The sequence below is a fragment of the Nasonia vitripennis genome, chromosome 1 (genome assembly GCF_009193385.2).
Source record: "Nasonia vitripennis strain AsymCx chromosome 1, Nvit_psr_1.1, whole genome shotgun sequence".
Lineage (NCBI taxonomy): Eukaryota > Metazoa > Arthropoda > Insecta > Hymenoptera > Pteromalidae > Nasonia > Nasonia vitripennis.
In genome coordinates, this window is record NC_045757.1 from 5,896,101 (window position 1) to 6,032,460 (window position 136,360).

Sequence of the window (136,360 nt, forward strand, 5' to 3'; positions counted from 1 at the left end):
ACCGAGAAGACTGAAGAGTTGTTGGCAGAGCCGACGAAGAGTTTGCAGCTAAGGGCAAGGAGCGAGCCAGACCCGCAGCTACAACAAGTAGTAGAGGAGAAGAAGGCTATAGTCAGCATCTTGTCGGACGAGTATTTCCCGTCTGATCCTGACAAGAATGCCTGGTTTACTCCGGGGCTATCTAACCCGATCACAAAGCTGATGCAGTCGATCCAGCAGGGCAGAATTCCGCGATACCTGGGTCCGCTGCGTAAGCCAGCGATTGCGGCAGTCGCTGGAGTTGTCGGAATCGACGGAGCGCTCGACGACACAACCGAAGAATCAAGGGAAGAGAGAAGAGACGAAAGAAGAAACAACGTGATTGTAAACGTTGTAGATGTGGAGATGTCAGCAGAGGTCGAATTAAACGCGGAGGATGAAGCCCGCTTGCTCGCAGAGGAGCCGATGGATGCAGAGGAGACGCACAGTCAGGACGAGGCGTGGGCAAGCTTGCAAGCTCAGAAGGAACTCGACGAGTATATCCTTCAGAAGGAGTCGCCGGAGCAAGTGGAGAAGGAAAAGACTGTAGAGCTGCCCGCCATCGTCAACGACTTGGTGACGGGTGAGAAAACTCGCATCTTGAGAGTGTCACCGATGCAGCGTAACAGCAAGGGTCAACCCGCTAAGGGATGGTTGCCAGTCGTTATTGACGCCAGCAATGACGACGAACTAGCCTGGGATCGAGAAGGAGAAGAACACACAAGAGAGTCTCTTCGTCGATCGATCAGATCGGTGGTGATCGTGTCAAAGGAGAGAGAACTCGGCAGTCACCGTTCGCCGTCAAGGAAATCGAAGAAGAAGAAGGAGAACCCTCGACGACAACTAAGGAAAGAGGATTATTTTTCAAGGCAGCCATCTCCTCCAAGGTCGATTACGCCGCCACCTGGTCCGACGCGAAGACGTACCAACCAGGAGCAAATTCCTTGGGACTATTTCCGATGGGATCGAGAGAGAAGAGTTGAGGAGGATAGAGCTACGACAAGATCGCAGTTTCCGATCAAAAGGCGCGATACATTGGCCGGCGATCTTCAGCCCGTACCGATCAATCCCCTGATAGATCCCCCTCCATTCGCATGCTTTAATTGCTGGCAAGAAGGACACCGTGTGAGACAGTGCCCTCGACTAGTAACGCAAAGCTATTGCCGCAACTGTGGAAGGAATGGAGTGGAGGAAAGGACGTGCCCTCGCTGCAGTCAATTGTACGAGGCACACCAGGCGGAGTTGAGGGAACGACGTTCTAGAGACAGCAGCCGAGCTGATCATTCAAGGCAGAGATGTCCAGAAGATCCTCGAGGTCGTTCGCGTAGCAACGTCCGCGACAACCAGGATCAGAGGAGAGAACGACATTTACGAGAACAAGAGCGAAGAGAACAAGAGAGAAGAGAGCAAAAACGAAGATAGCAGGAGGAGAGACAAAGAGAGGCTGAAAGAGAGAGAAGAGACTTCTTGTTCCAAGAAGAAGCAAGGCTTAGAGAGATGCAGCGAGCACGAGAAGAAGCGAGACGAATGGAAGAGTTTCAGCAAGCTGCAGATCTCCGTAGAGTCTCAGAAGAACAGAGGATAAGAGACCTTGAGTTGCAACAGAGGGCGGAAGAAGAGAGGCGGCGTCAAGCCGAGTGGAAAAGAGCAACGGAAGCTGATCAGCTCAGGCGCTACGAGCTGCAGCTAAGAGAACAGCTGTTGGCCCAGGTGGAAGCTCGTCGTCGAGAAGAAGCTGCAACAGGCGCGAACTTTCAACTCATGGGGCGGCCAGCCACTTCCGGGGCTCAACATAGCACCGTCTCTACAAGGGCAGCAAACACCACCCTTCCTGGGACAACCCGCACCGTCGAATCGACGTGACCCAGTCGACGACACCCGGACGATCCTGGAGAATTTGATCGGAATGCCTGCAGAGATCCGGGTAGCGGTCTTGCGTCGCAGGTACCGGGACCAACCTCGTTAAGGCAGTGAACACTCGGAGCGGAGGAAAGGGTTGACGTGAGAAGAATTCGGAGCAGAGGTACTACAAGAAGTGAAGATTCTGGAGCAAAGAGAAAAGCATAGCTGATATACAACGGCCAGGACGAGAGAATGGAGACAGGAGAGGACTACTACGGAGACCAAGGCGTGACCAGGCCGCCGGTGAGTTATCTTTCCTTCTTTAATTCAATCGTCGACAGTGGTTCTAAGGTAGTAGACTGAATACGTCGAGGACAGATTAAGTCTAGGGGAGGGGAATTGCGACAGTGCCTTTTGCACGTTGCGTGAAGGCAAGTTAGCCGAATGCGGAGAACCACTGGCGACAGCTAAGTTGCCAGGGCTCTTCTAAATTTTGTGATATTTTCCCGAGGTACATCGCGAGTGTGCGTAGTGCACGTGGAACATCACCGGAACGGAGGAAGGACGGCACCGAGGAAGAGAGAAGAGAAACCGAGAAAGGTGTAGAGAGTGGCACTGCTGCGCCAATGCGGAGATAGGGATAGTGTGAGTGCGAGTGAGAGAGAGCGTGAGAGGAGAGCGCGTGCGCCAATCGCCGAGCCGAGCCGAGCTTCACGCCGTCGGGGCAACGAGGAGTGGGGAAGATGAGCGGTGCAAGGCTGATACGCGTCGGTTTTCAGCCGATGGGACCGCGCGCGAAGAGAATCGTGGGGTGGGAGAAGCGGGAGCGAGCGGTGAAGAGAGCGGTTTTCTCCCGTTCGCCCACTTTTTGTGTGACTCCCGAGCGTAACACACGCGCCGGAGAATTTGAGTTAGAGTCTCTGTGTGATTTATTGTGGGGTGTAGAGTTCGAGGGTTATCGCGTGGACGGCTAGAAGAAGACGAAGCGAGCAGCCAGATCGAGAGGACGACCTGGACTTCCGAGGCCACTTGAACCGAGGGAACGAGAGAGGAAGCTGCGCCAAGGTCATACCCAAGAAGTTGCCATCCCGAGTCGAGCAGCCAGAGTCAGTCTAGGCGTCGAAGCGAGAACTAAGTAGGTACTCAGAGACGAGTTGGGAGATTCGCGGACGTGATCGTGTGAGGAGCACGAAGGCGAATGTGAGAGAGATAGTGTGCTGATGAGAGAGAGAGAGAGAGAGAGAGAGAGAGAGAGAGAGAGAGAGAACGATCGCGCTCGCTCGCTCCGCGCCAAGATGGCGGCTACCCCCACCATCAAGCTGGCCGTAGTCGATCCTACACACTCCCCCTCGAGTAAATTAACCATTTGCTACAACAGGGTTGTAACAGAAAATAATTACATACAATGAGTTATAAAAAATAGAGCTTAAAATGCCCTGAATAAAAATACAAGATGATACTTAAAATAGTTTGAACAGAGTAACTTAATTTAATCTTTGGAGGCAGGCACTATCGAGACTTTCTTACGTGAGTAAGTCTTGAGCGATGGCCCAACAATCGAAGGCTGATTGCCAACTGGCGATTGTGCTGGAACTACATGTTCAATGTCATCCAGAATGAAGTAAGCCAGTTTCAATAATTCGGTATTAACCGTACGAGGTGAACCGTTGACTTCAATATTGAAAACGTGGTCCGAGATACGATCTAGAACCTTATGGGGACCAGAGTAAGGTCTTTCTAACGATCTGTTGGTCATGTTACGCAGGTGGACATGGGTGCAATTGTAGAGATCTTTGAAATAAAATATTCGCTTTTTATAGTGGTGCGCTACCGGAACCGGTCGAACCAAACGCATATGCTCGCGGAATTCTTCTATAAAGATGTTTGGATCAAAGTCTTCCGGAAGGAAAAACTCGCCAGGAAGACGCAAGGTGGTCCCGAACATGAATTCAGCGGGTGAAGCATTGGAATCGGCTCTAACATGGCAGCGTAATCCAAGAATGACAGTGGAAAGCGTGCGAGGCCAGTCAGAGTCCTTATGACACATGGGGGCAGCTTTCATGGTGCGGTGCCAGCGTTTAATCATGCCGTTGGCGCCGGATGATACGCCGTGGTACGAATGCGCTCGCAACCGATTAATGAGAGCAGAGCCGTAAATAGGCGAGATTCAAATTGAGAATCTTGATCAGATGTTAAGATCTTGGGAGCGCCATATCGGAATACCAAGTTATCAAAAAACGCACGCGCTACGGTTTGAGCGGATATCTCTTGGAGAGGAATAGCCTCGATCCATCTAGAGAATTTATCGATCATAGTCAAAATGTAAGAAAAGCCTTCGTGCGCTGGTAGAGGTCCAACGATGTCTATATGTAAATATGGAGATGGCGCGAAATTTTGGATTGCTGACAGTCAAGATATCCTTTGCACCATTTTGCGATGTCACGATGCATATCCGGCCACATGTATCGTTGTCTGATAAGATGATCGGACATTTTGGAGCTGGGATGAGCTGTGTTGTGGAAGAGGTCGAACACAGCCTTGCAAAGAGCAAGAGGTACGTAAGGTCGCAAGCTCTCACCCGTGAGATCGCAGAATATCGTGACATGCTCAGGCCCAAACTGTATGCGTTTGAACGCGATTGGATATTCAGGAGACTTTAAGATTTCCTGTAATTGATCATCGGCTGCCTGCTTTGCTGCCAGATCAGCGAGATCAAGTTCAACAGGAAAACGGACTGACTCGATACGAGTCGAGAATTCGGAAATATAGCTCAATTATCGCCATCGACGAGGTGGAAATTTCTCACGATTCTGAATAAATGCATAAATGAGCGGTTTATGATCGGTGAAGATGAGAAAATCACGCCCTTCTAAAGTGTACGAAAAGTACTTGACCGCTTCATAAATGGCAGTCAACTCTCGATCATAGGCACAGTAACGCTGTTGTGCTGAAGAGAGCTTTTGGGAGAAAAACGCGAGCGGTTCCCAATTATCGTTGAGAGCTTGCTGCTCTATAACGGCAGCGACCGCAACATCAGAAGCGTCTGTGACAAGACGAAGGTCTGCACCGGTGCGTGGGTGGACGAGCATCGCTGCGTTAGCAACGTCAGATTTGACTTTCTCAAAGGCAGCTTCCGTGATATCATTCCACTCGATCAAGCGTTTATGACTCAGACGCTATGAGTATGTCATCGATATAAATGTATAGGAAATCTAAATCGTAACGAGGTCAGAGAATTGACTAAGCGACAATTACGAAGATCGATTAACAAACCGTAGTGATTCAGAATATCGGCACCAAGGATAGCGTTGGGAACAGCGGCGATAATAAAATTCCGAGAGATTGGACGCCGAAGCCCTAAATTTAAAGTACAAAATGCCTCACCAAACGTATCGATGGGCGTGTCATTGGCAGCATACAACCTGCAATTGCTCGGATTTAGGCGAATTGAAGGATGAGCAGGAAGCACTGACACTTCTGCACCTGAATCGACAAGAAAAACGCGACCAGTCTTGGTATCTCGAACATGGAGACGTTTAGAAGAGGGACCTTCAGTTGCCGTCTCAACAACAGAAAGTCTTGCTAGTTTTTTGAAGACCAATCGGCATAGTGGGTGCACCACTTCCTACACAACGTCGGATTATCAGGATATTTCCTGTGTGCGGAGCAAAGACCCGAGGGATCGCGCGACTTGGATTGAAAACGATCACGCCTGTCTGATGATTTGGACTTCGAACGCGACCTCCCATCTTTGGCAGCACTCTCTAACGATTGTATGCGCGATGTGAGCTTACTAAGTGCATCCGATACACGCTTAAGCTCCGAGAAGAAATCAGAAGCTTCCGGATCCCTAGATACCTTAGCGATTTGAGAGTCAGCTGAGGAGATGCACTCTGCCATTTTATCCGCCATAGCTGCTAATTTATTGAGATCTTGGACGTCAGAAGTTGCCAAAATCGCTCTATGATTAGCCGGAATTTGCTCAAGAAAAACCGGTTTGAGGATCGAATCATCGCGCACGGAATCGTCTGCTAAATTACGCAGCCTACTGAGAATCAATGAAAGTTTGCCATCGTTAAGGATTTGACCTTTTAGGAGCTGCCTAAGTTTGTTTTGATTTGAGAGTAAACATCGTCCGGTTGCGGATCTTTCATTACTATATCCTTGATCGCAATGGCAACCTCATGATCGAGAGCAGCTATGACAATGTCTGCTTTGGTTCCTTCGACGGTGATGCGCGAAGTGCGAAATGAAGCTTCGACCTTGGAAAACCAATAAGCGGGATCCGCCCGATAGAACGCGGGAACCTTCGGCTGTCTGTACGACTCGACGCGGTTTCCGGAGTGCTCTGCTAGACGTGCGTTGGCATTAGCAAGCTCTAACTCGAGACGAGCTGCTTTTTGATCCGCAGTTTCTGCCATTGTTTAAAATGAAAAGAGAACTTATACGCTCTAACGCACGCAGCGTATTACAGAGCGCTACCCTAAATCACGCACACAGGCGTGTTACAATGTTAAAACTTAAAATTAAAACTTAAATCGAATTGAAATATCGCTTGTCTCTAGATGTGATAAATAACACCTAATTTCAAAATACGGCACTGGGCTCGACTAGCAGAGCACGAAAAATGTTCGACGAGTACCGATTCTGAGAATTGATGGGCCAAAGCAGCGCGAGACGGGCAATTCAAGATGGCCGCCAATTCCAGGAAGTGGCGGGCCGAATCAGATTCGAATTCCGCGAACTGAACACACAAAACGCAACGCGCGCTATAAATACCTATCGATAAAACGCAGTTTATGCAAGTCGCTGGAGATGATGCGATGCCGCTGACGATGAAGGCGCCGGTGACGGTGGCTTCACGCAAGGCTCGAAAAACTGCGACGATGAAAGCGTCGATGACGATGCTGATGAAAGCGCCGGTGACGGTGGCTTTACGCAAGGCTCGAAAAACTGCGACGATGAAAGCGTCGATGACGATGCTGATGAAGGCACCGGTGTCGATGGCTTCACGCACCGTCTTCTTAATTGTAGAAACTGGAACTCGGCAGCGGGGAGCCCGACGACTGGAAAAGGCCAGCTTGTCAGCGACTCGAACTCGAACGGCGAGATTCCAGGAATTCGAAGAATTTGTGTGTGCGCCGACGTGCCAGCACGCACAACACAAATCAAGAAGTCTTGAACTTTCACTTTTCATACATGCACTGGCGTGCCAGCGTGCATGTAGAATTGTCGAGGCCTTGACTTCAAAATTTTCCGAACAAGCGCCGATGTACCAGCACGCTTGTGGGATTGCAGAGGCCTTTTCCAACAAAAGCGTTGGCCTTACCGCTTACCCCGGAGATGATGCCGACGAAAAGAACTTCTACCCACGTCGGGGTCACCAATGTGGGAATGCTCGTCCCGAAGGTAGTCAGGATGGAGTCCCAGGCTCCAGGGTTGACGTGAAGAAAGAAGACTTATTCTTGTCGGTGGAAACTTTATTGTCTCGTGATGCTTACAGCTCGAGAGTCCAAAACGTTCTGCCGCGCGCAGGCGGCTCATCGCGCTCGCTCGCTCCACGCCAAAATGGCGGCTACCCCCACCATCAAGCTGGCGGTGGACTCCTACAATGTGGTGGTAGGAGGGGACCGCCACAGCTACTCCCCCACTAGTGACAAGGGCGGACTTCCCGAGGAACGATGATGACGTTCCTGTAGAGGAGGCTCTGCCTGGAAGGGAGGCTGCGGATGCGTGACGTGGCGCCTGTGCTGATGAGGGCTGCTGAGCCCGGATGAAGCGAGAGTGCGGACGATGGTGATGGTGGTGGGCCAGAATCGCCAGGTCCTTATTGGCTGGATGGACTTGGGCCCAGAAGTATGTCCGCAGAAGCCTAGGAGAAGGTCACCCTCAGGGATGGCCTTGGTGATGTTGATGCTGTGGCCGACGACCCGGAGCCCTGGGTTGTCGGCGTTGAAAGGCGTCCTTCGCTGAACATCCTCGGGTACCTGATGTGCCAGGACGTCGGTGCAGAGGATGCGGTTGAAGGTGACGCTGCGTCGTGGACTGCTGCTGCCAGGTCGACGATCAGCTATGCTGCGTCGACGTCCGGAGGATGCTCCGCTGCTGACAGGGACGGCTTGCTGGACGCAGCAGAGCCGCTTGGTGACGTGCTAGACGACGGCGATCGGCTGCTGGCGATGGCTGCAGAATCCGGAGCGGTGCGCTCGTCGGCGATCGTCGGCGTCGTCGTCAGCGAGTCGTCGTGGGCCCGGCGATGTGCTGGTCTTGCACGGCGTCTGTCGCTGCGAGCGAGGCGTGCGGCTGCTCGCTGTGCCGTGCAAGAGGCGATGATGAGGCGTGAGAGTGGGGCGCGCGCGACATGCCGTAGCTTCGGCGCGAGCTGGCGCGTTGCTGGAGCGGCTAAAAATGGCCGGTATCAGCGAGAAGCAACGGCGTATGTCGCGATGATGATGGCGCGTCGCGCGGCGCGCGATGTGGTGCGCGACTCAGCAATGGCTGGCGCGAGCGACGCGAAATGGCGGCTCTGCGCGACGCGACGGCGCCCCTGGCGCCGAGCTACAGGTTTCGCAAGGGCGCGACGGAAAGATCGACTCGGCCCTTGCGAGAGAGGTGAAGCTGCGAGGCGCCGGTTAGAGTGAAGATGGCCGTGGCGTGCGAGGCTAGCTGCGCCGCTGGTGTTGTTGCTGCTGTTGTTGGCTCCACTGCTCGCTGGTCTCGCGACCGATGTTACGGTGTTTTGTGGGTCTCACCCGCTCTAGATGAGCCAGTGAGAATCGTCCTCTGCGGCTGTGCGTGGGCTGCAGAGAAATTAAAAGCGTCGGCGCGGGCTAAAAATGGCCGACGCGAGACGTGAAATCGTCAGAGTAATAAAAGCGTTGTCGCGCGGCTGTAAAGGGCCGCGCGGAAAGACGTGTGTTTTTTCGGTGTAAAGACCGAGAGAGAGCTAAAAGCTCGAAGTGAGCAAAAGGCTGCTGGCCGCCGGGAGCGAAAGCCGAGGCTAGCTCTGAATAGAGCGAGCTCGAGGTCGAGGCTTCGCGAAATGGCGCAGCGTTGAAGATGGCGCCACGCGATGACTCGCGAATTGAGAATATTCAAAGTCGGAGTCACCACTTTAGAGTCGGGGTCACCACTTTAGAGAATTGAGGATGACTAGGTCTCCCTATCTTCTACGCTCTCTAATAGGAGATAAGGTATGGAAAGGCGAACGGACCAGGTACAAAGAATAAAGACAATGCTGAGAGCTGATTGTGACTAGATTGTAATTATTTATGTACAAGATGTCTAGGTCTATTCGATCCGGCGGCCAGGCCGTAACTGATTCACGAAAGTGACAAAGCTTCTAAGCTCCCCTCGCACTTGCCACGTCGTGGTGCTCCGCTAGACGGCGCGTCGGGCCGCATGTGGTGGTAGGAGGGGACCGCCACACATCTTCAATTTTTATATGCTAGGAGTGGGTCAGGTAGATCAGTTCAAATGCCAGATTCTGGAGCAATGGTCGAATTTTGAGAATTTGTCGTTGTTCAAATTCCCTAATCAAAGTACAGACGGCTGGCGCCGACAACCATATAATTGGGTGTCGATAGCTGGAAAGGTAGGGGGAGGGGAGGTGTTGTAAAATTACCTATAGGAACATTCGTACCTGAAAACTGACCTGCAAGAATTGTGTAATGGGTATAAAGCAATAAAATGCAGTTAATTGCCGTATTCTCAGAAACTAAGTATGTTTATTCAAAAGAATGCGTGCATTCTGAACTACAAATTATATAATGAAAATATAAAAAACTAAATAACAAATTAAATTTTAAACCTAGAATATTTCGAACATCGTGTATAATTGAGTTGTGGCGAAATATTTTACACTGTACACGGTATGAAAAAAGTTCTTCAGCTATATGTATTTATAAGGAAACACCGGGATACTTTTTTCATTAAAAGCGCGTATGTACAGTGTGCGACTAAGAATCTCATGCAACACGCCTTCTTAAGGAGGTCCGAAACCTAACTTTTACTGACCAAGTCGACTGAACTGAGCTGAGAATTTCGCATATGCACGCTGCGGTTACTGATTTTCGTTCAAATGTCGTTCAAATTTATTATTGCGTTAATATTTTTATTTGAAACTTGGCACACCGATAGATGTTTATAAATGGAAGGGCAACTAACTCTTGGTTTTTCATAATTCATTGTACTTCTTTAGTTTCAAACCATTTTCTGCCGTGCACTTGTTCAGTCGACTCGGTCGGTAGAAGTTGGCTTTCGGACCCCCTTAAACACTCTTTCATCGAAACGAACCTCACGCATTCAGTCTAAACTTTCTTTGCCCGCATACATACATTTGATTATACGATTTTTTTTAGTACAGCGTGACTCCGACAATAGATTTTTAATATAAAATATCAATGTATGCGTATATTGTCCGATCACATGATTATTAAATGCATTTTCATATTGGTATACGAACATCGTTCTTACAATCATTATAAACTACACGATCATCGGCTCTTCCAAACATAACTTAAGAATCACAAAATTTTCTTACCCAATTCACTAATACTTTCATAGCCACGACTTTCAATGTTCATCCGTTACACTATTTGTGCGCATCGTTCACTGACTGAACAAAAAAACACGGCTCTTTCACTTCCTACCCTTGATGCAGCTCTGCGACTTCTTCAGCTTTTTCAACGCGCACTTGGCCGCAGTACACTTGGCAATCCTGTAATTTCTGCCGATACCCTTGAACGAGCCCTTGCCGAAAACGTCGACCGTGACTCTGACTCTCCGGCCGTCGGCTAGCTTCTCCGGCTTTCCAAACTTGGCTGTCTCGGGCTCCAGTTCCAGTAGTTCACGAATCGGCGACTTGGGCACGTTGGCGCTGAACTGCTCGATCTCAGACTTCATTATTTCAAAGTACACCGCCCACACCGCATCGAGCGACATGTTGCTATCCAGGTATATAGCCCCGGCGAGGGATTCGAACACGTCACCCAGGGCTTTGGGTACCTCGACATCCTCGGCCTCTTCAGCTTCCTCGAATTCTCTCTCCCCTATCAGGTAGTACTCCTCGCTGATAGAGTGGCCATTTTCTTCCTGGATTCGCACGAACCGGTCTATCACGGTATTCAGACCTGGAGATAGGTGTCGGAAGTACTTGTGGAAGCCGCAGCGTACGGCCAGCGATGCGAAGATGGTGTTGTTTACCAGAGCTGATCTAAGGTCTGTGAGAGCGCCAGGAGAGTGCTGCCTTGGGTCCTCGTACAGGTGTCGTGTTATGAGGTAGTCTAAGACGGCGTCGCCGAGGAATTCGAGACGCTGATAGCAGTCGGTCAAGCGATTAGGTTGATAGGAGGCGTGAGTGAAGGCCTGCAATAAATAACTTCTATTCCTGAAAGTATAACCAATCGACCGCTCGAGACTGTCGTAGCCATCCAACATTATTTCTAGCTCGATCTCAGGTTGGGGAACATTATAAAACAAGGGACTCGGTGGCTCCTGAAGCTTCTTATACCTGAGCTGTGTCCACTTTGTGCTGCCGCCTTCTTCCCCAAGCTCGACATAGGGCGTGCTTCCTGGAAGTCTGTCGGTAGGCTTCGAGTCCGAGATTGTGACGACCTCTTCAGTGGGCAGTACGTGAATACCTAGCCAACTCATAAAAAGTAGGGCGCCTCGAGGACCACAGGCAATGAGATACGCTCCTATAAGTGCTTCGACGCAATCGGCTATGCTTTTATCAGGTATGCTGTGCTGCGTTATGAGATTGTAGGGTATGAAAGAGCGCAGAGGATCTCCCGTGAGGCCGTTGAGTCCATTTAGAGCACCGTGCTCGCTTTGGCTGAGCTCGCTCTTGATGATCTCGAGCTTATGCTCGGTTTCGCGGACAAGATCGTTGATCTCGCTGAAACGGCTAAATGGCGGAATGTCCGCCTGGTTCCACATAGCCGAAGGCACTCCTGATTCAATCAAAGCCTGTTCTAGCTCTTTTGGCACGTAGTAGCATGGAGGCAGCCAGTTGTCGTGCGGCTCAAATTTACTGGCTATCATGCTTTCTCCTAACATTTTTTGCCGACCCAACCGATAGAGATTTAAATTGCTAACTTGCTTAGAACGTAAGTGGCTTAGCTTGCCCTCGTGGATATTGTTGTAGGTGCAGAATAAATAGGTCGTGATGGCGTATTTTAGAAAAGAGTCGCCTATTGTCTCAAGTCTTTCAAGGTTGATACCGTCATTGGCGTTCGACATCGTTAACGCTTGAAGAATAAGACTAGGGCTAGGACCAGAATGTCCATCAAGCTCCGGTTGATAGTCAAAGCTGAAAGAACCTTTATTATATTTCGGCACTAACTTGGTCAGCTCCGCGGGGCCTTGTTTGTTGCGCCTTTTCTTTGCAGACTCGATGAGCTCATGCTTGAAATAATTTGACACTACGCTTACATATTCCTCGTGTTTTCTTTCGACGTAACTATTGTTCAGAACTTTCGAAGTCTTTCTTTTGAAGGCAACAGGTTTGTCGCAGGGTATAAATATATCCTGACTCAGTATTATCTCCACGTTCATTTTGGCCTTATCTATATGGGCAAGTCTGTGCAGCTGATAGAACTCGTCGCTCAAGTCGCCCTCAAAGTTCCAGTGCATCAGCTCTGATTTTTCCTGGAGCTCGACGCAGTTCTGTTTTTCTTTCTCAGCCTCAAAAGCTTTGCCCTTTTTGTCGAAAGCCTCAGCGACATTGTCCCCGGTATAAGCAATCGTGAGACCCTCTTCTTTATCGTATTGACTATCGCTATCGCTGTCATCCCCAAAATCGTCGTCGCTGCTATTTATCGAGGCGTCATCGAATTCGGAGTCATAAGTCGGAGAGCCATACCTTATATTTCCCCACTCGTAGTTAGATTGCACAGCTAAGCCGGCGTCGGCCACAACCACAGGAGCCATATTTACCATTTCGTTTGACCAGGTACCGATCTCCATCTCGTCGTTGCCCGAGTCATCCAACCGCTCCGCTTTTATATTCTCTGGTTTTTCCTTTACAGCTGGCGCTTCTTCCTTGATCTTATCGGATTTTTCTTTCTCTGGTTTATTGGACTACGGCCAAACCATAATAATAGTCAGTTACTGAACAAAATATGAAAATGTACAACTATTAAGCTAAACCTACGTTAGTTTTCTCGTTCTCTTTGGATTTTTTCAGCACATCAGCGAGACTCCAACCAAAGTCGAGCGGCGGCCAGTTGAAATCCTCGTCGAGCGTTTCCTGGCCCAGGCTAATAGATTGGGCCACGTGTCGGCGGATCTGATCAGCCAATAGAAGTGCATTTATTCTATATAATATACAAGGCAAACAAACAGCTTGTCTCCAGAGCGAGGCTGGGAAAGGGTGGATGGCGCATAGTTCTGCTATCAAAATCTGCTTTTGTTCGAGGTTTTCGCGCTTGGCTCGCTTTGTCTCTTCGCTGCTCGTAGGCAGCGCCACTCCTTTACGATTCACATACCTAATAAAAACGAATACGATTAAAATATTAATCACGTTCATCGTAATTATATGGCATGTCTAAAAAAATATACCTCGGTGTAAGAAAATTCAGTCTAGCAGAGGTGTGATCAACGTCAAGAAGCGGCTGTTCCAGATTCTGTATCTGAATGCCGTACTTTTTGGAATAGTACTCCTCAAAGGTGCTGTAATCTGCTCCGGGAAAGCTGGACTTTGGGTTCAAATGATTGCAGATCTCGGCAACGTAAAAATACTGCGGTTGGTCTTGGTTGCGATACCACGGCATTATCACAGCGTCGTGATACTTGCTCGCCTCAAAAACGAAGTTCTGCCGATTTTCCTCAGATATGCGGTTCGGCATACTGTCGCGGTTTGCGTAGATACACTCGACAAAGTCCCAGTCCACGCAAATGTCTGAAGCGTTCGGTTGCTTCTTCACCGGAACGATTATGTACGAGTTCTCTGAGACGTTCGGATCGAACAACATCAGGTACTTTTGGAGTCTGTAAGTCAACGTTTTTTTTGACGATATTTTAAAAGAATTAAGAACGTATGATTGCAAAATATAGTCTTACCTTAAGACGTTCGTAAACGTGTAATTAAGAAAAGACACGACCTTGTCTATCTTAGATTCGTCCAAAACGACGGTCTCTTTGCTAAGTTTGAGATCCACACGTACCTCGCCGGACCTCGTGTAAATTGGAAAAGGGCAAACCTTCGGAATCTTTTTACGCGTTAGTATACCGAAACCAATATCAGACTCTTCTGGAGGATAAATCTTTCTTCCCCTCGTATTTTGTTCCTCTGGCAATGGACAGCTGAGTACCATGTTTATGTGATAAAGATAACAGGGCTCCTCAAGCTCTGGCTTGCAGTCTATCAGAGCATCGGCTATTTTCTTATAGTAATACTGTCTACGTTTGGTTGTGCCTGGACGGGCCTCGGTTAGGTCCATATTCTCGTCATCAGGCAAAGCTGGAACCTCGCTGTCCTCTGGATGAGCCTTGAAGTTTTCTTTGCCTACGGGTAGGAGATAGTCGTCTATCTCATTTTCCTTGTGCAGACAGACACACATCTGTAAAGCTGCCATTCTCTTTGCCAAAGCTTTATTTGGCATTGGGTAAGATGATATAGAGTACTTCAAAGGAGAGTTGATTGGTAGACGCAAGGAGCAAATATACATCTGCTTGTTTTCTACTGTGATATTATTTATCTTCCATTCAGGAGTTAGTTTGGTAAAAGTATCACTAGGTAGTTTTGCACAGTACCTTAAAAAAAAATTGTTGATGACAACATCAAATTATTATATAATATTAAATCAAACATGTTAAATTGTAACAAAATAAATACCTATTCACTAAAGATATGGCTGAGTTTAGAGTGACTTTTGGAGCATCTTCCTCATCAAGAGGTTTATACTCTGGCAAAACTGAATCATAAGCATCTGCTTCTGTTTCCTCGCACTCATCGGCTTCTTTACTTGTACATTTTGATAATAAAATTTTTTCTATATAGTGATAATGAGCCAAGCGTTGGATATACACTTCAGACTCGATTTCAGGCACCAACAGAACATGCAAGGCATCTGTGGCTCTTGCTCTGCTTTTGCATTGCACATATGATTGGTAATTCTTTGGAAATTCAAATCTCATCACAAAATTACACTTCGGAATGTCGATTCCTTCCTCCAAGATAGCTGTTGAGATCAATAAGTTGCATTCATGAATTCGAAATTTCTTTAGCACTTCCTCTTGTTTTCTGTACTCTAATTCTAAGTCTCTGCCACAGAAGAGTTCATCGTTTGATTTTTCACTGGTAAAAAGTGGAGACAAAAAATGTAAACTCTCTTCACACTTGCTCATTTCATTCAATAGATAGAATAAAACCTTTGCAGTCACAGCATCATCTACAAATATAACACCGCACAGCAAATCTGGATCAGTCAAGCCACGTGAATGGCGGAATGGTCTGAACTTTTTGAAGCCTCCATCCGTTTTTTTGTGAAGATTTTTTACTGACTTGTCATGATTCTGATCTTTAGTATTTGCAGAATCATTTTTTTCTACACGATTATTGGGAGTGACAGTTTCCTCTTTAGGTGGAGGAGAAAAAGTTTTGAGGACTTCTATCAATCTATGAATTTTTGGAGTAGAAAACTTGAGAATTTTCTCAGCCTCAGTTAAACCACTAAATATATCATCACAGTATGCTCGTATCTTCAAAAATAGGGTGGCTACTACACTGAATAAGAGATAGTGCCGTTCATACGGAGTTTTGATTTTAAGTTTTTCTATCAACATTAACAACACTAGGGCTGCTTTATCTGCAGCCCAGAGGCCAAGTGTGTTGAGAATGCGCAAAAACTCTTCAATCATTTGACAAGGTTTATGAACAGGATTTGGAATTTTCTTAATATCTTCTAAAAACTCTTCACTATAAATCTCTGTTGGATCATAACGATGATCAGATAAAAAATTCAGCGTAAAAGATGTAAAATCTGTTATATCTTTTTCTACAACCTTTTTATCTTCAATTTTATAAGCTAACAAGTATTCCTTTGGCTTTGGACTGTACCTTAGAATGGACAATAAATCACTAGCAGTTTCAATTTGACATTGAAGCAAAGATTCAATTCTTTCTATTTCATAGCTCAGAGCCCCAGGTTCTTTTGTCAAACTGTAGAGTGGCACAGCAAAACCAATAATTTTCGTTGTACTATCACAGTTTCTAAAAATATTTAAAATTTTACTAAGTTTACAATTGGTGACTAAATTGTGACACTTGTCAATTATAAGCAAATTTATTTGATTTGGATTTATCTTATTGGCCAGTAGCAGCTTACTGCACATGTCGACTGTTAGAATAAGGACTTGAGTATTTGAAGAAAATTCTTTAGAGTCAAAATCTTTAACATCATTGCACTTCAAAACCTTCAAGTCAGTAAGCTGCTTGATATGATTAGCTTTTTCAGTGCATGCCTCCTCATTTTCTAACAAATAAATCGTTCTCTTTCCATCATGAGATAACGTTCTTCTATTGTTTATAGCGAGTTCTTGAATTACTTTTGTAACAATGAAAGTTTGCTCTGTGATTTTTCCAAGGCATATTATGATATTTTTCTCTTTCGCAGAGTAAAGAAGCTCGACTTGATGCTCCCTTGGAGTGAAAGACTTAGTGTGAATATGATCATTGAAGAAAAAAGCCATTGATGACAGTAAAATTCTTTGAGATGTAATGCTACTTTGATTATGTATCAAAGAAAACTGATTAATTTACGTTAATTTACGTGCAATAACAAAAACTTCTATGTTTACTTTTGTTGTTGTATGCACAACCCATTTTATCACTGTTGCTTGCTATACAAAAATGTGCTACTATATACTGTGCCAGTAGAGATAAACAGACTATTTTGTCGGTTATGTTCGGCTATACTTATAGACGGTTTGTGTGCAATGAGAGAAAAATCATGGACTCGTTTGTGTTTCTGGTGAGTGGTAGGAGACCCCCCCTACCCCAGCCTATAAAAGTATATTTTTTGTAATAATAAAAATACTGACCGATGTATTTTAATTAGCTCTATCCAAAAACATCGCCAGATTAAACTGCTCCACCTTATATTTCTAATGAAAAATCAATAAAGATTTGGGAAAAAAAAAAAATTATCTTAATTTTGATACAGCCATATCTTTTTAAATAAACAATATTTCAAACTGCTCCAAACTGCTCCAAACTGCTCTACATCCATATAATACTGCTCCATAGTAATTTTTATCGGCTCCGCTATAGTTAACTGCAAAATAAGTAAAATTCATTTTGTTAGAAATGAGCTGACTGAAGCTCGTAGCGCGCAGGCGCGGATCTCATTCATTGCCGTATTGCCGGAATAAAGTTTAAATTAAGGTAAAGAATTCATGTGTTACTAACTAAGTTTTTAACGAAATAAATTTTTTTATTATTATTTATTGCCAATGGTGTTTAATGAAAACGTATTTTATTTTAGATTCTGCCTTAGGTGCCACTGTATTAACTATAAGAAGAAGATTTTTAGTCAAATAATCTGTGATAATCTAAGAAATAGCAATGGTAGTTTTATAATACTAATAGGTAGTGAGAAAGAGTTGATTCTGGCACGCGTGTGAGGTTGCCAGTCAAACGAGTGGGAGAGTTATGTTTCGCACGTGCATCAAATATTGTTTTTCAATTCAGGGTGTGTAAACTGCGACTAAAAATTCGTATGACGCGTAAAGCGGCACTTGACACACACTGCATCGAAAAGTATATATTTTCAAGTTTACTAATATCAATACAGTAAAATAAATTTATTCAACTTCAAATTTCCATAACTTAGAGAAGATCCTGATCTAATTATCCGCGCGAATCACTGTTCCAAAAATAAAACCACTTCAGCGCCGGGATATCCTCGCAGGAGGTGTACACGTCGCTTTTGGAGTCCTCGATTCGGCGCTCATTTAAATGCAAACTTGTACGGAAACACGCGAAAAACCAAGAGACGAACTATTTTCCCGAAGAAAGACAATAGCGTGTAGCGTATTGTAAGGGGCTGATTATGACTCGGCTCGTTGCGACGTCTATTCTTTCGCTATATCGAGCATGCGCGAATCAGCAGGGGATCTCGATCAGGACACGGATCGTTTCTGGAATCCCTGCGGTACATGCTCCAAGCTCCGAAAGAAATATATTTATAGGTTATAAGTACTTAGCAATTGTGTATTAAGATTGTGGGTTAGCGTCAGTACCTATAGATGGCCCTGGGGGTCACAAATACTCGAAAAAAAGGAAATATATGTTCGAGTACTTATGAAACGTAAGAATATTTTTACAAAATCAACAACAATAAAATCATTAAATACTTGTATTAAGTTACTTGGTTCATTTATTTTCCATCTCAGTTACCTACATTATTTTCTAAACTGTTTAATCTTGTCATATAAATTAATTTTTCACCTTGAAATTAATTCAAACTTTATCCCAACAATGCGGCAATGAATGAGATCAGCGCCTGCGCGCTACGAGCTTCAGTCAGCTCATTTCTGACAAAATGAATTTTACTTATTTTGCAGTTAACTATAGCGGAGCCGATAAAAATTACTATGGTGCAGTATTATATGGATGTAGAGCAGTTTGGAGCAGTTTGAAGCATTGTTTATTTAAAAAGATATGGCTGTATCAAAATTAAGATAATTTATTTTTTTTTCCCAAATCTTTATTGATTTTTCATTAGAAATATAAGGTGGAGCAGTTTAATCTGGCGATGTTTTTGGATAGAGCTAATTAAAATACATCGGTCAGTATTTTTATTATTACAAAAAATATACTTTTATAGGCTGGGGTAGGGGGGGGGGGTAGAATACAGAAAAGCTTTTGTACTTTCTCTAAATCATTTTATAAGATATACATAAAATATACTCGATTTTATTAATAAAAATTTGAATTACGCGCTTATATTCAATCACGTGATCACGTGATTACGGCTTACGTCACAGGGGACTCACCGCAGCAACGAGTCCATGATTTTTCTCTCAGTGTGTTTTTATTCCAAACGATAATATATGAAAAAAAATCTGCCGTATCAGTCGCTAATTATATGATATACGTATATTCGCTGAGAGTGCCAAAAATCAAAATCCTAAAATCCGCGAGTATACTCGAAAATCTATATATAGTAATATTAGCGCTTATATATAGGTATCGCTTATATTGCGGGCAACGATTTTTCAGTTACAAATGTGTATACTTAACACATTAAATTTCAAATCAGATTACTGTTGCAGTGACTGTGCAAATTTCATCCTGCCAGTGCTGAAAGCAGCAGATTAGAAATGAATAAAACCAAAATAGAAGCAAATATTGTTTATATTCGGTAGGTAAATTTTCAATATATTAGTAATAATACTCATGATATTTTGTATTTGTGCATAAATAATGATTTGCAGATTATAAATTCAAAAGTACATACATAATTTTAATATTTTCTAACATCGTATTATATTATTTCATTTTATCTTTTTTAGATACTCAAATTAATAGTCATGCATATAATTCGTTTTTATTGATTTACTATATACATTTTAACTCTTTTTGAACAGTTTTAAATTTTGGCACTAATTCAACCAATCGCGTTGAGTCTTTATAGTTATTAGCATAAGTACCTAAGTATTGACCAATCATCATGTTTATCGATTTATTTTGTCCAATTCGCATTTTTCAGGTCCAGTGCTGGGGTCAGGATTATTCGGAGGGTTGCTCAAATGCCAACTTCAGGGGGCATTGCGGTAAGAGCCATCGGGCGACCCTGCATCAATTCGAAAATGTTCGAATTACTGGTAGCTGCACCGATAAATAAGAATATGTCAAACTAAAATTAAAAAACAAGAACCCTAAGCACCAAATCTAGTTACCCAAGATTTGAATATCATACATAAACATTAATATATCCCATAAACTTAAATCTACCTACCCCATGCACAGCGAGATGCAAATGAAAAAATAACATTAAACTAAAATCTCCTAAAACCACCCACACCAGGCACAGCAAGTTGCTAACATAAAACGAAAATATTCATAAGCCTACGCAAAAATCAAAATTTTAAATATGTCTGCACGTTGAAGAAAGGCGAGCGAGTGCAAGAGTGAGATTAAAAACTAAAATCCTTAAACCCACCTACCCCATTCAGTAAGAGTTTGAGTCGTAAAATATTATTTCAAACAAGTCGGCATATTAAAAAGAGGCGAGCGAGCGTGAAAGTAGCATCAAAAACCGAAATTCCTAAACCTACCAACCTCACACAGCTAGAGTTTTGGTTTTACCCAAAGGTAAGAGTTTGATTGAGGGACTCTTGCTAAATAATTCTCCATGAATGGTATTATCATCTTAGTAAATATCATCCTCTCTCTCTTTCTCTCTCTATCTCTCTCTCTCTCTCTCTCTCTCTCTCTCTCTCTCTCTCTCTCTCTGCATTAAATTCCACATCAAATGTTATGTTGTAATTTTTTAATTTTTAAACGTTTAAACAACAATATAAATGCAATAAAATGATAAAGCCCCTTTTACACGATATGTACTGGAATTGTATAATATTTTAATTACGCTTCAACCTATGTACTATAAGGGGTTTTTGGGGTCACTAATTACGAATCTGATATCAGATTTGCAAAATGATTTGTTTAAACAACTTTGTTGACGCGAATTACTGCATAACTCGAGTTTTGTGAAACAGCTATATACTATCAGGGAATTTTAGGGTCTCTGATTACAAATCTGTTATCAGATTTGTAAAATAATGCACATAACAACTTCATACGGAATACATTGCAAAATTCAGTCCTTTATTTTTGTTGAACCAAAATCTTGTGTACTAACAAGGATTTCGGAGTAACCGATGATGAATCTTATATCAATTTTGCAACAATATGCAGCAAGTTTTAGACTCAACTTCATATGCTCTGATAAGCCATTTACTCTACGCACCGTAAATTTCAATGCATCGAAACAACGAAGGAAGGTGAGGCAAGCGGAAGGAAGCAAACAATAAATCTAAAACCGTAATGAATTAACCCATTTAACCTACGCTCTCCGAACTCAATAAATTATTTAAACTACACCTCGGCACATCGGAGGAAGGCGAGCGAAGCGAGTATAAAATCAAAGCGCTTAACCCCAGCTACCCCATGCTCCTCGAGATCAGTAATTTATTTATAAAAACTCGTCGCAAACCCATCTATCCCATGCACTGCGAGTTTACGTACTCGACACAATGGAGTAAGAAGCTATCATATTCGCGCTGCAGATACGTACGATGAGCGCACGAACAACCATTCATGAGTTGGAAATGAGACATTTCGAGGAAACGCGCACAGCATTAGGGAATTTATTGCAGACTATAGCGCAGAAAAAGTGGCGTGGAAAACATTTTTTCGCTTTACTGAATGAGGTACGAACGCGGCTAGTAAAAATAGAAAAAGACGCGAAAAGAGAGGAGAATTTAGAAACAACATGCCATCCGGTATTAATTATAACTAAAGAAAGAATAAATAAAGTAGCAGAACAGTTGAGATTAGAGCACATCGTGAGGTAAAAACAAATCAAAGTCCGCGAACTTGTTGCTGAATTTAGTGATATTTTTCATGTAGAAGGAGATAAATTATCGAAAACACCCCTGTTAAAATTAACGATACCTACGGCTGATGAGTTACCCGTAACGACAAAACCGTATCGGAGATCGCCGAAAGAAAGAGAAGAACAGGAGCGTCAAATAAAAGAGATGCTCGAGGAAAAGATAGTTGAGAGATCGACATCGTCATATTGTAGTCCTTGCTTTTTAGTTCCGAAAAAACCGGATTCGAAGGGCAATATTAAATATAGATTAGTAATTGATTACAGCAAACTAAACGCGAAGACGCTTAATGATCAGTACCCGTTGCAAAATATATTTGATATTTTAGATCAATTAGGAGGTGCGAGATACTTTTCGGTTTTCGATTTAAAATCTGGATATCATCAAATAGAAATTGCGGAAGAATATAGGTATAAGACGGCGTTCGCGACACAAAGCGGCTTATATCACTTCACGCGCAGTAGTTTCGGATTCCGTACGATGCCAGCAACCTTTTCACGCGCGCTTGCTATCGCGCTGGCAGGGCTCTCGGGCAATGAATTGTTTATATATGGATGATATCATAGTGCATTCAAGCAACATTTAGAAAGAATTAGACACCTGTTCGAGAGATTAAGAAAATACGTACTTAAACTACAAGCGAACAAATGTGAATTTTTAAAAGAAGAAGTTGCGTATTTAGGACACGTGATATCAATAACGGGAGTAAAACCGGATCCGAGAAATATTGAGGCAGTCAAGCAATACCAGGCTCTTAAAAATAAGAAAAATATTAAACAATTTTTGGGTTTTGTAGGTTATTATAGAAGGTTTACAGATAAATTCGCTGACATAGCACTACCGCTAACAGAAATGTTAAAAAACGACGCGGATTTTAAATGGTCAGACGAAGCACAGAGAGCATTCGAAATATTGAGAGATAAATTATGCGAAGAACCGATATTAGCCTTTCCTGATTTTTCTAAGCCATTTACATTGGTAACAGACAGTTCGGGATATGCTTTAGGAGCGGTGTTGTTAAATGGAGAAGCGGGTAAAGAACATCCGGTAGCATACATGTCGCGTACCTTAGCGGAGGCCGAAAGGAAATGGGATACGTACAATAAAGAAGCAAATGCGCTAGTCTCGGCGATAAAACATTTTAGACCATATCTGTTCGGGAGAAAATTCGAGTTAATCACGGATAATATCGCGCTACAATGGCTAAAATCCCACAAAGATTCGAATTCGAGGGTTAATCGCTGGAGACTATTGTTGGCTGAATTTGAGTTCAATATTCAGTACAAACTGGGAAAAACAAATATAGCAAACGCACTTTCAAGGAATCCGGTCAAGGGCATAGTAAATATCGTAACGGCCGAGGAAAGCGAAGAAGGTAAAAAAACAAGTGCGGACGAAGACTTGCAAAGGGGGACCGCACGCAGTGAAAGTGCGGCGCTGGCACATGCAATGATGACGCGCACTCGAGAAGGTAGGCAGTTAGTAGAAAAGCATAAAGAAGCAATAAAAGCCCTCATGCCCCGGGAACAAAAAAGAAAAGAGGCTCGAAGCGAAGAACAATCGCGAGAAGAAAGATGTCAGGAAAGTAATAAAGTTGACGAACCGACAGAACAAAGCGAGAAAAAGGGTCGACTGAGAGCGACGGGTGCGAAGTAACGGAGTACGAGGCCGGCGAAGACGAGTTACGACTAGAAAGCAGTGGGGGCGAGAAAATCAAAATCGAGAACGAAAAAGAATCGGAGGAGAGTAGGTGCGAAAAGACGAGAGATACTATCGTTCAAAACGAAACGGCGCAAAGCGAAACGGAGAGCGAAGGGGGCGATGTTGAAGAAAGGGAGGAGCCCGAACAATGTCAGGAAAATGAGGGGCAGACCGCGAGCGTGGAGAGAGCGGCCATTGTATGCAGGGAACAAATGTTTATGAGAAAAGACAATTTCGTGTACTTTTTAACAACAAAGGGAGAACCGTGCGATGAAGGGTCGAGGCAATTAAAAGTAAGGGGGAAATTACCGCTGTTTACGCAATTACAAGTAGGAATCCCTAACTCTGTGAAAATAAATAATAAAATTCACCTCGCTCTATCGTTAAGAGAGGAAGCGATAACAGGACCTACGAAGTTGTTAGAAACAATTAAAATTTTGTGCGCCAATTTAACGCCGTTTTTGAAAAAGTTCGAGATAAGTTCAATAAGTGTAGCAAAAACCGAATTAATCGAGGGAGTAGAATGGGATAGAGTATGTAACTTACTAAAAGAGGTATTTGCACAGAACAATATTAAATTAATTATATGTCTAGGAATAATTAAATATCCGCTAATGGAAGAAAGGGAAGAAATAATTAGAGCAGCACACGCAACAATAGTCGCCGGACATAGAGACGTAACTAAAATTTATAAAAGAATTAAACAAAATTTTTTATGGGAGAATCTAAAAGTTGATATTCAAAATTTTATCCGCAAATGTTTAGATTGTCAATTAAAAAAGTTAGTGAGAGTAAAAACGAGACTGCCTATGGTTATTACGGACACACCTACCGTGAGCACACTGACAGAAAAGAATCCTTGACACAAAGATGTCACAATTCTTAACTGTCAAGAAAATTGGATTAAAATATGGACAAATCCAAGCGTCTTAACAGTTAGGTTTTCAGATTTTTAAATTTTCGTAACTTTCTTTCCGTCGACGTAAAATCACTAGCACTTCATAATTACTTGTTTTCACTTCTTATTATCATTTAGTATCGCTCTGAGACTATTCGATGTTGAAAGATTTTTTGCAAAGGTTTTTGCAAAATATATTCGAGTGATAGCACGATAGGTATCATACGAATATATCCTTACACATAACCCCGCTTTTCTGTGTGCATCAAACAATCACAAAAGTATTTATGCATACATATTTTAAAGCCCTACGATATTTTAAATGCTGTGCATCAGTATCCTTTCTTCCAGGTACGTAAAAAACCAAAATTCATGACATATATATATATATATATATATATATATGTCATGAATTTTGGTAAATGATTTCACAAGGTATATACATGTTTTTTTCGATAAAAATGGTGTATATTTTATATATTTTCAATAGAATAATAACTAATTTGAGAGTAAATGCTACCACTGTACAGCCAATGACCTTTGCGGGAAAATTAGATCATAAAGGTAATTGCGAAAAAGCGGGAAGGTATATGGATCCGTATGGGGTGTACGAAGACGTATATTATCCGGATATCTGTCAATAACGCTAAAAGAATACGAAGCATCGGTAAATTTGAATACTAATGAGATAATAATGAGATCGGGGACCAGATACAATTAACACAAGACCAATGCATTGATTCGAAAGATGGCTATGCATATTGGGATCCGATTCCGCCGGCAACGTGCGAATTTAGCAAATACGCAGAATTATACGCAGGCGAAGTTAACAAAGTAATAGAAGAAGGGTCGGGGTTGAGACCGGTATACATAATGGAGTCGGAGGAAGTTACCTTCGCATTCACATCAGTATGCACAGTAAACGTATGCGGTTACGATCTAATACGTACTGAACATCCTAAATTATTATTTTTAGAAGGACTGCAAACTGAATATTTCCGTGCAGTCAAAGCACCTTCTATCATTAATCTCGACATCTTTGCATATGTAAAATCGAAATTTGTTTACGTTGAGAAACACATCAAAGGACAGATTAAAAGGCTATATCATAATTTGATTATGCAAAAGTGCGAACTTGAAAAAAGAGTGATAGCAAACGCGCTCAGCATAGCAGCAGCTGCACCCGACTTATTTGCATATCAAATTACAAAAAGAAACGGCTATATCGGACTGGTAGCAGGAGAAGTAGTACATTTAATGAAATGTGTGCAAGTCGAAGTACGCAAAAGAGAAGAGACTACATGTTATCAGGAACTACCGGTAATGAAAGATGATAAAAAATATTTGTTAACTCCGCGAACTCACATATTAAAAACATTCGGCACAGAAACAACCTGCAATCCCCTCATACCACCGATGTTTCAATTAGAAAATGAATGGTACACGGTGCTTCCGGGCTCAGTAACTAAAGGCATAACACCAAATGCATTAAAACCTCAAACAAAGCTGACCTGGAACTACACTGATCCAAAATATCTTGCAAAAAGTGGCATATATACGCCAGCACAAATCCTGGCGTTGAGACATCATTTAATGTTTCCGGTAGAGAAACCTGCAGTGTTAAATTCAATCGCTATGAGTATAGCAGGAAGAAGCTCGAGAATGGACGGACTGTCTGTAAAGAAATTCTTCGACGAAAATGCAATGGCAAAATTAGCAGAATCAACTTGGGGGAGAATTTGGGGAAAATTTCTAACATTCGGATCGGCATTGGCAGGAGTGATTGGATTATTTATGATTGCGAGACTTATTAAATTTGTAGCAGATACAGTAATCCATTGATATGCATTGAATTCTATATACGGTTTTTTCGTTTATATTCTAGGCAGCTTCTGGAATTCAGTTACGCAATTGTTACTACACCTCGGCGCGCACAAGGAAAAGAAGGATCAGGAGGCCGCAGAGAAGGGGAAAAAAGACGACGCACACAGCAGTCGGACAAGCCAGAACCACAGGCTCCACCCACATCACCAAACAACGGCTTCGCTCCTAGAGCGAACAGTCCAAAGGGGAGGGGGGAGCTACCATTGCGATACCACGTAGTTGAAAATCAATTATACCCTGTGTTATCAGACGCTAATGGTATCTTTCAACCGAGAAAAATGTTTAAAAGAAATTTAGAAAGAGGTCTAAAGCCGAAATAAGCAAGAACAAATTTTTAGATGCGATTGAACAATAGTATCACTATTATTATTATTTTTGTTTTATTATTATTTTGTGTCTTATTTGAGCAGAATGTTGAGATTGGACGATAACTCAAAAAAGAGACTTGTAAATCAATTAATAGAAGTAAGATGAGAACTTATGTGGGCAGCGCAAAGGAGAGAAGAATCAGCGGAAAGTTTCGGGCAGCGAATCGAAGACACCCTACGCCAATATAAAAATAAGGGTAATTTAGCAAAATCGGAATTGTTCGAAATTTCCGACTCCGACAAACAACGAGAGAGATTCGCTATTTATGCACTGCTAAGAGGAGTAAAGGGCGAAGTCAGGAGGTACTTGTGCGACGTCTCAATTTATAAAGATATGGCGCATGCAAGGAAGCACATCAGTCAAACAACGCATACATTGGAAGATGTTGAACAAATAAAAAAGACTATGATAACGCTAATATAAAAAATTAACATAGTGATAAAATGGATCTTTATGAAATTAGCGAGGCGCTCGAAGGATGTTTTTCTTATAACATCTTAAATGAAGTAAGCGAATATTTTACATTAAATCATTATGTTATTTATTGCGTTGACTGTTATCACCAACATGTGTGTGATCAATTCAAAAATTTTCTGAAAATGAGATACGCGCATATTTTGTCTAAAGTCAAATTACCCACAGCTTGCAATAAATGTAACGAGCCCATTTGTTATGAAGTCCCAGCGAGAGAATGCACGCAGTGTCATCAAGTATACAGGTACGACGAGCAATTTGATTCAGATCAAGTAAACTTCGTTGTCAACGGATTTACGTTATTATGAACGACGTATTTAGAAATTACGAAAGGGTGGCATACTTGTACGCTAACCAAAGTATATGTACTAAATGCTGTGTAAGGATGAAACTGCTCGAAAGGACGGCAGCCGCATTAAACGTAACTAGAGCAACCCGAATGCAAAGAAACAGAACACCATCACTGTATTGTGGAAAGTGTAAAGAAATCATTGCCTTCGTTGCGTGCTTTATCGATCAGTCAATCAAATGTGGTGTCAGAGAAATGACACTAACGGGAAGGTAAAAATGAAAATAGGAATGACTGGAATCTGGGGTACTGATCGAACGCACATCACTCACACCTTACTTAACCGGTGGAATAATGAGTATATCACCGACGTCAAGATAGAAGAAGCGAAAGCAAATGCAGAGCTAGAAAAGGCAAAGAGATGGACAGACGATGCGGAAGAGAATGAGGGAGCAGGTAGCTCAGGGGATCTCTGGGGTCTGAGAACAATAGAAACAGGGGGGTTAAGTGAGGTGCAGTCGCACTGTACAGGTCAATTGGCCGGTGAAGTAACAGGCTCGGGAATTACAAAAACTGAACCGATGAATTGCAATCACAAAGAAAATTCGGGAAATACAAACACTAACTGGACATTTAAATTTATAGAGACTGATGAGACTATGCCTATTTAATTCATGGAAGCTATTGATAATTTCATTAAGTCATTAGGCGAGAGTGGCAGTGAGGAAGTAAAAGAGAATGAATGTGAATTGACTGAACTGTAAATCAATATCAATATATGATTACGATTCAACTAACTAAATTCTTGCACATGAAGAACACATTTACGGCCTTCGTTTTAGTTATAATCGGGATAAGCAAGGCTCTTGGAGGGATCCGGGTCGCCGAGAGAGAAAATAACCCAGGGCTGATGTACCGACGCATCGATGACATCCGGTTAACCCTTGGAGAATGGACGTTCGTCACGGGAATCGATCTAAGCAGCATATTTGAAAATGCTGGAGTGTTTCAGCGAGCGGCACAAATGTTAATGCAAACGGAAGAATATAAAAATGCCAATGATTCAATAGTATAAAATCAAATGTACACGTTACAAGACAAAATATCACAGTTGAATAAACAAACGGTAATGTTTAAAACGCTCAAAGGACCGTACGACATTGGCACACACAAACACAGAGAAAAAATCATCGAGGATCTTGAGCAAGAAGACATAAACAACTTGATTCTCTTGGAAGACCTAAGGAGGGGAAAACAAAATGAACTGTATCAATTTTCATATTACAAAGTCATAGTGGAAAATGAAGCATACAACCAATACCTCGTTGAACTCTGGCTTCTTAACTGATCACCAAAGTTAAGCAGCGTTGGGGCGCATGTCGTACTTGGATCGATAACCGGTGGGAGACGTGTTTGGCGTAGGTATTTTTATTTCTGTTACGTCCGGGTAAGCCGCACAGAGCGAATACTCGCGTAAAATAGAAATATTTATTATTGGTCCGGAAACTTCGTCCTTTAGTTCAGCACAGCGGTTTACACCGACCGCCTTGGGCAAAGGTAGCGAACGCGCAGGTAGAGACGAGCGAACAAGTATTGTTAATGATCTGTCGCGCCCGTACAGATTATCCGTCGGCTATTCTGTTAAGCCGGAATGAGGACTAGATTCCTTTACGACACTTATACAATCATGCATACATCAACATAAAGCTCAGAGTAGTTTATAGCTTACTTTGTCGTGAAGATGTTCGGGTCTCGGCTCGGCTTCGCTTCGTGACGGCAGACAGCTAACGTTGACTCGTTCTCAGGGCGAGAAGTTTGAATAAGCCGCGTGACTCGCAATTTATAAGTTTAATAAAGAGTTTCCGTTTATTCTCAGATAAAATTTACAAAAGACTTTTTACAGAGTTATTCTAAGTCAGAAGTTAAATGAAACTAAGAATCTCGGAATGTCTTGAGAACTAAGTCCGAAATTGCATAAAGATAGTTGTCGGACAGACAGAGCTTCGCCCCGTCAGTGTGAACTCCGGTTACAGAAGGCTCCTCCCCGTGGTCACACATGGACTTTTATAGGTGGATGAATGTATGGAAAAGGATAGGATGAGGGTGTGTCTTTTTTGGCGGTGCTCCGAAAATGCGTCGGCGTCCCTTCTCCCCGCAGTTAATTTATAGCTTATCGGGTGGTCGCCGCCTGTCACCTACTTGCGAGACCGAACACTCATAACTTGTACCTCCCCTTCTCCAGGTGGGCAGCTATCAGCTTCTTGTTTCTAGTTGCAAGTTCGGTATTGATCCCTTCGGATGACCTCCTGCAGTCATAACACGTGTCTTGTCTGTTGTAATTGCGTGCGTGGCTGATTGGTTTTGCCAATGTGATAGTGGTAGTCTCATGTTGTCGAATCCTACCATATCATCTGTTATATAGGATTTCTGCCGTACCGACGAACGGACCTGTATCTCTGGAGTCCTGTTGTTCTCTGTAGTACCGACTGACAGGTTTATATATCATTTGTTTAGTACATTATCGCCAGACGTGACAAAGGCGTGAGAGATATAATTATATGTAAATCTAAAATCCACCAACCCCTAGTACTGTGGGTTTTCGTACACGGCATAACGGAGAAAAGCGGGTACAGGGATGATTTAATTTTAAATTAAAATCCCCGTACCCCTCACACGGTGAGTTTCAGTACTCGGCATAGCGGAGAAAGGCATACAAGTGCGGAGATTATATAAAAAACATAAACTCTTAAATCTACCCCTACTGAAAAAAAATCAGATAACAATCAACTGATAATCAGTTGATAATCATGCCAAAACGTCAGCAGATTATCAGGTGATTTCGGCTCAGTATTGTTAATAAAGCTAATAGTTATAAATATGCGTTTATGTGAGATAAAATGTTGATGATAATCAGATGATAATCAGGTGATAATCATTCAAAATTTGTAACCTTTAATATATTTATTATAAGTTGTTTAAAATAAGTAAAATTTATAATTTCACATAATGAGGGCCAGTACTGGTGTATTACCATCAGGATGATAACACAAAAACTCTAGCTGTGAGCTCCAAAATTGTTATTTTTTAACAATTAAAAAAAATTTGTTTAAATTAAATTATTGATCGCATTGCGAGTTAACGTACTCGTCACAGCAAAGGAAGGCGGGCGTAAGGGATGTTAACACGTAAATCTAAAATCCAGCTACCCTTCGCACTGCGAGTTTCTGCAATTTACTCTCGCATTTTTTATTCTAGAAAAACAAATTATGTACAAGTTACGTAAACATACTCTTCAAAATTCTATGATTTGAGAGTACTCATTTGAAGCATCCATTCATTTTCAATCCACGCGCCAAGAGAATTTTATATGAAATGCGCGGCTTATGTCGATTACAATAGCTTGTACACGTACAAATTATTGGACAACTACAACAAATTGTATACATGCTTATATACAATAATTCTCGCAATTGCTCACTTTCCTCCGCTGTACCGAGTATGGAAACTCGCAGTGCATGGGGTAGGTGGGTTTGAGAGTTTATGTTTTTGATAAAATTCTCGCAATTGCTCGCCTTCCTCCGCTGTGTCAAGTACGGAAACTGACAGTGCGAGGGGTAGGTAGGTTTAAGAGTTTATGTATTTTATCTGAACTTGTCGTGCGTGGGGCAGCTGGATTTAAGCGCTTTGGTTTTAGGTTTTATCCTCGCCTTCCTCCGATGTGCCGAGGCGTTCGCTAGGAGATTTCAATAAAGTCATAATATCTGATCAACAATTATTTCACAGTTTATTTTTGAACCTTAATGTAGTCTTGTCCCATACAATTGATTTAATATTTTCGTTTTATGTTAGCAACTTGCTGTGCCTGGTGTGGATGGTTTTAGGAGATTTTAGTTTAGTGTTATTTTTTCATTTGCATCTCGCTGTGCATGGGGTAGGTAGATTTAAGTTTATGGGATATATTAATGTTTACGTATGATATTCAAATCTTGGGTAACTAGATTTGGGGCTTAGGGTTCTTCTTTTTTAATTTTAGTTTGACATATTCTTATTTATCGGTGCAGCTACTAGTAATTCGAACATTTTCGAATTGATGCAGGGTCGCCCGATGGCTGACTTCAGGGGACGCAGCGGATTGCTCTTACCGCGATGCCCCCTGAAGTTGGCATTTGAGCGACCCTCCGAATAATCCTGACCCCAGCACTGTTCAGGTCACTATAGGGTTTGATCAGGCGCACAAGCGCGCCTATATGTCTCGGATTTGAATTATTGTTTTCTTTCTTCTGTATAGTTTTTGTAAATAATCATATGGCTTTTTATTTATAACAAAGTATTAACAGATGTGTTTTTCCATAATGAATCGAGTGAAATATGTTTAGAACAGAAAACCTCGATCGGAAACTGTACCATGCGAGGCGCTGGCGTAATCAAGCTGGATGGACCTCTTTATTATACCCTTTATGCATGTTCCGGGAGTCCCACCGAGACTAAAAAGTTTTATTTTTTCGTAAGGATTCGATTGAGAGTAGTTAGTAGAATAGGTAGCCTCAATCAGGGCGGTCGCTATGAAGAATTTCCTCAACTGTGGATGGTCCGATCGTCCCTTCTTGTTCTAATCAATCACATTAGTTAAAACACAACGTTCTAGACCCGGCGGATCTCATGGATAGGGTATAATAAAAAGGTTCATCCAGTGCGATTAATTACGCAGAAATTTTGACGTTTGGAAAATCCTTCAGAACTTTTCTCATCCCGATCTATAAGCTCCTTGTTCTAACCACTCTCGATTAAGCAAATCTGCAAAATTGAAACTCTCCGTACTCTAACCGCTCTATTCGAATTCTTGCGAAAACATAAAACTTAGGCCCGACGGGTCTCCAGGAACATGCACGTAGGAGTTCATCCAGCCTGATTACGCAAACCAGCAGAACCTCAGTATTTAAATAAGCTTTCATAGCGCTTGTCCCTTCTAAGCTTTCGTGTTATAACCATATTTGATTCGATTTTTATAAAAAAAATAAAATACGTTTTGTAACAGTTCATAATTGAAGGCAGATAAAATTATTTTCAGAAGCTGCAGACAATAGAAAATAATAATTAAAATCTAAAACATTGGCACGATTTTGCGCCTGATCTTATCTTAATGTGCGTAGATATATATGTAAATACATGTATAACATCAAAGAACACAATCTGTATAAAATGAGCGTACGCGCTCATTCTAACCCCATAACCGCATTTGAATTCAGTCATCAGTTTGTTTATTTACATTCGCGATGTTTGCTCGGCGCGACTCACCCTACTCACTTGTTTCGAGATCGAGATCGAGTTCGAGAATCTCGAATAGGATTTTTATATAAGGGATATATAAATAAATAAATATATAGCAGAGCGCTCGTGTGTTTATGAAAACATAACCTCCCGTACGTTTACAGATGTGAGATCCGACGAGAGCTGTCACCCGTACGCATCAGCGAAGAATTCGGTTAATTAGGGAATTAGTATAGTTATTAATTATTAATAATCGAGAATGGCTTCGAAAAATCCGAGAGCAATGACACTTGTTGAAGCTGTAATGTGGGGGACCTCAAAGCAAGTACAGGATTTATTGGAAATGCGAAATTTACCCATCGACGACAACTGGACGGACTACGCGCTTTTGCTCACGGCACTTCGAAGAAAACGTAAAGAAATCACGAAAATTCTTTTGAACAAGGGCTGCAGAACTACAAAGGTACCGAGGACCGGTAATTCCGACACACCTCTGCATTATGCTGTTAAGATGAATGATTTTGAAATCATTAGGATGCTGTTGAGCAAAGGGGCATCTATCAGCCATGTGGGTGAGAATGGAGAGACGCCTCTTTGTTTTGCTATGAAAAAAAGATATGATGGAATTGTTGACTTGTTATTTTCAGCAAACGGTGCTGAGTGTGACAATACAGTCAACAATGATAAATTTTCACACTTTCACATTGCCTGCATTAGAAATAATGCAAACATTGTTGAAAAATTTATCAATTTTGGCGTTAATATTAACGATCCTGTAAGTTTTACTTCAAAAGAGTGGGCAGGTTATACACCTCTACATTTTGCAGTTGACAATGATAGCCTAAGTGTGGCTGAATTGCTTTTAAAATGTGAGGCTAATATAGGTGTTAAAAATGCAGAAAATATGACTCCTCTTCACCTTGCTGTACAGAAGCGAAATAATGCGATCATTAACTTGCTTTTGTCCTCCAAAAACATTGCAGCCTTCAATCCAATGGATGACAGTGGATTTTCACATTTTCACATTGCTTGTATGAAAAATCATTTAAGTGCGGTGAAAAAGTTTTTACAAGCTGGTGTAAATGTTAATCATGTTGTTAGTTCAAATCAATCTAATGGACCAGGATATAGTCCATTGCATTTTGCTGCTAAAGGTAAAATATTGAACATTAAATTGTACATATACGTCAATTAATTTGTTTACTTATACTTATTTTTACTTATTTTATTTTCAGCTTTATCAGTAGGCTGTGCCAACCAGTCATCATTGGTAGAATTACTACTGCGTTCTAAAGCTGATGTGAATTCAAAAGATGTGCAAGGTCAAACACCTTTACATTTAGCTTGTTTACAAAATGACAAAAGAGTAGGAAAATTACTCAAAGATATTTGCAGTGCTATGGAGACAGATAATGAAACTAATCAATTGAATCATTGTGAAAAATCATCTCTGGCATTAGGTCTAGCTGAACAAACTAAAGTCATTGAACTGCTTTTAAAGTATAAAAGTGATGTCAATGTGAAAAATGAGTCTCAGGAGACTCCAATATTTTACCTTTACAAGCATGACCGTTCAAAGATTGCAGCTAAGGGAAAGTGTGACATTAATGTACTAAAAGAAGTTATCAAAGAATTGAATAAGAAACGCAAAGAGATTTTACAGATTCTCCTCAATAATCATGCGGATATAAATGTTCGCAATGACAGAGGTCAAACAATACTGCATTTAATTGCTAGTATTAATAAAGAATATGATGATGATTTAAAAGAAGAGACAGCTCAGTTAATTTTAAGCAAAAAAGCTGAAGTTGATCCTGATGCTGTACATGACCCAACTGTCCTGCATACAGCTGCTAAACATGGACATTGGAAACTCATCGAACTATTTTTAAAATATAAGATGGATGTGAATTGCACGGAAGATTTAACTCAAGCAACACCTTTGCATCTAGCGACTTCGCACCAGCAGATCAAGGCTATAAATGTTCTACTACAAAATAATGCTGACGTGACTATGACAAAACATAATGGAATGAATTTACTGCATCTAATGGCTTTGATCAATCCAGAAGGGTCTGAGGAAGCTGAATTTATAGAATCTTATGACAAAATCATTGCAAGGTTTATTGAACTTGGATGCAACCATAATGCTCAGGACATAAATGGTAGAACACCTTTACATTTGGCTTCTTGGGAACATAATAATGCAGCCACTTGGGCTTTTTTGCAACACTTTGCTGACATTAATGTTGAAGACAATGGTGGAGAAACTCCTCTATCATTTCCTATACACAATACTGAACGATGTGTTAACATTTATTACATGTTTAAAGATTACATCAACATGTTGAGACTGACTAAATTGTACGTCAGTGAAAAAACTAATACTTGTTATATCACATTATTTGGACCAGATCCACCTGATCCGAAGGATGACTTTTTGGCTCAGTGTAGAGAAGAACTAGAGATAATGAGAAGTATCAAGCTTAATGCATCTTCTACGGTATACGATATGCTTCATAAAAGCTCTCATGAAATGGAAGTTCATGCAGGTAATGAACTTTTTGAAAGATTTGTTGGATATGGAGATTTTCTGAAAACTTTCAATATCTATGGTAATCTACTGAAGTCACAGTACAGAAAGGGTTTAGCAAGAAAAGCACTTGTAAAGGATGCAAAAGATGCACTAGAATTTATGACAGGTATTGGACTTCCAGACTATTGTTCAAGAAAAATTTTCCAACATTTAGACAATACAAGTTTGTTTAATTTAACAAAGGCCAAGTCCAAAAAACTTCCCGATGAGAAAGATAATACCAAACAAATTGCTACTGATCAAAGTTTGTGTGCATCAATAGAAAAGGCACTTGCTTTTTACAAACAATTATCCGACAAGCATATGGAAATGTAAATATCTATTTACATTTATCAAACTTAGCCATTTGAGGCTACTTATAATTAGACTGATTTTTGTACACGCAAAATAGAAGAATAAAAATAAAAGAATGTTTTTAATAAGAATATCAGTTTTATTTAATCATTGCATATATACATCTTTCATCAACACTTATAATAAATAATGTATAATAATTTCTAAAAAAATTAGCAGTTCATATCTGCTTAATATACATTGATACCGTGTTCGACTTTGTGCACTGGATTTGATTAAGGTAGTTCACCGGATGAAATATGATGTAAAATAGCAATATAAATGGAGAATGTGTTCTAATGTTTCATACTATAAATTGGAAGGTTTTGACATTTGAGAACACTGTAAAATATCGTAAAAAAGGAATTTTATAATAATAACCCAGTCGGTGAACTACCTTAAGGAGTAAGCGCAGTTGTACATACATCACATTATGTCTAAACTTATAAAACTACATGCGTCTTTAAGGTGACTTATAATTCTAGCTTATTATATCTACTATTTACAATGTATCATTTTCTTTTTTCGAAAGCATTCGCGAATTATTTTTATACTTCTAAAACCAAGTATAAAAATACTTTTTACAGACTCAACACGCGGAATCATGCACAGCCATGATCCATCCAGATGGACTGTCTAGATTTGGCGGTCATGAGTTCCTTCATCTCGACGTTGTTGTTCTCACCCAACACGTCCAACTCTTCATTCTGGTCCTTCTCGAAGGACAGATCAATGGACTTATTATTTCCAAAGGTCGAGAAGTCATCTTCTTCGTACATCGTGGATGCCATGATGTTTTCCATGTTGCTCGGGTCGGGCAGAGTTCTATCCTCCGCCTTTTCATTATTACACAACGAGCGGAGCTCGGCAAAGTCGAAGGACTTGCGCGAGCGCGCTTGAAGCTCGAAGTCAAGGGACTTGCGCGAGTTCACCGGGGGCTCGTCGAAGCTGAATTTGTTGGGCTCGAAGTTCTCCAGGAAATCTAAGGACTTCCGATTTCTCGGGTAGTCGCCAGCATACGCGCTGACGGTGGACTGGCGGCTGGCTTTTCTCGTCGCGGCATCGTTCGAATCTTCGCATCGAGTGAACTTGAAGTCGAGGGAAGGCTGGTCGGCTAGACGGGACTCCTCTGCGAAGGATCGTCTACTCCGGTTTAAGAAGAACTCGGAACCGGCACGAGTTACTTTGACGAAGGTTTTCTTGACGATGTTGCTGCTGGACTTCTTCTTGGTGGACGCTGGATCTTGTCTGCGGTATTGATCCATGATCTTTTCCTCGAGCTTCTCCTTCTGCCGCTTGAGGTTGTTGACCTGGTCGTTGTTCTTGAGCTCCTCCTTGTGATGCTCGCGCAGGTTTTCCAACGCCTTCGTGACCAGCTGGTCGTTCTGCTTGAGGAGCTGGTCGTTTTGCTGCATGAGCGAGGACTTGTCCTTCTCCAGGGTCAAGTTCATCTGCTCGAGCACTTCGACTCGGTGCTGGATTTTGTCCAGCTCGATCTCCAGCTCGATGATCTTCTGGCTCTTGACGCGCAGCTCCGGCTCCTGGCAGATCTTGCTGTTTAACTCGTTCCTCGCTCGTTGGTAGTCCACGAGGAGGGTCTCGTTGGACTTGAACAGCCGGTCGAATTCTTTTTTGAGCTTGGCGTGCTCCACTAGAATCTCGTCGGACTTGAGGCTGGCGCACTCGTCCTCGAGAGCCTTGATCCTCGTCTCGAGTTTTTCGATCGTCTCGGCCTGTTTGCGGAGCGTGAGCTTGTCCTCCCTCTGCTGAGTCCTCAACTGGATTCTGTCTTGTAGCAGCTGCTGGTAGTCCGCGTTGAGCTGGTCGTGGAGAGTCTTGAGGTGGTCCAGGTCACCGGACAGCTTCTCTTTGCTCTTGATAAGGATTGACTTCTCAGCGGCTAACTGGTTCTTGGCGATGCTCAGCTCCTTCTGCGAGTCGGTGAGACTGATGTCCACGCTGAGTATCTGGATTTTCTCTTCCTGTTGTTTGATCAGCTCTCTCAGCCTCGTGATCTCGAGGTCCTTCTTCTTGTTCTGGATCTCGCTCATCAGCGCGCCCTTGATCAGCTTGTTGTACTCGTCCTGAAGCAATTTGTGCTTCTTGCCGAGCTCGTGCTTCTGCTTGTGAATGCTGTCGTACATCGTCGACAGTTTCTTATTCTGTTTGTGAGCGTTCACGAGCTGGCTCGACTCCTCATGGACGATGTTCTCCTTCATGGAGTCCAGGAGGCTGGATAACCGTCTGTTCTCCAGCTGGAGCTTGAGCGCTTCGCACTTTGCGCTGGTGTCCAACTGCTCGGATAGACTGTAGTTCATGCTGTTCGACGCGTCCTCGGACTCGATGATGAATCCGTTGTCCAGGGTCTCGTTGGTTCTGGTCCTGACGAGCTGCTCGAGCTGTTCGTTCTCTTCGATGAGCTCGCGGTTTTTCTCGCGACTGGTCGCGTTCTCCTCGCTGAGCTCCTCCATCTCCTGCTTCATTTGCAACATTTGCTGCTGCAGTTCGAGAACTTGATTGGCTTTGGCCTTGTAATTTTGGAGCTGCTCGTCGAGGTTCTGGATGTTCTCGTTGAGCAGTTGGTTCTGCTGGCGAAGCTCTTTCAGATGAGCCTCGGAGAAGTCCATCTTGTCGAGCTTCTCCTTGTACCGGATGATCTCCTGCTCCAACCGATCGGCGCGCTCGGCTTTTTCAATAGCTGCGTCGAGCTCGTCGCGGTACTTTTTGGCGCTTCTCGCCTCGAACACTGAAATTTTAAACGTTGATCATTAGTTACAGTCATAATAAAAATGTTAAACAAATATATCAACTGATAATGTCATTGGACACCCACCTAATTGTTCGTTCTCTAGTCGCATCCTGTTAAGCTGCTCCTTGTATGCCTTGATCTCGCAGCGGGCTTCTGACAAGTCGTCGATTTTTTGATTGAGCTCTTCTTGCTGTCTCCTAAGCTTGCTTCTCGTCTCCATCAACAACTGGGCGTCTTTCGTTTGAGATTCTTCTCTGTCAGACGTTATCGACGACTCGAGGAGATTCTGTACCTCGCTGCAGCTCATCGCCTCGAGCTGATCCTCCTCCAGACTCGTCTGCATCGTGTGGTCGAACCTACTCTCGTTCATGCTGACTCCTGTCCTGGCCATGTTTTTCAACTTCATCTTGTAGTAGTCCTTCGCGCGGCAAACTTGACGTACCACCTCGAAAACCTTGGCCACGCAATTGGTCTCGTTGGACGTCTGCAGCATGTCCTGGCTGAGCATTATCCCAGGAACGTGAAGCACCTGCGTTATGTACTCGGCGATCGCCTCCTGGGTCTTTACTTCCAACATTTTTATGTTCTCCACGAAGTGCTCGTTCCTAGGACAGATGACGGCGCAGCCCAGGAGGAGTTTCAGCAGAAGCTGGGTATCGGAGATGTGGAGGCGAGGTTCCCGGGAGAGACGGGACACGTTGGGGAGACGAATTACGACGTGGTTAAGTTCTTCTTCGTAGAACTGGCGGATGTTGCCAACGATTCGTTTAAGGTTGCGGGCGCGAAGAGACGCGTCGCCGGCTGGCGGAACCACTTCGCCTGCTTGGCAATAAAGGTCCCTGTAAAAACGATCGTGAACGTTAGATTTTTGTTTTTTTTTTTGTAAATAGATAATGTAATTACAATACGTGTGACTTAAATGGTTCATTTTTACACGGCGCAGTTAGCACCCGAGCGTAGCGAGGGCGCTAAGCGCCGTGTAAAACTGAACCATTTAAGGTGGGGTTCTGGTGCATTTTCTAACTTTTTATATCGCAGTCACATTTTCTTAAATATACTCATATTCGGTATAAAAAAGAGAAAGATTTGTAAATCTTGAGCCATATATATATATATATATATATATATATATGGAGACATTTGCAAGTAAGCCCAATTTTGAACTATTTTTTGCAATAATTTGAGTAATATACTATATATATATATATATATATATATATATATATATATATATATATATATATATATATAGTATATTACTCAAATTATTGCAAAAAATAGTTCAAAATTGGGCTTACTTGCAAATGTCTCTTGCGAACTCCTTTTCAACTAAAACCAAAATTCTTACGGCCAATATTTGCATTTATTCGATAATAAAATTTCATAGTGACCCAATTTTTAAAAAAGCAAATTAATAAAATTTAGTAAGTCAAAAATAGTTTTTAGATTAAAAAGTTAGTAGAACTTCTTGTCCAATAACCGATTTTTCACGTACTAAATTTTATTAATTGTCTTTTTTTTTAAATCGGGTCACTGAAATTTTAATTTTGAATAAATGCAAATATTGGCCTTCAGAATTTGAGTGTTAGTTAAAAAGGAGTGCGCAAGAGACCTTTGCAAGTAAGCCTAACTTTAAACTATTTATTTGCAATAACTTGAAAAATATACTATATATATGGCTCAAAATTTACAAATCTTCCTCTTTTTGTACTGAATATAAGTACAAAGTTTTAGAAAATGAGACTATAATATAAAAAAGTTAGAAAATTCACCAAAACCCCATCTTAAGTCACACGTATCGTATAAACTTTTATAGCACAGACTGCTAACATCCGCGAGTGTGATAAACACGGTGCAAAAAAGGACTACTTTAATCACAGATAGGCGTGACTTAACAGCGGATTTTAGCCACACTGTGCTATAAAATTATTTTCAAAAAGTGAATAATTTCGAAATACTTACATTTGAAGGAATACATTGTGAATTAAAACGCCGTCGACTATTTGTTCGTAGGTGAGCTTCTCGGGTGTTAGCGACGGGTCCAGGCAATTGATGAACTGTAAACAAATAACATGTTATTTTATAGTATTTATTTTGAATTGAGTGAATTTTACGCGTCGCACACACGATTTCTTGGCCTGAAAATACACTTTTTTGCCGGCTGTGATTTAAAATTGCATAAGTTGTAAAAGTCAACACGCGTCAAGGGCTAGTGGTGTCAGTCCTCGTCTCGATTCGTAAACGTACTACATAAGCTTTACGCTTGATTTTAAAGCCAAGTTTACGCGGTACGCGCGTATGCAAAATTTCAAATTTTTCACGCAACACTTTTTCATTAAAATATTTTCACACTTGAACAGTTCGCTACGGAAATAGTATGAGTACAGGTATAACTTTTTTCGATGCTTACCCAGGTAACTAATGGTCCTTCCAAAAACTTATCGATCTCCGAGACACTCATGTTCTTAGCCATTTAACCAGCTAAAAATCGACTCGCTAATACAGCACACAGCTAATCAAACATCAACACACGCGCGGCTTGATATTCACGCCGTTATAATCTCGGATTTGAATATTATACAGTCCAAATACATCGGCGTGCGGGCACTCGAACACAACTCTTCTGACAAACTGAAGCGGACGAAGCGTCTACTCGAAAATTTCACCTTTTCGCATCGACGCTTAGACTCGTACTGACCAGCTCCTGTACACGAAGTGCCGCCGGTGTAATAATCTCTTCACCCTCATTTCCCCTCTTTCAGTTTCGGTCTATCCGGCGGCACATATATTCCTATATATACGCCCATAGCGGTACCGTATTTGCGAGGACGGTGCAAATCCGTCGCAGTCGCACTGTCCCCCAGACAATCGGAGCATCATAAACAAGTGCAGTCCGTATACCTGCAACGCAGACCGCCGCAGGCGAATTGCTGGAATTCGGTAATTCCCCAGACCGTGGGCGGAGGGTATATAAAATCGGTCCCCGGTAAAGTGTACCCGCATTTACATATCAGGGCATGCGGCTACAATTTACCGCTGTCCTCAGTGGGTGGGGCAGTTGTAGGTGAGCCGTATAAGGGATTGCAAGGGATGCGGCCGGGGATTAAAAGATCTAGACGCAGTGCGAAGGTATCTGCAATAAACGCTTTCAAGCCTATAATATAACGGTCTGCGCACTTTTAGGGAGAGGGCTCGACAGAGTGGTAAATGTTTGCCGCGTTTTCCAGGTACGAGGGTATGTGCGTTTGTAAACGTACAATAGCTTCTCTGAAATTTCATACTAAAGCTTCTTTATGTCTCATTATATGTACATGTTGCAACATTTAGTAACGATACAAACTTCTCATATATAAAAAATAGATCTTTAACAACGGCTCTATATATATATACGCGTATACTCTCCAACTCTGAGAATGTACGAAAAAATGCGAAAATTCTGTGATGTCTCTTCATCGAAGAGGTATATAGATCTGCGACTGATTATCGGATTTTGCAGACATTTACTCGTTCTTGAACTCAGGCGCGCGCTTCTCGGCGAAAGCCTTCATGCCTTCCTTCTGGTCAGCCTGTCAACAAAAGAAATTTAACTTTAGATCTCGCACCTACAACGTCGTTTCAGAACAAACGAATTGAACTTACAGTAGCGAAGGTAGCCCAGAACAGCCTCTTCTCGTAATCCAAGCCTTGTTGGAGGGTCGTCTCGTATGCTGCGCAGAAAAAAAAAGATGACAATAAGGCCCCGCAAAAGTACTCATCGACGCCTAGAGAAAAAAATACAAACCCTTGTTAACGGAATCTTTAGCCATAGCAACGGCGACCTGCGAGTGCGAGGCGATTTTCTCGGCGAGCTTGACGGCCTCGGACACGAGCTGCTCGGCCGGGACGACCTTGCTGACGAGTCCGCTTTTTTCGGCCTCCTGGGCGGTAATCTGCTGGCCGGTGAGAACGATCTCCATGGCTTTGCTCTTGCCAACGGCGCGAGTCAGGCGCTGGGTGCCACCGGCTCCGGGAATCGTGCCGATCGCGATCTCCGGCTGGCCGAACTTTGCCTTGTCGCCCGCGTAGATGATGTCGCACATCATGGCGAGCTCGCAACCACCGCCCAGCTAAAACATTCATTTTGATTAGTCGAATATTCCCTCGATAATCTCTTAACAAAAAAAAAAAATCGCCGACGACTCACGGCATATCCATTAACGGCGGCAATAGTCGGCTTCTTGGCGGCGGCGACGCCGTTCCAGTGCTCGAGAAAGCTGGTCTTTACGTTGTGGGAGAAGGTATTGTCCTTCATCTCCTTGATGTCGGCGCCGGCGGCGAAGGCGCGCTCGTTGCCGGTAATAACAACGGCACCAACGGACTCGTCGGTGTCGAGTTGCTTTATCGCCAGGTTCATCTCGCTCATCAGCTGGGCGCACAGGGCATTGAGGGCCTTTGGCCGGTTCAGCGTGATCAGGGCCACATTGTTTTTCGCGCCGGTCTTCTCGACCTTGATGAATTCGTAGGCCGGTGCTGCGGCGCCTATGGGAAATAAAGTTTTCGTTTAAGTGCGGGCTTACTGGCTACTCGCACGCAACAGCGTCGCCTCGCTCGAGCGTATAGAATACTAAGATAAGTCGACCACCGCGAGAATGAATAAATACGTTCGATGTGGCAATCTGCGAGTTATTGGTACGATTTGTGCTCGCAGATTTTCGCGTTTGCGAGTGATTAATTGAAAAGTTGAGAGAAATAGTAGGGGCTTTTTATATACTATAATAGGAGAATTATAGGATTGCGCTATATAATTATGTAACGAGATATTTTTTGGATAAAAGCAAACACTTCGCGTTGTTTTAATGAGGGAGATAAGCGGATATTTTTTATCTTTATCTAGCTCAGTTCGGATTCACATTGATCGGCTGACGAGGACAGAGCGCAAACACTATACGTGGCTATTTTGCGAATGAATTAGGAATCATTTAAATCGGTTAAAGGCGTTATAATAATTTTATAAAAACTGATTTCTTTTCATATTTTGGGTAATACAGCGGCGACGGTTTGCTTCATAAGCCGACACGGCTATATTGATCACAACAATATAATAGAAATAGTAGAATATATTTTCTACGATAGTCGTACGTCATTCATTTAAATTATATAATAGATTATTCACGTGTTGAAAATAGTTCAAAATATATTTTTATATTTTTCAATGTTTTGTAAAATTTGTAAATATTCAAAATTTAGGGAATATTACAAAATAAGAAAAACTGAAGGCAATCATTAGTTACGATACAAAATATGAATACCAAAGTCCCAAACGAAAAGCCGGTTATGCAAATATATTCGCATTTTTACATGGCTTGTTTGTGAATTCAATCGATTACACACACACACGCGCGCGCGCACACACACACATATATATATATATATATTTTTTCTGTTCTATAACCTCAAATAAGACGAATTGAACGTTATCATGTACAAAGCATTGTGTTGAAAACTAATCAACCCACGATAGCAACGAAGATAAAACTACAATCATATCTTCACAAACGAATTAATAACTTTTACAAATTGTCTAGAATATCCTCCTACTTGCTAGCCTATACGACGACATTCGCGAATTAGATACCTACGGAGCTTGCGTATAAAATAAATGAATCTCAATAACATAAGGGTATAAGTGTGTATACTACACGAGACAATGTATGTACATCAGGCCAAAATATCAAAGCAAATCGATCGCATATGACCGTCGACGAGACTCGTAAAAGCAACAACTACCTCTTGAAAAATAGTCCCTCGGAAAGGTCGAAACGAAAAGCGTGTAAAGACTGAGGTACTTAAAAAATAAACTCACTAGAGTAGAATTTTGGAGTCTGAGAAGCGCACTTGACAAGGCTGGATGCCCGGCCGGCGATGATACGGCTGATTGCTGGGTTAACCATGTTTTATACAGTCAGGCGTTCCGGAACGTTCGGAGGCAAGACGCAAAGTGCGTGTCACTCGCGGGGCCGGCGATTAAACTCGCGGTCTTCTATTTCGCGATAAGAAGCTGGAACAGCGCTACTATATATGATGGCCAGTGCAAGCAGTGGTGGGCCTGTATGATACGCCGTGTCGTAAATCGTATTTACGACGCGTCGCAAATACGCGTCGCAATTTTATATATATATATATATATATATATATATATATATATATATATATATAGGCGCGATCGTGATTTAATACGCGCGTATCATACGCGTATGAATGAAAAAAAAAAGCAAAATTTAAATTCAAATTTCAATTCTTGAAGAATCGAATTCTTGTAAAACAATTTTTATAAAAAAATTAATGTTTAAATATCAATTTTTGTCAAAAACTATTTATTATAATCAATAATAGTAATACAAAATTACAATAATATTATTGTAATATGTCAACATAATATGCCCACATGATGTTGAGTACTTGACTCCACCAATGGGTTTATAACCTAAAATCCATAAACTTAATAATCAAATTTCTTTTAACGCAGTAAATTCTAAAATCATTTACGTTTAAAAAAAGGATTTTACAATAAATTTTGAAAATACAAGGCAATGTGTTAAGAGCAGAAACCTATCCTTGAATATTCATACATATAAATTTAGATATAATCACACTCAAAACTCACTAACAAATATTTATACTATTCTGGCATGCATGTTTTTATGTAAGTGTGAATATTAGAAACAACATCAGGTGAAATTTGTGTGTTCAAGATTATCAACAATGAAGTGTAAAAGTGATGATCTTGACAGATATTCTCCCAACTCAGTGTTCGAGTCAGTCACAAGCAGTATCTATCATTATATAGCCTTATATGCAGTGTATTCATGCAAGATATTTAATTTGTAGTGCAGATGCTTATTTTATTATGTAGGAACAGGCTAGCGTAACAATTTTTGCTTGTCTGTCTTCGCTAGCTGATCCACACCGAAGCCCATGGCTCCGGGAGCAAAATTTACACATGGGTGTTTACATGAGAATTTAAACTACAGCACTTGAGATAAAGACAAGTGGATATATTTTTTTAACAGCTCGAAACAAATCACCATGCAAAATTTCAGCCCTCTAAGTATGATAGATTTTAATTGAGAGCATAATCAAATTCTCAATGACTGTACAATTACTTTTTTCAATTTTTCTTTTAGCTCTCAATTAAAATCTATCATACTTAGAGGGCTGAAATTTTGCATGGTGATTTGTTTCGAGCTGTTAAAAAAATATATCCACTTGTCTTTATCTCAAGTGCTGTAGTTTGAATTTTCATATAAACACCCATGTGTAAATTTTGCCCCTGGAGCCATGGGGTTCGGTGTGGGTCAGCTAGCAAAGACAGACAAGCAAAAATTGTTACGCTAGCCTGTTCCTACATAATAAAATAAGCATCTGCACTACAAATTAAACATCTTGCACGAATACACTGCATATAAATATTTTAATTACACTTCAACCTATGTACTATAAGGGTTTTTTGGAGTCGCTGATTACAAATCTGATATCAGATTTGCAAAATGATTTGTTTAAACAACTTTGTTTATGCAAATTATTGCATAATTTGAGTTTTAACAGAAACCTATGTACTCTAAGAGGTTTTTGGGGTCGCTGATTACGAATCTGATATCAGATTTGCAAAATGATTTGTTTAAACAACTTTGCTTATGCAAATTACTGCTTAATTTGAGTTTTGAGAATAACCTATGCACTCTAAGAGGTTTTTGGGGTCGCTGATTACGAATCTGATATCAGATTTGCAAAATGATTTGTTTAAACAACTTTGTCGATGCAAATTACTGCTTGATTTGAGTTTTGAGAAAAACCTATGTACTATAAGGGGTTTTTGGGATCGCTTATTACGAATCTGATATCAGATTTGCAAAATGATTTGTTTGAACAACTTTGTTGATGCGAATTACTGCATAACTCGTATTGTGAAACTACATCTCGGCTCATCGAAGAAAGGCGAGCGAAGCGAGTATAAAATCAAAGCGCCTAAACCCAGCAACCTCATGCTCCCCGCGATCTGTAATTTATTTAAACAACACCTCGGCACATCGGAGAAAGGCGAGCGAAGCGAGGACAAAATCTAAAACCAAAGCGCTTAAACCCAAATACACTACGCTCTTCGAGCTTAATAATTTATTTAAACAACACCTCGGCACATCGGAGGAAGGCGAGCGAAGCGAGGATAAATTCTAAAACCAAAGCGCTTAAACCCAAAAACACTACGCTCTTCGAGCTTAATACTTTATTTATAAAAACTCCTCGGCACATCGGAGGAAGGCGAGCGAAGCGAGTATGAAATCAAAAACCAAAGCGCTTAAACCCAAATACACTACGCTCTTCGAGCTTAATAATTTATTTAAACAACACCTCGGCACATCGGAGGAAGGCGAGCGAAGCGAGGATAAATTCTAAAACCAAAGCGCTTAAACCCACCTACCCCTCGCATTGTGAGTTTCCGTACTCGGCACAGCGGAGGAAAGCGAGCAATAGCGAGAATTATTGTATACAAGCATGTATACAATATGTTGTAGTTGTCCAATAATTTGTACATGTACAAGCTATTGTAATCGACATAAGCCGCGCATTTCCCTATAAAATTCTCTTGGCGCGTGGATTGAAAATGAATGGATGCTTCAAATGAGTACTCTCAAATCATAGAATTTTGAAGAGTATGTTTACGTAACTTGTACATAATTTGTTTTTCTAGAATAAAAAATACGAGAGTAAATGACTGCGGAAGCTGTAGTATTGCTGTAAACCTCGCTCGCCTTCCTCCGCTATGTCGAGTTCTGAAACTCGCAGTGCGAGGAGTAGGTGGATTTTAGATTTACATGTTATCATCCCTCACGCCCGCCTTCCTTTGCTGTGACGAGTATGTTAACTCGCAATGCTAGGGGTAGTAGGTTTAAGAGTTTATATTTTTTATATAATCTTCGCACTTGTACGCCTTTCTCCGCTATGTCGAGTACTGAAACTCGCCGTGAGAGGGGTACGGGGATTTTAATTTAAAATTAAATCATCCCTGTCGCCCGCCTTTCTCCGCTGTGCCGTGTACGGAAACTCGCAGTGCTAGCGGTTGGTGGATTTTAGATTCACATATAATTATACCTCTCGCCCGCCTTACTCCATTGTGTCGAGTACGTAAACTCGCAGTGCATGGGGATAGATGGGTTTGTGAGGAGTTTTTATAAATAAATTATTGAGCTCGGGGAGCGTGGTGTAGTTAGGTTTAAGCACTTTAGTTTTTGATTTATACTCGCTTCGCACACCTTCCTCCTATGTGCCGAGGTGTTGTTTAAATAAATTATACTGATCGCGGGGAGCATAAGGTAGCTGGGTTTAAGCGCTTTGATTTTATACTCGCTTCGCTCGCCTTTCTTCGATGAGCCAAAATGTAGTTTCACAATACGAGTTATGCAGTAATTCGCATCGATAAAGTTGTTTAAACAAATCATTTTGCAAATCTGATATCCGATTCGTAATCAGCGACCCCAAAACCCCCTTAGAGTACATAGGTTGAAGCGTAATTAAAATATTTTACAATTCCAGTATATAGTGTAAAAGGGGCTTTATCGTTTAATTCATATTGTTGTTCAAACGTTTAAAAATTTTAAAATTACAACGTAAAATTTGATGTGGGATTTAATGCAATTATTTTTAACGAGGATAAAGATATTGGCTAAGAAAATATTTTTTTAAAAACGTCGGCATATCGAAGGGAGGCGAGCCAGAGAGAGAGAGAGAGAGAGAGAGAGAGAGAGAGAAAGAGAGAGAGAGAGAGAGAGAGAGAGAGAGAGAGAGAGAGAGCATAATATTAACTAAGATGGTAATATCATCTATCAAACTTTGACCTTTGGGTAAAACCAAAACTCTATTTGTGTGAGGTTGTTATAGGTCTAGAAATTTTGGTTTTTGATGCTACTTTCACGCTCGCTCGCCTCTTTTTGATATGGCGACGTATTTGAAATAATATTTTACGACTCAAACTCTCACTGAATGGGGTAGGTGGGTTTAAGGATTTTAGATTTTAATCTCACCCTTGCGCTCGCTCACCTTCCTTCAACGTGCAGAAATATTTAAATATTTAATTTGATTTTTGCGTGGGCTAATATTTTTGTTTTATGTTAGCAACTTGCTGTGTCTGGTGTGGATGGTTTTAGGAGATTTAAGTTTAGTATTATTTTTTCATTTGCATCTCGCTGGTCGCGGCGAGTTGGGCGACGAAGATGAATTTGCTAATGTACATCTATACATGCGCAGTGCGTGTATACGTATCACATGCATCAAAAGCGTGCCCGCAGTCCGCGCGTGGGCAAGTATATAGATATACATAATTTAACGCGAGTTGGGTCTGGCAACCAAGACGCCCTCTGGGTTGAGCTTGCGTGTCAACATTCCTAATTTCTGCGGCATATTGTAAATCCAAAATTGTGACATTTCAAGCGTGTTGTAGCTGTTTATCAACTCTTGTTCCCATCTTTAATTAACTCCTAATCCTCGAATTTTCTCCCGTCCGAAAAAATTGTGCAAAGCGCACGAATTTCTTGAGGCGCGTACTCATAGGTCAGTCGATTTTGTCTAAATAAGACCGCAGTGCTGAAATAAAAATTCTCCACGGCTTGAAGATAACTAAAAAGTCAACGCTAATTCGTCGACCGTTCGATCTTCATTCTTTGCTTAAAATAGTGCAAAAAAAGCTCAGAACGAAGCTATAAAGAAAGCGCTGCGTACAGTTTAATATACTGTATCTGTAGCTGTTCATGCCCAATTCCAATGCGCCCCACAGTTATGTTGGTGCACATTTGCGTACATTTGTCTACCTGATGGACGGTTCGAGACGTATACCTGCGTTAATAACGGGGGAGGGTGAAGTCTGTGGGCGGAGCATTAGTGCAAGTAAAGCTGAAGCACTTGGCCATTATATTCCCCCGGTTTCACCAGTTTGACGACGTCTTTCCTGACCATCAGATCTGCCACAGAGTAAAGTCGAAATTTCGTCTGCAGTAAGTACATACATATATTATCGTATTATCGTGTCGTGCGTATCAGAAGGTCGGCTTACAACAAACTTTCACGGCTTCGTTCCCTTACAGCAGGAAGTGCGCAACCTCATCGTCGAGCACACCCTCGGACAACACGCACCATGTCGGCCAACGACGAGGACTGCTTCGAAACGGCCTTGCACCACGCAACCAAGTATCACCACATCCACGTCGTCGCCGAGATGCTGAGAATCGGCGAGGACGTTCGCCGCAAAGACCGCCAAGGACAAACTCCGTTGCATCTAGCCGTCCTGAACAAGAGCCACCTCGACCTGGTCAGTGAGATGATACCCAATGGGCACATGCCGAGCATAATGGATTTTTACGGTTTAAGATCCATGGATATAGCTTTACGCGGGAGAGACGAGCAGTGGATTAAAAATTTCGCCACGAATCAAGATGCCCTGGTGAGCAACGGTTTCAGCAAGAGCCTCGTGAAGATGCTGCTGGCTGCCGGGGCGGACGTCAACGCCAGGGACGACTACGACCGCATGCCGCTCCAGAGCGCCGTCTACACGGGCGATCTCGAGCTCCTGGAAATTCTCCTCGAGGCCGGCGCCGATGTCAACAACCAAAACAACATGGGCACCACGGCCCTTCACGACGCCGTTCTGTGCGGAAACGAGTCGATGGTCTTCGCGCTTCTGAAGTCCGGCGCCGCGGTGGGCTTGAAGACTTTCGACGAGGGCGAAACCGCTCTGCACTGGGCTACGGCGCTCAACAGGAACAAGAGCCACAGGCGCATCATCGAGATGCTCCTGAGGTCCGGAGGCGACGTCAACCACCCGAACTTGGCTTTCTCGAAGAGGATCCCGTTCGAGCACATCCTCACGTTCGGCGACATCGACCTCATCAAGCTCTGCATCGACAGATACGGGGCGAACTTAGCTAGAATTACTCACCTCGGACACTGCACGATGATGTTCGCGGTGCACAACGAGGACCCGAGCGTGATAAACCTCCTGCTGGAGGCTGGAGTGAGTAGGAGCCCCAACGGGATCACTGCGCTGCATTACGCGTGCAGATTGATCAAAACGGAGTACGTGCAGATGCTGATCCAGAAAGGGGCCGACGTCAACGCCACCGACAACAATGGTTCGACGCCGCTGCTGTACGTCATGGCGGGCGAGGTGCCGGCAGTCTATCTGGTGGATCGACCCGACCTCGAGGAGGCCAAGGCGCCGCTGGTGCGCTTGCTGCTGAAGTCTGGCGCCGACCCGTACCAGAAGGTCGGCTTAGAACAAACTTTCACGGCTCTGGAGCTGGCACTGTACGGCTTCATTCCCGTACATCCGGAAGTGCGCAACGTCATCGTCGAGCACACCCTCGTGATCGAGGCGGGATTCGAAGATTACGTCTTCGACGAGAAGAGCCTCGAGGTGATGGGCAGCCACCCGGTGGTCGGGCCGCACTACCTCAAGTGTCGACGCGAGCTGATGGCCATGATGGAGAGGAAGATCAAGGGTACGCACGTAACGTACTTCTCCGTCATCAGCGCGCCGCTGGACGTGGTGGCGCGGTACGCGAAGAACGAGCAAGTCGTCGAGGAGTTCAAGGGTCGCGATTTTAGCGAGGATTATCCGGTTTACGCATCGCGCTTGACCGATAAATACAACGCTGCCGTTGATAGACGGGAGAGAAACGAACGCGCCTACGCGACATTGAGCGAGTCTTTGCCGATTACCGATCCGAAGCACTTGATTATCGAGAAGATCTGCGAATACTTGGACGACGAGGAGATCGAGTTACTGGCTAATTATGTATGATATCGCGATACTTGTATTGAAAAAACAATCGGACGATTATCATTTATAAGATGAAGATTTTTCATTTATGAATATCAAGAGCGAAGATATACTTAATATGAAGTTAAAACAAAATATTTTTATTTTGGAAATAACATGATTCATACATTGTGTCCAGATTAATTTACAATTATTAGAGATTTTTTATGGATAAAGAACATATTAATGTAACTAAAATCAAAATAATTACTCACGTATAAATAGTAGTGAGTTGATTTGTTAAAAATAACATAATTCATATATGTTCAAGATTAATTTACAATTATTAGAGATGCATCTATAAGTTCTATTGTAGGCATTTAATATGGATAAAGAACATATTAATGTAGCTAAAATCAAAAATAAAACAAAAATAATTACTTACGTATAAATAGTAGTAAGTTCATTTATTAAAAATAACATAATTCATATATGTTCAAGATTAATTTACAATTATTAGAGATACATCTATAAGTTGTATTGTATTTTATGAATACAGAACAAAGATATAATAATATGTAGTTAAAATAAAATATTTATACTTTCGTTTAAATAGAAGTAAATTGATTTATTAAAAATAACATAATATAAAGAGATGCAAGTTCTATTGTAGGCACGTTCACATGGTTATTACTCATACGATTAAATATTAACGGCGACGTTATAGGTCTACAATGTATAGTATAAAAAATCTTACAAGCCTGCGTATAAATTGTATACAATGTTAATTTGCATTTTCTACACGTACATATGTAAAAGTCGTAGATAAAATAATAAATACATAGAAAATACTAAGTAGTAAGGCACGATTAAAATCTTAACATTCACATTCATTCTTCTTTCGAATAAAATTTGTATCTTCAACGAGAGACTCTGGCAGTGTAAGCATGTAACATTAGTCATTGGCATTTCAATCGGAGTCCACGGCCGCTTATACTCCTCAACGAGCTCGCGATAACTTTTTGCTCTTCTTTTCACCATCGATCGGCAGTGGCGGCCCTTTCGCTGCTTGGTGTCTGTTGTACACGCTGAAAATAAATAATAGAAAATAAATAAAACTTTTTACCTACAACACACATTGACTTTCTTCCTTTATTTTTCAATAAAAATTAAGTTTCCTTACTATTTGTAAGTTTCGGAGCGCAGGTAATCCATGACGTGGGATATGCCAACCTGCAGCTGGTCACCTATCGGCGTTACCCACGGGTTGAATTCCATTTGGAAAACCGCTTTGTTGCTGACGAGATCCAAATTACCGATTTCGGGAGGTAGAACGGTAAGTCTATTTCCCTGAATGTGAAGTTCGCGCAAACGGCTTAGCTCGCCAATCTCCTTAGGCAGCTCGATCAGATCGTTGTCACGAAGGGCGAGCTACGGATCGTAAGTTCTCTTTAAATTCCACTAGATCTATAGGCAGCGAAATAATGAGTGTAGCATATAAAGAGCTTACGATTTGCAAATTCTTCAACATGCCGATCTCCGGCGGCAGATACTCGAAATCGTTATCTGACAGGTACAGGGCGCGGAGAGTTTCTGCAAGGAATCAATACGATATAATACGTGAAATAGGTGTTCTTCTTCTTCTTTAATAATAATTATTAATCGCAACGTACCCATCATAAAGAAGTTGCCCGGCAAGTTCTTCTCGTGCAGATTGTTGTAGGTCAGATCCAGCACCTCGAGCACTGGAAAAGCGCCAAAACCGCGTGGAAGTACGTTGAGCCTGTTCATTCCCACATTTAGGATCCTGAGCTTCGGCATCTGCGACAGAGAGACGGGCAACTCCGTTATGTGGTTGTCGAATAAGTTGACTATCTCCAAGTTGACTAGATTGGCTAGGCCCGGTGGAACAGCTGCAAAATCGTTCACTCTATTTTATAATAATTTTATAAAAATTAAAATAAAGTACAATACCTGTAATTTTGTTGTGGCTCAGCGTTATCCGCGTGATGTTGAACATATTAACTGCGACAAAAAAAAAAAATTAAAATTATATATAGAATTTCGCTCGATTGACAAAAAATATGACGTCACGCTCGAAAACAAACACACGTGCAGCATAGCGCGCCTGCACTCCCTCACCCGCACACGTATATAACACACACAGCGCGGCGTACTCGCGCTCTCTCCCGACAACATGCCTAATTTGGCGAGGCTCGTACGGAACAGGTCTCCGTGTAAAAAGCCCGATCGCGAGGCAGGAAAAAAAAGTAGAATCCAACTCACGTAGACCGGGCAGCTCCTCGAAGCTGGTGACGCCCTTGTCGGCGAGCTCGAGCTCGGGATTCTGAAGCTCGCGGGCCTCGTCGATGACCTTCTTGGCCTTCGACATCTTGCTCGCCGCTGGGATGCACGACACTGGGGCTTGGCCGCTGCTCATTCTAGCTTCGAGCCTCTATTTCTATTATATGCAGATGTGTACGTCGGTGTTGGTGCGACTGCGCGCGCACACACTCCACCACAACTGTCAGCTGCTGTCATACTGAGAAGCGGCGAGACTCGCGAGTCGAATTACAGCTGCCTGTTTTATCGAGCGCAATAGCGGTGCGTGGGTGGAAAGGCAGCATTCGAAACCGACAGGCGACAGATGCCAACGCTTTGTCCGAGCCTAGTTGGCGCTGCTGGTCCGTTCCGAGAGAGATTCTGTATAGGACTGTAGCGGTGCGTTTCGCCGCTTCCTCTGCTTTCCACCCCCTCCCCCCTTGCCGCGCCGCTACACTTAAATAATTATCCCGAAGAAAAAGCTCGCGAAATTTATGCGGAGAGAGCTTTTCATGCAATTTCCTAAGACAAACTCGAGGTCTAATGAGCCGGCTGTGAAAGAATCGAGGAAAAAGCGAGCCTCAAGGCCGTATTTTCAGCGAATCGAAGTATCTCCGCTCACGAGACGACATCGCAGTTTCGGCGTCGGCCGCTTCTTCTGCCGCCTCGGCGCTCATGCGCAGTCATAGACTAAGTGTCGCGTTGCTCGCGTGGGTTTTCGGCCAGTGTAGAGACGCAGCTAAGGAATCGACATTTATGTGAGTATTTCGTCACCATTTTCCCAGCGAATCTTCAAAATATCGTTGATCGAGCATCGAGCGCATTGGATTTTCACAAAATTCGAGCGGAGCTCGCGTTTCGCGCGAGTGATTTCCGAAGAAAGCACGGCATAACCTCAACGCCCCGGGAAGCGTCCGCTTTCACTCGGTTTTACGATTGCCCGTACATTTGGAGGGAAATTCATGCATCTCTGCTCTATTTCAGTGCAGGAACGCCCGATAGCACTGATATAAGTGCTTTGTTTTGTTCAAAAGTTTACGCGCGCGATCGACACACCGTATAACCTTCAACCGCGGAATCGAGGCGTCGTTCTCAGTGTTTCACAACAATAAGCAAGTCGGCTGGTCGCTGTTTGCCTTGCCATTCGCGCTCGCTACTGCAGCCATTTGGAAGTACTTAACGTTTCTCAACTGTTACATTCTGTTTCGTTCTAAAGCTACTGTAGTTTTTTTACGCGCTCGAAGCTCCGGAAAAGCCGCGTATGAATCCCGAGCTTCCGGATAAGCTTATCTTTCTCCAGCCTTTATCACGGAGATATGCGGCATCTAACAATTTATCTCCTTTGTCCTCAGGGCAAATTCGTAAACTCCAGCAAGAAACAGAAGTAGGTCCAGCAGCCTACGCTCAACCAAAGCCAACCAAATAAAAGCACTGTACAGTCGTTAGGAGCCAGTACCAGAAGTTATCACAGTCAGCAGAATGACCGCCAAGATGGAGATGAGCCTCGACGACATCATCAAGCAGAACAAAACTAGCCGTCCGCGCACGGGTGGCAAGCGCGGCGGTGGTGCCGGAGGCGCTGGTCGTAAACCCGCAGGAGGCTCGCCTAGACGCGCCCCCGCCAGCCGCGGTGGTGCCCGCAAACCAGGAGGCGGAGTTATGCGCGGCCGTAGCCGCGGAGGCATCACCAGGAGCAGCGGTCCGAGCTTCGGCCGCTCTCTGCCCAGCTACAAGCGCGAGGCCTTCCTCGGCACCAGCGCACCGCGCAGGTACGGCTCCAGCTCCGACGCCACCAAGCTGATCGTCTCGAACCTTGATTTCGGAGTCACGGATTCCGACATTCTCGAGCTCTTCAGCGAGTTCGGCCCGCTCAAACACGCTGGAGTACATTACGACAGATCTGGCCGCTCGATCGGATCCGCTGACCTGTTGTTCGAAAGGAGAGCTGATGCCATCAAGGTGAGCCTACCGAAAAGCTCGACAACTCTGGCTGTTGTCATTCGAAGGGAAAGAGATGTACATTAAAACGCGTTTATCTGGCTTGCAGGCAATGAAACAGTACAACGGTGTGCCCCTTGACGGCCGTGAAATGAACATTCAGTTGGCCACATCGGAGATCCCCGGAGTAAACCCGATCCGCGGAGGATCCAGACTGGGTAGCAGCAACAGCAACTTCAAGTCCCGGGGTTCGGCGCCAGGACGTAGCGGTCGACCTGGTCGCGGTGCCGCTGGAAACAGAACTCGCGGTGCAGCCAAGGGTGGAAAACCCGGCGGCAAACCTGGTCGCCAACCTAAGAAAGCACCACCCACAGCAGAGGAACTCGACGCTCAACTCGAGGAGTATGTGAAGAGCAAGGTGTCCAGCTCCGAGGGCGCATAGATCGTCCCGTCTCTCGCAGAGTAGAGGCCGCGTGAATGTTTAATTTGGAGTAGCGGCTGGACTGTCGTCTGATTGCGTTTTTCGATAATTCTCGACCTATACTGTAGCTCGTCAGGCGGTCCGCGTTTAGTTGAATTATTATAGGTACCTTCGGAAATTCTATGTAAGGCTCGATTCGTTCCGTTAATTATATTTATCATTCACATCTTTTGTATCTCATTGCTGCGAGAAGAAAATTGTGAGAATTTTCGATTGTCACTGCGTCGTTTGCCGGATTACCGGACGAGCTCGTTGAAGCAGAAATAAAGTTAAAGGTAGTCTTATAGCGAATGGAATGTGTATTACAGCGAAGAGTAGACATACGATAGTTTTAAAGCCGCTACGCGAGAAGTATGAATTGTCTTAAATCAACAATTTCGTAAAGAAACCTATGAAATTAATAAGATCCTTTTTTAGCATTATGTGTGTGTGTACAATTTAGATATACACGATTCTTTTTTATGTTAACTTTTACTATTAAACAGGCAGTGATTCTGTTATATCAAACGAATTTGACTTTGTACTTGTAATATTGACCTGGAAATTTGAATGAAATTTAATATCTATAGCTGATACACGATTTGAAATAAAATGATAACATTACATTCTGCGACTTTTTTATTGTAAATAAAGGACAAAAATCAAATTAGGATGTTTTTATGTTTAGAAGTGATAAAACACTTAATCTTGAATCATCATTTTCATACTGGAAAATACGTCTTTAAATGTCGCGATTGCTCTCATCTCATTGTAGAATATTCGAAACGACCTTAAAAAAAAAAGTAAAAGCATGGAATTTTCAACGATGATAATACGTTTTTACTTATTAATCTTGCGACACAATGTATATCTGGTAAAATAATATCGCAATAACATTTTTCTCGTCACATCAGTGTAAACACTTCAATAAATCACTTTAGAAAGACAACCCAAAAATTTAGCAACTTAATATTATTTTGACCACATTAAGTACACGCATGCGCTATCGGGAACTTTCCCTTATACGACCTCCAACAGTGTCCACAGTTGACAGTACTCATTATATATACTGCTCATGTATGTATGGGTATGGGTACACTATACTCTATGTGCAAAGTGGCACGTTTTCGACTTGACGTGATTTTCTTTCGCCGGCAACACTGGCCAAATATATCTCGCGACTTTTCTTATTTTCTTTGCGTGACTCGAATTCGATATGATTGTTGAAGCAATATGGATTCTGTTTCGCAGAAAATATTAGAATGAAAGACAAACTGTTGATATCAAAAATAAGAATAAGGTTAAAATTCTCCAAGATATGAGAATAGAAACTCTAAAAGTCTGTTAGATCAATTGATTAAAAATCCATTTCGTGAAAAAGTAGAAATAAACCTTCAAACATGTCGATGAGCTTGAGAACATCTTTGTGGAGAGCAAAAGCTTCTCTTTCCTCTCAAGCTCGTGTTCTCTTCAGACTTTATTCCTCCCAGCGAGAAAAGCCAGTTGAGAAGAGATACACCGATACCATTTTACTACCAAAAACAAACTTTCAGGCTAGAATAACTGGTAAAAAACGAGTTGAAATGGATAAATATTTGCAAGACGTAAGAATCATTTCGATTTTAAAGTCAAGCTTTGCTGTTATTTTGAAAAATTAATCATCGTAATTTGGTTTTAGAAATGCGGCTTTTCAGAATTATATAATTGGCAAAGGGCTAATTTAGAAGGTCCTGATTTTGTACTTCACGACGGACCTCCCTATGCCAATGGAGACCCTCATATGGGACACACGATAAACAAAGTATTTACATTTGTCTTATCTAAGAACAAATTTGACTAAGGCCTAAAATGATGGCGAATTTGTTTTTTTAGGTACTAAAAGACATAACTATTAGAAGTAAAGTGATTAAGGGTCAGAGAGTGCACTATGTTCCTGGATGGGATTGTCATGGTCTACCCATAGAGCTAAAAGCTCTTACAAGTGCTAAAAAGAGAGTTTCTGAATTAACACCTATGCAGATTCGAGCACAAGGTACGGCTATTCTTTTCTACTCAAACGTTTTTTGTTGTAAAGTTTTTATTCACATTATTCGCTAATAATTTTGCATTTCCAGCTCGTAAATTTGCAGAAGATGCTGTTAATAAGCAGAGACAAGTATTTTCTTCTTGGGGAGTTATGGCTGATTGGAAAGACAATGGCTGTTACTTCACAAATACTGTTGCTTATATAGTCAATCAATTAAATCAATTTTACAATCTGTACGAGAAGAATCTGGTATACCGAGATTTCAAGCCTGTGCATTGGTCTCCTTCATCCAGGTATGTATCCTTCATGACGTACCCTTTCCTTTTCATTATACAGCTAGTAAATTTGTGCTCTCATATACATTTCAGAACTGCACTGGCAGAAGCTGAGTTGGAATATAGAGATAATCACCAAAGTAAATGTGCAACTGTTCGACTACCTATAGTTGAGCTGCCTTCAAAGTTAGCTGCATTTCAAGGGAAGTCAATATTTGGTCTCACTTGGACAACAACTCCTTGGACTTTAGTCGCTAATCAAGCGCTAGCCTATTCTCTAGATGCTGACTACTGCTTAGCAGAGGATGACGAGGGAAATTTGTATATACTTGCAGTAGAATTACTAGAAAAGAATATTGAAAAAATTGGACAGCTTAATGTTGTTACAACGTTTTCAGGTGTGCCCTTTTTTTAATCTCAAAAGTATAATTTACAAATAAGATTAGTTATAATCTATTTTAAATACTTTGTATAGGGAATGATTTGGCTGGAGCAAAGTATTCGCATCCAATAACTGGCATCACATTACCGTTTTTACCTGGAGATCACGTAAATACTGAACAAGGTACAGGCTTAGTACATACTGCTCCTGCACACGGACAAGAAGATTTTCTCGTAGCATTAGAAAATAGTATACCTGTAGTAAGTGTTTAAAATAATTCGGTTCTGTATTAATTTGTATGCAAATCAAAATAGAAAATTTTAAAGTTGAATTTTTTTTCTAGTTATCATTGGTCGACGAAGAAGGCAAATACACAGCAGAAGCAGGCTCTGATTTTCATGGGCTCAAAGTTTTGGAGCAAGGCACGGACGCAGTGATCGCGCGAATCAATAAGAATATTCTCCATACCGAGACGATAAGTCACAGCTATCCTTATGATTGGAGGACAAAGAAGCCTATAATTGTACGTGCTAGTCATCAGTGGTTCATCGATACCAATTCTATAAAAGATCAGGCTATGGTAATACTAATGCACTTTATTGTATTTTTTCGTGAAATCAGTAGAACACAGTTTGATGACCTCTATTTCAAAACAGAAATGCATAGAGAACGTTAATATATATCCTGCGCAACACAGGACTTCATGGACCAATGCGCTGCTCACGCAATTGAAGCAAAGACCATATTGGTGTATTTCTCGCCAAAGAGTCTGGGGTACACCGATACCCGTTTTGTACTACAAAGACACTGGAAAGATTTTCATCACAAAGTAAAGTATTTAAATCTTTTCAAATATTTTTATCAACTTCAAATCTAAATTGTGACAATGTCTTAGGGAATGGATTGAGAGACTGTGTGAATTATTAGAGAAATATGGCCCCGATTGCTGGTGGGAGTTACCAGTAGAGAAACTGTTGGGTAAAAGATTATGCGCAGAACTGAATCTGTCTGGCTCGGAATTCAGAAAAGGCGATGTATGACCAGTTATTCTATTTCGAATCCAATGACTATCTACCTGTATACAGTAAGGTTTGTCTTTGTAGGATATCCTGGATATTTGGTTTGATAGCGGTATTTCGTGGTCAGCTGTACTGCCCGAAAAGAAAGCAAATCTGTACATGGAAGGGATGGATCAATTCACTGGCTGGTTCCAGTCGTCACTTTTAACGTCCGTTGCTTTGCAAGACTGTGCACCTTACCAGTAAGTAAAGATTCGTTTTTATTGAACGTTACGTGTGATTTAAAAATACATTAGCCTCGTTTCACAGAGATCTATTTGTACACGGATTCGCCGTTGACGAAAAGAACAATAAAATGTCGAAATCGCTCGGAAACGTTGTTGATCCAGAGGAGATAGTCAAAGGCGGAAAAGATATGAACAAGAAGCCAGCATACGGAGTCGATGTATTGAGGTATGTAAAAAATGAAAACTCAAACTCTTTTCTCCGAGAGTCATTAATTTAATTAAATTATACATGGTTTATCTATCTCCTGAACAGGTGGTGGGTAGCTAATCACGGAACGCAACACACGCTTGTGCCAATGAAAAATTCGTTGCTGCAGGGAAGCGCAGATACAGTCCACAAACTTCGTTTAGTTTTTAGATTTCTCTTAGGTGCCCTACACACCTATGACGAGAACAAAAATATCACCGTTGAGCCTCAGTATCACTATTTGGACAAATATATGCTCCATCAGTTGTACCATTATCATCAAGAGGTAAACTTCGTAATGTTAAAAACTAATCGATTTTTTTAAATTGAAGCTGACGACGAATGATTATTTTAGATTCAATCTCTGTATGAGAAATATCAGTATCACAACGTCAGCAAGACGGTCGTCAATTTTATAACAAACGACGTATCGGCAGTATACTGTCACATGATAAAGGATAGGATTTACTGTGAGAAAATAGATTCGCCTTACAGGTTGGGTGCTTTGGACGTCATCGGCGAAATTCTGTCAATCACCACTCGGTCCATAGCGCCTATCTTACCTCACTTGGCAGAGGAAGTCTGGCTTCATCACCCCGAAAATCTGGGTGAGTAATAAGCAATGTGAAAATTTTGAAATCAGCATTCAAAAAATATTTCTCTTTTTAAACTATTGATAATTTCATGCCGCAGCATCCGTCCCAATATTCCACACTCAGCACAGGTCTCTAGAAAGTTGGAACAATTTGGAGTATAAGGAGATTATAGAGAAAGCTCTAGATTTGAGGAGTGAAATAAACAAACTAACCAGTCAAAACACGTGGCTCTCGAAAGCTACAGTCAAGGCCAATTCTCAGGACTTTAAACTACTATCGGTAATAATTTTGCGACTTATCATAAATTCCATACAATTCGATCGCAACACTAACTGCTTTTCGTTTGCATCACACGTAGAGCCTACACAAAGATGAGACATCCTCATTATCGGAACTCTGTGATATCTGTCAAGTATCTTCGATAACGTTACTGCAAGACGATTCTTGTGACCACATGAACGTCAGTCTGGAAGACATCAAGGGTCAGCTATGCAAAAGATGCCGGCGACATCCGGAACCTGCACCCGAGGAAATTTGTGACAGATGCACCGAAGTTTTGAACGATGCGTAATCTGACCGTAATGCGATGACTGAATATGATTGATTTTTTACGTTACATAATGATTGTACATACAGGTGTAAATGTAAATAAAATTGTTTTATTAATTTAAAAGGCGAATTTTGTGTAACAAAGGTTTTATTATCCATCATCAGGTTGCATCTATTTGAAGTGGAAACGGCGTTGACTCTGTACAGCAATTAAAATTTGAACGTTTCAATCAACAAAGTGATAAGGCATAATAAATAAAATTGTATCTTGAGCGACGGACTAAGAGGAACAAAGACTTGGGGAAGTTAAAAAAATAAATAACATTGCATTATAAGTGGCTTTCGGTAACAATCAGTATAAGTCAATCGCGTGAATTTTTACTTTTTCTTCTCCGTATCGTCAGTCAACGTGATTATCTCGTCGAAAGCATCAACCAGCGATTGTTCAATACTCTTCTCGGGAAGCTTGACATCCTTCTCTGGAACTTTATCTTCCACCTTAGCTTCTTCAACTTGAAGAACTGGCTCGTGTTCTTTCTCCGAACCTTTGTGCTCTTCCTTCTTTTCTTCTTTGGGAAGCTCAGCTGCCGATGAAGATTCATGAGCTTCTGCTTCGACTACCTGCTTCTCTGGAGCTTCGTGAGCTTCTACTTCATGTACTTCCTTCTCTGGAGCTTCATGAGCTTCTACTTTAAGCGCTTCCTTCTCTGGAGCTTCATGAGCTTCTACTTCATGTACTTCCTTCTCTGGAGCTTCATGAGCCTGAACTTGAAGTACATCCTTCTCTGCTGGGGCTTCGGCCACTTCTTTCAAGTCGAGCTCTTCCTTCTGTGTAACATTCTCCACTTCGTGCTCCTTCTTCTCTACAATCTCTTCGGGTAAGTCAGTCGGTGCCGTAGTAGCTTCGGGATTAGCCCTGAATGTGAGGCTCTTCTCCAGAACCGTAGCCACCTTCTTCACGCCGCCACTGGGCAGCTCAGCCTCATCTTTGCTCTGCTCCACGTGAACCTCCACCTCCTCGACCCTTCCGTTGTCCTGCAACTAGAAACACAGTAAAACCCGTCAGCGTCGTCGTTCGATTTTCAAAAAGATAAAAAAGTCCCACCTCGAAGTCAACTCGTTTACTCACTGCAGCAGGTGACTGCGGCGGCGGCGGCGGCGGCGGCGGCGGCGGCGTCTCGCCGTCCTCGTCGTGCCTCTTTTTCAGATTGGACCTCTTGAGCGTAGCGACGAGCTCGTTCTGCAACCTGGAGCCAATGTGCTCAGCGGCTTCTTCCTCGAGCGGCGTCGTGGTCAGCGAGGACGTCACGTCGCTCGCCTTGGAGCTCGACCTGGAGAGCTTCTGACTCGGTAGAAAATCGAGCCTCGTCGGAGTCCGAGATTCGCCCTCGTAGGCGGCGATCGTCAGCGCGACCTTGCCGGTGTGTCTCAGCTGATCGGTATCGAGCGATACCGATCTGTTCATCATCTTGGGAGGATAGGTCGGCTTCTCGACCTGACCGTTCGGCTGCTGGGCAGTAGGTTTGGCGCAGGCGTTGTCACCGCTGCTGGTCGGCGGACAGCTGGGCTTCTCGACGTCGCCGTTCTTGTCGACGATGACCACTCGGTCGTCCTCGTCGACCAGGGACTCGAGAGGCTTGAACTTGCGCAGGTTCGGGAGGGTGTGGCTGTGCTTGACCGAATCGGTCGCGTCCAGGGATGCCGGACGCTCTCGGAGGACTCGTCTGGGTGGTGGTTCTCTGGCGGGCTGCTCATTGCGCAGCGTCACGTCGGAGAACAGGCCGGGCGAGATCTTGTTGATCACTCGCTTGTCGCGTTCCTGCAAGCCGATCGCCATTACGTTACTCTATAACGATCGCTGGGAAAAAAATCGGCATCGATGCGAAACTCACGCTGTAGGAACCGATCGAGAAGAAGACCTGCTTCTTCTTCGTCGGCGTTCCACCGTTGCTCTGCTCCATTCTCTCTACGTCTCTATCTTTTTTCTCGAATTTCTTCCTCTCGTTCTTGCTCACATCTCCTTGTAACGCTTAGAGTGCAGCCTTTTTCGCCTTCAGCATCCTAAAAGACAAACACTCGATTTATACACATCTGCACTCGCGAATAGTGCCATTGCCGTCGTCCGCATTTTATCCTCTATCTCTCGCGGAAAAAAAATAAGTCCGCATACGCGGGATATAATCCTGGGAACATATAGACACGACGGCAACAATGCATAGCAGTACTGGTGCAGTATACATAAACTAGCTCTCACGAGGATGCGTCTCGGCTTACGTAAGTTCTATTAATTTTTCCCGAGCGTACATACGTACGTATATACACGCACGTACATGTCACTCATCGCGCTCATACCTGTTTTCGCCGAGTACTAATCGCGCGCGGCTTTCTTCGTCGATATATGTACAAACGCGCTGCGGCGTATTGCACAATAATACGCTCGAAAAATTTTCCCGAAGCTCCGGCGATGCAGTAAAATTCGAGGAAAATTCGAAACCATCGGCGTCACGTGAAACTACGATTGGTAAAGCGGCGTTAATTAAGCCGCGCGCGCGCATCAATGAAGCGATTTCGGCGGTTACGCGCGAACCGTGTACTGTGTGTTTAATGTACGTGATCTCGAGCGTCGCGGAGTCAGGTGATTAGACGAGATAAGCCGTTTCTGTAATAAGGCGTGTGATGTATATAAAATATACACGCGATTCAATTCGCTTTATACTTCGTATCGAATTTTACTGCCGATCCTCGCGAGCGCGCAGCTTATCGTCTTATTCTCTGCACTCGCGCTCGTCGCGATTAATCAGTTACAATAAACCGCGACGAGGAAGATTATAGGAAGAATAAAAAATACAATTTTTTCCTGTCTTCCGCGTAGCTATAGTTTATTACGTAACGCCGCGGACAACTCGCGAATAAACACACACGTGTTATGTGCACACTCTAAAAACTCACGGCGACGCTTAACACCTCCCACGCACTGTACAGGCGACAGTAGTAATATAATAACGGCACAGAGGGACGATCGTACAACACACACGGACACAAAGGCTTATACAGTAGCACAATAGCGTTGGGTAGTCTACCGTGAATTATTGTACGAGCGATGTAACGAAAAAAAAAGAATAATAAAAGAACGGAGAGAGAGAGAGAGGAGCACACATACACTCGCGTGTGGACAGGAGGAGGAGCAGCGCGCGACTGACTCGCGTTATCGCAAGAGCGGCGCAGCGCGCAGAGAGAACGGCAGGTGTACAAGCGATAAGCGGCTGTGCTGTGCAGAGAGCTACTCTGACTTTTATTCCGGATTATTTCCCCTCTGACCTGCGATGACGATTTGTTTATGCACGGATGAGTCGGAATTTGCATGAGATGTACTTAGCTTACCCTTTACTTCACTATGAATGTATAGCGCAGTTGTATAGGTCGAAAGAAAGACGTGGAGCGATTAGACGTTGGCTGACATACTGATGTGTGAATCAGGCCAACTCTGCATATAATATTGTATGTCGCGTATCGCGATAAATCAGTGTTATCTCTCTCTCTCTCTCTCTCTCTCTCTCTCTCGCTCGCTCGGACTGATAAAATACAATATCGGATTGTGAGAAAACAAGAAATTATTGTGATAATGCGAGCCACCGGTGTGTACAAAGTTACACGTATATGCACAATAGAAATAATGAAAAATCAAAGTTATCGTGGAGTACAATAACGTATATGCGGGTGTGTTTGGTTCTTACGAGATCGAATGCAATATGAGATTATTCTGTTTTCTTAAATTAATTTTATTTCGATAGCAACTCGATGGGGCTCTCGAGGTATAACATAAAGAAATACAATCAAAGCTATATGTATGATTTTGTGCTTAATGGTTTTATTTATCCGTCTGCAACACGCCGTAGAGAGGAGCAGCCCCTCGGTTTACAGAGTATTTTTACTTTACTTACAATATAGTGTGGGTGTGAGAGTGTGCTTCAATAAATCCGTTATTTGCGATTATACAAATTCTACATTTACATAAAATTTTTGAATATACGCGCGAAAAGTGAAGCGACGACGCTCGCGCTTTGTTATTATTATTACTTGTTGCGACTGCTTTATTTTTCGCAGCCGCTCGTCGCTCCGATGCGCGTATACAAGCATTTTATCCGTTGGTAATATCGATTGATAATTATAATATTATTTTTCCCTATACGTATGATGTTTATAATATAAAAAGTCGAAGATACGTATATTTTTCTCATTTTTTTATCTTTAATAAATAATATATAAAAGGGGGACGCGTATGTATAAAGTATATGATATAATACAATGGATAATTGGGTATTGTGTGTATGTTAATGTATAAAAAGAGCCTTTGCTTAATACATATCCCACGGAGGAAAAATGCCCCACTGAACGGAGAGCCTATTCGCGCAATATATAGTATCAAAAGAAAAAATGTACAACACCTCGTATCAAACGCAAGAACTACTACAGTTATACTTTCACTCGTTTTTTACTTTGCTCATTCATCTACTATTTCCTCGGAAATTTTAACAGTTTTTTCTTCGTTCAAGGAAGCACTTTTATAAGTATATAGATTTTACAACGAGTCGTCGAAAACTGTTCTATAAAAAGAAGTCTATAAAAAATCGACGCGTTTTACGAAACCGAGAAATCAACCTTACACGCGATTGTTATATGCTTACATTATTTTTTAGCTTATGCCACCCCCCAGCGTGTCTCTTTTGACTTTGCATTATCTTGAGATAATAGCGACAAGTCGAGTAGTCTCTGCTCGCCAACTGAGTAAAATATTCACACGCGCATACATATTATAAGCTCTTTTTCGTCCATTATTTTAAAAAGCTTCCGATTAATAGTGTACACGCAATACATATTCGTTGTACGTTGCAATTCTCCGCTTCTCAGAAAAATACTACAAGCCACGTTTTTATAAAAAAAACAACAAGGATAATACAAATTTTTTTTTGTCTTCGAATTGGCAGTGTCTAGTGTATAAAGCTCTTATTCCCTCAACGCATAATATAATCGATCGGTTATACAATACAATACGTTGCTCAGTCGGCAGTCGGAGTACGACTCTCGCGCGTTTTTTTTGTTTCGTTATCTAGACCCTATAAGTATATACGGCGGAGCGTTTACAATAAGTACACACATGCACAGAAAAGTGTGTCTCGCTCGGGAAACACACTGACCCGTAAACTCTCTGTCACCGCACCCATACTTTCTACAGATTAACTTTTTGCAATCTTTTCAATTTTCAATTCATCATGTTGTAATTGTGAAGTTATATTACACGGTGTGTATAAGTTTCGCTATTTATACTTTACTCTTATAGAATATTCATGTCAATACTGTAACAATCGAGTCTGCCTTGCTTTTATTTCTTTTGTCTGATAAATCTTCTATATAGTCGTTATAGAATCTACAGCTTTATTTTAATATGATTGTTTCATTTATCGACTGCTCGGCTCAGTGTTCACTCGGATGGTGACCTTGTTGTTGAGCGAAGTGGCCAGGTTGTCGATGCCGTTCTCCTGCAGGATGTTGATGCTCTCTTCGGTGATCGCGTTCGGGATCTCGTTTTCCTATGAACAAATTTCGTTTTATTATAGTATTATTAGAGCCCGTACAGTGATTTCAGTATCAGTCCAATGCCGTGTGTCCCAGTGCAGAAAACCTTACCTGTCAGCTGTACCTATGTATTGCAAACTACAGTTTGTCTAAAGCTACCTCAACCAAATGCCAATCGACATTTTCTTACAAATCCTACTTGTCACCGCACACAAAATCAAAAAACCAAACTTCAAACAAACAAAAATAACTAAAACTAAATCTAAAACTAAAAAGAACGAGACCGGAGAGAGAAATTCACCCAGGAAAATAAAAAATCAACAGAACATAACTCACCCCCTCAGTCTTTTTTCTTAGGTTCGACCTCTGCAGCGTAGCGGCGAGCTCGTTGTGAAGTCTCGAGGCGACGCCGGTTTTACCATTGACAGTCGGCGTCGCCTCCTGACTGAGAAAACCAAGCCTCGAGGGCTGCTTCGAGTCGATCTCGTTATACGTGCCGATCCTTATGGCAACCTTGCTCACCGACTTTCCCGGGCCCGCTGCCGAGGTTATGGTCACGTTGGGTTTAGGTTTAGGTTTCGGTTTCAGCGTCATTGTCGTGACGTTTTTATTATTGATGGAGGTGAAATAGGTGGAAGGAGGTTTCGGCGGCACATCGGGGTCGATCTTGAACGACTCGATGCTCTGCATCTCGACTCGGTCGTCGTTATTGGTCTTGCTGACGTTTTTCAGGTTGTTCGTCCTAGTGAGGAGGTTAGGCGTGCTGACGGCCGGTTTGAGACTAGTGGCTGTCACGGGTTTCGCGCGTTTTTCCTCGTTCTGTAAAATCCGTCGGGAATTCCTTGATTTTTCGGGCTCTCAAGTGAGATAGAATTGAGTGCAGAGAACGACTGAATGAAAGTCGATGAAAGCGGAGAAAGAATGTGAAGGTATGGAGAGACAGTGGAGAAAAAAGCGAGTGCTGCGGCAGCAGGTAATTCATTTTTGTATCGCGATACTTTCGAATTCGTTTGAGCCGCCGTTTGATTAATCGCGTAATAAGCCGCATATAGGTGCAACAAGATTTGAAAGTCATGATGATGATGATGATGATGAGTGGGTTACCCAAATACCGTTTAGTATAAAAAGACTTGTATGGTATAATAGAGGAAAATAGACGCGTAAAGAGGAAAATCATCAGAAATAACTTTTACTTTATGCGTAATTCAAAATTTATACGTTCCTGTGGGAGATAATAATGAACGTCGCGTACACTGAACAAACAAGTAGTCGGAAAGATTGATGACTCGATCGCAGCAGCCGGGAAAAAAATCGCTCCGATCAAGATCGCGTCCGCGGCTGATTACACGGCTCGATAAAGCAACTAGTTTTATTGTGCGTACGTGTCTAGGAAGCTATAGGCCTGAATAATACAAGACGCGACGATTTGGTGTGGCTGAAAAATGAGATACACAGGAACGAGCTCGCGTTCGTTGAACTATAGTCCATGATAAATCATAAAAGTCAATTAAAAGAGTAAACAAAGGCGTATGAAAGTAATAACGTTTGTCAAATAAAAATACTCGAAAGTATAAGAAACAATCGGGTTGTAGCTGATTTGTAAGAAAATTTTTCAGATGATGATTTCGATTTCATGAAAGTAGATGCGTCCATGAGTGCAGATGAAGATCCTCCCCCGACAAAACTTTACCTGTTCCGGATTGTCCTGGTTGCGCTGCTGTGCGTTGCTGAACATCCTCTGATGGGCGCGTTTGAACTCCTCCATGAGCTGCGACAAAAAAGAATTTTAGAATATTCGCAGCGAGAGTATAAGCGAACAATGCTTCGTGTGCATAACGGTTCCGCTGTTATTTTCAAGCCCGTAGAATAATACAAACGCAAGTTCACCGACCTTGTCGTGCGTTACTTTCTGCTCCTGGTTCTGCGGAACCGCAGGCTTCCGGGCATCCGCCTGCTGTTTATCCCCCGAGGTTTCTGCCGTCGTTGCGTTATTCATGCTCCTCTGTGCATGGACAAAAAAGCGGATGAGTATCTTCCCTTTCATCGATTAAATAAAAAAGACCGAACAAGCTCACCTGTTTGGCCCGTCTCTCCAGCTCCTTGGTGATAGCGGTTCCCAGATCGATCGGCGGCGGCGGTGGCGGTGGTGGCACGGGTTTGGCTCCTCCGGTACCCGTGGGTGGGCCACTGGGTGCCTTGATGCTCGTCTGCACGGTGGCGACTCTCGGAGGCTCGGGTGTCGGCAGCTTGGTCGCCGCTGCGGCAGCGATGGAGCTGGCGAAGGCCTGAGCCGGATGGTTCTGTTCACAGGACGACGAGGTCGACAGCGAGGACGAGGTCGAGGCTCCGCAATCCTTGCCGCCGCAAGAGGACTCGAGGCTGGACTCGGTCTCCGTCGAACCCGTCGAGCCCATCGACATCGTGCTGCCCATCTGCATGCCCATCGCGTTCATCGGCTTCGTTTCTAGAGAGAGAGACGTATTCATAAGTGGTATAAATTGAATTAGTGCGTATGATGGGTAAATGACACGGTGCGTGAGATCTCGTAATTGCGACGTTTCTCCGGGATATTAGCCCGCGCGGTGTATTATAGGATAAGAGTAGTACAGTGTATAGAAAGCGTGAGAGTCGCGAGAAAAAGAAACCGAGACGATCATTATGTTAGAGGGAATATAATAATTACCCGCTGGCCACTTGTAGGGCATAGCCGGAGGCATGGACGGAGGCGCCGGCGGACAGGGCTGATGAACCTCGACCGTGGTGACCGTTTTCTTGTCCAGCTGTCTCTGCGAGCCCATCGCGCTGCCGGTGTCCGCTTGGCCGTCCTGCGTGCGATCGATCATCGTAATGAAATAAAATTCCCTCTACGCGTTCTCTCTAATTAAAACCGATCGCTCGGCGCACCTTGATGAAGATATCGTCGACGGTAGTCGGCTCGTACTCTCGAATGCCGTGTTCCCGCCTGTACTCGGCTCTGCGATCGATCTCGTCCCTCGGATTCGCGTCGAAGTCGTGACACTCGTAGTCCTTCGGCGCGACGGGGTCGTACAGAGGCTCCTCGTCCAGCTCGCTCGCGTCGTCGTAGAGGCTTCGCATCATCAGCGGCGCTCTCGGCATCGAGCCCGAGCCTCGTCTCACGTGCTGCTGGTGCTGCGGTGGTCCTCCGTAGGTCTGGCTCGGCTGCTGGTTTATCCGGATGATCGTCGTGTTGTTGGCTTTGCGCGTCCACTCCTGCGACTGTGATGGAAGTCATTTTTTGATTTACTTATACACGTATGTATTTTGAAAGGAAACGCGAGTGTATATGCACAATGGAAAGTGCATAACAATGCGTGGTTGCGCAACGAACCTGTTCCATGTGGCCCCAATCCGATGGACCCGAGCCGCTGGCCGGACAGCAGTTTCTGGAAAAAATAAGAGACCAAAACAAACGGGTAAAAATCTCGCTCTTGCGTAATCTAATAAATCTCGGGCGAGCGTCTCCCGGAGAGCCCATCCTTTTGCGCAACGATTTCGGGTCTAAGAAAGCGATGCTTTCTAAAAAAAAAATAGCGAGCAGCGATTTAATTGCCGGCGAGAGAACGAGATCTCGGGCGTTTTGGAGAAAACAAGAGCTCGCGTGTGTGATATTACTGTCGTTTCCAGAGGATACACTTTCACCGAGAAGGACGATGCGCTGTGTTATTGTCGCCCTTGAAATTAATAGTCTAGTCGAAAAGCGACTCTTTTTCAATCTATCGCGATGCATTAATCAGCTTTTCTCGTTCTCACACCAGACAGAAGATTGAGCTTCGCGCGAGAGACGGATGACGGCTCTATTAGGCGCGATAATGAAAGGCCGGCAGCATCGCGGAGCGTTTATGTAACGAACGAAATGAAGATGATGCGCGCGTCGCGGTAATCCCTCATCTTTTCTCTTACGCTTTTATTTTTTAATAACGAACTTTCTCGGCTCTGCGCCTCTCAGAGAGCCCGAGGTGATCTACGCGTGCGCGAGACGACTAATGTCTTCTGTGTGTATTGTACAAAAGGACTGCGCGGAGTGTGTGTTTTTTAAAGTCATTACGTGCGATATTGCAGCGGCGGAGAGAGAGAGAGAGATGGATAGATAAGGAAAATCGAGTGTCAATCAAAGGAGTAATAACTGCGCTGGTTCTATGCGAGCACCGCGACATTCAGCTTTCACTTTCGGTGTATCGAGTGCAATGTTGCAGAGTATCGCGTTTTCGTATACGAGCTCAGCGAATTTACAGAGCGGTGTCAACCACATTAACCAAATTAAAGCTGTTCTTCAAATCTCACCGCCCGTTACGATTGCACTGGGACATCATGATCTGCCTGTGCTGGGGGGAGGCCGACATCTGCATCTGCATAGGCGGGGGCGGCGGAGGCGTAGGACTGGGTCCGACGAGGCTGGAGCTTTCGCTGTCGTAGCCGCTGGAGCCGCGCATCCACAGCTGTTCCGGACAGTCGTAGACGTGGTTGTTGCTGCCGCTGCTGCCGCTACTGCTGCTGCCGCTGCTGACGATGGGTCGGTTCACGATCAGGTCGAGGATGGCCGAGTTGCGCATCACCTCGATCGCTCGCTCGAAGGGCAGATCCGTCAGGCTCTGTCCGTTGCACCAGAGGATTATGTCCCCGGCTTTCAGACCCGCAGCTCGCGCTGGACCTCCTTCTCTCGTGCCCTGGTTTGGTGCGGAGAAGTTCTGATTAGTTTGCTCTAATACTCTAGCGAGGTTCTCAACTTTGGACTGAGCGTAGGTGACAAGGCGAGGCGACTTATCGCGGCCAATTAAAAGTTTAAAAATAAAAGTCGGTACGAGGTGAAACGATAGGAGCGCGTGATAATATACCTGAACGGTGAGGCCGGGTACGAGTCCCTTGCAGACGCCGCAGCCGAGCCTGCCCTTCTCGCCGACGAGGACTCGGATCCTGATCTCGTTGCTGACGGCGTCGCCGTACTGGAGTTGCTGCTGCTGCTGCTGCACCATGTGCCACGTCACTGGGTCGTTCGGATTGCTGCGTTCGGGAGAGCAGAAGCGTTTATTATTTTAGGTCTGTGAAATGGAACTTCGAGCTATGTGTGTGTCTATACTGACTCTTTGACTGGTATCATTCCAACGCTGCGGATCTTGAGGACCAGCACCTGCTGGTTCTTCGCCAGGAGAGCCACCTCCTGGTGCACGGCGTCCTCGACCGGGTAGCCGTTCACGCGGAGGATTTGATCACCGACCTATAGTAGAGAGCGAAAAATGTATAATAAATCTTCCTCGAAACAAACAGCCTCCTCTCAATCATAAAACCGCCGCGCCGCGAGAGGGGGGGCAAAAAGCTCGAACAAAGCAAAGAGAGCACTCACCCTGAGTCCATTGCGGTGCGCCTCGCCGCCGGGCACGACGTCGCTCACGTAAAATCCGGCTCCGTATTCCCGGCCGCCTCTGAGCGAGAAGCCAAAGCCTGCGGCGCCTCGTCGGCGAAGCTTGACGTTGCGGGTGACGCCGATCACGGCCATGCGGCCGCCGCCGCCACCACCAGTCGTGGCTGTGTTGCCGTTGGCAGGACTCGAGGACATCGTCCCTGACGTTGAGCCGCCCCCGCCAGCCCTGTGCGTGAGGAGTTGGAGAGTGAAGGTTTGGATTAATTCTGTTATGCTACAAATACTCTGTGATGTGTGTTTGTAAAATATGAGTTTTTGGATGCAATGTTTCCCTGGAAACATGACCTCGAGGCTTATTGCGAGAAGCGAAAGTGGGTGTATTAAAATGACACGATGACCAATAAGAATACCCTGCTCTAACACATTGAAAAAAATAATCCTTATATCTCGCGATCTCGCACTTTTACGAATTTATAAGCGCTAATATCGGCCGCAATGCATAAACTGCGTAATTACACATGAAATTACACACTCCGATTTTCACAGAAAACTGCAAATTTCTCTCCCATCGTCCTTTATTTATCATCGCTTATTTTTCCCCGATAATTTCCGTTCCACAGCGAAAGTCCGTCTAAGCATACATAAATGCCACGAGAGAGCACTCCGACGCAGTGCGGAGAAAGACTACTTTTTCCACCCTGGAAAAGTACCTCTACAGGCACACGAGAAAAAAATCCTCCGAATCCTAGAAAATAGAAAAAGAAAACCGCACAGCTACAACCACTTCTCACAAACAGCTCCTCTCCGAGAAGCTCAAGAAAGATAGAGTCTACGCGATAATCATACCAAACACGTCGCGAGAGAGAGAGAGAAAATGGCACTGGCTCTACTTGCCTCGGCGAGAGGAACACGTCGGTCATTAGAAAATAGCGCGTTAACGGTGCACCGAGAGAGAGAGAGAGAGAGAGAGAGAGAGAGAGAGAGAGAGAGAGAGAGAGAGAGAGAGAACGAGCGAAGAAAAACACTCGCGGAGCTCGAGATGCGCGCTGCGTTACGAAATCGCGCGCTCCACTATACGTGCATTGTTATACCATGTGTAATATGCACACACGGCGTTACGCTCGCGCAACAAGAGAGGAAGGTAAGTTTGATTTATAGGAGCCGCGAAATTGACTCGTTTTACGCTTCTTTTTTTTTTCTCTGCGCCGGGTAAAAGTTAGCAGCGCACGTGTGTGCAGTGCCGCGCGCAAGGTCGCGGAGACGAGTTATTGGAGAGTTCAACCTGCTTTACGGGCGGGTAATTTATATCTCGCGCGCTGAGCTCGCGGAGTCGTAAACGCTGACGACTATGCTTATACGCGCGTATACGTAGGTGCGCGGTGCGCGTTTACGATGAGTCTGGGATTTCAGGCGCGAGTATATAGGATGGTAACCCAGATTTCCTTGTATGCGTGCTTTCGTAGCTAAAAGGAACATTATTTTTTCTTCAATTTTTTTATAGATTTAATCGACGTGGGTTGGTTATCGAAGGTACGAATATGAAGCCTACTGTTCACGTAAGCCGCACATACAGTGTGTAAAACATATACCCTCGCGAGTATCACTCAACAGTAAATCAAAGCCCTTATTTTCCCAGGGCGCGGAGAGGTGTCAGAGGGGCAAAAAGCGACGCATAAACAATCGCTCATTTGCCTTCCATCTCGTATCCGCATATCCACCCACTAATATGCATACATACAACCGAGAGGGCGCGAATTCCTCCGCGACGCTCTCGCTTCAAATTATTTACGGCCGTAAAGACGTCCGAAAAGAGAGCCGAGACAAAGGATTGCATTTCTGCTGCCGATGCCGCAGAAACGACTACTTACATACCTATATATATAGCTATACCTATACACACGTATATGTATACAGAAGTAGGAGAGATTCCGAGGAGCAGCGAGAGAGAGAGAGAGATAGCGCGAGGCTACTGTACCGTTACGCGGCTGCAGCCTTCGATTCGATCCGTCTATATCCCCGAGAGATGTATCCTATCCACGTGTATACACACAGTCAGCCGCTTACGAGCTATTCCAAAGCTAATCCTCTCGTTGTTACGAGCATCTTGTAGCGCAAAAAAGAAGAGCCAAGCAGCGTATAATGTATATATGAACGTATAATTGATATAGAGAGACGACGACGAGGGCTTTAATTACGTATATACACAGCTATATCGTGTCGGCGACATTTTCGCTTCCTCATCGCTCGAATTTCGCGTGCGCTAATCGTCTAATTACCTGTATACTCCGCTATCTGATTACGCTTTCGAGGAAGTATAGCATATACAGCGCGTTTGCGTCAGGTGTATACTCGTACCTATATATATGTATAACAACAGCGATAACACGGACACACGTATGTAGCGATTCCCGTTTGCGAAAAAAAAAAAAATTCTTTCGAAAGTTACGCATCGATCTTTCGGATTCTCCCCACGAAGTAGTCGCGAGCAGAGCCGTTATCGCTCGCTCTCGACACCTGTACGCATGCATTATTCGAAACGCGACTCGCGAGAGAGACTCTCCGTTACGTTACACGATGTGTATAACACTCGCCGCGTTTACGCAAGTCGAATTACAAAATGTGCTGCCGTTGCGAGGGAGGATATGCGGAGACTCTTTTATCGTCGGCTCTATAAATGTTATAACCGTTTATCTCGGAGAATCCGGAGAAAAGCGCGTAGAGAGAGAGAGAGAGAGAGAGAGGGAGACTGTATACGCCGATAAAAGCGCGATTCCGTTTTAACGGCTCACGTGTATCAGTACGTGGATATAGAGCGCGAGAGGCGGTCTAGAAACGCGGCGGGCGCGCCTCTTGTCGAATATTTTTGCCGTCACGATTTCTTGCGGCCGATATACCGCGTGCACATATACGCGGCTCCGAACGGAGAGAGATTTAAGTATTCGACCTTATCCCGCGGCTACTATATACCACATACCATATACCATACGCTATTCCAATCATTCAATTTCATCGCATACATGCTTCATTGTAATATAGTGGAATTTGGAAAATATACATATAGGTATACCAGAAATTCAAAATTTTCGTCGCGCGCCTATACATCAGGGTCAGTCAGCTGCCGGAGAGCGATGCTGCATCGTCCGAAGCGCGAAAGTGAATTTCGAGAGGCGTAACGTTATGACCCGGTTTCGGGATACAACAACGGCGGCTGCGGCAGCGGAAGTGCCGGTGAATCAATCCGCTGGGGGACACGGGATAGCTTTGTGTTATAGACACGCGGCTAGCGGAAAGTTATTCGGGAAGAATGACCGGCTGCGATGCAGAAAAAAGAGGAAGTGCTTGATTACTAATTAATAAACTGTATAGTATGCTGCAGCTAGTGGCAATCAATTTACCTATAGGATACACGTCCTTTTTATTGGCTTTGCAAGCGCAGATCATCGAGTGGAAAACTCGTTCGAGGCTCTTTTTGTGCGCCGGGGTACATTACGGATAATAAGTACATTGTATACGGCTCCGCACATAACGATCGAGATTAGAGGATATAGCTAACGAGAAAAATTACGGGGAGTTTGGCTAACAGGCCGTTTTTTTTCTTCTACCATATACGTACACATTCCATATACTCTGGCTTAATGGACCGGTAAAATTATCCTCGCGTAAATAGGCACTTTCGATGCACAGCAGAAATCGCATCTCAACGCATCTCGCGCCGATGTTTTCCCTTTCGGCTAAATCCGAGGCGCAAAATGACCGACTACCACCTTTCCTTTCTCTCTCGTAAAATCGAGACAGCCGGGCGCGCGTACATAAACTTTACGCATTACGTCGTTGCGCGAAGCGTATAGGATACACATTGTGTCGCGCGGGGAAACTGCGGGAACGAGGAAGTGTGTGCGCGGGTATTATAGTACGTTGTACACCGCGCGAGAGAGGTGCGTAACGTGGAAATCGGGAAATTAGCGTAAAGTGCTTTACGCGCGTTTTGCACAACACAACGTTTTTCGGCGCTCGTTAATATCTCTCTCTCTCCCCCCCCCTCTCTCTCTCTCGCTGAGAGAAATAAACGCGCGGCGTCGATCTCGCAATAACAAACAATATACAGTGTGTAACCTCTCTCGGCGATCGCGTGTTTACAATGCGCCTGTGGTGCGGACGCTAATAAAAATTACGCAAGTTTTTCTCGACACCGATCGATCGATCGATGAGTTATCACCCCGACTCCTTCCGCGTGTGCATTGTTATCCTCCAGCTCGTAAAACATCGTCTCCAGAAAAGCGAGGACCGTGAAAACGTTCTCTCTCTCTGCAGAAACGAAAGCAGCAGAGATCGGTATGTGTATACGCTGGTGCCGGGGGGTCATTATACGTCTTTATTTTTGCCGATCGCGCATTTCTTGCTCGAGAGAGAGTGAAAAAGGGGCAAGAGCGATAAAGTTAATAAGCGCAGGAGGTGCGGATGTCTACGCGCTTACTTTTACTCCAGATCGTTATGTATAGAGATCGGGAGAAATTTGATCGACGCGTGGGGGCGGTTTCACTTTTCGCGGAAAATCGGATGTGGTATGTATAGGTAGACAAGGTTTCAGTGTGTGTAAGATCGGTATATATCTACGGCGCGGGTCACTACGGGGGGAGAGAGACGTCGACGTCGACGCGTAAAAAGGAAAGAAACAACGACGCGGAGTCGAGCGTGACGCCGATTAGAAATCGAGGACCGATTATCTGCCGATTTCGTTTGGCGCCCAACACAATGAACCGTGTACGTCTTTCATCTCTTTCCGTTGTAACGTGATCGTATAGGTGTACTAAAATACTGCAGCCGACGTTTGTTTTTACGTAAAAGAGACGACAGGCCGCCAGTTTCAAAGATTAAGAGCCCTGTTATACGAGGCTAATTCGGGCAGATATGTAATACACACATAACGTTGATGCACACAATAAAGTCTGCATAAAGCGCGACGCGATTTCATTAGCGCGCTTTACGACGCATTGTGCGCTGCTATGCACATACCTGCCGTCGTGGTCCGATCTCGATTCCGAGCGACGTCGTTTTATTTTTATGGGTTAATTGCCGAGCACTTTATGCGCAGGAAAGAAACTTAAACGCATCGCTTTTATAACACACGTGTGTGGCGTCGATGGTACCCCGAGATACTCTCGAGCAAATTACAGTCTCTCGTCGAGAGAAAGAAAGAGAAGAAGCCGGAAGGTATACAATATTGCATCGGCTGTGCGCTTTTTCGGCGAAAAAATTCACGAGAGTTAACGTTAATGGACCTGTTCTATTGCTAAAAGTGTGCTGAAGCAGCAGCGGCTCCGGTCAAAAGTCGTCCTCTCCAGGTGCGCAGCGGCGGCGGTGGCGACGACCTCAAGGCCGATGCAGCATCCTCCATACACATGTATACTCGTGGAATATCAGAGAAGAGAGAGAGAGATGCCCGAGCGCGTGTTGGCGCGCCAACGCAATGTGTGTCAGCGGGTCAGTGACTCGCTCCCCTCGAGCTATAACACAACGACGACGAAGACGACGGAGCCGCCGTGCGTTTTCTCGGCCGAACGGAGAGCCGGCGCCGATTCGAACGGAACCGCCTGCTGTTTATCGCTCTTAACTCTTATATGCCTTATTATACCTGAACGAAGCAGGTTTAGCATACCGTGAACGAATATTCCATACAGGCTCTGTTTTTGGGAAAATCGTCGAGTGTACGGTAAGAGACTCCATTTTCGCGTTTCCGGCTGCGCCGCTTCTTTGCACGCAAGTCGAACGAGGAAACTCGCACGACGAGCGAGACGCGCTCCATTAGAAATCGCGTTATACGCACACAGCACTGCGTCGGCTCTCACTCGCGCGTCCTTTTGCGTCGTCGTGTGCAAAAAGTACACACAGAGTGAGATAGACAGAAGAAGAGCTGCGTAATTAAAGACTGGCTTCTTTTTCTCCCATATACGCGAGAGTTCATAGCGAGAAAAGCGGCCGTTGAACTATATAGTTTGTTTTGCAGTAGCGACGAAATCGTTATTATGCTCGCGATTTTGGCACCGAGTCTGCGGTTCATTCATACAAGCGGGACGTGAGAGTATCCTCTCCGAGAGATCGATCGTAAACGGAGTCGTTAAAAGTGGACGATGTTATCCTCTCCTCTCGACTCTCGGATATATGAATGAGAGGAGACGATGAGATCCGCGCAGTCACCGCCGGTAATTCGCCTCGTTTATAACTCCTCGAGTCGAGTCGCATCATCGGTGTATATAATTTTCACGCTTTTCTCCCTTGTATTTTCACGGATGATGCTCTCTCTTTCACTCTTTCTTCATCCAATTTATATGCGTGCACAGTCTGCTATTAGAACTTGTATATAACCGCAAAATCGCTCTTGCGCCACTGTACTTTCGCGCTTTTTCTATGCGCCCATACGCGCATATCGATGTTCAGCCCAGCACATAGTCCCATAATTCAACGGCAGTCCTAATTCCAAGCCGAAACGCACTTATAAATTACGAGCTCTCGCACGCAATAAAGAAAAAGAGAAGCCGGCGGGCCACACCTGCTCTCGCTCGAGAGATGCCGAACAAATGGAAATAGAGAGTCGAGGATTTTCAGAGAACGAGAGAAATCGAACCTACATTCGCTCGCTTGTCGTTGGCTGAGAGGAGAAAAAAGTTGCTGCAGTGCGGATAGATGCGGATGGGCGTAAAAAACCAGTCGTTTCTCGCTGTCTCTGGACGATATATTTTCGAGAGTGAGCGAGGCTAGCTTGCGTTTTAATTTTTGGGTTATATATTGCGCCGTCACACATTGTGGTGTTGTCTAAGGGGACAACTGCATTATTTATACACGATATATAAATTTCAAATCGTTCTCGGCCTGCATTTCTGCGTATGAATTATTGATATAGGGCACAGCGATACGCACGCAATGAAAATATAATATCCTTTGCTCTTATCTCCGCCGCGAACAGGCGAAAAAATTGGAAAATCGAGATCTAATGATAGCCAGAGTCCGAAATTCGTCGCGGTCGAAATTACGAGCTCGTTTAGAGCGCATTATGTACGCGCGCGAGCGCGTAAAACGAGTTCCCCTGGATTATAATTGCAGCTGAGAGAACGTTACAACACACGAGAGTAGAGTAGAGAGCGACTGGTTATGATCTCCAGCTCGTGCACCACACCGCAGCGGTAGAATTTGGAAATTGTTATAAGACAAGACTATTTTCACGACAGCGAGTGTACTCCCGGAGGAATTTTGAATTATACTCCACGTTAGAATTTTTAAGAGGATACAATAATTGAATTTACCCACACAGGTGTATACCGATTCGCAACCGATTCCCACGAGAGCGAATATCTGTCGCTGCGAGGAAAACGCGCCGAAAACCTCGCCCCCTCGTATGAACGAGTAAAAAAGGAAGCATAACCACCGCGAACTCGTATATAACGCATTTGCATAAGCTGGTACAGCGTGTAAAACAAACAAAGCGGCGCAATTAACATAAAGCATTATCCGAATCGAGAGAGAGAGAGAGAAAGAGTTCTCCGCTGCGCATTGCGTAACGATCTCTCTCTTCTCTCCGATGCATATACCTACACATAACACTCGATCTTTCGCTCTCTTCTCTCGTATAAGTTCAGTGTGAAATCCCCGCCCGGGTTCCCCTTTCACCTGTTTTTCCCTCCCACTATATGTATATACTGCGCAGGTATCTCTCTCGTCGATTTTCGCGCTTCTTCATCGAGCCGTACATCACGTGTGTGTTGAATTCATGGGAAAAGGTCAGGGAAAAAATCGGCGCGTCGGAAGGAAATCGAAGACGTGAGTCGGCTCTCGCTCGTCCGGTGTAATTACCAGTTGGGGGCGTTTGCTCGGGAGAGATGAGCCGCTGAAGATTAAGCCGGCCCTTCGACTCTCCTGTGTCCAGATTTTTACGGAGCCGTGTATACTTCGGCGAGGAAGAAGAAGTTATGACTTGTGTGTGTGTGTGTGTGTGTGTGTACACCTACCCCCAGAGAGGCTTTTATATACAACCTGTGAGAAAGTGCAGGATAGTTTATTGATACCGCAGAGAGGGACGAATTCGAGAGACGTTTTCCGTCGACGGAAAAAAGTAAGCGTCATGCGCGAGTCATAAGAGTCACGCCTCGGTTTGTTCAACGAGCAGGAAAATGACGAAAAATTTTCGCAGTCGGAGGGGAACGATTGCGCAAGAGACGACTAGACGTGACTCTTTTCTCACGCACACACGTATGGCTTTCGTCATTAATTTCGCTAAAATCCCGAGGCGATCTGTGCTGCCTTTGAACTTTCTGGGATTAATTAGTTTTGCATTTCGCAACGAGCGACGTCTCAACGATTATCATTATTATTATTATGCATGTCGATCCCGGGGTGCGTATTTATTTTGTGTACACGTATACCCGAGGCGATGGGTTGATAGATTCGCGTGTGTTAGTGGGTGACTTACGTAACGTTTTTGCGAGTGTAAATTCAGCTGTGGAAACGTGTATTCGGAGAAAATTATCGTTCGACTCAAGTGCTATACCTATACGCGCGGCTGTGCAGAGGGAGAAAGAGCAATTATTCTAATTTACGGTGAAAACTCTGCGCGCGCGTAGGAATGCGGCCGTCCTCAAAACCGATAGCCCCTTTCTCTCACTCTCTTATTTCACGCGCATATAATCACCAGCCAAAACGGGACGTCTCTAAAAAATATATCTCGAAGTGTACGTGCGCATCGCAGCAGGTATATGTAAACACAGGAAATTAAGGCGTTTGCACAACGTCTCTCTTTTCGGCGCAGACCAAATACACACAATCTCTCTCTCTCTCTCTCTCTCTCTTTCTCTCTCTCTCTCTCTCTCTCTCTCTCTCTCTCGCGCGCGCGCGAGGAGTGACGCAACGAAGGACGATCGCGCGCGTCTCATCGGCCAAATGTACGTATATACATATATCTATGTATGACTTGCAACATTCCGCGCTGCACTTGTGCCCCTCTGAGAAACTTCTCTCGTTCTCTATTATATGCCTTTGCTAAAACTAAAATTTCTCGCTGCGAAGGTCTGCAAAAGGATGTGAGGTGAGTCAGAGAGAGAGAGAGAGAGAGAGAGAGAGAGGGAACTGGTCTTTATCGATTTCGCCGCTGCTGCACGTCGCCGCGAGGGGAGGACCCTGTGTGTATTTCAAATTTACTCTTCTCTATACAACGTATACACTATATAGAGAAGTTTCTATGGTAACGCTTCGCTTTGAAATTTTAAGAGGTGCGAATGACGTATACAGGTATATAACGAGGCTGTTGCTCCCTACTCTTATCAGAAGGATTCAATGTCGGTCGCGCGGATGTGGGATCCGAGTGTATCCTGTGCGTGTGTACTTTTGTGTACTTTTGCGGCTGCTATAACACAATATGTACAACACAGAGGCGCGTGTGATGCATTATTGACGACACTTTCGAGAGGCAGAGCGGAAAAAAGGAGTCGGGATATTACGTTGCTGTTGCCGGGGTTCGCACGGACGCGAGAAAATCCATTTCGAAACTCATGCAGCGCTCTTTCTCTCTCTTCGCGCTTTATTTGATGTTTTAATCCTCTAATAAGGCGTTGTTTCATGCGCGCGCGCGTGTGTAGGGTGTCTTTCGAAACGTCCACGCATTATTACGCGAGAAAAGAGCTATGTTTTCGTCTCTGCGTTTCCATTTATACTCGCAAGTTTTGCAATAAGCGATAAATCAAAATCGACGGCTTCCTTTATCATCTCGCTCCTATATAATTCACGGAAGCGCGTGACGACGAACTTTCACCCTGCACACACTGAGAGATGCGCATCGATCGCGGAAGTGTATTAACGGTTAATCCATATGCACGTTTTCGACCCGACTCGATCTCCTGCGCTTTGCAGTCAGTCAGTCAATCCATCCGATTTTTCCGCCGCGCGCGGAAAAGTGCGTATAACTGTGTGTACCGGTATACACCGATACCGATCTCTCCGTCACTGGATATATCGCGAGTCGAAGTTGAAATATACTTTTCGCGATCCGGTTTCAAGGCCAGTTTCAACAAGAGCCGAGAGGACAGTTATCCGGATTTTTCCCGGGCCCGTCAATCATCCCGCATAGTAATATCCGATATCCTTAGACGAGTACATAGGCGAACTTTCCCGAATGTATAACAAGCAGCGAAGGCTTTTGACAGCGGAATAACACACACAGAGAAACTCCCGTGTGTCGTCGTATTGTGCGTTATGACTCCATTGTAATTACTCCCGTAATGAGAAATCGCGAACTGGATCTCGTTTCCCGCGGCCTATGCACCTGCACAGAGTCCGTTAATTATCGCCGCCCCGGTGCTCTATACCCCGTTGCAGCAGTAGAAAACACAACGCGCACAACACGGAGAGCGATCTGTCCGTTCCCATTATCGCAGACAACACACGTGCGCCTCTTTCGCGCCTTGTACGTGTCTTTTTCTCTCCGCGAGAGTCTCTCTCTCTCTCTCTCATTTTCGACCAATCGCGCCGTACGTATGTATATAGGCAAATGCTCGCACGTACGCGATCTCCGTTATATGCTTCAGCTGATGTGTACGTGCGTCGGGAGAGAAAAATGTGTAATGCCGAGGGGGAAGAAAAAAATCGAGAAGGATTGGATTTTTAATGACTGACGCTGGCGAAATCGGTTTACGACCTTTGAGGCTGCACACAAAGGCTCTTCTATGACTACACGCGCGCTGCGTTCCCGATTATTATTGTTTTCACTTTCTGCGCTGCGCGTCTACCGAACAAGTGCGCAACCTTTGCCTCGAGAGAGAGACGGGGGATATCCCGATCTCAATGTTACAGAGGCATAGGGAGAGAGAGAGAGAGAGAGAGAGAGAGAGAGAGAGATCGGTATGCACCGAAATCGGCTAGAAAGTACAGAGCGCATATAGTGATCGGTATATACTCCACTCGCGCGAGCGAGTCGAAAGAATAACCACTGCACGCGGAGAGTCGTAAACTCTCTCGCAAGAGTTTAGCGCTGCTCGCGCGCGCACATGCACTACACTTTGTCGCTCGCGCTCTCGAAAAGAATAGGCCCTCTCTCACGGGACAATTAGCCGCGCCATTACCTGCCTCCGCGAGGCTATTGCGGCGACCGGCCGTTTTTGCAAGTTTATCCTTTCCCTTCTCTATGCACCTCTTATTTTCGGGGCGGCTATTGTCTTCGGGGTCCGCGAGTATGTGTGTAAAAATTCAATTGTCGAATCGGACTCTCGTACGAGCATTATACCTGCGTCCCGCCGCGGAGCTGCTTCTAGGAAAAAGAGAAAGTACACACGCGGCGGTCGGCCCTTGATGGGCCCTGCGATGCTGCGCGTATGTAATGACGGTTCATCACATCGAGTGCGCGCGTCATGCATTAAACATCGCGCGGCTCTCGATAGCGCAGAGGAGAATCCGGGCCAAGAGGCGTTTGGCCCACTTATCGCCAGGAGAGAGAGAGAGAGAGAGAGAGAGAGAGAGAGAGAGAGAGAGTGATGTGCTCTCGACGACGACGAAAATCTCAGCGGCGGCAAAAAATAAATCGAATACCAGCTCATAGTAGCTAGAAGAAGAAGCTGAAGAGGTTTCCGGCCGATCGGTATACACAGAGAGAGAGAGAGAGAGAGAGAGAGAGAGAGAGAGAGAGAGAGAGAGAGAGAGAGAGAGAGAGAGAGAGAGAGAGAGAGAGAGAGGGAGATGAAGCCGCCGACGAATTTACGAGCCTGCAGATTTTTACGAGCCTCGCTGCGTAGTTTCGATGATGAATTATTATCTCTCGCCGCAGCAGAGATCGTCGGAAAACGCTGCGAAGCTGCGCAACGGACGTGAAGAAACTTTGCTTGCGAAACGCGCATTTGAATGGAATCGATATTATATATTTACGCTGTACTCTCCCGAGGGAGGGTTATAGTGCGCGTAATGAGAAACGTGCGTTTATTACGTGTGACTACGGGAGACGCGACATTATTACCCTCACAATTAAAAAAAGTCATTATCGCGAGAAGGGGCCAGCCGAGGAAAAGCCAATCTCCGCACAATGCGTTTTGCGCGCCTCGACCCTCCTTCCTTCCAGGTATCTATAGAATATTATGGTTTTCCAGTCGATATTGCCGAACCGCGCTTAAAAACCGGAGAGAGAGAGAGAGAGAGAGAGAGAGAGAGAGAGAGAGAGAGAGAGAGAAACATGATACCGCTGCAGTTGCGAAATTCGATGATAAGTGTCGTCGTTTCGAGCAAAATATTCGCGCTAGGCTAGCTGCGGTCGCGAGCTTTATTACGTATACACTGCAGACCAGAGATTTTCCTTCCGCGTATATTTATGCTGAATTATTCCAAGCGGTAGTCGGCTACTTCCTGGAAGCACACAGGACAGCGATGCTAATACCGAACAATGCGTATGCGGGAGACTTTATACACAGCGATGTATACGTAGCATTGTGTGCATCAGGGAGGAGGCGTTGTCCTCCGCGACATTTTCGAAAACACGGCGGTTCGGAGAAAAAAGCAGCTATACGGCAGCTTTAAAAGAGTCAAGCTCGCGCATGCGTAGGCTGTAGCCTAGACCCTAGAAGCCGAGTTTGCCCGGCTCGTCGACACTCGACTCGGCGGCGCCCTCGTCGAGAGAGAACAATACACACGGCAGCGGCAGCTTCTCTCTCTCTCTCTCTCTCTCTCTCTCTTTCTCTCTCTCTGGGGAAGAAACTGGGTGAAGCACCCGCGCGCGCCCGGATCTACGTAAGGGGGATCGTCTATATGTGTGTCTGTTCGCGCGAAGAGCTTTCTTCTCGCGGAGAGATTTTTAACGATGCAGCCGTTGCTGACGTGATGATTTAATAGAGGAGGTGTAGATACGAGCAGCGCGCACCTGACTAATCCGTTTTGAAAAACACAGCGCGTGAGTCCTTCCTTTATCCTCTCTCTGATGTGAAAACATGCGTATTTTATCCGCGCGGATGTATCCGCTCTGAATCACCGCGACGTGACGCGCGGAAGTCGAAATTCCTATATAGATAAAACTCGTCGTCGATGATTACTCTCCTCTGCCAAGACGAAAATACAGGGGAGTATCTCTCTCCGCTGCGCTCTGGCAACTTTTCCGCGAATCGATATTCGCATTACAGCATTGCGCCACACGTACACGCCATCCCGAAACCGGGGGTATCATCGCCGATCGCCTTATCTCTCTCACTCTCTCTCTCTCTCTCTCTCTCTCTCTCTCTCTCTCTCTCTCTGTTCGTTCCGCGTCTGCGACCGCTTGGTATTATCGTGCAAATACTCCCGGTTGACGGAAGCGTCCATTGTGTCGGAAAAAAATCGTCCTCGTCGAAAGGAAAACGCGACCGATAGTTGTACCCTGTAGACAGAGCGAGAGAGCCGTATAGATATACAGGTGTGTGTGTGTGTGTGTGTATACGTGTAATAACACGCCGGAGAGTAGGGAGCCGATGGTATAGCGCGCGCGAGCGAGCGGTCAATGGCTGCCGGCACGCCAGGTTCAAGGAAAAACCGGGCCGGCTACTTCTCTACGCCGCAGCGCATACGACTCTCGCTCGGATCTGCTTGGCTGCACCTTCGCTGCAGCAGCTTCTTCTTCTCCTGCTCGCTCTGTGTGTTTTTTTCGCGCGCGGACGACGACGCCGCGTTTCCCTTTATTTTCCGAAAAACAAAGGCGCCCAGCTGCGGATGTGCTCGGCGAGCTCTCGCACGCGTGATATTCGATGATTATGAAAATGCAAGACGACGAGGAGATATTTTCCATCCATACGCGGTGTATATGGGTGTATACATGTGCTATAGCGGCTGCTGGCGCGGGCGTGCGCGCGTATCGATCGGCGCCGGGGCATGAGGGAGTAGCCGGCCGCCGTCGTCGTCAGTTCTCTCTTTCTCTCTCTCTCTCTCTCTGTACCTATATAGCTGCGAGCTGCAACGGCGTAGTCACACTGACCCTGCACAGCCGGCTCTCGCACACACAGTGTCAACGAACGCTCCGACACGCACATGAATTACTCAAAACGCGATTTTCCAAAGAGCCGACTTTTTCCACCCTCCCGACTCTCGCCTTTGTCTCCGTAGCTGAAAGACACTAGTGTAGCGCATGGAGCAGGGCCTGACTCTTTAATATGTTGGTTAGTGGGGCTGATGACTTTCGCGATATACAACGTGGAGGAGAGAGCATTGGAAAATGGCGATAGGCGACGAGGGGGTCTCGACCCCCCCCTCCCTTAATGCCAACGCTGCTACAACTGCTATGACAACCCCTCCGTCGTCGGAAAAAATTCGGGGGGCCGAATGTGTGCGAGTGTATCGATCAAACTGTGTTCGTATAAACCCGGTGTGTTTTTTGTTCTGTCCGCGATAGTAACAACGATAAGACACCTACCGGTGCACGTAGGCCGCGGTGGACATGTTGCTATCCATAGGGTGGTTCCATATATCCTCTTTACTCTCTTTCCTTTACAGCCGCCTCTCCGCGCGATTCCGTCACTTGAACACTCCACACCAACGACGATAATAATCAATTTCTTCCTTCGTTACACAAGTCACTCGACGACGTACCGGAAACGTGTATGCAGCTCGTTCGTGCAGTACACACACACGTGAGGGAAATGCAGTGGGTATACACGACGGAAGCGCGAAAACGTTGTTCGCGGTTCGGAACCTTAGGCCAGACTGACTATGCTTTCTCTCCTGCTCGCGGCTTCATGGGAGAGAGCGGGAGGGAGGGGGGTATCGCCGCGGCGGCGCGCACCTTCGTTTTCTGGATGCGGCTTTCCGCGTGAACCTGCATATATACATGCGCAGATAGAGGGGGACCCGACGTGCCGTCTGTTCGCTCTCGGACGATGCACACATGGTATATTATTGTTCGAACGGACACGGTAGAGGATACGCCGTAGGATAATTACACGTGAGCGTATGCCGCAGAGTTCCGCCGATGACTCTGCGCCTTTTTGGCGCTTCCTCCTCTTTTTTTATTTTCGAGTGCCAATAGAAAAATTCCGCCACTGCGTTATCGTCACGGGCGTCACCTGGCGAGCTCTACTCAATGTATGGGATTCCCCCTACTGCCTGTGCATAGTCGCGCGCGCGCGCGCGAGAGAGAAGAAGCTGCAGCGCGGAACCTTGAGGGAGATGAGAGCGCTGATGATTATTACCCGACGCTCGAGCTGATGGACGTCAGAGAGAACTGAATGGAGAATAATCATCGCGGCTGCGTGAATTCTCTCTCCTTATCCACCGAGGCTTTCGTAATACGGGAATGATAGCGCATGCGGCAGGTTCACGCGTGATGTATCAATGGAACGGAATTCCGAGAGACTTTCTCGTCGGAGCGAGAGAGAAAAAACAAAGAAGGAGATTATACGCTCGCGAGCGAAAAGAAAGCGATTTATAAACGTTATTCATGCGTTTCATCAATCAAGAGCCGTATTGGCTCTCGTCTAATGTCGCAGGTGTGTTTGCACTGCACTCGCGTCGGCGTTGTTGTATTCTCGCAGGAAGAATCGATCGTAAAAGAAAGGGTGAGAGAGAGAGAGAGAGAGAGAGAGAGAGAGAGAGAGAGAGAGAGAGAGAGAAGTTCAACATTCAACCGCGTAAAGTGCAATAATTCCGAGGAGTCTCTCATTATGGCGAGAAGCCGTCGCCGCTGCTTCGCGGGGAAAAATGTCGCCGCATCATCCTACTTTCCTCTCTCTCTCTCTCTCTCTCTCGAGGCTTTTTTATCGCGTGCGCGGATAAATGGAATGTTTTGCGCTGTCGCTGTTGCCGCTCCGACGAGAGATAGGACTCTACGCGCTCTGCGTTTCAATGTTGGGTACGCGAGAGTTGCTGCACTTGCCGCGCCGCGAGTTTACTGCGTACAATGGATTTATGCAGCGGCTTTACGCAAAACTTTGACGAATCATCGATAAACAAGCGAACAGGTCCGGGAGTTGCATGCGAATCGCCGCTTAAGGGAAACTTTTCACACGCCGGCGTTTCATCACAGACGAATAAACAAAGAGAAGTCAGGAGGAAAAAAAAAGGGAACGCAGTAGTCTCCTCCGTAATTTAGTCTGCTGCGCAAACTGCCGCGGCGCGACATAGTTACCGCAGCGAGAAGACGTGTGCGAGAAAGAGAGAGAGAGAGAGAGAGAGAGAGAGAGAGAGAGAGAGAGAGAGAGAGAGAGAGACCCGAGGCTCCACTACTTATACTACCTGTCTCCCTCGTAAGAATCCTCTAACCAGCAAATTAGACCACTGCAGTGTCGGCTTCATTATGCATGTGTACCGCAGAGCACTCTGCTCGATTGCCCACTTGGATTATTTCGGGAGATGTAATGGAATACCAGATGGCTAGGTATGAATAAGTTTTATTGCTAGTTTTACATCAGCGACTCTCCGTTCTGGGTTCGATTCTCAGCCAGAATCCATTTTTCGGAGTTGGAGCGAAGATGTTCTTGCAGTACTCCAGAGGTATGCAGGTCTTACTGCAAGGTACCAGGTTGCACCTGGAAAGAAGTTGAACCAGGAGGGACTTCATGGATAAGATCGCGAACCGATTGCCGATGCACATTCTGGGCCCGAGTCCGAAACCTAGGTTGGTCACGTCGCTTATCGCAATTTTCTTGTCGATGAACCTGTCGGGATCAAACCGCTCTGGATTGGGGTATAGGTTTGGGTCCATGTGGATGCCTGCTACGGGTATCATCAGGCCGTCTCCAGGTTTCATTGTATAAGGTTTCGAATCTGGAACCGCTGGTGGTAGTTCGAACTCCTTGGAACAGAGTCGATTGAGAAAAGCTATCGGGTGTCGTCTCAAGCTCTCGCTAATCACGGCGTCCATGTATGGCATGTGGTTGAGAGCATCGTAGGTCGGCTTGTTGTCGCATTTTTGCATTAGGTCGTCGACCTCAGCTTGGAGCCGGGACTGGATGTCCGGGTTCGCGGCGAGCTCGTGGGCTATTATGCAGAACTGGTTGCTACTGGCATCGAAGCCCGCCAGGAAAAAAAGAAACGCCTGAGCCGTCATCTCGAGCAGGTCAAATCGCTCCGCTGCCTCCTTGTCCATTTTGGACCGAGCTTCCATCATCAGTTGTAACATGTCAGGTCTGAAGATACCTTGCTCCTCTCGGACACTCATCGTAGTGGCAATGGCGTTGACGAAGAAGTCGGTGACCTTCTTGGAGACTATCCTCATGCCAAATTTACGAGTTAGAGTCGGGAAGATCATCTCGAGTTGAATCTTCAGTAGTGTTACACCCTGTAGGTTACACAATCCTATCGTTATTATATTGGTTCTTCCGGAAAATGCTTCGATCAGCTCATACCTTGAAATTAATCTCTTTAGCCTGGAGGTAGAACTCGTTGTTGGGGTCCTTCATACTGTCGACCTCGATGCCAAAAGCACAGCTGGCTATGGTATCGTTGGTGTACTTCCCGATCGCGCCCTTCATGTCCACAGCTTCGGCGTCTCCGTACTTCTTCAGAAACTCGTCGGTGAAGTTCTCCGCACACTTCGACATGAGCACGTACATCGTCTTCATCTTGCTGGAAGTAAACGCTGGGCTGAGGATAGTCCTGATCTCCTTCCACCGATCGCCGTTTAGAAAATTCAAATTCCGCCCAAACAGAGGATCAGCCTTCTCGTCGACGAACGTCTTCCTATCGGCAAAGTGATCAAAGTGTTTCACCAGCACAGTCTTCACCAGGTCCAGGTCTCGAATGAAGATCGTCGGCTTCGTGAAGATGTGAGCTCCGACGTACTTGGCATCGGGATTAAAGTCGTAGATGTATTTGATAAAATCATTGATATGACGACGTGGAAAGAACAGGGCGTAAATAGCACCAACTATAGGCATCTCTCGTGGATGAGGTATTCCCCATCTAGAGAAGTAACTTAGCTGTCTGTAGATGCTAGTAATAGCGTAGGTCAGCGTGACAACCAGCAGCGACCAGATCCAATAGTCCATGTTGCTGCTTTGTTTCACTGCTGCATATGCGTTGCGTTGTTTTGATACGATGTGCGCAGCGGCCGGCGCACGACTGACGGCAGCGGCAGCTTAATCTCGCCTTGAATCTATATTAACACCAGCGAAGCGGAGGATGACCTCATCCGCAGTAGCCGACTCGAATATCTATCTGTGTATTATGAGAGCGGCATGAACGAGACAATGTAAATAAATTTCAAACTGGCTTTGCACAAAACTTTCCGGATACGTTTTTTTTTTCTGCAACGATTACCCGCTCTAAAAGCGCCTTCAGCTTTCGACGAAGAAGAATAATAGCCCCGCGTCACGTGCGTTTTCCTCCCCGTATACTCTCTTCCTGCGACACATCACAAAGACTCGCTCGCAAACACGAGACGCAATCGATAGAACGCCACTTGCGAGAAGTCGCTGCGCCGGCCGCTCGCGTTTCACCTACGCCCGCGAGTTCTTCTTTCGCTCGGCGAACTGCTGGGAATTTTTTTATTATTCAGGTTACAATGCTCGTGAAAATAATGTACATTCGTAATTTTTTTCACGTAACGGTTGGTAATGTATATTTGAAGGAGAATCAGATTCGATTTATTTAGAGGGTACACTTGGGTGCGGAATTCTCTGGATTTTTAAAAAAGCAAAAGAAGGCATTGGTGAAGAGCTCGGAATTCGATATTGACCCGATGACCCGGTACTCGTTCGGTGTGAAATAAGCTGGGTCGTGCTCGGCCAGGTACTTCGTCGTGACTGCCTGGCATTTTCCCTGAGATTTTATCAACCAGAAAATTAAAAATTTGTATACGTGTGACGATTAGGTGTCGTACAAGTGTCTAGTGATAGCGTACCACTGCATACGAGACGAAGAAGAGCTGATATTCGCTCAAATGTTCCAAGCCTGGAAGTTGCATGGCCGTATTCTCGCCGATGAAGCTGTTGCGGAACGCGTTGAAAGCTACTTTGATAGCGATAGCGTCGTATATATTTTCGTCGATCGTAGCTGGTCCCACCTGCAAATAAACAGAATTTCTTTAATTTAGTGCACAAAATATTCCCAATAGAACAAGTTGTACCGAGTAATTGTTGTACTGTTTGATCAAGCACTCGGTCTTGGTTTCGTAGCTCTTGTAGTTCTCTCCGAAGTAGCTTGACCAGGGCGTCACGTACGCGTTCGTATCGACTGGAAACAGAGTTGATGCATATGTCATCTCATTTTGTCGAGCTTATTGAATACAGACCTTCTTTCTCCATCGCCCGAGCCATCAGATTGCCGATCGTTGGCGCGAGGTATCCGTAATTCACGGGTCTGGTAAAATAATCGCGTAAGTGTGCATATCCTAACCTCGGAATGATAGTGTTTTGGAAGAGCAAGTTTCGCTTACAGTGGGAGTGACGAGTGGAACAGAGGTGAAAACAGTTGAGCTGCCGACAAAACTGTGAAACAAACAAATAACATTGACCTGTCGTTTGGAACACTTTTTGAAAACAAAACTATAATAAACGCGTACGTACCGACACGTCTGTGCCTCTTATCATAAGCAGGTCTGACACGTAGTGGATGGACCAATGGGCTGAAATCAATCAAATTTCAATATCCAATTCCATTGCTCTCAAAGTCGCAAACTTACAATTTTCGCGGATCTCGAGATTCTCTAAGCCGCTTCAACATACGAGTCGTATAGAATTTTCGAACGTTTTGCACGTTTTCGAAATAGTTGTTTCCGATGGTCAGCTGAAAAAATAACACATTGTATTTTGAAAGCGTATCAATGATCGTAAACGAACTGTATACGTACATCCTCGTAAACGTGCTCAGTCCATTCCCCCCCGGCCCCGGCGACGCGCGTCTTCAAATCGTGCAATTTTATCATAGTTTCTTGCTTCGTGTCGTAGTCCAACCAAGTCGAAAGTTCGATCTCGTCGAGCATTTCGCTGCGCACTTCGCTCGACATTTCGAGCGCCTGAATGAATGAGGGAGAAATTTTTTATTCAGTTTTATCGTACACTGTTTACTTAAGGATGAAAAATCACGCGTGAAGTGCATTTACTATTTCTTTATCCTCGGGTGAAATGTGCCTCCTGAGAAATTCGTACTTCAAGCCTGTGCCGATTCTCATGTCGGCCCGACATGTTTCTCGTCGACTGTAACGAAATTGGGAATTTGAATATTTGTAATGAACACGTGTACATCGGGATTTTGAACCTTTTTTGAACCACTTCGGAATCTTCGCCGATGTTTATGAATTGCCAGTACAGGTCGCGCATTTCCTTGTTCGTGAACTTAATCGAGGTCGAAACGAATTTCCAGTGAACGTAGTTGACTGAGTGAAAAAACAGAGATTACTTTGCATAATTGTTCTTAGCGTGGAATGATTTAAAACGTATTACGTCACCTATCACCCTGTTGGGCGTCTTCTCGAGCAAATGTAATAGCCCGTGCAGGAAATACTTGTCACCGATACCCATCTCTTCTAATTCGCCGATTTCGATATTTTCCGATTTGTTCACGTTTCTGAACAACGCCCTGATGGTTTGAAGCCAATTTATTTTAGAAGTCGGCTTCGTCGGGTTTTCCTCGTTGTAAAAACTCTGCAAATCATCGATCGTCATGTACGTGCGCGGCGGCTCCATATCTGAGGTTTCGTTGTCTGACACCTTTAACTGCAAAAGGTTGGTTTTAAACTCGCAAAAAGTATGCATGATGAATAATTGCTCGTACCGAACGTAGGCTTTTTTCGAAATTCACGATATCCTCGACATCTCTCGAAATATCATCGTCGGATAGGGTCTTATTAGAAGATTTGAGAAATGCATTCACGACATTTTTCATAAACTCCGCGTATTTTTCTGTGGCAGTAGCCTCGTCAATTTTTTTCAACAAAATATCGTACATCGTTCTGTGCGGCTTATTCAACTGGAATAAAAGATTCATTCAAAAAAATAGTTCCAATAGAGTATATGATTTCTCGAATCAAATATTAATCACTCACTTCTATGGCCCATTTACTTTGGTTCCTGTGATCGTAATGGACGAAGATATCAAAGATCGACGATAAACCCTGCATAGCCGAATAAACCTCGTGAATGCTTTGCCAATCGTGATTTTCGTCATTCCAATCGCTGCTATTCATCGTGATTGGCCAACCACCAAAGTAATTGACCGTTTCCTCTAATGGCTGGATGCCAATTTCCTCGATTTTATCTGTTATGTGGTCGTATTATTATTTATCGCGAAATAGAATATTAGAGTTATAATACAATGATGAGCCTTTTTCATGAATGCACTGCGCGTAACAGCCGTAATAATAGTGTACCTGTATCCAAGCACGATTTGTGAAATTTTTTTTCATACTTCAGAGCCGCACTGTCGTTGTTGTTTTCTCCTTCCTCCAATATGTCTGAAAAAAAAAATTATTTTTTGCTCGAATTTAGATGTGTGTTATACACAAAGATCATGTTTACCTATGACCAAGTGGTTGATGTGGCGTTCGATTATCGCATCAATGCTCGAAACATCTTCGCCTTTTTGTACCGGATGATTTGCCGCCCAGGAGCCACAAGCATAGCTGTAAAAGTCATTGCAGGGCTTCACACTGTCGTTCATCGCAGATTTGATGAAATCCGCTGTAAACCATCGCCGCGAAATTGCGTTATTATCGATTTTGTCGTAGAGGCTCGTTTCGCACGTACCTGCTAATTTGCAGCGAAGTGTTTCGCACACTTTAATGCGAAACTCCGATGTAATCGGACTGTCCGCTGTGGCATCCAAAAGCAAGCAAAGGCTAAACAAATGATCAATTATCGAGTCACTCAAATTTTGCAAGAGATTATTAATAAAACATTGAATTCAAGCTATAATCTTACAAAATACTGATTCGCCACATCGTCACCGGACACATGGAGAACCAGCGATAGCACGAGACTCCTTCGCGAACTGGAGCTACTTTTCGAGCGACCGATTCTTTTATATAATCCCATTAAGTTTCGATTGCTTTGTTCGCCCAGAGACAGTTTTTTCAGCGGGGCTTTAAATTATCGCAATTTTCGTGTAATACTACAAGCCAACCGAAGCACCAAAGTTAATCGTCGTGGCTCGTTAATACTTTTTAGCTCTTTAAAATTAAAACGAAACACCAGTATTTGCATAATAACAAACACAACAAATTCCACATTCGACGATTCTGGCGCTTCCCGTTTCACGACTCAGGCACGCGATCGAGAAGCCGAAGCTTTTATTTGACACTGTTGCGCAAGAATAACAAAATTTCTTCCTGCGTATAGTAAATTCAGCATCAACGACGTTATGCAAAAAAAATTCTGGATTCGCTCGTCGACTTTCAAAATTGGCCAGGTTTTCGATATACCTGACTAGGTAGGGCCGTCCAAACCTAAAATTAAAATTTCGCTCTACGCGTATACTCCTTCACAAAAAGATCATCCAGACTCGCGCTCGATTAAAATATTCACTCCGCACGGCCAGTTGGTCTTCCAGGCACCTATACGCGCTCATAATAATGCAGCAGGCGCTCGTGCAAGCGCAGCGAGCCGCGAATCTCATCTGTCGGCGCGCGCGCGCGCGCGTATGGAAGGCCGCGAATAATAAATGAGGCGTCCCGCAGTCATAATCGCGTACACTGTGTGCTTCTATATAAAGATGGAATAAAAATGTACGTATGTATGTAGCGCGTGTACTATGCACACAGACACTGTGCGAGTTTTCGAGATGAAGTGCAACAACACCGCCAGGTCGCTCTGCTCCAGATGCAGCGCTAATTTTATGGGAAATTAATGAACGCGCGCCGCAGCAGCTGTGAGTGTAACTGTATCGGTTATTTGCTCGAGCAGTGAGTATTTAAAGAAACGATTTTTCAGCGCGCGTTACACTTGTGTACTTATTATTACACACGCCTGGCACTAGGCAACCGATCGCGCGTAGTCGTGTCGCCGCTCGCCTCCGAACAGGGAGTCGATTTCGTATACTAGTTTGAAAAAGAAAGAAGCACCTTCCACGTACGAGATCAGCCTTTTTATCGTCGAAAAAAATTAAAATCCCGCACGAGGATAATCGGCAACATCCTCTCCCCGGCGTATCTATCCTCGCGAGAATGTGAAAAAAAAAGAAGCGAGGCATCAAGCAGAGGCGATGATCGTTTCTCGTTCAGCGCATACGTGAGCGCGTGAGCTCGCGGCCGATGCATCGATATGCTCCTTCCCGCGGAATCCCACAGCGCAACTTATGTACTCCTCTTTTCTTCTCGTTTTGCCTCTTCGCCCCGCCGTTGCAGCCGCTCATTCCGCGGACGAGCCTAAGGAATTTCCTGGGCGTTTTACGAGCCGCGAATATCAGAGAGAGAGAGAGAGAGAGAGAGAGAGAGAAAGAGAGGAAAGAGAAGAGAGAGAAGAAGCTCGAGTTGAATAAGCGCGCGCGATGAACAAAGGAAATGGCAGAACGACAAATGGGAGACGAGCTTTTTACTCGTTTATTTTGCCAAAGAGAGGGAGGCTATTTTGCGCTCGCGGTTTGATGGCATTTTGATAAGGCTACGCGCGAAAATGAAAATGAGGAGGTTTTGCTATATAGGTAGAGACTTTTTGAAATTTGCTTGAGATTGCCTTGGCGACCGAAAATCCTCCAGAACAAGTTTTCGTCGACCTAAAGGGTTAACGCACGCAAAGTCAAAGCATAATGAAATATACTCGCGAGCCAAGCTTTTAATTACAACAGAGTGAAATTTACGAAGCATAACGCGGATCGATCGCTAGAAGGAGATTTCTCATGCAAGGAGAAGCTCGTAACAAGCCGCGCTATGCTCGCGAGGGCGCATTAGGAAAATTAAAAAAGATCGCTCGGCTTGGCGCGTTATCGCGAAAACCGGGTAGGAAAATATCGATGCGCTCTGTTTCTACGCCTGCAGTTTCTCTGAGAAAAGTCTGATGTCCATAGTCAATGCCTGAATCGCATCAAATGGCAAAGAAAAACAATATAACAAAATCCTGTCGGAGTGTTTTTTATTATTGCAGTAATTTTTCTGACGTTGACAAGCGTAATACATGAAAGTTAAATAAACGCCATCAATGATAGTGCAAACATATTTACAAATCTTAACTTAAACGTGTTAAACTAAATCAAATAATACAAATCATAATTCTGCGAGACTATCATTTATCATCTTGAAAATTAGACAAAACATATGATGTTTTTGAGGTACTTCGACTTGATAAAAAAGCAAAATTACAATTCGGTGCCACACACAAGATTACATGCTAGAATATCATATATCCTATAAGAATTTATCGATTTTCATCGTAGAATTTTTTCCATGCGAAAATACAACAAGGACGTATAAAAGTTACAAACATCGAGAAAATTTATAAAATTTGAGATTCCATCGATGATACAGCTTAAAATTCAGCACTGATTATCAAGCCCGCACAACTTTCTTTTTCAAAAAAAGCCATAGTACTTATACGGCATATAAAACAAAATTTGTACTTTGAACGCTTTAGAGGTATAATTAAAAATAATCGTAAACTAGCCTACTATCTGCAAAAAAGTAAACCTATTATTTTACGATTAAAATGCCAAGTGTATAAAGTGTGTAAATTAAAAGTTTCGGAAGTCTGCGCTATAAAAAAGCGTTCCAGTTGCTTTTGGCATAGAAATGGCTTAATAACGTAATGGTAACCATCGTTTTTTTTCTTCGCACGAGTACACATATAATGTAACTACTGGGCTTGGCCCGAGAGTCGAAAGATTCCACTAATATCATGTCGGTAAAATGTTCTCCAAGCACAACGTGTAAGAAACGCCTTTCGTATATCGACGCACATACACACAATTTTTTGCAATGTCTATATATTTTCTTACAAAGAATACGAAAATATAAATTTAGTATACATGTCTAATTCGAGGCATACTCGCGTCGATAAAGGCAGTTTCGCGATTTACTTAAATTACGTCTAGCTATTATATATGTGTGTATATATATATATATAAAATACGATAATAAATTAAACACGCGGTGTCGCACGCACGTTGCGGGATTACATGTACGTTTTCGAAGCGCCATTTACACGGAAACACGATTCACTCCAATCGATACAAAAGTACATTGAATACATCGGTACATAGAATGTATATATAGAAAAATTGGAAAATCGAACGACGCGTACACATATGTGATAATAATATATACCGTATAGTCTTAGAAAAATTACATTTCATATATCAATCGTCGAAACTCGCTTATTCAGATCTGGATAGGTAAAAACGCGCAGCTCGTACATTTGCCATGGCAAAAGTCTGCTACTATATTCCTGGACGGATATTGATCGCTTGAATTCACTGTACGTGACATCGCAATGAGCATCCGACGATCGATTTCGGTTATCAATGGACTTACGACGGCTTCTTTGCGCCTCAGTGTATCATCTTGAACAGCGCGCAAGAGAATATCATACCGATCAGCTGAAACAATGAGAAAACAAATCGTTTTAGTGATACCGATCTCTTGCCGATTTTTCTACAAATTATCAAAATGCTCACCATCAGGATGGCAAGGGTGATACCAGCTCCGCCAAGAGCCGCCGCGTGCTTCTGCATGAAGTCCTTGGTTGCATCGACGCAACCCCAGGGGTATGCGTTGTGCTCGTTGATGGAATCGGCGTAGCGATTGCAGACCACCGGCTGAAACGATATAACTGTGAGCAACAAGTAGAGGACAAGTGAAAAATTATGTTAAAAGGAGTACGTCACCTGTCCGTCTGGAGTGTAGGACTTGCAGCAACTCAGTGGAACCTCGTTGAGGTACCTGCTCCAGTCGCGCCAGCTCCTGACACCGCAGCACTTCAGCTGTCCCTGCACGTAGTCCCACGCCTCGGTGATCTCTTTCTTCTGTCTGTAGAGACTCATGGAGTTCTGCATCTGCTGCTGGAGTGTAGTGATGAACTTCTCGCGGAAGACGTAGCCCAGGACGCCGCCGATCAGGATGATGAAGAACAGCAGCAGGATGATGATGAAGTACATGAAGAGCATGCACTTGATCTCGCGGGCGGCTCCTATGCAGCCGAGGAACGATATGACCGTGACGATGATACCGCTGACGAGGAGGATGTAGACGGTACCGGTCAGCAGGTTGTTACCGGTCAGCTCGCTCACGTAGTTGACCTTCTGCACCAGCGCCCAGATCGACAGGCCCGTGATGGTCAGTCCCCCGATCTGCAAGAGAATAGCGATGACGATTTTCTATGCAGCCGTGACTCGGTAAACCGAGAGGCCTTGGATAACGACACTTACGAAAATGATGAAATTCACGACGAACAGCGTGTACTTCATGCAGCGACCGCAGCCGTCCATCTCCGTGTCGTAGCCCATCTTGCCACCGATTCCTGAAAGTGAGAGAAAAAATCGGCAATAAGTGCATAACTTTATATATTTCAAGATCGCACGTTCGCCAACGCCCACATAGCCATCGTGCACGTATCGTCGCGCGAAGCGTCACATTACGAGGAGTAGCTGATTCATCAGCTGTCGTATGCATCAGGTATTACGCGCAAATCGTCGCACCGCCGCCGGTAAACATGGCCAAGGATCCGGAAAGTGCGCCGCGGTGTATGGTAGTGCAGTGACGTAACGCGATTTTTATCGTCGTGACCACGACTCGCCATTGCTCTTGTTTACCTCATTGTCTAATGCCACTTTGCTACGTGTGAACGAGCGAGTATTTCCGGTACTCCTCGGCTTCTGTGATATATTGTTTTTCTTCTCCATTTTTCGAGTAATTTACTACTATTCCCTGAAACGAGCCGTGTGATGAGCGTGATTTTCCTTCGAACGCTGGGATTTTTAAAAATTCGACAGGAATTACTAAGATCGCGAGGATGATAATTTGCATCCGTGAGTCATTACGAGCACTTCCCTTTATTTTCTGAATCAAACAACAACAAAACTCGGGCTGTTTACGTCACATCACTCCTGCAATTTCACTTACAGACTCGTGTCGAGCAAAAACAAAAAATATAAAAGTTAAAGACTCGTTCCGCATGTCGAGCACGTGGTTAACGCACAAGACTAAATTCGTGTAAAGCGTCGTGACTACCGGGCACGTTTTAACGAGCAGAAATTGTTCCTTGCGTGCGCCGAGGCGTTGCAAAACTGGGTTAGGGCCTTGTCAAGGACACAGCCGAGCTGCTGCTGTGTTGGTGTGCGCATGTACGTCTCTCTATACAGAGTTCGTCTAGTCTCTTTGGAAATTTCGTTTACTCTGTTTTTACTTTTTAAACCGCCGGCGGCTTATCTTATCTGCGCTAATGCGGCCGAGCTTCGTATTAGCCTGAAAGGATCTATATTTTACTGGTTATGCGTAGGCGCGTTTCACTTTTTTTTTCTGCAGCGGCTCTGCTCAGCGATCCGTGACTGTATCTTCGTATTTATACTCCAGAGGTTACTATTGTTGCGGAAACAGAAACGACGCTATACAGCTGTCCGCGTTGCATTATTGATTCAGATTAGGCAACGACGTCACCTAATTCACCCAATCAAGCCTAAGTGCACTGCTCAATCCGTTAATCCGGCAGTAAAAACGTCGCAGCTCGTACATTCGCGAAACTGCTTCGACGATAATAATTCATAATTCCGCGCGCAGAGTGTACCATATAGGCGCAGTTACGAAACTCACGCGGTGTGGCGCACATGATAAAAAAAAGCAAAACACGATCTTGACCCACTGTCAGCACACGTGTGTGCGTATTTGTGTTTCTCGAACCGAATAATAAAGAATTCACGAAGATGAATTGTATCACAGGATCAACAAGTGCGCGCCCGCGAATAATATACGAACGAAATAAAGTTTCTCATATACATATATAATAAAAAGATAATTCAATCTTACGGCATATACCCGAGAATTATATCACACGCATGCCAGCGAGCGCAATTAAAGCATCAGGCGTGAAGAAACGCGATTTCCTCGTTGACATTCGCACAGACTCGCGCGGTGACCTTCGCTCAGCTGATTATTTTTTTGTTCTCCTCAATGGGGCTCGCGTCATTCTCTCTCATCAGCAGCATCATGGTGCCCGCGAAGATCTCCGAGGCTAGTGCGACGCTTTTAGAACACAGGGCCGTGCGGCGACGCCTATATGCCTGTTACATATATATTCCGGAGAATTTGATGACGATGCAGCGTTCGACTATGTATAGCCGAGTTGCGAAACGATTATTATGGGACGTGCGCGACGCTGGAGGAATTCATAGTCGGGACTCTGGGCGGCCGATGCATCATCGCTGCAGATTTATATACTCTTATATACTCTGTTTACTATGCAGTGTACCGCATATATACGGGGGGTCCCTCGACTCGATGATAATGACGTGACGCTCGTCTGATTCGGTCCTCTTGTAATTTTACATAACAACGAGGTCGACTCGAAGCGAATCGCTCGATTCACCGCGATCTTCCCTCGAGTCGCTCGAAATATGCATTCCCCAACGCATTACATCCCACACACATGCGTGAGGGCACGACACATCGCGCGAAGGAGGAAACGCTCGCGTGCAGCACGAAGCGCCGTTCGGTCGCAGTATTGAGTGCAGGGCTATATACACCGGACACGAAAAGGTGAATATGGGAGAGTTAGTAAGTATAAAGCACCTGCGCAGCGTCGGCAATTATGGCACTTGGACGCGTTCGCTGCGCATCTCCGCATCGGGAGTGAAAGTGAAAATCGATTTTTACGATCTTATGATACGTTTCCTCGCTGCATCGACTCCACGTATAACAAAGAAGACTCTCCCGAAGGCATGCGTGTATGGGTCGAAAGAGGTTCCCCGAAAACCGTCGCTCAGACAACATCGCGAAGTTCTAAACTGCTGCGGAGAAAAAACCGGTTCAACACGCACGACAACAGGATGCATTCGCCAACGACGCTGTGTATAAGTATTACAACTCGACCGCAGCTCGAGCCAGAAGAAAGAGCGCACAAGTCCGCGGCGTAGTATAGAAGAGAAAGGGCGAAGGAATCGCAATAATGCGCAGAGAAGGGCTGTACGTTGTTCGCTGCATCGAGGTCACTCTCGCGCTTTTCCCATACACAGATGCATGTGTGTTCACCTCGTGAAATCGTCGATCTTATCCCTCTTACAATAATTTTCCCCGAAAAGCCTCAACGGAAAAGTCGCGCTCGTCAACCCTTTCGGCCGTTGACTCCCCCGCGCATGTTACTCTATCCGTCGACGAAATCTCTCGCGCGCGCTCGTTAAGCGCGAGAAAACCGTCGGGTATGTAACATCGAAGCTCGTGCGCGGTGAAAAGCGACGAAAAAAAGCAAAGGGGAAAGAGAATTATCGCGCAGGGGGCACACGCGAGGTCAATACCACCTACACTGCGTGCGGCTGTTGTATTTTTCGCTCTGGACGCTATATTTCGAGCTGAGGGTGAGTATATATAGGTATCGATCAGGTGCGCGTTGGCTCCTTTTTTATTCACACGACGAGGCAGAGGTTTTTGTCACTTGTATATAAATGTATGGGGGGGGGGGGGGGGGGGGGATCGACGATAAGATCGCGATTAGCGTCGCTTGCGCGCTTCGAGTTTGTCCTTATATACGCGTTGTATACCGTACGACTGCGAGTTACACATATACACAGGACTTGTTATTAGGATATATTATTAAAAATATGTATGTCCTCGCAAAGTCAATTCCATTAGGTTTGCGACCAAGGAGTATCAATTAAAAACCCACGTCCTATTCTATTTATACAGAAATATATTTTTTCTTTTTTTTACGATTAATTAAATTAGCCTCAATTTCATCCCGAAGTTAATTACACTCAGCTGTGTAACACATGCGTGCACCGCCCGCACCTTCAAGATCTCCGCATTGTGTTTAGCGATTTTTCTATTAAAAAATAATAAACCAACTTTCACCACGTATAATCTAATGTTTTTCGCCTTCCCACGACAATACAGCGCGTCTCGCAATCCAATCAGCCCGAGAGGAATTTTCTCCAGCCACACACACACACACACATACACATCGCATCTAGTCGTGAATCATCATCGCGCTTTCCTCGAGCGCGCGATTGTGATCGGCTCCTTTTTTCCCTCCACAAACGACTCTTTAACGATCCGTCTCTGTAATTTTCCGAAATCGAATAACAAAAGGAATTTTAAGTCATGCACATCCGGCCACACGAAAGCAAAGGAGAACCCATACATGCACATATTTGCATAAAGGAGAAACAACGACCGAGCTCCTGATGTAATTCGACTTGTGCCGCGTCTCTCGTTTCGCAAACGCGCGGCACGACGCGCCGCGCTAAATTAAAATTGCGCGCGTATTATATATAGCTATACACAAACGCATACAAGCGATAGCATGTACGCGCGAGACGCGAAGAAACCGAGAGCGTCGCGTGTGCGCTGCAATTCTGTGTCCGTTCGTTTTTTTTTTCACTTTATATTGTTTTCCTTTTCTCTCTCGCACGAAAATACACTGCGCGTCACACACGAGGCGTATAATACCGTCGTCGTAATTAAAGTCACTATGACTTTCGTTTTCGCATCGTCTCGCGCTGCAGCAGTCGGATAGAGAAAACCGCGAGTTTATATATATATATATATATATATACACAGAAGATCGTACAGCCTCTCTCGCCGAGCTGTGCCATATAACCTACTTATGTACACGCTGTATACTCACTTTTGAGAGTCGGAGTGAGAGAGGAAGGTCGAGGCGGCGGCTTTTCGATCTGAAACGAGCTTGTGTCACGTTCAACTTCAATTCACGGTTTTTCACTCCCGAGTCGCTTTTTCCTCCTCAGGGCTGTCGGTGTTTCGTGAAAAGTCGCGCAATGTTAGAGAGAGAGAGAGAGAGAGAGAGAGAGAGAGAGAGAGAGAGGAACCGACTGCTATACGCGTGTATGAATGTGGAATGTGTGGCTTTCAAAAAAATTGAAAGTGCTCGATGCAATCGGTGGAGTGGACGGCTGGCGAAAACTATACGCGTTGAGATTAAGGAATTTTCGGAAGATGGTGAATGAGATCAACGACAGCCCTGAGGAAAAAAAAGGAAAAACAATGAAAACGTCAAACGAGTTACTTATTGCAAGATCCGCGTGCCTTGGAGTATGTCTTGGAGGAGAAATCGAGCGTTGCTCGCGTTGAGACAGTGGCTCGAGTCGGACTGAGTCTCTGTCGACTGTCGAGGCTCGAGCAGGTGAGCCACTGTAGCTGCGGTTCCCGCTTTCCCTCTCTCTCTCTCTCTCTCTCTTCTCCTCCTCGTCTGCATGTGTGTTTTGTACGTTATGTCGAGCGGCGCAGCGACCGTGAATATAATATGTTTCCTTCGACTATGTCCGTGTTCTTCATTTTTTTTTTAATTTGATTGTTTTCGGAGGACCTTCGTGACGGGAGGGGGTGGGGAGTTAATTGGATGGATTTTTGGGGGATTACTGCTTTGGCTATTGGCTTTGAGTTTAATGGAATTGAGATGTGCGCGCGCGCGTGCGGGGGGAGAGGATTGCATATACTTACTTATGTTGTGTTTTTCAGATGCGTTGGGCGTATTATGCGCAATGCATGGTTTTTAAGTGGTTTCTTTAGAATCGATAACGATATAGATCGCTGGGTTGTGGTGTGGATTCGATCAATGTGTTTTCGTTATACATCATCCAAAACTTTTTAATGCTTTGATTAAGCGGGTGTAAATTAAACGAACACGTACACGCGATGGATGTAATTGTTAATCAAATACGCATCCAATAGCTGTATTGAAATTATAATTGCCAATCTTGGAAGAGAGAGAGAGAGAGAGAGAGAGAGTTGTCTAGATAATGAAATGTATATGTATATAACTTACTTAAGTGAAATAATATTAATTTCTCGTTCCTTGTAAGGCCAAAGTTTAATGGTAGTAATTGAAATTTTCGTTCATTATTGTAACCGTAATAGATGAGTCATCTCGTAATGGAATTTGTAATAGAGAATCATATGATCAAATTCATTCCATACACTAGAATAATCAGTTGAAATGATAACATAATCAGCTCAAACGGCGGGTCTAACAAGGACGTTTTGACATAAGTGCATGCATTAGCTTTTTCTAACCAGGATGATGCTTAAGTACACGAGTAGGAGTCAAGGGTGAAAAATAGAATAATGACAAGGTAGTTATGCTCAGACTCGCCGGTTTCTTGCAGTGTCTCACCCTTATGCCATCAACAGACTTATGGAAATGAAAGTATACATATAAGTGCATATGTATATCTGTGAAAATCAAGTGCGAAAACGACAAGCTACGACTTTTTTACACGCTCCCGCCCAGTCGTCTCAAAACGCTAATCCTGACCCACTCGCAACGCGTCACGACCCCCGGTCACCTTTCATAAAATGGCCGCGAGAACGTATAGTGTCTTTCTCTCTTTTCTCCCGCACATCGGCTCTCTCTCTCTCAGCTCTCTCGCGGTTCAGTCCACCTTCGAAAATCCATACTTACTATCCACCCACTCGTTAACCATCGGCACACGCGGCGACTCATCGTCATCATTGTATCATATCATCAGCTCCCTAGATCTGCACTGGTGGAGCATCACGACGACGACGACGACGGAGCCCGATCGTCTTAACCAACAAAATCCAGCCGTCAGCTGACCTAATGTTTACGCGGATGAACATCTCGCTGGAGGATTTCCCGGGCTGAGACCGCACCAGGAGAGCCTCGAGTCGTAGCTATCGCACTGTCCAGCATCTCGAGCAATCATGACCATCGCGATTATGGAGAAGCTCCGCGACTGCGGCTGGTGAGTATCCCTCCTTCTCGTGTCTTTTCGTTTGCGCCTCTCGCGAGACTATTTATAATCATCCTGGACGTCGCGAGAGCTTGCACTTGAAATTCCCTTTTTATCCCTGTCATTCACGAGATTCGGGCTTCTGCAGGTACTTATCGGAGCAGGGCTTTGACGTGGTCAGCGACTATGGCAGCATTGTGGATGTGCAGAAGATTATTAAACGCGCGACCGACGTAAGCTTTTTATGGACAGCTCTTTGTGGCTAATTTGCAGTTTCTCATGCGTGTGATCTGTTTTGTCAACAGCATGACCTGAAGGAGATAAGCAGTGGTGAGGGAGAGCTGACCAGTGGCGATATCGTTTTGCAAATTCAGAAGGTTCGCAACATTGCTGCTCCAAAACATAATGAGGAATCTCGGGGAGCTCCTAGGATGCTCAAGCTGTCATTGACGGATGGCAAGACTAGTTATCAAGCCATTGAAATAGAGAATATTTCTTCCATTAGGTGAGTTTGGAGAGCGACAACAATTGAAGCTTTTGCCGTGTACTGTTGTTAACAATAACCTGCATTTTTCAGTTTAAATACACCGCCTGGTACAAAGTTATTGATAAGGGGAGGTACTTTACCTATGTCGCATGGAGTCATTCTACTCAAACCTTTTAATATTGTTCAAGTTCTGGGAGGCAAAGTCACGAGTCTGGTGGAAAAGTGGGAATTGAATAAGGTACATTGAATAGAGTTTTGAATGATACGTGCTTGTTTTGTGGTTTGCGTGTGCTAAGCGGTATGTGTGGTTTCAGAAATTGGCTTCTCACAGTAGAGTGAGGCCTGTCGAGGAAGGTGGGCCGCCATCATGGATTCCGTTTGGCAAGAAGATAGTCAAAATAACAGAGCAAGGAAAGAATTTCAAGGCTCTGGCTGAGAAGGAGAAGACAACCGAGGAGAATGCAGAATTTGAAGCCCAGCGTAAGAATGCCATTGCTGAAGCTGCCAAACAGGGAAGCAAGAAAGTGTTTGGCGGTGGAAATAAGCAGCTTCTGGATCATAGTGTTCAAAGGATCGTCGATCAAGGATTTTCGATAGAACAAGCCGAATATGCCTTGAAAGTCAATCGCAATAATGTCGACCGCGCCCTCAAGTCCTTACAGAAAAATGATAATAGAAATAATAGGTGCGTAACTTGTTGAACATATTACTTGAATTTTCGTCAACAGTTTTTTAACAATTAATTTTATTTACTAGCAATACGAGGGAAGCGCGCGAGCCGCGTGAGCCGAAAGGAAAGCGGGGCGACAAAAAGTCAGGCGAAGAAGTCAGTAGTAAGCCAAGTAGTGGGAAAATATCGCTTTTCGATTTCCTCGAAGACAAACTGCCAGCACAGACTGAAATTCCCGAGACAAACAATGTGCACGTTTCGGATTCTTACGGAAAAAACAGGCCAGACAACCACTCTGATCGCTACCATTCCAGAGGCAGCGAGCATTCTCAGTTAGGAAGAGGCGGCGGTGGAAGGTGAGAAAAAGTTAATGCAATCTGAACTTTTTGTGCAAGATACGGTTAATAATAGCGTCCGCTTACTTTGTAGGAATCAAAGAGGCAATCGCGGCTATCAAGTTCCACCGAGACACCTGGAGGAGAATCGATCAAACAAGTACTCGAATAACACTGCGGGCAGTCAACAGTACGGGAACTACGGAGGCATGAATTCCCAGAAAACGAAACCGCCAAGATTCCAACGCAATCAAGAGAATCAAAACTTCAATCAGAATATGAATCAAAATTATTCGAGTTACCAGCCCCAGGAACCGATCGGCACGTACAACAAATTCCCGCAGGTAAACGAGTTTAGAAACTCGATGCCGAGCGCCTTTTCTCAGCCGAGACAGGATTCTGCGACGCCCCGAGACAATTCTGCTAATGCCTTCAAGCCGAATCATCAAGATTTTCAGATTAAGGTACGGTAAAATTTTTATAATAGCTGCTATGGTAATGCTTAAATCCGCCTATTAAACTATTTTCGATTTTCAGAATCAGCAAGAGTACCAGACTAAAGTGGTGAGCAATAGTCGAGGTCAGAACTATGAATCGAACCTCCGACAAGGGCGTGTCCAGGAAACGGACCCTCAGTTGTACCAATCTAACACTGTAGACAGAGGTTATAAAGGCAGCCAGTCGAATCGTTATTACGACGACATTCCAGATTATCAAGGAATTGCTAGCTCGAATACTCAGAAAAGTAATAGCTTCTATAACATTAATAGTAAAAGCGATGACTCCCTGGGCGGAACTTGGGTTTGGCGAGTGGGAGATAGATGCATGGCAAAGTATTGGGAGGACAATATGGTAAGCAGGATCAATATATTTTCGAATAACCTATAATCCCTCGACCCGGGCATCTAATTTTATTGAATCTTTGCAGTATTATAACGCTGAGGTGACTGCGGTTTCAAAGACGACTTGTGTTGTACAATTCAAAGAATTTCACAACTACGAGGAAGTTCTCCAAATAGACTGCATACCTATTACCGAGGACGTAAGTTTGACTATTATTGATGAAAATAATAACTTGATTCAAGACGATCACTAATATTTTTCCATTTATTTAGGATCCGCGAACTCAGAATCTCGGACAAGAGAACAATCGGCGAACGGATCATCGCTCGAGTAATCGACCTCCTCGATTCGAACAAAACCAAAACAATTCGAATGGTAAGAAACGCTCTGCGTTTTTACAAATGTCGCGTAGACGGCAAGAATTGTGAGACCCACAACTTTTTGCAGCCTCAGAGTATCGACGAGGAGGCGGTTCCGGGGGTAGTGGCAAGAACTACAGAAAACGCGGCCAGCAGCGCAGCGCTCAGCCGATTTACCAGCCGCCGGCTCAGCGCGGCGGCGCCACCTTCCTGCCCCAGAATACATAGGACACGGCCCACGACTCGTCGATATGATAGTACAGTCTCTTCCCTACTGAAGCCAGTCGTTCTTTTTTTTAAATAATCGTTCAAATACCTCCGGAGGACTGCGTCCCAGTTCGCGAGGCAAGCAAAGTATTAAAAGAAGACAGGGACGAACTTTCCTTCTCTAGGCTGCTATTCAATGATTCGGAGAGTTGTAATGTGCGTTTGGCTTTTCATTTGTGTTTTTCAATGATAACGATGCTGCACCGCCATGACTCTAAACACGATTAACACGAGAGAGAAAAGCGTAACGATTCTCAACTGGAGTTTCTTTTTTGGATCAATAATCTTTTTCATACTAACAAACGAGGAGGTATATTCGTGGGTCACGATAATTGAATATCACAGATGTATAACGCAAACTTGTTACTGTCTTCTTTTAAGTAGAAAGTAATAATGTAATTTTCGACAAACTATAATTAGGTTACTCGTACAAGATTTTCTTAGCCGCCATAGCTAAAGGAAGAATGCATAGCGTATAAGCAGTGATGTATTGAATGCAATCATGATTATTGTAACATAAACAGTGGTACTCGGCGGTCATACATAAGATAGTTAAAAAGGCAATTGTTTGCGTTTACTACGTATGATAGTTGCATCTTGCCAAAAGCAAACGAGCGGGCAAAAAACGTACGCATTGTCTCTACGTATGTACCTATTGCTGTTTATAAGACAGCGATAGACTTTGTAATATTTATTAATGCGTTTCCACGATATAGCTGTATGTTTTGCATTAAACTAGCAAAGTGAAATTAAAAACCCGACTTTTGTTTTTTAACCTTCTACTACCCCATTATAATTTTTCTTTTGCACGACATATTTGAAATTACCGCTCACAGTGAGCACTGTAAACTGCAATACTTTTGAGGTTGGTAGCATTGATAACTGTTAAAAACGTTCTACCCCATAAAAAAATGCCAAAACGGTCGCTTTTGAAAGATCACTTCTTATACGAGTTATACCTGTCGACTGACGAGTCGTCGCGTAACTGCATCATGACGATGCGTCGGGTGCTGCATGATTAGTGAATATTCGTAGAGAATCTTCGTCATCCGAAAGTTAGCTATAATTATCTTCGATAGCATAACGGTCGATTAAAATCAGTCACTTCCGAAGTGATCCCGGTCGCGCGCGAGTGCATCCGCGCGAAATGCATCGTGTTATTTTTGTGTTCATACTTGGATGTTTCCGGATAAATAGACATTGGTGTTTTCTTGACAGTCGACGTTCAGAAGTGAAAAGTGAGTCCTTTGTCTTGATTATTAGAATGTTCATAATGCAATATATGGTTAGCTATAGTAATTTGGACCTCAATTTTTGACGATTAGGTTAGAATTGCGACACAAGCATAGTGATTACGTTAGAACGAAAAATTGCAATAGACGCGGCACTTTGAGCCCCGTGAAAAGAGAAATAATTTCGCTCGAAAACCGTTACTCGCCATTTTGGCTAGTGCTTACCCTTTGTCGACTTCACGACACACCCTATATTGTCAGCGGCAATGCAGCTTCCCTCGATAACTTACCCCAGGAGCCAACATTCGATCTCTAGGTAGTCATCATCCAGTAAAAACAAACAAGTGTTCGATCTTTTAACAAAACAACATAATTTATTAAATTTTCGTAATACATCCACAGCCACGAACAGAAGCCTTGGCCGCACGATCGAATCATAAGAAATATAATTAATTCCGCAGTCTCCCACAGCTTCTCTCTCAAATCGAAAACGACTTCTTCTCTCTCCACAGCCTTAATAAAGCCCTCCCATAATACAACTCGTTGCAGCACGTTCGGTTCAGCTCTGTACCTATCCTCTCTCTCTCTCTCTCTCTCTCTCTCTCTCTCTCTCTCTCTCTCTCTCTCTCTCTCGCGATAATCGCGCGAAGAATAAAGGCTCGTGGTACGCGCGCTGCATCCCCATCAGCAGCGGCAGCAGCACGGCTCCTTTTATCCCTCCCAGTCCTCTCTCCCTCTCTCTCTCTCTCTCTCTCTCTCTCTCTCGCGCGCGCGCGCTTTTTATCGGTTACAGAGCTAACGCCAGAGAGAGAGAGAGAGAGAGGGAGAGAGCCTTCAGATGATCAGATTATCCGGTCTTACAGGGGCTTCGCCGCGGAAAAAGTTTTGTCAGAGCCGACTTTCCGACATTTTTTTAGGCCCAGCGAACGACTATATGTATGTATGCAGTGAACTCGTTTTTTTTCTCGCGGCCGGCGCGCGCGGTAACTTGACGATGGAAAAGTCACGGTTTTCGCGCGCAGCTGGAATAATTGGCCGCGGCTTATTGGGGGATATATTATTAGCGAGCTGTGTAGGTGCTCCGCATTGGCGTCTTTTAATGGATCCACGGCTGCAGCTTCTAATCCCGGCATACACCGGGCGAATTACCTCCTCTCGGGGCTGGCTTTTCTCGCGCGCTGATATGATGTCTCTGCGCGGCTGAGGGGATTTTCCGGGTATTCATTCTTGTAACGAGAGCAGGAGAGAAAGAGTCTGATCCGCTATATGTATACTCGACTGTTTGTGTTTTTTCTCTCGGCCTGATTACTCAAATTCAGTATTGACCAAAAGTCAACTATAATGATTTATTCGTCGAGCACACTTAATTGACTTTCCCCTCAATTTATAACAACAACACACACAAACACACGCGGCATGTACATATAGTTACAGCTGCACACGCATAATATGCGCGATAATAATAACCGGTGCGCGAATAGTATATTGTGCAACTAGGGGGGAAAAGGGCGATTTCTAATGAGGGTGAGAATTGAGCACGAGTTGGAGTCGAGGGCGCCGAAAGCTCGTTAGAAATTGCCCTTTTTCCCCCTTGTTGCACACGTACTTTTTTTGACAAGTGCCTGTAAAGACCCGTTTTCATGCATATAGAGTGTGCATTTTGAGTGTTTATGAGTAGCGGGGGGGGGGGGAGGGGAATAGCAATTCTCTCCCGCACGCTCGAAATGAGCAGCTTGCGATTCACTTTAGAGGCATGGAAACGGGTCTTTTTCATGCACGTGTTAAGAAAAAGCAATTATCGCGGCTCATCGATCTATCCTCACAGGGACACAAACACAGTCATCATCAGCGCGCGAGCTCGTTTCCTCTCTTATTCGAAATTTCGATATTCGCGCGCGCGAAAACAATCATCGACGCAAACGAGACAATCATCGGTCTCCAACGACACACACACGTACACATTCGCTCGCTCGCGTCAGGATATGAAATATAAATACAATCTTCATTCGAGCTGTGTTATACACGTGCGTCATTTCCGACCAATGCTACACCCTTACATATATTCACTCTCCTCGAAGAGCAAAGCATGTATACATATGCGTGTAGTAGGGTGAGCTTCTATACAGCGGCTCTCGAATGTGTATATCGGACTGCAGCTGCCGCTGCCACCACGCGCACCTCGACGACGACGACGACGACGACGCGGGGAATCGAGTTAAGCGGGCTTCTGAAGCACTAGCCTCTGGCTCCAACGCACAGCGTTTGTTTGTTGCGCTGCGGTTGCGCCTGTTAACGTGCGCTACAGCTGTGATGCTTTCGAAAGCGCGGCTACAGCTACAACACCCGCACACACACGGTACATAGTGCAAGAGAGTGAGCTTCCACTAGGATCTGTATTAGCGGTCGCCGGCTTGTTTGGCGGCCGGATAGATTTTTCGTCGTTTTGAAAAATATTTTCCATCCCGCGATTGACAAAGCGTAATCGACGCCGAAGTAATCCGCGACTTATAGCCGTGCCGTGTCGTCTTCTCGCGTTTGTCAAACATAGCTGCAGCAGCGCCGATACATCCGCCAAACACACAGGCGGCGGCTTTGGCTTTTCTCTCCTCTCTCGGATTTGCCAACGTATAATGGATGGCGTGCTATTCTTTATACCGGCGCTATACTACGGCGGAGAATGGATTCCGCGTCTGGTTGTATACGAGTGTTGGTGCAGAGCAGTGTGTATGCAGCAAACTCGCTCTCTCTCTCTCTCTCTCTCTCTCTCTCTCTCTCTCTCTCTCTCTCTCTCTCTCTCTCTCTCTCTCTCTCTCTCTCTCTCTCTCTCTCTCTCTCTGTGTCTGATGGGCCACGGGATTTCATTAGACGTTGCCGCCGCGGCGGTCGGCTTATCGCGCTAATAAAACTTTGCGACTTACGAGTGAGAGAGAGAGAGAGAGAGAGAGTCTCGCTGCTTTTCGCAGTGAGAGAGAGTTGCGCGCGGATTCAAAAGCGCTGCAAGTTTGTCGCGATTAAAAAGTCGCGATTGCGGAATTGAATCAGACTGAGAGAGAACAATGCAGCAGCCTCGAGCTCCGCAGCGTCCCTTATTCTCGTGAGCTATGTATACATCAGCCTGTACTTGTTGTTGTTCTTCTTCTTCTCTTCCTGTAGTGAGCTAAATGAAAAAGAGAAGTGAGCAAACATCGCACCTACTCTCGATGCGTCCAATCGAGGACGCGGCCATCGGCCAGAAAACTAATTCCCGGGAAGAGCTTCTCCTCCGCGCCTGCCCCCCGTCAACGAACTTAGTCTACGAGAAAAAGCCTCCAAGATGCTGCTGTTCTCTCTCTCTCTCTCTCTCTCTCTCTCTCTCTCTCTCTCTCTCTCTCCCATGTGTACGTACACATCGCCGGCACGTACAGCGAGACTATATACAGCATACTCGACCGAGCGCGCGGCATCTCTCACACACAAGACAACGCGCAGCGCTTCTTGACTGACTGGTTTGAGAGGCACTCGATGCGCCGGGCTAAGTAAATCAGCGGAGCAGCCAACAAAGGCCACCCTTCCGAGCTTGAGAGCACTCTCTCACTCTCACGGGCGCGCGCATGGGCCGAGGAAATGTAGTTGCCCCGAGCGTGCGGGTAAACTGTATCAAACTGTCGCGCCCCCGGGAGGCTCTATTATTGTGTACAAACAGAAAAAAAAAAACAAAAGCCACAGCGTCAATAGTTGTGGAGGATGTTGACAGGGGGCCGGTACTTGTAGCAGCTCTTCCAGACCTCGAAGAGGCATATGGCCGAGTGGAACCTGTAGAAGATCGCCAGCGGCATGGAGACGTGAGTAATGATGGTCCAGGCCCAGACGCCAAAGAACTGGAGGTGGTCGGGTCTGACGCCCGCGCGGGACTTCTCCAGCGTGTTGACCGTCCACATGGCGATGTTGACCACGATGAGGAAGGTGATGAGCTCCTTGCCCGGCTTCTCGTTCGAGCGTGAGCGCCGCCTCCAGGCGATCTGTCCACAGACGTGTTAAATATATAGATAAGAGAGTTGCTTCTTAGTTTGCGCTCGTTTGCGCAGCGATATCGTGGAAAGAAAGGGAGTTTCGCTTTTTCCTCGCCACCTCCCCCGACTCTTCTTTTGTGTCCTGCAGCGTCGTTAGTCAGCCCTCCCTTGCGCGCGTAATAAGTCGTCTCGGGAAAGTCCGAACTGTCTCTCTCATTCTCTGTCGTCGCCGGCGCTAATGATTGCCGGGCTCGCGCGCAAAGTTTTTCGAAAAAAAAGAACACAGATTCTAACGAGCCTCTTTACATACCTTGATGAGGACGGTCTGTGTGGTGCTCTGGAGGACGGCGAGGAAGTCCGCGGTGAGGCAAAGGATCCAGGTGGGGCCTCGGGTCAGGATGCTACCTACGGCGCCGAAGAGACAGTGCAGGTAGACGCCGGCCTGGGCAGCTGCGAGGAGTGTGGAGTCCAGGTGCGGCGGTTTGGCGTTGCGGTAGTCCAGGTGGCGCAGCTTCAGCGCGGCCATTATCGCCACGATCGTGCCCGAGAACTGGATGGCGACTTCTAAGGAAGTCACCTGCTGGATGGCCATCTTCGGCTTGGCCTCGCGGAGGACGAAGAACATGATGAGGCTGAGGACCGTCGCCGCCACCACCAGGATGCCGCCGAAGAGACCTCTGTTCGACGACGGGAGTAAAGATTGGTTTTAGTTTTAGAGGAATGAGTTTTGCAGCAATCTAATTTAGAGCAAACGAGAACTTTCCGCGCGCTCGAAAGAATGATAATCGAATGAAAGATAAATTCAAGTTTACGGCGCGTAATAGAAGGATATTCGTCGGAAGTAGAATGAATAATCACTTGTGCGCGCTGCCGCAATCGATGCTGAGGTGATGCATGGACCTGGCCGTGCCCTGGGACGAGCTCGACTCGGCGTCCCCCCATCGGTGCTCGTCCACACGCTTCCACATCTCGTAGAGGATGACTGCGCAGATGAGGCTGAACTCGATCGTGCAGGGAAAGAGAAAAGGGCTGGCGTCTCGAAGGAGCTTGCGCAGGATCCCGTCGTCCCCGTCGCGCTCGTCGTGCTCCAGCTGGTCGATCTCGTATTGCGTCTCCTCTACCAGTGCCTACACGTGCGAGACAGATGCACGACGTGACATCATCACCGAAACTTCCGAGTATAACGTATCGACGTCGTACCTGCAGCCACTCGCAGATGTTGGTGGCGATGAGGTGCATCAGTCCGAGCTTCGCGAGGGCCCCGTGTCTCGTGAGCACCAGATCCTTGCTGTTGAGGAAAATGAAGTGCATCTGCGCGGTGACGAGCAGCAGCCTCGTGGCCGGAATGATGGCATGGATCGGCCCGGAAGCTAATTCGGCGCCGATCTGCAATCCGGTGAAGACCAAGCTTCCCGCGCCGAAGCCCACCGTTCCCAGTCTCAGACAGAAGCTTCCGTACTGCTGCGTCGGCCTACGGTTCACCTCCACCGCAGCCGGCTTGTACTGCTTGCCGGCAAGCTTCTCCTGTGAAAGAAATATTCCATTACTTCATTCGCTATCCGCCTCTCTGAATGAAACTCTAAAGATAGAGACAGATCTCTCGCGAGCCATAACTCGATTCACAGAGCTATGTTTAGACTCACCTGGAAGGTCGACGGTACACACGTAGCGGCTGACGCGAAGTTGTACGTGCCCTCGTGCTTGACGTGCTTGTGGATCATTTTCTTCAAGGCCTTGTCGCGCAGCAGGGTCGCGTACATCGCCACGACGAAGATGACGCTCGCCAGGTAGAGGTACAGGTAGAAGCCCTGTTCTCGGGAAATTCGTTTATACGGCCGCGTGGGCGAAGGGGAAACTCGTAAACAATTGGTGCTTGTATAGTGGGAGATTTTTAGCACTTCCCTTTGACTTAAAAGTAAACTATGTAGTGTTCTAAAAATTAAATGACTATGTAAGAGCCGGTAGTTTTGACGCTTATCAGTATCTATAATGTTAAACGTTTAACAAAAGCTTGTCCCGTTATCAAATATCGGAACACCTTTGGTTTGGCATGCGAATCATGCAAATTGTAATTATCTGTGGTGGATTGAAACGGAGTCATCACCTCGTAACTTTATTTATACCCGCGGATACACCGGTGATACGAATAAGATTTTCACATTATTCATCTTTTAGTGGACCCTTTACAACTATATAAATACATTTGTAAGATATACATATTACATGATGGGTAACACTACTCGGTACCTGCAAAGCCGGTAGCAACTTTTCAGTTTGAATAGTTTTTGATAATCGATTTTTTAACATCGATACCTTAGATCCTATATAAGATGAATATTGATGCAGATAAACTTTCATGAACGCTGTATTCAACCTAGATAAAGAACAATGCTTTGAAGATTCTCATATAAACATGTTACGCGTTTAAATTAACTTATTTATAATAAGTTTCCGTCTTTAACGCTACATAGTAACTTTCTTAATTAATGATAGTAGTGTTACTTTGTGCGACAGTCTTGATTAAAATATTAATGAAAATTTTATCGATTCGATCTCTTTATTTGTAATATTTATATCTTACAAATGTATGTATATAGTTGTAAAGGGTCCACTAAAATATGAATAATGTGAAAATCTTATTCGTATTGCCGGTGTATCCGCGGGTATAAATAAAGTTACGAGGTGTTGACCCCGTTTAAAACCACCATAGATAATTACAATTTGCATGATTCGCATGCCAAACCAAAGGTGTTCCGATATTTGATAATGGGACAAGCTTTTGTTAAACGTTTAACATTATAGATACTGATAAGCGTCAAAACTACCGGCTCTTAAATAGTCATTTAATTTTTATAACACTACATAGTTTAATTTTAAGTCGAAGGGAAGCGCTAAAAACCTTGTACTTTCTTTCTCTTTTCTCATAAAAAATCTCCCACTATACAAGCATCAAATCGTACTACCTGATCGAGGGCTGCTGGCACTTGCTGGCTGACGCTCGCGGTCACCGGCACAGCTACACCCACGACGACGAGCAGCTTCGCGTACAGGGTGCTGATGCTCGACATCAGCTCCGCATGCTGTCTGCGACGGTGATCGTGTCGGGTCGACGTGCTCGAATTCGATGCTCCCAGAGACGGCTTCTCCGCTGCATTGAAATACGATATCTCCAAAGTACTCGATACTGAAAAAATAGTAAGGAAGCAGTACCTTTCTGAGGATCGAGGCTACTGAGGGGTACACTGGCTGTGTTAACAGGCGTGAGCTGTAGCTGCTGCGTCGCGCCCGTCCTGTGAGGTGGCTCGCTCGTCTGTTCTCCACTTCCGGGCATCATCAGCTCCTGCTCCTGCTGTACACACGACGGTAGCGACGTGTTGCTGCCGATCCCCGAGAACAGCGCTCTTCGAACAACCCATTCGTTCGTTACAACAAGTGCAAAAAAGAAATTGAACAGTAGTAGCAAAGCGATTATAAGCAAAGCTCGCGCGACAATAGGGCAAAATCATGATAAATCTGTAGAGCGACAGCAAGCAAAAGCGCGCAGTCACCCGAGCAGCGCGCGCCGATGATTGATGACGGCGTTCAGAGAGATGCTCTGTCTCCTCAAGCTCTGCGATCTGGGCTGCGGGAAGAAGCTCGACTCGCCGGACTCGAGATCGATCGGGGCTGCTACTCCTCTGCCACTACTGCTATTACCGTTGCCGTTGTTTGCTTGCGGTGCTGCTGCTGCTGGATCGCTTCTGCCGTCGTACCTGCGGGGTGTGATGCGAGGGTTATAAGTCACGGCTAGACGCGACTGTTGCACTACTAGCACTTGTACTCACATGGCAATGGGGCCGGCGTTCGGCATTTCGGATTCTCGTTTTATGCAAAATTCACTCGGCTTTTTATTTCACCAAGTCGCTCCACCACTTTCCCGCGATGCCTCCATGACTTTCGATTGCTTGATACTGAATGAAAATAATATTTCACGATTTATCGTACACGCCCGAGCGAAATCTAATTACCCGTCGGCTCGGTTCGTCCAAGCCTGCACCGCGAGGCACTCCGTAACTTTATCATAGCGTGCGGCTCTAATACGACCTATCGAGTGGCCTATCATTAAACCGCTTTGTGTCCCGTCCAAATAAGGCACAGAAGCCGAACCGCTAACACGATTTGCCCTGTGCGCGCTGCGGACTCGCGAAAAATTCCAGAAAAATCGACTACACACACGTCGGCTGAAATCTCGTCTTATCGAGCTAGCCGCCGACTTCGGAATCACGACTCGCGAACTGTCCGATTCGGTTTTCGTGTCTCCTTGAGAAGAAGATGAAAAGAGTGGAGGGAGAGCGCGAGCCGATGTACCCGTTGCAGCGTGAAAATTAACGTGTACACGCTCCTCACGTGCTTCGACGCGTTCGATTGCTTTTGGAATTTCGCGCAGCGAGGTTTATCGACGTGCTTTTTTGAACTTTGAGCTCGGCTAATCATTTGTTTCGCCTCGCGGTTTCACCAGCGCGGTTTCTCCGCCCCGTCGGAACTCGCGAATTCCGAGCAAGCCAATCAGCGGCTCTCGGATAAAAAAGTTGAAAAAATAAACTTTGAAAATCCAAGCGCAAAAAATCGATCGTCGCCGGTACTTACACCACGCGACCGAAAAATCTCTCCCTCCGCTCATGCTAATTTCGCGTTGGGCGCGCGTGAAATTGCAGCAGCAGCAGCAGCAGCAGCAGCCTCGGAATCGTCCACCGCTGCAGCATCCTCTGGCCGCACCTACACCTACACACACAAACGAGCGTATCCCGACGACTATACCACACTGCAGCGCATAGACTTGTATACGAGAAGGAAGGGAGCGGCCGAATCGATAATCGGGCCGTTGCTGCACGCGCCGAGATAGAGACGTTTATACTCCGCGGCCGGCGAACTATTTGACTCCTACACGCGCTCGCTGATGTGTGTGTGCGTGTGCGAAGCTATACCTTCGCGAGAATTTAGATCGAGCCCGCTAAGAGCGCTAATCGGGGCTGCAGCGCCGAGTGCGTTTGCTCTTTACCTCGCTGCACTCGAAATTTCCGACTGTATCGCCTGGAATTTTCCGCCAGGGAAAATAAAAAAAATTGCAGTGCGCTGCAGGTTACGTACACGCCCCCGCGCGCGACATAGCAGAGAGGGCGCTCTCTCTCTCTCTCTCTCGCACGCGTGTACTGGCAGAGCGGGGTCGTAGGGTGCCGGAAGCGAGTTTATCTCTGCAGCTGGCGGCGGCGGCGAAAATCCTGGGGTTCTGGGGGACCGGAAGCGCCCGGATATGAGTTTCCGGCGCGGACAATTTGCCGCGCGAAATTGAATGATCGATTCCGATAACTATCGACGGCGGCGGCAGCGACGCGCGCACAGATTTACCATTAGCGTCATTACCGGAGACTGAGAGTCGCCCTCTGGCCTATGGGGAAAAAGAAGGAGGAATCGGCGTCCTCCTCCTCATCTTTTCTCTCATCTCTCTCTTCTCCGGACGCCATGCCGGAGTAATTATGCGGCAGGTTTACGCGCGGCTGAGCGAGTTTGTACTCTTCTATTTTTTTCTTGCCCCCGTCGAGAGATGGATAGATGGAATATCCCTCCTTCGGCGGATTTCATATACGTACGAGAGAGCGAGAGAGAGAGAGGAATTTTTGCGGTTCGATTCGCGCGGCGCTTCCGGCGCGCGCGAGGTACTTATACGGCGGAAAAGCGCGTTATTTAAGCCGCCGAGAGGCCTCGCGCTCGCTATATTCGGATTTGAAGATTTACTTCTCTCGTCGGGGGGAGGAAGTCGGAGTATTGATTCATTGTCGAATTTTTCTCGATGCGCGAAAATTTTTGCATCGAGAGTGCGAGAAGAGTAAAAATGTTTTTCGACGCACTATGCGCTCTCTCGTGCACTATATACTATATATGTAGACGTGGCTGGATATTTACACGACAGTAGGCGCAATCGTCGACGCGCGGCAATTGCTTCCTCTCCCTCTCTCTCTCTCTCTCTCTCGCTCTCTCGCGTTTACAAAGTGAATTTCGCCGCTGAATTGAGCAGGCGCTATTGCATTTCTGCGCGTACAGCGTCGATGCGCTCGGATTCCCCTCGAAGCCTGCTTTTATCGTCCTTCCAACTCTCTCAGCTGCTACACTCTGCTATTGAATCATATATAGGTACACAGCTTTTTTTTCGTATTCCGACTATTTAAGCTCGCGCCGAGTATGGAGACTCTATACTCGGAAGATTGTCGAGCTGCACATAACGTTGATTAGTTAATTATAAACTACGTATGACTCGGGGCGACGACTGCCGCGCTTTTGTTAAATTAACTAGATATTTAGAGAGAGAGAGAGAGAGAGAGAGAGAGAGAGAGAGAGAGAGAGAAAGGAACGAGTGCATTACGCGTGTAATAATAACGCGCGACGACTGAGGGAAGCAGATTTTTCCCGCGTAATTTTCGCATCGGCGAGTGCTTTACGATATATATGTATACCGGCGGACGTATACGCATAATCAACCGCAGCGTAAATTCCGGCCGCTTGTTAAAAACAAAAGCCCGTCGGGTGCCAGCCGAAACGCGACGCGAGTCGTGTATACGTATCGAAAAACATTACGCCTCTCGCTGCAGTGTATATATACCGGCTGCCATATAAATTCGGCCCTTTTAAACAAAATGCGTACACCTGCAAATAAAAGGATTACACAGCTACACATGCACGCGATGCATATATATTTCGCGTGTATATACATATATCGCTCGTTGGCTCTTGGGGCGAAGTAGGGCGAAAAAATTATACGGGCGTATATGTAGCTCGCGGTGTGCACAGCGGAGAGAGAGAGAGAGAGAGAGAGAGAGCGAGAGAGAGAGAGAGAGAGAGAAATGGAACGAACGAGAGGAGTTAAAGAGGCAGAAACAATCGGGGAATATTAAAATTTTAGAGAGAGAGAGAGAGAGAGAGAGAGAGAGAGAGAGAGAGAGAGAGAGAGAGAGAGAGAGAGAGAGAGAGATGATGCGTGCACACAGTACGCGCCTATACTCTCCGGATCTCTGACCTCTTTCCCGCAGCGCGGCTTGAATACACCCTTCGTAATTTTTATTAAAATATACACACCGCGCGCGATATACAAACATAGTTTGATGAAAATAAAAAAGTTATGCAAATCCAAGGGGGCGTCCGCGCACTGGCATATGCATATACCTTTGAGAGCTGCCCCAGCTTTGATTTCCACCGTATGCACGTACAACACGTCTTCTGGCGCTCACCCGCCGCCGATGGGTTATTCAAAATATTCACCAGCCGTAACACCCGGTTACATATATATGCACGAAAAAAAAGAGCGCGCACCGATCCGCGCGAATAATCGGCCAAAGTGTCATCTCGCCCCCGCGCGCGAATTCATCCTCCCTCGGCCATTTATCCGATGGAATTCAGTGTACACAGCATTGAAATCCTCCCCCCGTGTACTCGAAAAAAAGAGAGCCGGCCCCGTTGTGCGTCTGCGTGAGTGTATACTCTACGATACGCGGGGCGACGACGGGCTCTCTATTGGAAATTTATTCCAATATTTTCAATTAAAGTTAGACAAAGGAGCCAGCGGCGGATAAGCCGCTCTCTGGAGGTGCGAGCGAGAGTCGCTTGTATACGGCGCGATGTTGCCGCTGGCATAGAGAGAGAGAGAGCGAGTGTGTGAATCGGAAAAATAACGCGAACGCACGCTTGAGCGCTCGGCCAAGAAATTAAGGACGAGCCGATGCTGCTTTTTGTTGCTGTCGGCCGCTTCTTCTTCTGAATAAATGCCCCCCGCTATTCGATACACCTGTGGTACTTTGTGTGTACATTCGTATGTATAGCCCTGAACTATTTCATGATATATATGAAATCAAGTCCAAAAATCAGCGGCGTCGCGCAGGGATGAATAGGCTGTGCGCGCACACGTACAGCGATACACCCTATATACATGTATACGTCAGGCATATATTTATATATATATATATATATATATATATATAGAGAGAGAGAGAGACAGGAGAGAGGACAGTGTGCGGGGGAGGTTGGCGAGAAAGCGATAATTAGATGCCTGGCGCGGCGCGGCCGCAGATGTCACGTGGCTGTCGGAAGAGCTGTCAGGGCCCGTTAACTCGCAGGTCTGTAGCCGCCCCGCGCGCGCGCTGCAACTTGATGAAGCGGAAGAGCCGCGTGAAAAGCGTGTGTGTGCGTCTATATGAGCGGAATATATGGATACCCGTGTAATGGAATATAGCCCGATTCGTTATTTCGATTTTGTATAATATCGTACACAGCCGCGTCCAGAGCAAAAAAAACTGGTATATGGTATATATTGTATAGACAACCGTCTCTATATACATACTTCGCAGCGGCGTATACAGGTATACCTCGGCTTTCGCAATTAAAATCAGGCGTATTGTGCGGCGCGAGACAATGCAGCCGCGGTTTCTTGGAGGCAACTCCGCGTCGAGATACGGCTGATTGTCTGTGCAGTCGGGGATTTTTAACGTCAAATTTAGTAATTCCGCGTCGGGCCATATAGCACGTGTTGAATATACATCGCGAACGATTTTCCCGCATTACGCACGCGCGCGCGCGCTGGGCAAATTCAAACGGCGCGGCATTGTCCCTCTCGCTCTCACCTCATGAATACAAACGCATCGCGCGCGCGCGCGTGTTAAAATCCATTAATCGAATCACCAATCAAACGACCGTCCCTCCATAATAAACGGACATCCTGCACGTTTATATATCTATATATACATATAGGCTAGAGTGTTATGTATACTATATTTAGTCGGCGAAAATCTCGAAATATTTTCGAGCCGCGTCTGAAATATACCGATTGCATTGACGTGTATAATCACGCGGGAGCAGTGATTCTCTCGGCCGGGCGATAAGTAGAGGAGCAAAGCTACGCGCGATTGTTTTTGTCATTAGACCGGTTAATAATCCGAACGGAAAATAATGCGCTCTTGTGAAAAACATCGGCGAGCGAGTACGGTGAAACACTTTCGTCGCTCATTGCAGCTCTGTGTCTGCAAGTGTTGCATAGAATGAGTCACAGCTATTATTAGTCCTGTGTGTTGTACATGTATAATACGAATGTTTTACCGAGAGGGGCTGCGATTGATTTTGCTGTCGCCGAGTTGAGCGCGGAAAAGCCCTCGATTCGAGGAGCTCTTTGTTTTACGTCTTTTGCGCTTTTGCCGAGAGCACTCGCAGTCGTTGGATCAACCACGTGTTGTATGTAAAGCTAGAGAGAAAGAGAGAGAGAGAGGGTTGGGGATTGCTTGATTGAAGAAGTTTCATGATTTTTAGATTAATATTGTATAATTTATTGTATTATTGTAATTATTTTACACACTAACATTATCAAAATTACAAAACGAAAACGCGGATCAGAGTTATTTACATAAACTATTCATAAGTCGTAGGATACCTCCGTTGATATCCCGTGTCGTTATACAAGAGCTATCAGAAGCTCAGAAATCAGTATCACTTAAAATAGGAAGCTCTAATTACGAACTATTTTCCTTTTGGCTTCCACGCACTGATTCCTGCTTCTGTTGCTACTTTGGATAGAAAATTTATAATATCCGCGTTTCCGTATTTGACCGCCGCGTCGAAGATAGTCCGACCTAAGGCGTCCTTCTGCTCGAGGTGACCGATGCCGCTGCAGACGATCAGCTTGACCATCTCAAAATATTTTTTCTCCATCGCTTTTATGAGTGGTGTGACGACTGCTTTCGTGCTGGCTGCATGACTGAGCAGGTATCGAGCAGTCATTATCTTGTTGAGCATTATTGCGTTATGCAGAGGTGTGAGTTCCAAAAGGTCCCTAGCCTCTAGGTTCGATCCGCATGTCAGCAGCATGTTGATGATGTAAAGTGACGAGTGCTTTACCGCTACGTGCAGTGGGGTCTCGAGCTTGGTGTTCAGCTGGTCAACCTGTAAACATATGAATAACGTTGCATTAGTAACTATTTCGATCGAGTGGAAGATCATTGAGAGGAAGGAAATATTGAAAGTGAAACTTACCGGTGCTCCAGCTAGTAGTAGCTTCCTTACGATGTCTTGGCGTCCCTGCTGGCAGGCAATGTGAAGCAGCGTGTTTTGTTCACTTGTGTAGGTGCGCGTGGTGTCGGCGCCACGCTTCAGGAGGCAGTCCAAGACGTCCTCGTAGCCCAGCTCGACTGCCAGTGAAATGGCACTGTTTCCTTTGGGATCCACCGCGTCAATGTTTGCTTTGAAATTCAAGAACAACTCTACGAAGTCCTTGGATCCAGCACGTGTGGCCATGAGTAAATAATCCTCAGGATCACGGAAAGTCAGGTCGGCCTTGGTTTTTCTCAGAATCGTCTCCGCCACTTCGATGTGGCCTTTTCTCAAGCACACTTCCATGCATGTTTCGCCGTTGTGATTTGATCTGTATGGGCTGGAGCGGAGGTCCAGTAGACGAGCCGCCATATTTTCGTTATTTATTTCACATGCGACGTGAAGGGGTGTCTCTCCACGGTTGTTGACATTATCGAATCTGGCTTTGCTGAAATAAAAAAAAATACGTTGCGTATTAGAGATAAGTTGACTCTGTGATGGCAAAATTTTGACATATGAATTAAATAGAAAAATAAACTTACTTTATGGCTAGCAAATTTAGGATCTCTACAGAGTCGAGCCTGACGGCCACATGCAGGGTCGACTCTCCGCAGCAGTTACACTTCTGGTTGAGCTTATATCTGTGTTCAAGACGCTGCTTGAGAAGAGTAATCGGCACCTTTTTGATGTATTGACATAACTTGAATTCTTTTCTGCATGCTGAATGTCTAAGACGGCCGATGCAAGTCGCCTGAGCGTTGGGAATGGCCAGCATGATGTATATTTGATCCATATTTGACTAGGCTTATATTTCTCGAGTGTAGTCAGGAAATTGAACTTGAAATAACTTACGAAATATTTCGATAGATCACTATTGCTCTGCAAACACCTTGGTTGAGCTCTAGATCCAGACTGAAGTTGGGACTGCAGCAGGGCCACTACTTGTATCGTCGTCTCTCCTCCCTGTCCCCTGATTTACCTGCGCTCGGTATACCTGACCCGTTCATCCCTGGGCCCCATGCACACCCTCCATATAAGCCTTCGACCAATAACCTTGTCTCCCCGCCCTGTCCCCCGATTACCTGCTCGGTATACCTGCACCACCCACCCTTGGGATCCATGCATTCCCCCTCCATAGAGGTCTTTGAGCAATAACCTTGTCTCCCCTCCCTGTCCCCTGATCTACTTGCTACGTATACCTGCTCCGTCCACCCTTGGACCCCAGCCCAGCTATAGACTTCTTACCTAGAAGGTCCGTAGGTTTTATTGCTTACCTAGAACCAAATCGTTGCAAATGGCGTTATTTTCGCCTTTCTACGTAAATTTCTGATATTATTGGCAATTTTTATAAATCAATGAAAATATTATTTTTTAGAATTCATGATTTTCAGTTTTGTTCGGCTCGCAGACTTACTCAGCATCAGAGATTTTTTCAACTACTCGTTAATTTCTAGCATTAATTTTAAATTAAATTTGTTTCCAAATCCCTAAATTCATGACAGAACTGTATGTGATTCGAGCCGGTCTACCAGTATAAAAAGGCTCTTTGATGCTTAAAAGCAAGTAAAGCCAGCGAAAGCTAAAAATGAAAATTCTGAATTTTTGCCTTCGAAGACATGTTGTATACTTAGTATATGGCATACATAGGTGATATTTTATGTTTTTTCATTGTAAAGCGTTTTGTTTATTTATTCATTATAACAATTTTAAATAATAAATGCAAAATCGAGAATACGAATTCTTGGGAATTGAATTGGCGATTGGCGCGGATGTGCTCGAAGAGGACAATGAAGGTTGTAAGCCCTTCTCTCACTGAAAAACTTTCGGCGTAGCGGCTATACCGTATGCACGAGCATCCGAAGCGCTGTAAATCGGAGTAGTGGCTAAAAAAACTCGGCACAGCTAAATGTCGTACGAAGCACAAATTCGAGTGTATCGCATATATTAATGATATAATTGTAGAAATTGTTGCGTATAGAGCGTCAAAAAACTAAAGCATTAACATTTTAACCATTTCTAGAAAAATTAAAGAGATTATCATAAGAAATATTGGTTTATAGCTCATGAGAGCGTTTTGGGGTTATATCGTCTACTGAATAGGGCCGCGACTAGATGGAGCCGCTGCTACACTCGTCGGCGTGTGGGCTACGCCGAATAGGAGTAGCTGTTACTCCGATTGCAAGAGTAGAAATCAAATGAACTTGAGGAGTAGCAGCTACATCGAAAGTTTCTCAGTGCCCTAATGGGTCGCTTCGAAAGGGACAATTCTAGCATCAGGCTTATGATAAAAATGCTGGCGCTGAAGAAAGCTTGCCTGCCGGGAATCAATCTGAAAGACGAGAGCATCATCGACCAGTATTCAGAGATGTCGAGTTATTATCGACAATCCATCGAAGAGATCGATCAGATGAAGCTCACCAAGGTTGTCTGGAGCTGTTCATTTTTTGATCTACTCAAGAAAAGACAATGTCAGATAGCTGCGCTCATGAGGAATCCTGAATTCGAGAGAAACTTCAGGCTGTTCGACTTGACCAGATTTCCAACGTATGCCGAGGACGTAGTTCGGACTTTTATGCGCGCCCAACAGTGCTATGAATCAATGCTGGACCAGGAGGACCTGATCAACGAGGCTTTCTATAACATGTTGCCCTGGATGCTCGGGAGGAGGATGGTTAAATTCCTTTGCCAATGGTGCGAAAATGCAAAATGAGCCAGCTTTGATAGAATGCTGAAAATCCTCTCTCTCTCTCTCTCTCTCTCTCTCTCTCTCTCTCTCTATATATATATATATATATATATATATATATATATCTGCGATTATATTGTGTTAAAGTGACTCATCAGTGAATACTGACACTGTGAGCGCGTGTATTGAGAATATCAGTATAGATTGTTTTAAGTTACATTTTTGAAAAAATAAAATTTGAAATAATACATTCAATTTTAACCTTTCCCAAAACAGTCATAAATCTGTGTGACTGATTATTACAAATGATTGTAATTATGTTCGTCCTATATTAATGCATGCATTTTTTGAAATGGTAATTTTTTAGAAAAATAATGAAACCAAGGAATTTTTTTCGTGTTGTAGCATTTTAATTTATTATGATGATTTTTTCATGAGATTTTTTCAAATGCTCAAAGATACATATCGTTTACATTTACATAGCGTTATTACATACGTTAAAAGTTACACACATTATATATTTACAAAAAAGCACGCTATTCAAATTATCGGACTTACAACAAAGTTACGCTTGTACATTCTTACAAGTAAAATATTCAGTCTAGTGTAATCCTACATCATTCATCATAAAATTCTTAAAATCAATTTGCATTCTTAAACATTTATCGCTAATGTTTTTCATAAGTCTCTAAAACGCAGGATATCTGCGATGATATCCTGAAATTACCACATTCATTAAGAGCTCGCCTACTAGCAGCTTGGACATTACTTTCTTATTATCGAAACATCACGACATACAAAGGCAGTATTTTGGTCGCAATATCATTAAATATCAATTATTTAAAAAACAATAATAGTAATAAACAAATCGCGCGAATCTTCTTACAAATTACGAATCGACTTCACTTCGGACCACAATTTTTCAAGGTCGTTATTCTGATGTTCAATCTCGTCTCCAGAGAGAGTCAGGCTGAGCAGTTTCTCCTGGTTCATGTGTAGGTCATATTTGATGAGCAGCTTTATGATGTCATACTGTTTGTTCTTAATCGCCTTCATGAGCGGCGCGACGACTGCTTGAATGCTGGCTCCCTGATTGAGAAGGTACTTGATAGCGTCCACCTTTTCCAGGATTATGGCCTGATGCAGAGGCGTACGCTTACAGGAGTCCTCGGCATCGATGTCCGACTTGAATGTCAGTAGCTTCTGGATGATGTAAATCGAGGAGTACTGCGCAGCCACGTGCAGTGGAGTTTCGGCAAAGCGGTTTACTGCGCGAACCTGTGAACACACGAATCGCGTTGTGTCGGTGAATGTTCCGAGCAAGCTAGAGACATTGAGAAAAAAAATATATTGAGAGTCGAACTCACCGACGCTCCAGCGAAGAGGAGCTTTTCCACGCTGAACTCCCGATCGTGCCGGCATGCGAGATGCAGCAAGCTGTTGCCTTCATTCGTGTAGGTCTGCTCGAGGTTGACCTTTTGCTTGAGGAGGAAGACCAAGAGGTCCTGGTAGCCCAGCTTGACTGCGAGGGAGATGGCCGAGTTTCCATCTTCATCCACGTAGTTGACGTTCGCTTTAAATTTTAGGTACAACTCCACGAAATCCGTGGATCCGTCGCCCGCGGCTATCATCATGTGGTCCTCGGGGAAGTTCTCGATCGAGTCGCTCTTTATCGTTTGAAGGATTATTTTTGCCATCTTGACGTCGGCTTTTCTCTGGCACACGAACAGACACGTCTCTCCTTTGGCATTCTTCTTGAGCGGGTTCGCGCCGGCATGGAGTAGATAAATCACCATACTCGTGTTGCCCATTTCACAAGCGAGGTGCAGAGCGGTCTCACCAAATTTGTTCGGCAGATCGATTTCGGCTTTGCTGTAATCGAAGAAATCGCATTACGAGTTAAATTTTTTCGAGCTCGAAAATTTTCAGCGCGCGAATCGAATGTTAAGGCAAAAAAAAAATGAAAATCTTACCTTGACAAAATACTGAGAAGTTCGGACCGGTACTTGACAGCAATGTGGATGGGCCTCTCCTGGCAGCAGTCGCAGCAAATGTTGAACTTCCATTGGCTGTCGAGGTACTGCTTGATTTTAGCGATCGGGTCTGTGCGGTAGAATAAGCAGAGATTGGCCGGCAATAATTCGAATGCATCCTTGGCATTTTTCATAAGATCTGAAATAGCCTTAGTTTTGAGCTCTACGGAGACGGGCTCCGCGTCGCTCGACTCTCGCAAACCTTCGGAGCCGGTGTCCGTTTCTTCCTCGACTTCCACGGATGCCTCTTCCGATTTCTCGCTCGGAGAGACGCGCTGCTCCTCAACTTTAACGGATGCCTCTTGCTCCGAGCTGGTGCACGAAGAAGGTGAGCTTGAGTCATATTGGAAGTAGTTCCTCATTATACTTTTCAAGCAACGCGACCGCGCTAATGCGCTGAACATGGTCACCTTTTCTTTGCTGACAAATTTTTCGTAGTAGTGATCGTTATTGACGTAGAACATGATGTCAAATTTCTCTTCCGCCGGCCTTGAACAAGGCACAGTAGCCGTCCTTTTAGTGTTCAAACGGCGTACAGCTGTTTTTCCGAATTGAGTGACTCCAGCGTTCTTTTTAGCGATGTTCGGAATCGCGAATTTCCCAGTGCCCTTTATAAAGCACGGCGGCGGCACCATGCTCACTATGCTGCTGTCTATGAGGGGCAGGTAGGTCTTTTGAGCGGCTATTTTCACTGATCTCTTGTTCGTGGAATGGGCGTAGCTGTTATTGTATCCGTTGTTGGGGAAATAGGCGTCGGCGGCGGTGCCGTGTCCGTAGTTCCTGGAATAGCTGTAGCCGTCGCCGTATCTATTGTCGGTGGAGCATTCATTGGTGGATGAGTAAGCGTCTTCGGCGCTGTATCCATTGTTGTTGAAATAGTCGTTCCTTATTCTACGGTAGGCTTCAAGTTGGGCTATTAGATTTTGCACATTCCGCGCATTCCTGGTGTTGTGGACTTTATCGGTCTGGCTGATCTGCTCTTCTCCAATATTGGGACAGCCGAAGGGCTGGCTCTGCGTTGGTGAATTTAAATCCTTCATAATTCCGCCTATCCTCAAGTTGACCGTGCTGCTGTGTAGGGCCAAAGGCGGAGTACCTTATCGACTTGATCGATCTAGATCGTAAATTGAACTGCGCTTAGGACCGCCGGGTCGGCGCCTTATAAGTGCTCCCCCCGGTTCTTTGTTTACGATCTTATTTCGGCGGTTACTATTGTACAGCTCTGTGATCTGTGCCGGTGTGTTTGGACCTGGCGCGCGTGTTCGAGGCGTGGACTTTGGTCCCCTCTTGTTTACGTCTAGACTATATAACGGTATAAGAAGCTTATACCACGATTCATATTTTTATTACTGCAATACTTTTACCTGAAGCTGCACCTAGTAATTAATTTTATTGCGACTGCCAGTATGAAACTATGTGGGTACTTATTTTATTACCCTATGTATATCCCTTTATAATCTTGCTAATGGCCGGCGCGCATACCTGAACCCCACTCCAGGGGTTTCTATTGTTTGAATGCTATTTACCTGTACCTACGTTCGAAACGATTTTGATTGAATTCCTAGAAATATTTTTCCGTGCAGTTAAATTGCTCAAATAAAATTCATGCCGCGCTGAGTCATTTGGAGTACAAATTTTATTGACTCTTCCTTGAATTTCCATCTTCAGCGAGAGAATATTTGAAAGCGCTTTCAAAAAACCGTATTTTCCAAATAAAAAAAATACATCACCGTCTACCCTATACAATATGTAACACCGACAGTTCGAACAATATTTGCGTATAGCATTGATGAAAATCGATCAATAAACAATTTCTTTCTTAAGCTGTTTTGAAACGAATAGCGCGAGTCTGTGCACACAGCGGCTTCATTTCACGATTCGATGCCTGCGCGTGTGCCAATTCGAGACTAGTAGCTCTTATCGGAAAGCCGTACATTACACGCGCTCGTCTCCGAAACTTTCTTCGCAATGGTAATAAACAAAAAGTTCGATCGCGGGCTAAAACGCACATTTGTATATAGAAATGTAAGAAAATTGGCGCTGGCCGTACTCGCAAAAAGGCATCAAAAGTGCAGAGCCGCATCCCGCTAACAAGCAGCAGTACATGTATAGGTATACATGCGACGAACCGAACGCGAGAAACACACGGGGAGGAGAGGGAGAGAGTGAGGTGGGGCAGCAGCGCCACGTAGAGTATATGGGAAATTCTACGGGAAAAATGCCATTTTCTGGTTGGAGAAACCGAAAAAAAACAAATATTGGGGCACATTCCCGCAACTTTTTTTTCTTATTCTACATGTTTAGAACCATGCAAAACCACGTTCCAACATCGAAAAAGTGCCTTGTGACACTGTTTTACAAGCCCATCAAATTCATCGAAAAATAGCCATTGTTCAAAGGCATGCACCTAATGCATAAGGGCACAAACAGAAAATGTATTACTGTAGAATGAAAGAACGGGAAAAGAGCTTCAATTTAAAAAAAATGCGTTAAAAATGCTTGATTTGGTCAAAAGTTACGCACAATTGAACATGCGGAAAAATCATGAAAATTGCAGGATTTTTCAGTCAAGAAATTTGTATCATTTTGTAAAACAGTGTCACAAGGCACTTTTTCGATGTTGGAACGTGGTTTTGCATGGTTCTAAACATGTAGAATAAGAAAAAAAAGTTGCGGGAGTGTGGCCCAACATTTGTTTTTTTCGGTTTCTCCAACTAGAAAATGGCATTTTTCCCGTAGAATTTCCCATATACATACATGACACACGAGCGCGTTCATCGACGATCAATAGAATTCCATTGAGCCGTCACGGCTGGGAAACTTTTAAACGGTCTTCACGTCCGAATGATGTTGCCCTCGCCGAATATTCCCCGCCTATCGCTTCGCGCCTGTATTTATGCACTGCGCGCGGCTCTTTTCACATCGCGAATTCGAAATTCTATGGAAAAGAGCATATCGCCGCTGCCGCCCGCTCCGTGTATATTGGCAGATGTTTATTTGTTTTTATTAGACGCAGAGGAGAGCGAAGCGTCGCGCCTCGTTTGTTCGCGCGAATTTAGCATTTTAGCCGTGCGATATGTGTCGCGGTTAAATTTCGCTCGCGCATAATTTCGAGGCGATTTTTCGAAAAGTCATCCGCGACACATGTTGCGTAACGCTCGCGCATCAAGCGCGAGGGAAAAATCGATAGTCGCGCACGTTTCATAAATCACGTGCGCGTGTGCCTTTTGTTTCGACGGTCGCTATGCAAAGGTAATTGGGTCAGCATTACGCAATTCTCTCGCTCCGGTTATGCTCGCGGAGAGACGCAAAGGTCCGCAGATTGGATAGTGTATTATTGCTCGCGTCGTCGTTTTTATACCGCCTCTGTTCTGTGCTATAGATACTCGGAGGAGTTTTTCACTTCGGAAATGAGAGAGCACTCGACGCTGCGGCGAAACGAACGAAAAGAAAAACAAGCGACCGTAAGGAGGAAGGAGAAAAGAATTCGTTATATTAATTGCTCTCCTCTTTTATCAGCGCGTGTTAGATACGAGGATTCGATATTCGCGCCATTACGACAGGCAAATAAGGCCATTCTTCGATGGATTTTCGCGCAGTTTCTTTCCTCGAGACTTTGAAATTGCCAGAATGGCGCGGCTAGATAGAAAGGAAACTCAAACAGCGTAGCTCTCAGCTGCGAAAACAGCAAGTTTCTCCCCGTCTAAAAGACTCGCCTCTCTTTTCCCCGACTTTTTCTCCTTCTCTCTTTTTCGGCGCAGTATACACAGACACAGGCAGGAAAGCGTTTAGCATTTAACCCGGAGCTGCTCGGTGGGCCGCGAAAATCGTCGGCGTCGCGAGTAATAAGCGGAAGCGTCGTCGGGTAAACCTAATCCTAAATAGTGGATGTAATACTAATAGGAGCCCGGGGCTCGCGACTTCTCTCTCTCTCTCTCTCTCTCTCTCTCTCTCTCTCTCAACCCTCGCGGTAACTGAATTAACCTCAAGTTAATCTCAAGTTGAGCCCAAAGCCCCTAAGTAGACCGCCGAGCTCGACTCCCGTTTATCGCCGCCGCCGCTGCCGCCTCGAGACTACTTACTCTCTCCCGTATATAACCAGCGCGTTATACGCGATTCGAGCAGCGCAGGTATACAGCCCCCGAGAGCAGCTCGATTACGCGGAAAAATTCGCGACAAAGTCGCGAGAGCATGCGAATAACGCGACGTGACGCGCGACGACGGGATGATATTGTGCAAAAGCAATTATACACGGTGAGAGAGTAAAACGTTTGACGACGCGCGGACTAGGGGCTTCGGCGCTGGGTAATTATAAACTAATTTGAGGTGCTCGTGTTTGCCGCTGCTGCTGTTGGGGGAGAGGGAGAGAGATAGCAGCAGAAGCATATGCGGAAACGCTGCCGGGGTTGTTGTACGCGTATATTACGCAGGCTGCTCTCGAGTATACCCACACACACAGCCGAGTGGCGAAGATTAAGCCCGCGCTGCATCTGAGTAAGTATAAGTATATAGTATACAGCGAGTGTGTGCACTTGTCGCACTGCAGAGATGGTTGCAAATCGTGCAAGTTTCGTCGACAACGAACCACGTTAATTCAAACGGCTCGCCTGTCACGAAACCCGTACGTCTGCGTCCAGATTGTGTCTTCTTGGATTCTTCCTCTCGATGTCGCATCAGCCCTTCGATAATTGAATGCATCAGGTGGCGTCCGACGGATGATTCGGAGTAACGTCCTAATTGCTCCGCTCGACTAGCTTGGATGTAAGCGGCTTTCTCTCGACGACATGCTAATGTAATCGATGATTCCTTCGACTTTCCGCAGGATCATATTCGGCCTAATGAGGCTTCGATCGCTTAAGCAGCTTCCGAGACGCTGCGATCGCGATGTGTTCGCTCGAGTTCGAATAGTACGTGTCACATAGAAAGGCGACGAAGGCAGCGAAAAAGAGTATAGACGACGGGAATCGAACCCGCGGACCCGAGAGCGCGAGACTTGTGCTCTGACCAGTGAGCTAACGTCTGCGATGCAAGCACGTGCTATGCATCGTAGTACGACATACACTCGAGACTCGCTCGATTAGGCCGCGCTTTTTTTTCGTTCCGAGTGCTCGCGCTGGCGCTTTTGCGATTGATAATAATTTTTCAATTTCATTTCGATTGATAAACGATTTTTCAGATCCGACGCGTCAAAGCTTTTTTCGAAGAGTACAATCGCCGCGGCACTTGACACGATTACGAGCGCTACTCGAGCGATATTAATCCGACGAATTAAATGTCGGCGGAGGAAAATTGCTGTATCAGCCGTAACGAGACTCTCTGCCTGATGGAAAAAGTCCAATCCGCAAAGACGGACCCAACCATATACGTACACATGCAGCGTCGGGCAAAAGCGCATCAAGATCGATCCCTCTGGCACTGAATACGAAAACAAAGGCGGAATTCGGTTAAAGCCAGCGGGCGCTTTTTCCCCGAACGAACTTTTCAATTCCGCGTGCGGTGGACTCGCTCGCGCGCAATGTTAATGGGTCAGGTTAATCTACCAGCGTCCGCGCGGCCATTGACGCCCCGAAAAAGAGCGCAGTAGCTCATCACTTTTCAATGGCCGCACAGAGAGAGAGAGAGAGAGAGAGAGAGAGCAGCTCTGATCAAAGTGGACGAAGACACGGGATTACTTTCGTCCCTCTAAGCCTTATTGCGCGCGTCGCTCCCTATTATACTGTGTAGTCCCGCTGCGATGATTTCGATCGCGCGTACAGTCACACATACCTATACATGAGTTGAGAGGAGGTAAAATGCCGATTAAGGAATTTTTTTCTCCTCAAAGCAAGCCAGCCATGTTTGCCAACGAGATTGCGCGTCTGATCTCCTCTTTATGACGTTGCACTTGGGCTAATCGCGGGAGAGCGAGGCGATAATGAAACTGCTGGGAGACGAGGAAAAAATGGGAGGCATAAGAGAAATAATAAAAGTCGCAGGACTCTTAAAAGTTTACACGTCGAGGGCAAATGAAAACACTTGGCGAAAAAAGGGCCGCGCTTGCGCGCGAGAAATTTACCTTTCCACACGGATTCCATAAAACAGAGAGACGAGTGTCGGCCATTAACGGACGTTCGCGTCCTTCTGTTCTTAGCAAGCGAGCTGCACGTGTATCTCGTAAAAGTAGCTATGGCTTTCTCTCTCTCGGTGTACCTATATATAGGGTTTAACGCGCGGAACCGTCTTTTAAAATCCTACCGACGGCTCTCGAATTTTCAGCTTAATTATACGGAAGAAACAGGCGCAATTCCGACTACTAGACTATATATAGCGGCTGTATCCGCAGCCGAAACGTCCGATAAACAAATAAAGCGATAAACAAATAGCGAGCTCGCGGCGGCGACCGCAGGATCACGTGCTGCTGCGCATACGGCGTCCGGTAGCGGGGGCAGCTGACTCCCTGCTACTATGCAATGTAGAGAGAGACGAGCGCGCTCACGTACATTGAATAATTAGATTTCGGCCTAAAACGTCAATAACCGCGTAAAACCATTATGCCTGTACCGAGAGAGAGAGGCTATACGCTTCGCTCAGTTCTCTCCCGCGTGCGCTCGGCTAATTAGGTTGCGACTGTATTCGCCGTTGTATACGTACATGTGCGGTGTATACTGCAGGGGGACGATGCGTGTGTGGGTGTATTTTTCGGGGCGTTTTAATATTTTTTTTCAGACGAAGACGCGATCGACGCGTATATATTACTATATACCGGAGAATCGAGTTGAGAGTGTATTATACGCGATTTCAGTACACGTGCGGAGTGTATATGCCATAAAAAAAAAAAAAAAACAGCAGCGCTGATCCTTCGCCTTCGGACAAACAAATAATCGAGTTGCCCTCTGCCGTCGCGCTTCCTATCAATTAGCGCCTGCCGGAGAAAAAGCGCGTAAACAGATTTGTAATATGCGAGAGAATCGAAAATCCCCCTTTTCCGCCGGCGGCGACTCCCCTCCCTCTAACCGAATCAGCGAACAACTCGTTTAACGAAATTAGCGGCGGTATAGTCGGCGCGCCGCTTAAAATCGGAGAAATAAAATTACGCCCTCTCTCCCTCGTCTGCGCAGCCTATACATTATATAAAATAAAAAAAGCGCAGAGAAACGTCCTCACTCTCTCTCTCTCTCTCTCTCTCTCTCTCTCTCTCTCTCTCTCTCCGCTCTTTTGATCTGAAAAGCGGCCGTGTCCTGCGGAAGCTTCCTCTAGCGACTTATCGCGCGACTACTTCAGGCACAGAGCGCGCGAGCGAGTGTGTATTCGAACAAACGGCAAAGCTACGCGGGCTATACACACTCGTCGATTAACTTCACATTGTGTACGCGCGAGCCAGAAGCGCGCGAGTTTCGCGAGAGAAGGAAATGTCGTGCGCTATGCTGCAGACCGCGGAGTGAGCGAGTGAGAGAGAGAGAGAGAGAGAGAGACAATGAGTCGCGTCGTCGGCTTCCGTTTCCAGATACGATTGTAGCAGCCTATACAGGCCGGAGCTGCTGCAAGTAGCGGTATACAGAGCTGCTGCGGCGATACTCTGCGTGACAGCCTCTCGCCTCGTTCTTTTATGCGGCTCCGAGCACAGTAGCTCTCCGTGTCTATGTGCATACGTGAATATGTATACGTGTGACGTCTTTGTTGCGGCGACGGCAAGTAGCGAAGCGCTTCAATTGACGTTTGTTACAGTCTGCTGCCGGCGCTTCGGTGATTGCGCATTGTTTAAATAAAGGCGATTTCGCGGCGCTTTCGGGGATTACGCGCTGCAGCATCGTGCGCGACCGGGAAATTATTTTTTTTTCTCGGTGTAACGAGTATTTGGTCGAGCGTAAAAAATATAATTCATTCTCGCTAATGGCCGATATCGCAGCGTAATTGAATTCGATCGCGAGGGGGGAATGATTTTTTCCTGTGTTGTATTATGTCATCGTCTTTTATTTTGTAGCTAGATGTTTACCGCTAGTCGTGTCTTTCCTGATTACACGACGCGTTATATCCCCGACTACTTGTTGATCATCGCGAATCTCGCGCTAGTTTTGCACCCGACTACCGGAGACTGATTGGATTCCGCCTAAAAAAGCTCCCCCCCCCCCCGTCTACTCGTGTTTTCTTATTTAATTAAACTCGTCGATTCGAGTAATGAAATTTAGAGGCGGCGCACTTATCCGAGCCCGGAAACGGGAAAACAAGAGTATAGACGCTCGACTTCGGACTTTCTTCCACAGCCCTGCTCCCCTTCAGCTCCGCTCACTGATTACACGCTCCGATTCGATGAATTTTTCAAGTCTTAGAAAAAGCTCGAAAATTTCTCCACGTAGATAACGGAACAGAGTCGAAGCCTTTGTTTGCAGTCGTCGTCGTCGGCAAGTCAAAGAAACAAAAGCGGCGAATCTCAATCGAGCGCCGCCGCAGCGGTGAAAAGCTCTCGAAATCGCTTCTCCTCGACATTCGGCTCACGCGCCAGCGATTACATATCGACTGCGCCCCGTCGACCGCCACTTTTCCTCCTACGTAATAGCCGATATCTGATGCGCGTCCCCCTACCTCCTGGAATTTTTCTTCCGACTCTATGCTAATTTCTTCTTCTCTCGTCGTCGCAACATTTCGGAGGCGCTCGATATCGAGAGCTGCGCCTCTGTACTCGTTAACTCGGCGTCAACATCCACGCGCCGCCTATATAATTAAACTCCGCGGCAAGTTAGATTGCCGACGAATTTCCCGGGGAAAGAGATCGCGCGAGCCGATAGCCGCGTTTAATTGGGA

General features: G+C 44.9%; 17 protein-coding genes and 1 long non-coding RNA gene across 36 annotated transcripts; 5 read left to right on the plus strand and 13 right to left on the minus strand.

Moving 5' to 3' along the window:
• Positions 1–9,559: 9,559 nt before the first annotated feature.
• Positions 9,560–17,005, minus strand: LOC100121676 (endoribonuclease Dcr-1). Its single transcript, XM_001605237.5, has 5 exons — positions 14,699–17,005; positions 13,924–14,616; positions 13,423–13,851; positions 13,016–13,349; positions 9,560–12,942 (listed from the first exon to the last, which is right to left on the minus strand). Exons 1-5 carry the CDS (start codon positions 16,552–16,554, stop codon positions 10,501–10,503), a joined length of 5,754 nt encoding a protein of 1,917 aa, XP_001605287.1. The 5' UTR covers positions 16,555–17,005; the 3' UTR covers positions 9,560–10,500.
• A 1,730-nt stretch (positions 17,006–18,735) lies between these two features.
• On the minus strand, positions 18,736–29,458 carry LOC116415975. 2 transcript variants are annotated; one of them, XR_004226503.1, is made up of 2 exons: positions 28,828–29,458; positions 18,736–19,661 (listed from the first exon to the last, which is right to left on the minus strand). It is a non-coding gene; the product is annotated as an uncharacterized LOC116415975 (long non-coding RNA). The 2 variants fall into 2 exon arrangements; XR_004226504.1 differs by having other exon boundaries at positions 18,736–19,696.
• A 2,859-nt stretch (positions 29,459–32,317) lies between these two features.
• LOC100680513 (ankyrin-1) lies at positions 32,318–35,387 on the plus strand. The gene is made up of 2 exons (XM_003424933.4): positions 32,318–33,520; positions 33,602–35,387. The coding sequence occupies exons 1-2, from the start codon at positions 32,626–32,628 to the stop codon at positions 35,275–35,277; spliced, it is 2,571 nt and encodes an 856-aa protein (XP_003424981.1). The 5' UTR covers positions 32,318–32,625; the 3' UTR covers positions 35,278–35,387.
• Positions 35,388–35,597: 210 nt separating this feature from the next.
• LOC100121607 (girdin) lies at positions 35,598–41,191 on the minus strand. Its single transcript, XM_031921867.2, has 4 exons — positions 40,455–41,191; positions 40,007–40,101; positions 38,129–38,883; positions 35,598–38,041 (listed from the first exon to the last, which is right to left on the minus strand). Exons 1-4 carry the CDS (start codon positions 40,515–40,517, stop codon positions 35,898–35,900), a joined length of 3,057 nt encoding a protein of 1,018 aa, XP_031777727.1. The 5' UTR covers positions 40,518–41,191; the 3' UTR covers positions 35,598–35,897.
• Positions 41,192–41,312: 121 nt separating this feature from the next.
• Positions 41,313–44,083, minus strand: LOC100121569 (probable enoyl-CoA hydratase, mitochondrial). Its single transcript, XM_031921868.2, has 5 exons — positions 43,887–44,083; positions 42,228–42,562; positions 41,826–42,150; positions 41,684–41,751; positions 41,313–41,610 (listed from the first exon to the last, which is right to left on the minus strand). The coding sequence occupies exons 1-5, from the start codon at positions 43,972–43,974 to the stop codon at positions 41,545–41,547; spliced, it is 882 nt and encodes a 293-aa protein (XP_031777728.1). The 5' UTR covers positions 43,975–44,083; the 3' UTR covers positions 41,313–41,544.
• Positions 44,084–48,947: 4,864 nt separating this feature from the next.
• LOC107980896 (putative ankyrin repeat protein RF_0381) lies at positions 48,948–51,659 on the plus strand. The gene is made up of 2 exons (XM_016983979.3): positions 48,948–49,065; positions 49,156–51,659. Exon 2 carries the CDS (start codon positions 49,206–49,208, stop codon positions 50,868–50,870), a length of 1,665 nt encoding a protein of 554 aa, XP_016839468.1. The 5' UTR covers positions 48,948–49,065; positions 49,156–49,205; the 3' UTR covers positions 50,871–51,659.
• Positions 51,281–53,367, minus strand: LOC100121535 (ras suppressor protein 1). Of its 2 annotated transcripts, XM_001605095.6 has the most exons (6): positions 53,115–53,367; positions 52,803–52,853; positions 52,502–52,741; positions 52,339–52,421; positions 52,012–52,259; positions 51,281–51,916 (listed from the first exon to the last, which is right to left on the minus strand). In XM_001605095.6, the coding sequence occupies exons 1-6, from the start codon at positions 53,266–53,268 to the stop codon at positions 51,829–51,831; spliced, it is 864 nt and encodes a 287-aa protein (XP_001605145.1). In that variant the 5' UTR covers positions 53,269–53,367; the 3' UTR covers positions 51,281–51,828. The 2 variants fall into 2 exon arrangements, with proteins under 2 accessions (XP_001605145.1, XP_016845624.1); XM_016990135.3 differs by lacking the exon at positions 51,281–51,916 and having other exon boundaries at positions 52,011–52,259.
• Positions 53,368–53,752: 385 nt separating this feature from the next.
• On the plus strand, positions 53,753–56,505 carry Thoc4 (THO complex 4). 3 transcript variants are annotated; one of them, XM_008215153.3, is made up of 3 exons: positions 53,753–53,908; positions 54,503–55,109; positions 55,198–56,505. In XM_008215153.3, exons 2-3 carry the CDS (start codon positions 54,630–54,632, stop codon positions 55,528–55,530), a joined length of 813 nt encoding a protein of 270 aa, XP_008213375.1. In that variant the 5' UTR covers positions 53,753–53,908; positions 54,503–54,629; the 3' UTR covers positions 55,531–56,505. The 3 variants fall into 3 exon arrangements, with proteins under 3 accessions (XP_008213375.1, XP_016844079.1, NP_001123294.1); XM_016988590.3 differs by lacking the exon at positions 53,753–53,908 and adding an exon at positions 54,190–54,322 and having other exon boundaries at positions 55,198–56,497; NM_001129822.1 differs by lacking the exon at positions 53,753–53,908 and having other exon boundaries at positions 54,630–55,109.
• Positions 56,456–61,203, plus strand: Iars2 (isoleucyl-tRNA synthetase 2, mitochondrial). Of its 2 annotated transcripts, XR_512827.4 has the most exons (16): positions 56,456–57,152; positions 57,227–57,349; positions 57,421–57,580; positions 57,663–57,867; positions 57,943–58,247; positions 58,325–58,491; positions 58,575–58,811; positions 58,888–59,060; positions 59,127–59,265; positions 59,335–59,492; positions 59,560–59,703; positions 59,791–60,010; positions 60,080–60,332; positions 60,418–60,599; positions 60,679–60,964; positions 61,035–61,203. XR_512827.4 is itself a non-coding variant. In NM_001129821.1 (15 exons), exons 1-15 carry the CDS (start codon positions 56,949–56,951, stop codon positions 60,889–60,891), a joined length of 2,883 nt encoding a protein of 960 aa, NP_001123293.1. In that variant the 3' UTR covers positions 60,892–60,989. The 2 variants fall into 2 exon arrangements, 1 of the variants encoding a protein (NP_001123293.1); NM_001129821.1 differs by lacking the exon at positions 61,035–61,203 and having other exon boundaries at positions 56,949–57,152; positions 60,679–60,989.
• LOC100678629 (SH3 domain-containing protein 21) lies at positions 61,000–64,588 on the minus strand. 9 transcript variants are annotated; one of them, XM_032601521.1, is made up of 4 exons: positions 64,251–64,588; positions 62,762–62,930; positions 61,999–62,688; positions 61,000–61,910 (listed from the first exon to the last, which is right to left on the minus strand). In XM_032601521.1, the coding sequence occupies exons 2-4, from the start codon at positions 62,828–62,830 to the stop codon at positions 61,248–61,250; spliced, it is 1,422 nt and encodes a 473-aa protein (XP_032457412.1). In that variant the 5' UTR covers positions 62,831–62,930; positions 64,251–64,588; the 3' UTR covers positions 61,000–61,247. The 9 variants fall into 9 exon arrangements, with proteins under 9 accessions (XP_032457412.1, XP_032457410.1, XP_031778147.1 ...); XM_032601519.1 differs by having other exon boundaries at positions 61,975–62,688; XM_031922287.1 differs by lacking the exon at positions 64,251–64,588 and adding an exon at positions 64,030–64,235.
• A 127-nt stretch (positions 64,589–64,715) lies between these two features.
• LOC100121477 (lysine-specific demethylase 6B) lies at positions 64,716–86,591 on the minus strand. 2 transcript variants are annotated; one of them, XM_001605040.6, is made up of 13 exons: positions 86,216–86,591; positions 71,803–72,046; positions 71,543–71,676; positions 71,297–71,462; positions 70,746–71,128; positions 69,793–69,847; positions 69,348–69,680; positions 69,127–69,268; positions 68,519–68,907; positions 68,335–68,445; positions 68,134–68,211; positions 66,780–67,262; positions 64,716–66,457 (listed from the first exon to the last, which is right to left on the minus strand). In XM_001605040.6, exons 1-13 carry the CDS (start codon positions 86,251–86,253, stop codon positions 66,326–66,328), a joined length of 2,688 nt encoding a protein of 895 aa, XP_001605090.2. In that variant the 5' UTR covers positions 86,254–86,591; the 3' UTR covers positions 64,716–66,325. The 2 variants fall into 2 exon arrangements, with proteins under 2 accessions (XP_001605090.2, XP_031778145.1); XM_031922285.2 differs by lacking the exon at positions 66,780–67,262.
• Positions 86,592–88,171: 1,580 nt separating this feature from the next.
• Positions 88,172–89,861, minus strand: CYP9AH6 (cytochrome P450 9AH6). The gene is made up of 2 exons (NM_001172542.1): positions 89,145–89,861; positions 88,172–89,077 (listed from the first exon to the last, which is right to left on the minus strand). The coding sequence occupies exons 1-2, from the start codon at positions 89,784–89,786 to the stop codon at positions 88,205–88,207; spliced, it is 1,515 nt and encodes a 504-aa protein (NP_001166013.1). The 5' UTR covers positions 89,787–89,861; the 3' UTR covers positions 88,172–88,204.
• Positions 89,862–90,330: 469 nt separating this feature from the next.
• On the minus strand, positions 90,331–93,980 carry LOC100121441 (endothelin-converting enzyme 1). Its single transcript, XM_008215847.4, has 17 exons — positions 93,657–93,980; positions 93,483–93,574; positions 93,255–93,416; positions 93,107–93,190; positions 92,783–92,994; positions 92,512–92,706; positions 92,186–92,453; positions 91,996–92,113; positions 91,841–91,934; positions 91,589–91,753; positions 91,421–91,524; positions 91,305–91,363; positions 91,175–91,226; positions 91,031–91,098; positions 90,866–90,972; positions 90,641–90,802; positions 90,331–90,558 (listed from the first exon to the last, which is right to left on the minus strand). The coding sequence occupies exons 1-17, from the start codon at positions 93,689–93,691 to the stop codon at positions 90,388–90,390; spliced, it is 2,148 nt and encodes a 715-aa protein (XP_008214069.1). The 5' UTR covers positions 93,692–93,980; the 3' UTR covers positions 90,331–90,387.
• A 1,804-nt stretch (positions 93,981–95,784) lies between these two features.
• LOC100121421 (CD151 antigen) lies at positions 95,785–103,063 on the minus strand. Of its 5 annotated transcripts, none has more exons than XM_031922364.2 (6): positions 102,894–103,063; positions 102,495–102,543; positions 98,089–98,180; positions 97,549–98,010; positions 97,339–97,479; positions 95,785–97,260 (listed from the first exon to the last, which is right to left on the minus strand). In XM_031922364.2, the coding sequence occupies exons 3-6, from the start codon at positions 98,164–98,166 to the stop codon at positions 97,213–97,215; spliced, it is 729 nt and encodes a 242-aa protein (XP_031778224.1). In that variant the 5' UTR covers positions 98,167–98,180; positions 102,495–102,543; positions 102,894–103,063; the 3' UTR covers positions 95,785–97,212. The 5 variants fall into 5 exon arrangements, with proteins under 5 accessions (XP_031778224.1, XP_031778225.1, XP_031778226.1 ...); XM_031922365.1 differs by having other exon boundaries at positions 102,495–102,553; positions 102,894–103,026; XM_031922366.1 differs by having other exon boundaries at positions 102,495–102,569; positions 102,894–102,993.
• A 358-nt stretch (positions 103,064–103,421) lies between these two features.
• Positions 103,422–108,297, plus strand: LOC100121403 (tudor domain-containing protein 3). The gene is made up of 11 exons (XM_001604965.6): positions 103,422–104,592; positions 104,729–104,813; positions 104,886–105,085; positions 105,158–105,305; positions 105,382–105,752; positions 105,824–106,093; positions 106,167–106,536; positions 106,610–106,924; positions 107,001–107,114; positions 107,188–107,290; positions 107,363–108,297. The coding sequence occupies exons 1-11, from the start codon at positions 104,552–104,554 to the stop codon at positions 107,500–107,502; spliced, it is 2,157 nt and encodes a 718-aa protein (XP_001605015.1). The 5' UTR covers positions 103,422–104,551; the 3' UTR covers positions 107,503–108,297.
• Positions 108,298–109,120: 823 nt separating this feature from the next.
• On the minus strand, positions 109,121–118,985 carry LOC100121387 (proton channel OtopLc-like). The gene is made up of 9 exons (XM_008216182.4): positions 116,587–118,985; positions 116,311–116,514; positions 115,973–116,163; positions 115,726–115,910; positions 114,406–114,570; positions 113,963–114,286; positions 113,621–113,889; positions 113,073–113,439; positions 109,121–112,771 (listed from the first exon to the last, which is right to left on the minus strand). The coding sequence occupies exons 1-9, from the start codon at positions 116,610–116,612 to the stop codon at positions 112,481–112,483; spliced, it is 2,022 nt and encodes a 673-aa protein (XP_008214404.2). The 5' UTR covers positions 116,613–118,985; the 3' UTR covers positions 109,121–112,480.
• A 3,098-nt stretch (positions 118,986–122,083) lies between these two features.
• On the minus strand, positions 122,084–124,005 carry LOC116416027 (ankyrin-1-like). The gene is made up of 3 exons (XM_031922338.1): positions 123,406–124,005; positions 122,807–123,311; positions 122,084–122,716 (listed from the first exon to the last, which is right to left on the minus strand). Exons 1-3 carry the CDS (start codon positions 123,654–123,656, stop codon positions 122,294–122,296), a joined length of 1,179 nt encoding a protein of 392 aa, XP_031778198.1. The 5' UTR covers positions 123,657–124,005; the 3' UTR covers positions 122,084–122,293.
• A 1,932-nt stretch (positions 124,006–125,937) lies between these two features.
• Positions 125,938–128,732, minus strand: LOC100121330 (ankyrin repeat and protein kinase domain-containing protein 1). The gene is made up of 3 exons (XM_008215820.3): positions 127,523–128,732; positions 126,917–127,421; positions 125,938–126,827 (listed from the first exon to the last, which is right to left on the minus strand). The coding sequence occupies exons 1-3, from the start codon at positions 128,620–128,622 to the stop codon at positions 126,432–126,434; spliced, it is 2,001 nt and encodes a 666-aa protein (XP_008214042.1). The 5' UTR covers positions 128,623–128,732; the 3' UTR covers positions 125,938–126,431.
• Positions 128,733–136,360: the final 7,628 nt, after the last annotated feature.

Bases quoted from the DNA above. Each gene is read 5' to 3' on its own strand.
- LOC100121676 (XM_001605237.5), bottom strand. From the start codon at position 16,554: ATGGCTTTTTTCTTCAATGATCATATTCACACTAAGTCTTTCACTCCA. The intron at 13,350-13,422 runs GTATATTTTTTT...CGTTTTTATTAG, and splicing joins CTGAATTTTCTTACACCGAG to GTATGTGAATCGTAAAGGAG. The intron at 12,943-13,015 runs GTAGGTTTAGCT...GTTTGGCCGTAG, and splicing joins AAGAGAACGAGAAAACTAAC to TCCAATAAACCAGAGAAAGA.
- LOC100680513 (XM_003424933.4), top strand. From the start codon at position 32,626: ATGGCTTCGAAAAATCCGAGAGCAATGACACTTGTTGAAGCTGTAATG. The intron at 33,521-33,601 runs GTAAAATATTGA...TTTTATTTTCAG, and splicing joins ATTGCATTTTGCTGCTAAAG to CTTTATCAGTAGGCTGTGCC.
- LOC100121607 (XM_031921867.2), bottom strand. From the start codon at position 40,517: ATGGCTAAGAACATGAGTGTCTCGGAGATCGATAAGTTTTTGGAAGGA. The intron at 40,102-40,454 runs GTAAGCATCGAA...ATTTGTTTACAG, and splicing joins AAGGACCATTAGTTACCTGG to TTCATCAATTGCCTGGACCC. The intron at 38,042-38,128 runs GTGGGTGTCCAA...TTAAAATTTCAG, and splicing joins ACTAGAGAACGAACAATTAG to TGTTCGAGGCGAGAAGCGCC.
- LOC100121569 (XM_031921868.2), bottom strand. From the start codon at position 43,974: ATGGTTAACCCAGCAATCAGCCGTATCATCGCCGGCCGGGCATCCAGC. The intron at 42,563-43,886 runs GTGAGTTTATTT...TATTTCCCATAG, and splicing joins GACTCCAAAATTCTACTCTA to GCGCCGCAGCACCGGCCTAC. The intron at 41,752-41,825 runs GTTTGTATTTTT...TTTTCTGCGCAG, and splicing joins TAAAGATTCCGTTAACAAGG to CATACGAGACGACCCTCCAA.
- LOC107980896 (XM_016983979.3), top strand. From the start codon at position 49,206: ATGTCGGCCAACGACGAGGACTGCTTCGAAACGGCCTTGCACCACGCA.
- LOC100121535 (XM_001605095.6), bottom strand. From the start codon at position 53,268: ATGAGCAGCGGCCAAGCCCCAGTGTCGTGCATCCCAGCGGCGAGCAAG. The intron at 52,260-52,338 runs GTAAGCTCTTTA...TACGATCCGTAG, and splicing joins TGTTGAAGAATTTGCAAATC to CTCGCCCTTCGTGACAACGA. The intron at 51,917-52,011 runs GTAAGGAAACTT...ATTTATTTTCAG, and splicing joins CGCTCCGAAACTTACAAATA to CGTGTACAACAGACACCAAG.
- Thoc4 (XM_008215153.3), top strand. From the start codon at position 54,630: ATGACCGCCAAGATGGAGATGAGCCTCGACGACATCATCAAGCAGAAC. The intron at 55,110-55,197 runs GTGAGCCTACCG...TCTGGCTTGCAG, and splicing joins GGAGAGCTGATGCCATCAAG to GCAATGAAACAGTACAACGG.
- Iars2 (NM_001129821.1), top strand. From the start codon at position 56,949: ATGTCGATGAGCTTGAGAACATCTTTGTGGAGAGCAAAAGCTTCTCTT. The intron at 57,868-57,942 runs GTATGTATCCTT...TATACATTTCAG, and splicing joins CATTGGTCTCCTTCATCCAG to AACTGCACTGGCAGAAGCTG. The intron at 59,061-59,126 runs GTAAAGTATTTA...ACAATGTCTTAG, and splicing joins GGAAAGATTTTCATCACAAA to GGAATGGATTGAGAGACTGT.
- LOC100678629 (XM_032601519.1), bottom strand. From the start codon at position 62,830: ATGGAGCAGAGCAACGGTGGAACGCCGACGAAGAAGAAGCAGGTCTTC. The intron at 62,689-62,761 runs GTGAGTTTCGCA...ATCGGCTTGCAG, and splicing joins TCTCGATCGGTTCCTACAGC to GAACGCGACAAGCGAGTGAT. The intron at 61,911-61,974 runs GTGGGACTTTTT...CTGTGTTTCTAG, and splicing joins GTAAACGAGTTGACTTCGAG to TTGCAGGACAACGGAAGGGT.
- LOC100121477 (XM_001605040.6), bottom strand. From the start codon at position 86,253: ATGGATAGCAACATGTCCACCGCGGCCTACGTGCACCG. The intron at 71,129-71,296 runs GTATATTATCAC...GCACCAAACCAG, and splicing joins TACCCGGCCTCACCGTTCAG to GGCACGAGAGAAGGAGGTCC. The intron at 68,446-68,518 runs GTGAGCTTGTTC...GTCCATGCACAG, and splicing joins TGGAGAGACGGGCCAAACAG to AGGAGCATGAATAACGCAAC.
- CYP9AH6 (NM_001172542.1), bottom strand. From the start codon at position 89,786: ATGGACTATTGGATCTGGTCGCTGCTGGTTGTCACGCTGACCTACGCT. The intron at 89,078-89,144 runs GTATGAGCTGAT...TGTAACCTACAG, and splicing joins CTAAAGAGATTAATTTCAAG to GGTGTAACACTACTGAAGAT.
- LOC100121441 (XM_008215847.4), bottom strand. From the start codon at position 93,691: ATGTGTCCGGTGACGATGTGGCGAATCAGTATTTT. The intron at 92,454-92,511 runs GTACGAGCAATT...AACCTTTTGCAG, and splicing joins TCGAAAAAAGCCTACGTTCG to TTAAAGGTGTCAGACAACGA. The intron at 90,973-91,030 runs GTCTGTATTCAA...CTCTGTTTCCAG, and splicing joins TCGGGCGATGGAGAAAGAAG to TCGATACGAACGCGTACGTG.
- LOC100121421 (XM_031922364.2), bottom strand. From the start codon at position 98,166: ATGGGCTACGACACGGAGATGGACGGCTGCGGTCGCTGCATGAAGTAC. The intron at 97,480-97,548 runs GTGACGTACTCC...ATATCGTTTCAG, and splicing joins CCTACACTCCAGACGGACAG to CCGGTGGTCTGCAATCGCTA. The intron at 97,261-97,338 runs GTGAGCATTTTG...TCATTGTTTCAG, and splicing joins TCACCCTTGCCATCCTGATG to CTGATCGGTATGATATTCTC.
- LOC100121403 (XM_001604965.6), top strand. From the start codon at position 104,552: ATGACCATCGCGATTATGGAGAAGCTCCGCGACTGCGGCTG. The intron at 106,094-106,166 runs GTGAGAAAAAGT...CTTACTTTGTAG, and splicing joins GGAAGAGGCGGCGGTGGAAG to GAATCAAAGAGGCAATCGCG. The intron at 107,291-107,362 runs GTAAGAAACGCT...AACTTTTTGCAG, and splicing joins AAACCAAAACAATTCGAATG to CCTCAGAGTATCGACGAGGA.
- LOC100121387 (XM_008216182.4), bottom strand. From the start codon at position 116,612: ATGCCGAACGCCGGCCCCATTGCCAT. The intron at 115,911-115,972 runs GTACTGCTTCCT...ATTTCAATGCAG, and splicing joins TAGCCTCGATCCTCAGAAAG to CGGAGAAGCCGTCTCTGGGA. The intron at 112,772-113,072 runs GTATGTAAAGAG...GTCTGTGGACAG, and splicing joins CACAGACCGTCCTCATCAAG to ATCGCCTGGAGGCGGCGCTC.
- LOC116416027 (XM_031922338.1), bottom strand. From the start codon at position 123,656: ATGGATCAAATATACATCATGCTGGCCATTCCCAACGCTCAGGCGACT. The intron at 123,312-123,405 runs GTAAGTTTATTT...TTTTTATTTCAG, and splicing joins CTAAATTTGCTAGCCATAAA to CAAAGCCAGATTCGATAATG. The intron at 122,717-122,806 runs GTAAGTTTCACT...ATATGTTTACAG, and splicing joins TACTACTAGCTGGAGCACCG to GTTGACCAGCTGAACACCAA.
- LOC100121330 (XM_008215820.3), bottom strand. From the start codon at position 128,622: ATGAAGGATTTAAATTCACCAACGCAGAGCCAGCCCTTCGGCTGTCCC. The intron at 127,422-127,522 runs GTAAGATTTTCA...CTTCGATTACAG, and splicing joins CTTCTCAGTATTTTGTCAAG to CAAAGCCGAAATCGATCTGC. The intron at 126,828-126,916 runs GTGAGTTCGACT...GTGTGTTCACAG, and splicing joins TCCTCTTCGCTGGAGCGTCG to GTTCGCGCAGTAAACCGCTT.